The sequence below is a fragment of the Phycodurus eques genome, chromosome 1 (genome assembly GCF_024500275.1).
Source record: "Phycodurus eques isolate BA_2022a chromosome 1, UOR_Pequ_1.1, whole genome shotgun sequence".
In the NCBI taxonomy this organism is placed as follows: Eukaryota; Metazoa; Chordata; class Actinopteri; order Syngnathiformes; family Syngnathidae; genus Phycodurus; species Phycodurus eques.
The window spans coordinates 8,635,496-8,762,419 of NC_084525.1; the positions used below are offsets into that span (position 1 = coordinate 8,635,496).

General features: G+C 41.0%; 6 protein-coding genes and 1 long non-coding RNA gene across 11 annotated transcripts in view; 5 read left to right on the forward strand and 2 right to left on the reverse strand.

Annotated features, from left to right (window-relative positions):
* The first annotated feature begins 4,403 nt into the window (after nt 1-4,403).
* Nucleotides 4,404-21,924, forward strand: nr1d4a (nuclear receptor subfamily 1, group D, member 4a). The gene is made up of 8 exons (XM_061675642.1): nt 4,404-4,814; nt 14,311-14,619; nt 15,757-15,845; nt 15,931-16,075; nt 18,118-18,644; nt 18,729-18,914; nt 19,009-19,219; nt 20,633-21,924. The coding sequence occupies exons 1-8, from the start codon at nt 4,793-4,795 to the stop codon at nt 20,827-20,829; spliced, it is 1,686 nt and encodes a 561-aa protein (XP_061531626.1). The 5' UTR covers nt 4,404-4,792; the 3' UTR covers nt 20,830-21,924.
* Nucleotides 20,818-22,774, reverse strand: LOC133402093 (uncharacterized). Its single transcript, XR_009768494.1, has 2 exons — nt 22,642-22,774; nt 20,818-20,855 (listed from the first exon to the last, which is right to left on the reverse strand). It is a non-coding gene; the product is annotated as an uncharacterized LOC133402093 (long non-coding RNA).
* mfsd5 (major facilitator superfamily domain containing 5) lies at nt 22,144-24,060 on the forward strand. The gene is made up of 2 exons (XM_061675655.1): nt 22,144-22,304; nt 22,543-24,060. Exon 2 carries the CDS (start codon nt 22,624-22,626, stop codon nt 24,058-24,060), a length of 1,437 nt encoding a protein of 478 aa, XP_061531639.1. The 5' UTR covers nt 22,144-22,304; nt 22,543-22,623.
* Nucleotides 24,061-26,131: 2,071 nt separating this feature from the next.
* Nucleotides 26,132-36,003, forward strand: LOC133402084 (protein lifeguard 2-like). The gene is made up of 13 exons (XM_061675667.1): nt 26,132-26,217; nt 27,235-27,325; nt 27,427-27,447; nt 29,944-30,032; nt 30,122-30,186; nt 31,006-31,059; nt 31,146-31,196; nt 31,281-31,320; nt 31,741-31,778; nt 31,991-32,078; nt 32,171-32,266; nt 33,699-33,752; nt 33,850-36,003. The coding sequence occupies exons 1-13, from the start codon at nt 26,203-26,205 to the stop codon at nt 33,997-33,999; spliced, it is 852 nt and encodes a 283-aa protein (XP_061531651.1). The 5' UTR covers nt 26,132-26,202; the 3' UTR covers nt 34,000-36,003.
* A 1,977-nt stretch (nt 36,004-37,980) lies between these two features.
* senp1 (SUMO specific peptidase 1) lies at nt 37,981-51,492 on the forward strand. Of its 2 annotated transcripts, none has more exons than XM_061675686.1 (18): nt 37,981-38,555; nt 38,635-38,693; nt 38,769-38,956; nt 39,923-39,998; nt 40,138-40,291; nt 40,389-40,533; nt 40,607-40,722; nt 40,828-41,093; nt 41,199-41,262; nt 41,464-41,502; nt 41,587-41,671; nt 41,762-41,902; nt 42,068-42,199; nt 44,675-44,878; nt 44,970-45,049; nt 45,150-45,234; nt 49,661-49,756; nt 49,842-51,492. In XM_061675686.1, the coding sequence occupies exons 1-18, from the start codon at nt 38,416-38,418 to the stop codon at nt 49,902-49,904; spliced, it is 2,133 nt and encodes a 710-aa protein (XP_061531670.1). In that variant the 5' UTR covers nt 37,981-38,415; the 3' UTR covers nt 49,905-51,492. The 2 variants fall into 2 exon arrangements, with proteins under 2 accessions (XP_061531670.1, XP_061531678.1); XM_061675694.1 differs by having other exon boundaries at nt 49,848-51,492.
* Nucleotides 51,493-51,787: 295 nt separating this feature from the next.
* Nucleotides 51,788-78,493, reverse strand: rbms2b (RNA binding motif, single stranded interacting protein 2b). 2 transcript variants are annotated; one of them, XM_061675714.1, is made up of 14 exons: nt 78,263-78,493; nt 69,256-69,446; nt 67,176-67,234; nt 66,563-66,654; nt 61,271-61,428; nt 60,897-60,976; nt 58,456-58,565; nt 57,161-57,207; nt 56,983-57,076; nt 56,819-56,869; nt 56,617-56,727; nt 55,071-55,151; nt 54,890-54,975; nt 51,788-54,812 (listed from the first exon to the last, which is right to left on the reverse strand). In XM_061675714.1, exons 1-13 carry the CDS (start codon nt 78,335-78,337, stop codon nt 54,898-54,900), a joined length of 1,227 nt encoding a protein of 408 aa, XP_061531698.1. In that variant the 5' UTR covers nt 78,338-78,493; the 3' UTR covers nt 51,788-54,812; nt 54,890-54,897. The 2 variants fall into 2 exon arrangements, with proteins under 2 accessions (XP_061531698.1, XP_061531690.1); XM_061675706.1 differs by having other exon boundaries at nt 69,256-69,449.
* A 9,323-nt stretch (nt 78,494-87,816) lies between these two features.
* lrp1ab (low density lipoprotein receptor-related protein 1Ab) overlaps nt 87,817-126,924 on the forward strand; it is a 117,259-nt gene continuing 78,151 nt past the window's right edge. For all 3 annotated transcript variants that reach the window (XM_061675727.1, XM_061675736.1, XM_061675744.1), the window contains exons 1-2: nt 87,817-88,450; nt 105,675-105,815. In XM_061675727.1, coding sequence (XP_061531711.1) covers nt 88,378-88,450; nt 105,675-105,815 — 214 coding nt within the window. In that variant the 5' untranslated portion in view covers nt 87,817-88,377. The remainder of the gene's footprint in view (nt 88,451-105,674; nt 105,816-126,924) is intronic.

Here is a 126,924-nt window from a genome sequence, read left to right on the forward strand (position 1 = left end):
GTCTGTTTCATTTTTCAGTACTTTTTACACAACTTGCTGTTCTCTAACAAGGAGATGACATTCACAACAGGTGTTTGATCCCTGAATCGACTAATATATGTTTCAATTGGAATTGATATTTAAACAGTACTTTTCATCATGCTGTTTACATATTGATATCCTTTTCATAAGGCTTGTAAACAATAGGTGCCGGGGTACTTCCGAGTGCCACGAAAGTGGTTGACTACCACAGACTTGAACTGAAAATTATGACAAAAACATATTTGTGTTTGGGGTTGTTCCACCAGATATACCCCAAAATGTGTTGTTTTTTTAGATTTACTTAAAATAATCAGAATTAATCTACGAGAATCTGTGGGTGAGGACTGAGGGGCACAACTATTGTACTGAGAAGATCACAAGACTGTCTAATGTGAAAGAAAAAAAAAAGTTTTGTCAAGTTCGTCTTTGAGTATTTCAGCAAATCATAATGGCTAGCCTCCTAGCGCACATAAACTCTACAGAGCACTATCCATTTCAGTATCAAAAGTGAGCCATTAATCCGAGCAACAGAAAAGTCAATAATTAGCCACACCCTCAATGGTAATGTTCACTATGTCTTAATTTCCACCACATCTATTTTTTAATCAACTTATCTGAAATGTAAATTGTGGCTGGATTTACGTCGCTCTTCAAAGCCATTTACCGCATTTAACTTCTTTTTTTGACTGACACTTCACACATTCACTCTACAGCGGTATAGAAGAAGGCATCATTCAAGCCTTTTACACTGTTTTCTCAATTGCTCTGCCTTGGTCAAATGATATGGTATGTCAGGATTTGTTTCCTAGTGGTATAATCATTGTTTTTGCCATCCGAAAGAGTCACAGAAAGGCATACGAGTGGACATCCTTTGAAATTTGTTGGTCGATTCATGAATCAAACAGCTGTTGTGAATTTTGCCGTTCACCTCCTCACTAGAGAAAAACAAGTCGTGCAAAAAGTACTGAAACATTGAACAGTTTGTTGTCTATTGAAAGGTTTATATCAGAACAAATTAAGTTACTGTGGAACCTCTGTTCACAAACAAATTGCTTGACAAACAACATTTCAAACTAATATTTCTTTGCGTCGCACACGATGCTTCGGTTCGCGAACAGCACAGCATAGACGTGGCACGCTCAGTTTGTGCTTTATCTCACCAGTGTTGGGAAGTAACAAATTCCAGATAATGTAGATGATGTAATTTATTTACAAAATGTATGTAAATCTAATCCATTACATTGCAGAGAGAAAATGTGTAATTAAATTACAGTTGCTCTTGTAAATTTCCATGATTATTATTTTAGTTACATTTGGAAAATCCCCTCAAATGCTCAGATTTTGTTTCATATGACTTCGTCCTTCTGAAGCTGACACTTGTGATTGTCTCTCTCTGGTCATGTGCCATTCTGCCGTAGTCGCAAACATGACATTTTCCAAAGATGACCTTGAAACACCACCTTTCGGTGCAATCTATTAGTTTGTCTGAGATTTTGAAAATTTAGACACGTAGTTACACTTAAAAGAACTTTGACTTTTGAACAGTTTCATCTTTATATGAAGCGATATTCTCGAAACTGTGCCCATTTGTCATTAGGTCAACATCGCATGGTATGGTGGTTTTCTACATGCTGTACACATATAAAGTAAGAAACAATTTTTTTATCATATATTTACATTGCATCATGTATTGTTATAAGTTTATTATTTGTATAAAGAACAAAGATATGGTTAATTCCAAATAATGGGCTATGGTTTTAATCCACTTTTTTAGAGGAAACATCCAAGTGTCCCATTGATGCAGTCATTCAAAATTAAGAAAAGTAAACAAAATGTAATCAAATAAAATTACTGTAATTTCTCGTGTATAATGCACACCCATGTATAATAAGCACCCCCAAAGTTTACCTCAAAATTCTGGAAAACCAACCTATGTATAATACATTTTTACAATGCATGATATTGATTCTACCCATATGATCAAAACATGAAGTATTATCTGTAGTTTGTTAGTTTTTTTCTACACCTTTTTTATAACCACTAGGTGGCGGTGGTATATTAGAATGAAAGTGTACAACTTTTTAATAACTTCTAGGGGGTGGTGGCATATTGTAATGAAAGTGTACAGCTTTTTCATGACCTCTAGATGGCGGCATACATTTATAAAATCGGAAAGTATTTTTCACTTTCCCCTATACCCATATATAATGCGCACTATTGACTTTTGAAAAATGTTTTGGGAGAAAAAATGCGGATTATACACGAGAAATTACGGTAGTTATATTTCTCCAGTTTCTGTACCGCTTTATCCTCACAAGGGTGGTGGGCGTGCTGGAGCCTATCCCAGCTATCTTCGGGCGAGAGGCGGGGTACACCCTGAACTGGTCACCAGCCAATCGCAGGGCACATATAAACAAACAACCATTCGCGCACACATTCACACTTATGGGCAATTTAGAGTCATCAATCAATCTACCATGCATGTTTTTTGGGATGTGGGAGTAAACCGGAGTGCCCGGAGAAAACCCATGCAGACACGGGAAGAACATGGAAACTCTACACAGGCGGGGCCAGGATTTGAACCCCGGTCCTCAGAACTGTGAGGCAGATGTGCTAACCATTAGTTATATTACTTTTAAAAAGTAATTGAAATAATTGCATTATTATTACATTTTCAACAAGGGTAACTTGTAATTGTAGCTAACTACATTTCCAAAGTAATCTTCCCAACACTATATCTCACACAGCACTTATTTCATCCAGATTTTTTTTTTCTTTCTGAATTAGCCTTCAGAATGCCGTTTATTGCCTCTGTCAACAAGTTCGCTATATTACTCCCTCCCTGTGTGGCTTCCGTTGCAGAGCTCTATTCTGCAGAACATTTGTTTTCGTGTTGGTATTGTGTATCGTGGTTCGAGTGTGTTTTGTTCATTTCCTGCGTTCCGTATTTACGGAGGAATCCAAAATGACCCCAAACGTCAGGTTTAAAAGTCGAAGTTGCTCACTTTTCATGCTGCTGCTTGCTTTCGTCGCCATTTGGTTGTTGCTTGGTCGAGTGCGGCTTCCGTCCATAGAGCACCAATCACACGTAAAGCGCCACCCACTGGCCAGGATTTGACTCAATTCGTAGGATTTGCTGAATCAATATTAAATTGCGAGAGGATGACTTGCAATGCATTGATGAATCGATATTTTTACCCACTCCTAATATTGAAGATACTTTTTAAGAATAAAACCTCTGCCTCGTTTTTGATGACCAATTAGGCCTACTATGCTACTGTATTTTAATGTCGGTCATGATGATTGTACTTGGGAAACCAAGTACCTTTTTTGGTGGTACTCGGTCTAAAAGGCTCGAGAACCACTTGTCTGTACATATTGAGTTGAGAATGAAATAAACACCAGCAACGCAGAGGGGTGAACGCTATACACAAATACTTAATAGATCAACAGTAGTGTATCGACGTATGCCTTCAGACTGATGCCATCAGACTAATGGCAAAGGAGAAGTATAGAGAAGGAAAGGGTCACGATCCAAAGCATACCACATCGTGTGTCAACTTGCCGGAGGCAGTGTTATGGCACAGGCGTGTATGGTTGCTAATGGAAAGCAGAACAAGTCTGTGGGAGGGTTCTGGATCTACAGACAGCGAGGCTGGCGTGTCACACACGCCACATTAATGTTTGACGTGTTCGGTCACACCTTGTGTCCCTACAGCCTCCGATAGGCTGTTCCTGTGCACCGTGCCAAGTTGTAAAATAATAATTAAAATTCAATTTGAGGCATAAGACGGGGCCAGAGGGATGATTTTCAAAAGATCATTTTAATAATATTTTACTGTCAGGTCATACAGACAATGTTAACATATGACCAAAAGTGTTTTTTTTTTTTTTTTTTTTTTTTAACTGCAAACTCTACCTATAACGCTGAAGGTCTACACTTAAAAAACATTATATTTGACTGTGTATTCAACTCCATTGTGGTAGTTTAAAAATGCAAATATAAAAGATTTATAGTGCGTCTCATAGTAAACCTTGCACGGTTTTTGGCACGTCTTCGTGTTTACCAGCAACTTGCAGCCTCGAGCAGAAGCAGTCACGGTGAGCCACGCCTATTGTCCATGTGCTTCATCCTCATGCCCTGTGCGCCACACGCGCTGCGTTTTGCATAAAATGTGTATCAGTAGGGCAGTGCTCGGGTCGGCACATGGCGAGCGCACACGTTGCGTGGCTTTACTGAACGCGCAGCTCGGTCGAACAAGCGCATCAAACTCCCCTTCGTGTCACATCCCGGCCAATGAAAGCCCGACGAGGTACAAAGAGTGAGCCACCCCGCCCTCCTCCACCCCCCCCCCCCCCGCACACACAACACACACATAAATTAGTGACGCTCACATTTCCTACTCACCTGCAAACGTGACGGATGTGGGTATTTGTATCAGTGGGTGTGTGTGTCACGCATCACAAGCGGATGTGAGGACTCCACTTTCTTGGAAGACACGAGAATGGTTTGATCCTCCCTCGGGCAGAAAGCATCCAGGTTACCTCCAAGAAGAAGCCGCTCCAAGTGCACGTTCCCAGCTCACATCAGAGACACAGAGAGAGCTGCACGCAATTAACAGCCTGGAAACACTTAAGCCCTCTGGACACACTTCCATCACTTCCAGTGTTTTTGCTCACTGAGCAGGTGTTTTGGGACTTTTGAAGCTTTCCTGACAAGACTTTTGCTTCCGACTGATTTTGAAGTCCACATTCGAAAACACCAAGAAAAATGGACAACAGCCCAGGAGATGGTAAGAGAATTTTCAAATCCATTTTATCCTATCAGTTTTGATTGCTAAACTGTAATGTAAAACAATAAACATTTACAAGCGTATATGCTACAGTGAATGCAACCATTTTACATAAAAGTGTGCTGTACATAAACATGCACAGCTTGACACAGTTTAAGAGTTACAAATGTCCCAAAAGGCGCTTTTAAATGTCAATGCATGCTCCACATAGGCTACGTCACTATGTGGTGATGCTCTCCAGCACTTCCTGATGAGCACCATGAAAACCAACTCACGTGCAGTTTGCAGGGCTGTCATTGTTAAGGTTATCATAACCTGCCAGTAGCACTCGCATGCAAAGCTGCATTATCAACAAACAAGCAAGCAAACTTTGGCACAAAGGAGGGAGTTTCTTTCCAATGTCAAGGGCACCCTAAAAGTTAACAGCCTGCAACCGCCATCCCTTAAGTGGCATTGGGCAGCTCTTTCTCGAGGTCAGCCAAAGTGCACGTCCTCTGCTTGCTCTCCTTTGTTAATTGATGGTGAATTATTAATCGCGTAGTACAGTCACGTTCCTGTACAGGTGATGACCACACCTTGAGCTTCCATTGGCATGCTACTACAATCTGAAGCCATTACTTTTACTGTAAATATGCTCAGCTGGTTATGGCTCGATTGTTTATGCTGCTCCAACTGGGTTAGTGTTTTCATATTTGAGTGACAGGAGATAATGGATGGAGTATAAGAAGGATAGTGTCAGATCGGGTAGACAATATAAGCCTTGCCTTCAGTCTACACGTTTTAGTCTTTGTTTGATTTATATGTAAGATTTTGTATTTAATAGTGATTTGTGGAATACCATATGACCAAATAAACTAAATTAATCACATAGTCAAGTTACACAGCAGACTGTGCAAACATTATCTTTGTGATTCAATTATGAATACATTACGGTGACAACTGATGTTTTATGAGAGCAGACACTTGCATTTGCTGCACCTTAAACAAAGCTTGAAACACAAAAGGCATAGTACAGACACACACGAGTTGTCCATCCATCCATCCATTTTCTGTTCCGCTTATCCTCACGAGGGTCGCGGGCATGCTGGAGCCTATCCCAACTGTCTTTGGGTAAGAGGTGGGGTACACCTTGAACTGGTCGCCAGCCAATCGCAGGGCACATATAAACAAACAACCATTCGCACTCACATTCACACCTACAGGCAATTTAGAGTCTTCAGTCAACCTACCATGCATGTTTTTGGGATGTGGGAGGAAACTGAAGTACCCGGAGAAAACCCACACAGACACGGGAGAACATGCAAACTCCACAGAGGCGAGGCCGGGATTTGAACCCCCGGTCCTCAGAACTGTGAGGCAGATGTGCTAACCAGTCGAGTTGTATTTATTGTAAACTCTACAACACGCTCACCATGAGCTAAATATTTACGAACAGGCATATTGGCATATGTCCGAAGCCCACCACTCCAGTCGCACTGCGCCAGGCTGCTACGATGACTTGACAACTTTCAAATACAAAGTTCACTGTGTTCATAAAAGGCTTGATCCAAAAGCTGAGTTGCAACTTGACAGATGCACACTTAAGTATATGTATATACGGTAGCTACATCCCCGTCCTTCCGAAACAAAACAGCATCCATTCGGTCAGCCATAATCACACACGTACATCACCACTAAGACAATGACATCCAAATGACTGCATCAACAATTCTAACTTTACACGAACAATAATGCTCATTTGTGAGGCATTGCGATAACAATGTGTTTTCGTGGGTTAATATATAGTAGTGGCTCTTGTTTGCAGTGCTGCATTGCACTCAAACTAATATTACTTATTGTAGTTAAAGGAGGCAACTAAAATATAAGAAACAGCTCTCGCTATGAAGCGGTGTGGTTGTAACAACACAATTAAATTAATGAACTGAATTAATAACAGGCTATAGCTTCTTACATGCAGTATTTTCTATGCTCTCATTGAAATGTCCTTTTAATTTTGTAATTTGCTTAAATAGCCTATTGCATTATAGCATGTAAGGGGATGAAAATCCACAACTGTGTTTATATGATCATGTGATTTTCAACAAAATTATTATTGAGGACATGCACCAAAAACATCCTAAGGACATTATTTCACCTGGATCAAACTAATCGGGTAGTGTTTGCATCTAATCAATTAGACAGTATAAATGAGACATTCTCTTTAAAAAAAAAAAAAAGATTCCTCGTTAGACAACATGCTGCCCTAGTTGTCCTCGTTGTCTCTGTAATCATTAGCCTCTCGGTGGCGTCACAAAGCTTTGCCTCCTGACTGGAGAGGAGGTTTGCATCTTCCTTTTGAAAACTCCAGCAAAAAAAAAAAAAAAAAAAAAAAAAAAAGCTCACGTGGCCTCCCTCGCAGAGCCGCGTGCAACGCGTGAGTTTCTAAGCCCTGCCCACCGCCCGCTGCCACTTCCAGCTCTCACGGGCGCTTCAGTGTTGTTGTTACCGCCTCCGGAGTTTGGTCAGTGGGTCAACGATTCCATGCATGTTTCCCCCCCCCCCTCCTCCCTCTTCATTAGTCACGTTTTCCCGCCTCATGCGCCTTCTGCGTGTGTTGAAAGTCAGGCACTAAGCCCCGCCCCCCTCGTGCAGAATCATGAGTCGATGCGCTCGCTTGCTGTGGGTGCAGCATCTGTCCCCGTGTCATCGTTTCAGGGCAAATATCCGATTAGGGCGCGTTTGCCGCTGGAACGTGACTGTGTTTTGAAACCGAACGGATTTTCTCTGACAGATAGCAGCTCGGAGGAGGCGTAAAAAAAAAAAAATCAAATTAAATTAAAAGCACACACGAAAGACTCAACTGGACGTTTGTAATCCAAGTGGACTGAAGTGTAGGTTGCCGTATTTAAAATTTTTTTTTTTTTAACTGGGGTCTGAAATATGGATACAGAAGTCCAAAATAAATCCTACTCTCCAATTATTGGATTCCAAATGAGTGTTTTGCCAGCCTTGATTGAGCCAAAAGCCACATACTGTGTACCCATGAATTTAACATACCCTGGTAGAATTTTTAACATTGTTAATAGCACAACCTTTGAACAAAACATAGCAATAAAGAAAATAATGTGATTCAGGCATATCAGTTCATAAATTCAGCCAGGATATGTAAATTTATGAGCATAACTTTTTAAATTGTACCTTAACTTTCAAGTTTAATTTGTGACTTGACCAAGCTGCTACGGAAGAGCATTTAATTGTTCTGCCTCTCACTATACTGTACATCACTGGCATGATAGATGAACAAAGATAAATTAGTACATAAATGATGATTTTTCTGGCTGTCGCCCGAAGATAGCTGGGATAGGCTCCAGCACGCCCACGACCCGAGTGAGGAAACGCGGTACAGAAAATGGATGGATCGATGGATGATGATTTTTTTGATTAATTAAGTGAAATTGTATCATTTCCTCCGGCTGATCTCTCACAGCACAGTGGTTGGGAATCACTACTCTAAGTTAACTATTGGCAGGTACGAAAAGATATGCTCTCAAGCTATAAATGTTAAGAGTACAAAATACATCTATCGCAAACCCACACCCACTAAAAATCCACACCTGCCCCAATTATTTAACAATTTCATAAAAGCAAAAAGTATGCAGTATGCATAAGCACAGGCTGCTGCAAAGACATTTTGCAGAAATAATCACGCTCGCTATGATTAACAATTAGGTTAGTGTGAGTCAGATGCATAAACAAGCAGAACAAATCAGTTTTATACTGAAAATGTAGTGATTGTATTTGTTTTTTTGATTAGTTTCTATAAGGCATACAAACAAATTATTTAATGAGACAATCTCCAGCAACATTTATCAATTTCAATGTTGTTTTTTAAACCTAAAGAAAAAAAAAATACAAACAAAGGTCAAGCAGACCACTTTATATAGCCACGGTCAGGATAAACTTGACATACAGTATTACACTCAGAACCTGTATCCTTCCCGCTATAATATAATTCCACTGCCATAATGCTCCTTATAATTGCATGAACCATAAGTAGTGTGATGCAGCATCAGTTTGGAGAGAGGCGTGAGGCAGGTTCCTGTGATATTGACCTACTTACACTCACTTTGAGTTCATGTGTTTGATGCAAACACTAAAGGAGTCCTAAAATCAGTAGCACACATTTCTTTCAGTCGGCATCATTTCATTTTATATAACAATAAATAATATCGCTAGGAAACCTGTATGGCATGGTTTTCGTTGGCGTATACACAACAGCCTTTCTCTGCGTGACTGCAAAAGTAGGAGATAAGGGACAAGAGGGGAAACGAGGAGTGCATGTACCCGTGAAGTTCTTCCCCGCTCACGTTGTTTCTCTGCCTGACTCCAGTCACTGGCAGATTAGTGCATGCACGGACGGGTAAGCTCAAGATTGGCATTGAAGCCTCATTGTCTCTTCAATTAATGCGGTCTACAGTGACCTAAATTCGAAGTGGCTCGTCTCTAGTGGCAGTGTGCAAATCAATCCCATTTGGCCTGCATGGGAAATCCCAAAGAGATTGAAGAGAAACTGCGTGGGAAATGTGATTGATGCATAAACAACGGCGTTGACCAGCAGGCATGTATCATGAGGGTTGACTTTCCGATACAGTGGTGCATAGTAAACAGTTTCACGACTGTGACTAAGTAAGCTGCTGTAATATTAGTCGTTTTTCGCAAAGGATATAGAATATATGCCTGTCTGTCAATGTGTTTTCGCTCGCAAGTCAGAGCAAAATCTCGGCTGAATGACTGCTCATATCTTGAAAAACTCTTAACTCTTGTATGTCAAGGCACCACTGTAGTTGGGTTTGCCTACTAACACCCAATATCTGAATATTTGTTTCCCTTTAGAAGAAATAAAACATATTTTAAATGAAATCTGAATGACGATAAAGAACTAAAATACATAGAGACTTACTTTTATAATTTCATATACAGTACATGCTGCTACAGAAAGGAATCCTGTGAAAGAATTCACTTATTTCTTGCATTCAACTACATCGACTGGATATACTATACATCTATCCGTTTTTTGTACTGCTTACTGCGGGTGAGCTGGAGCCTATCGAAGCTGACTTTGCCCAAGAGATGGGGTCCACCCTAGAATGGTCCCCAGCCAATCACAGGGCACATATAGACAATGCACACTCACGTCCTCACTTAAGGAAATATTGGCGTCGTCAATGTGTATTAGTGTTGGATTTATCTCACCAAACATTATAATGAATAAACACAAAAGGAATGAAGACGTTGGTCATTTTACTCATGAGGAGGGCGCATGGGAGATTGTTCAGATTACAGCCTCTCAACACGCTCTAAACAATCTCTCCCGTCGCTCCTGCATTTATTTGAAAATAGGGAGGTTTCTAAGTTTACAAGACATAACGTACTAAGCTACAAGACACAACACACTAAGGGTAGGGTTTCAAGGTGAAAACATGGCACCTGCCACGTCCCGGCCACGTCCTTCTCTCAGATGATTCCTGCTGAGTCATCTTCTTGAAGGCGAGACATCTTTCTTTCTAAACATTGTCCATAATACTAATGCAAGCTAAGCAAATAAATGATAACTTCTACAATATATCTAACATTTAGGAATGTTGGACGAATCTTATGGAATCAGATTTGGCCCAAAAAGAATCACACAAAAGTTATTAAATCGCAAACTAAATTTTTTAAATTGCAAACAAAAAACAAGACTATCAAACAAAACTTGTTGAATTGCAAACAAAAAATAAGACATTTAGAGGTGTAATTAACTCAAGCAAAAAAAAATAAATAAATAATAATAATAATGGTATCACTTGCAATGAAAATATTTTTTGCTTGCGATGACGATATATATATATATATATATATATATATATATATATAGGCTCCAGCACGCCCGCGACCCTAGTGAGGAGAAGGGGCTCAGAAAATGGATGGATGGATATATATATATATATATATATATATATATATATATATATATATATATATATATAATTTATTTATTTATTTATTTTTGCTTGAGTTAGAGTCTAGCTCTTGTTGTCTTGAATTGCAAGCAAAAAATAAGACGTTTTGTTTGATAGTATTGTTTTTTTGTTTCCGATTTTAAAAGTTTTGTGTGATTCTTTTTGGCACGAATCTGAGTCCATAGAATCTGGAGTATCCTGAAAAGCACAGGGAAAACATGCAGGAGCTGGGATTCAAACTCAAATTCATAACTTTGGGGTGGATGCCCAAACCACTCCTCCACTGTGCCAACACTGTAAATACAGGACTGCCTTATTTTGCATTTGTGCAATTACAGTTTTAGATTTGGCCAAACATAACAAAATGCAACATTGAATGCTAAACAGAGATTTTAATGTGCAATTGGTCATAACTAGCCCACTTGAATGCACAGTCAAGGGGTTATTGTGTCAACTGACAGTGTTTACGGGACTGGGGCTCTATCGCAGTCATTTTTTAAATGTTTACCGCACGTGAGCCTTCAGGTGGACAGGCCATGTGTTTGGGGTGAGGCGAGGGTTGGGCTTGGGCTGAATGTAAGCTGTGGAAGAGGTGAGGTTCAGGCCTGCAGTTTGTTGGGTCTGGCTGGCATGAGTCAACAAATCCAGCAACACGTGCTGGCTGGAGGATTATCTCAACGTTTCAGCTCAACAAATACCTTGTGAAGCAAGCACACCAACACAGGAAGGGTGCAGATCCATGCATGTGGGTCATCGACATGACATGACATCAAATATAAAAGGCTGTGCCTCGACATAGACAATAGTCCTTACGTCACAATGTTTATTGTTAGTTTCTTCGATTTGTTATCCCACGCCAGTCAAAATATTAGACGCAGAACGATGCAGTGTAGTTCTTTACCATTACAAATTACAATAAACATATTGTTTCCTTTAGAGGTGAAACGATTAAATTGATTAATCAAGATCTAATCATTATGAAAGTATTCAACAACTATTTTGACTGTTGGTTAATCATTTAGAGACAATATGTAGCAAAACTAAAACTAAAATTGGCCAAATGCTCTGAACTTCAGTTTCTCAACAGTAAATATTCTCAGATTTCTATAGTCCTCCATTAAAACAGACCGATCATCTTTGTGTTTATTCAAAATAAGACATTTGCAAACATCTGCTTTCACTTTGGAAAACAATGATCAACATTTTTGCCTATTTTCTGCAATGTAACAGACCAAACCAGCAACTGAATCGTCATCAATTAGTGCATTTTCTGCACTACGAATTTTGAAATGTCCTGTTTTTGAATAAAGGGATTGACATTTTAAAAGAAAAAAGTTTTTTTTATTTGATTAATCGGATAATTAATCAACAGAATAATCGATTGTTAAAATAATCCTTTGTTGCAGCTTTTGTTTCCTTTGTCTTTGCAAAACAGAATGTTTGACACAATTCATTGTACAGTATTGGAAGTCAGAGGGTCAACTGGTTAATGGGAAGGAATTCTAAATTGTGGAGTTGTAAAATTTGCAGTCACGTGTGTAGCCCACCCTAACTGAATTGTATCCTTATTGCTTTTATCAGTGGGAATATTGAACACTAACAGTCCATACATTTTGTGTTGCGTTGCAGTAACCAACCGGTTAGGCTTCTCCTAAAATACATAAATCAATAAATAAACAAACAAACAAACCTGTGACATTTAGCTGCTGGTGGTGCGTTATGGGCTGGGCGTTTGAAAGCCCTGACGTTGGGTATTGTTGCTCATCTCTACACGGGATTTGTTTCGGGCTGAAACCGTGTCAGGAGTGCACGCATGTGAGGCGGCAGTCAGGTGTCATGCAGCTCGCTCGCCGGCGCTGGGCACGGTGCCAGGGGAGAGCGAGCGCGGCTATTATTGGAGCGGAGAAGGCAGCGGAGCCGGCAGACACGTGAGGCCGTCTCTCAGCTCATCCACAACGCGCATGACTAGAAATGGAAGGGAGGGAAGGGGTGATGGGGGGGTTGCGCGCAGGAAAGAGAAATCTCGGATGCAAGCAGGGCTGAACGGGCAAAACATTCTACATTGTGTGCACCAGCAGAATATTGAACGAGGCTATTACAACACTATTATTACTTATATATATATATATATATATATATATATATATATATACACACACACACACACACACACACACATTTATATAAAAGCACGCGTTTGGTGTTCCAGTGAATGTGACTGCGGTGTCCCTGCTCGGTTGCCGTGCCACCAGCTGTATTTTTAGCATGCACGTTTCGTCAGGTTGAGCACACCATTGCGCTTTTTACACTCAGGGTGTGGCAACACGCTTCAGAATCACACGGAGCGTTTCTCTGCATGCTGCCCACCGGGCTTGTGCAACGTTATATCTTGGAAGAGTAGGTGGCTGGCTGAAACCACCCTAAAAACTACTCAAGTGGAGGACTGGGGTTCAAATCCCGGCCACGCCTGTGTGGAGTGTGCATTTTCTCTTGGGTTTTCTCCGGGAAAACCCACACAGGCACGTGTGGGTTTTCCCACACATTAACCCAAAAAAGGTTAATTGAAGACTCTAAATTGCCCGTAGGTGTGAATGTGTGTGCGAATGGTTGTTTGTTTATATGTGATTGGTTGGCGACCAGTTCAGGGTGTACCCCATCTCTGCCTCTCGCCTGAATATAGCTGGGATAAGCTCCAGCACACCCACGAGCCTAGTGAGGATAAGCGGTACCGAAAATGGATGGATGGATGGCTGTTTAACATAACTGCTTTATGATTTGTATTATGCTTTGTGAATAAATAAACAACTCCAGTCTCTTGGACTAACTCTTAACATTAACTCAAATTCACCCTATTGCCCTTCAAAAAGAGAGACAAGTCACATTGATTGCACAGAGTCCGTCAATTTGTTGCTGCTATCCTCAAGATCCTCTCAACCCACTTGATTGCGACCAAGATCGGCAAAGGCTTCCTTGTAGAATATGTAGACCTGATCACTAACATCAGTCTGACTTGATGAGTTTCATGACATCATCTCTCTTGAACTGTGTCATGCAATTAACCATAGGCAATACTGTACAGTTGAAAGTTATATTATACGCTCATTTTCAAGTACAATTGAAGCTCTATTAGCAGCGAGTTACCCAAAAATATCGGGCACAGACATGTTGAGGACAAAAGTGATGAATGAAGAGTTTGTTAAAATATCAGCTCATGATTTACTTTAAAGGAGATGATGCTAGTTGCAGTAATAAGATTATGACACTTGTCAGTTTCTGAAATGAAACCTTTATTTTCAAAGAGTTTTACATGGGAGTTGTTTGGTTTTGCAAAGTTAGGAAATCCACCATCGAACGATGTGTGATCTTTGTGTAAATGGCGCTTGTCGGCTTTTGCGCTTGAGCTCGTCAATTTATAGTATGGCTGTGTCTACCAAGAATATAAATATGGATATCGTGTTTGGAACGTTAACTTGAAGTGAATGAACTAACCATTCTGCCCTTTGCCTTGTTTGCAGGAGGTGGAGGAGTCATCCTGTATGCAAGCTCCTCTGGAAGCTCTAGCCCCAGCCCAGGCAGCCCCTCCAGTGGGTACCAGACACAGTCGCCTTCCTCACACTCACAGCCATCGTCGCCAGAGGAAGTTACCTTCCCGGAGATTGGGGCACTGAAAGAAAGGGAAGCTGGGTCACCCACTCCAAACTCCAAACTCGTGTTCCAGTTCCCTGAAGTCTATCGTGGCCCTCCTGCAGCAGCCACTGCGCAGCATACCTATGCACATCCAATTCCTGGAAAAAGGCCGCGTGGCTTCCATGGAACATTCACTAGTATGTATTTCCTCACTGTCTTTACTGGCATTTTATTTAAACTATTTTACATGTATGGTGACTGGAAAAGAGCTTGTAACAACCTTACAGAAACATGATTTAATTTTTAACTCATTGCGCTATGTACAGTACATTGTATTTTGTTGAAATGACGTGTGTTCCTTCCTGCTCTGCCTGTCGCTGGACTATTACACGGCAAAAGAGAAGTTTGCAGAGCCCCAGACATGGCATTGTGTGTGTTGGGGTAAATTGCTGCCACAATATAGATACAGTGGACCCCCGTTCGGATCCTCGGATTCGCCTTTTCATGTATTTAAAAAATATATATATAATAATAATAAAATAAAAATTTGTTTTGATTCTGTAATTAGTTTTTCCTTGTTTTTTTTGTGTTTGTTTTGGGGGGGCAACACCGAAAACACTTATTGGCGGTTTATTCCCGAATTATTCAACGAAATTATAAATGGGTGTCAATTATAAGTAGATTTTTTTCTAGTCTGGTCCCTATCCCCCGCGAATAGCAGGGGTCCACTTTATAAAGTGTGCACAAAATACAAATTTGTGGCCAAGAAATAAAAAAATTTGGCTCGGAACTAGATGGTTGGATAAGCAAATCATGAGCTCAGTTCCGAGAAACAGTAAGGTGGAGTCGGAGGGATTATCATGAAGTAGAATGATTGAATTTTCTGTCCAAATGGGGACTGGGAAACCTACAAACGAGAAAAACAAAAAAAACTATTTAAAAAAAGAAAACATGTCATATCTGGGGCTCTGTTAATGTTGGTGGATCTCTGGGAGCTTTCGTTTCACTGAAATGCTTAAAATAAATCTCATTGTTAGAAGGGGGTCCACCTCACTTTCTCCATACCCGACATAGCATTTCAACACAGTAATACTTATCAAACTTACTTTTCCAGTAAAATGTCTTTTAAACAAAAGTTCTTCCCAATGCCTCCCTCCCCTCTGGATGTCCCTGCTCCTGAAATACCAATACAGTATCAGGACAAGTTTGTTCATATGCAATTATTTCACAACTGAATTACTACTCTGTGGAAAATACACAATGGATACAGGAATGCTGACGCTGTCCCCATAGCCTACACTGAACTCATGACCGTCTTTTTTCTCCTTCCACAGAGAATGGTGGAATGGTTCTACTCTGCAAGGTCTGTGGGGATATTGCGTCCGGTTTCCATTATGGAGTCCATGCATGTGAAGGATGCAAGGTACCTAAACCCCTTTTACAGAATAATTTATCTTAATTTACCACTTCCTTTTAAAGACGTTTCACATGGTATATTCTCGTTTTAGGGATTTTTCCGCCGCAGCATCCAACAGAACATCAACTACAAGATGTGCGTGAAGAACGAGAACTGTCTGATCATGCGCATGAATCGCAATCGGTGCCAGCACTGTCGGTTCAAGAAGTGCCTGTCTGTTGGCATGTCACGAGACGGTGAGACATCTTGACACAGTTTCATGTGAGGGTCTTCTGTGAAGTTCTGCCACGGTGCCCTGATTAACCAACACAGCAGGGAAATGGGCAGCAGTGTAGATGTGTGGGTCTGAGTCAAAAATATAACAGGGGAAGTTCTTTGAGGTCATCGTGCCACTGGTTCAGTCACTATTCGCTCTCGTACCTGCCTTGCCCTACTATTGCACCACCAATGATTACCATGTGGCCTTGTATTGCTCTTAACATTCAAAGCAGAGTTCCCCATACTGCCAGCCGTTTTAAAGCATGTTGACTGATCTTTCAAGATCCACAGAGTTCTGTGTTCTATCACAATAAGCACCGCACTTACTAAAAGAAAGGGTACAATCTGTTCTTTTATCAAAAAAAAAGGTTTGTTTCTACCTATTTCCATTCTTCTTCATTTCAATTTGCAGTAAAACAAGGTTGGATTCCAGTTGATGAATATAAACAACTACGGAAGTGAATGAGTTTCTATGACCCTTAGCAGTATCTTCCAACAATAGTCTGGGATTGACGCTCTTGTTTTCGCACACCATCTCCTCCTCCATGTAGCTCACTATGTTCCCCAAGCCCTTCTCCACCTCCCTGTCAGACAATGATATACGAGTACAGGAGCCTTAGAGTCCCCGAAGCAATCTATCATCTGGGAAATTGCTGCAAACACAGGAATTATTTTAAGAAATTGGAACAGAGTCGACTTGATTACCTTGTGTATGACCGTAGAACATCATTGGGAATATGGAAAGAATAAAGCCAGATATGCAGAAAGCCATCAGAAGTGCTACAGTTTTTATCAGGACTGAAGCTCACAACCCTTTGGTTACTGCACATTGACTGATCACTTATCACCGCAAATAAAAAAAATAAAAAAAAACTAAGCTGACCCAGAAAAATACCAAATTGGGCTTACAATGTTCTTCTACATTGTGACCCACTTTGTGTACTTCGCCAACTTTTCATCCTTTCAGTAGCGTTTCTGTTCATCTCCACCCATTCTAGCATAGCGGTTAGGCCCATACCGTTATTACTGCGTGTGCATGACGCTCCAGGTGCGGATGGATGGCAAAGCGCAACACAATGACGGTAAAAGCAGTTAGCCTGGCCTTTTCAATGTGGCATTTCTTTTCATAGTCCCCGACCGCAACCTAAAAACCTACTTTTACTCTGTTTCAACCATTACAAAAACAGGAAAACCACATGCACCTGCCTAATGCCCACATCTATAGATCACCTCAATTTAGCAGGGAGACAGGCACCAAAGCCCTACAACATGCAAATATACTGTAGTCAGTTGGTAAAAACCTCTTCTCCCAAACACAGCAAACCATGATAAAAGGGTTTCAGTTTTTGTTGCTGGTTCTACACTGCAGGAACTGAGAAAATGTGTGTGTATTTGATAGACATAGCAACAGTCCAGTAAATCATCTCACATGCATGATTTGTGTGTGTGTGTGCATGTGCGTGCATGAAGAGCATACGGTGTGCTTTGTCAAAGGTTTTGACATTTCGAAACTTTGGTGTTACCTCATGTAACCCTACCTTGCCGGTACACACAAACATCCTTAATTTCCATGCATGCCTCTGTCCCTGTCTTCCTGCGGCTCTGTTTGTCCCTGGGAGCCCACCTCTTCTCATCCTTCTCTTGCTCACAAGCTCAGTACCAGTGACATTACGCTCACGTAGCTCCACTGCCCTACTTACAAGAGAGGGAGAGGAGGGAGACAGTGGTGGATGAAGGAGAGGCTGAGGCAGATGGTAGCAGGGAACCTATAAATAGCCTCTCCAGCTGATGGTTACCGTGGGAAGAGGGAAGGGGAGATGAGTGAGGAGAGGGAAGTTTGCATCTTACAACATACTGTACATGATCCTCCTTGAAAGTCCTCAAAAGCTCTGTCGGTTCCTATAATGCTACTGTAAAGTTCAGTCATATATTTTGTGCTATTGTAGCCAACATAAATAAACAATGGAGCTACGAAAACATTTACAGATTCTGACCTGTTCACTGCCTGTGTTTCCTGCAGCGGTGCGTTTTGGACGCATCCCTAAAAGAGAAAAACAGCGACTTCTAGATGAGATGCAGAGCTACATGAACAGCCTAAATGAGTCGGCTGCCATGGACATGGACTCATCCTCCCTGAAAGATACACCCCTCAGCGAAGAAGACTGCAGCTCAAAAGAGGCCATCGGGGCCATCTCCAGAGCCTACCAGGACATCTTCAGTGGCAACAGCCAGGAGAGGACAGCCAAGAGGGCTAAAATAAGCACCACCAACAGCAACGCTTCTCAAGATTGCAGTTTCTGGCAGATTTCAGGACAAGCCAACTCTGCCCAGAGTTACCAGTCTTGCCCAGTTTCCTCTGATAACCCCCAACTTATTTTCCACAACATGAACAACAATCGATACACATATACGGTGTCAACAAATCAAGCTCATCAACCAAGTGTTGACGCTCCTCAAAGAGAGTCTGACAATTATTCATGCAAGCCAAGGAATGCCACAAATCAACCCTCATGCCCATGGAAGTTAGCTCCGGGAGCTAAAGTGCTGGTAAGTGTAGGAATGAACCAACATTTCGCCGCCATGTCTCAACTCAAAACTCATGCATTTGTATGTCCTTTTCTCCCCTTTAAGGCCTGTCCTCTTAATGCATGCCCTGTATCTGGGGCAGAGCGCACCAGTCAGGAGATTTGGGAGTCCTTTTCTCAGTGTTTCACTCCTGCTGTCAAGGAGGTGGTAGAATTTGCCAAGGGCATCCCAGGATTTCAAGAGCTTAGCCAGCAGGACCAAGTCATGCTGCTTAAATCAGGCACCTTCCAGGTAACACATTAATCATAACTACTCTGGAGCTATATGTTGCCCTGAATCCAAAATGGAGGAGTTGCTGAAATGAACTTTTTTCTTGTCTACTTAGGTTCTGATGGTGAGGTTCTGCACCTTGTTCAATGCTGCAGAGCATACAGTGACCTTCCTGAATGGCCAAACATACCCCTTGTCCATCCTGCGTGCTTTGGGCATGGGCTCCCTACTGGATGCAATGTTCGACTTCAGTGAGAAGCTGGCCTCCATGGGGTTAGAGCCTGATGAAATGGCCCTCTTCATGGCTGTGGTGTTGGTCTCAGCAGGTAAGAAATGTTCACTGAGGGACATGATGATGACAATGAACGAATGATGAAGCGATCTACAGTGGTGCCTTAAGATACGATTGACCCTACTTAGGAGTTTTTCAAGATTCGAGCTGTCGTTTGGACGATTTTTTTGCTTTGACTTGCGAGCAAAACATTTATATACCAGTGCTATGGTGGCAGTGAACTTAACTCACCTTACTTCATAACAAGCAGCTGTCAGAGTGAACGTCTAAAAAGAGGCTTCAAGCTGTTTCATGCCACTCCCAGTTAAAGTTTACTGTCAAACTAAACATAAACCAAAGATAATTACACATTGCGTATTTAAAACCACATAATTATGTTTGCTAGCCTAATGCTAACACATAATGGGAGCCACCATAGACGGGCTAACAAATAGTATGAATGTGGCAGTGTTAATGTATAATGAACGGATATTTGAAAACAGTGGGTGAAGCAACACATAAACAGACAATATAATAATACTTGATGCAATATATATTCTTTATCATCTGCATAAAACAACTGATATTATTGCAGATTACTCAATCACTTACAGGAGTAGAGTGAAACTCTTCCTCGTTTGTCTGCATGACTAATTTATACTCCCACCCGGTGGCCAAGTCACACACACCAGAAGGAGCCACAAGGAGCTGTTTAATTATTTATATTACATTTACATTTAATGATATTATCACTATGTGTTTTTATAAAGTACAATATTGTAGTGTGCTATTTGCCTTTTTCTTTTAGATATTCAATTTTTTGTTGCTTTTGTGTTGCGGCTGGAAAGGATTCATGATGTTTTAATTATTTCAAAGGAGAAAGATGATTTTGTGTTGCGGCTAGAAAGGATTAATGATGTTTTAATTCATTTCAAAGGAGAAAGATGATTTGGGAAATAATAATATCCATCCAGTTTCTGTACCGCTTATCCTCACTAGGTTCGCGGGCGTAATTATAATAATAATAATAATAATAATAATAATTTAAATAAGTTTCAGAGTTCAGGTGATTTCCAAAGATGGGGGGCGGATTGGCTGAAGGATCTGTCCTCGACAGTGGACAGATGGGCAGAAGGGACGGTGAGGTTTATGGAGGACAAAGATCTGAGAGCGCGGGAGGGTATGGCAATGTAAAAGAGGTCAGCAAGATATGGCCCGGCAAGGTTATTGATGGCCTTGAAGGTGCAGATCAGTATTTTATATTGGATGCGGTCTTGGACAGGGAACCAGTGGAGTTGTTGCAGGACTGGGGTGATGTGGTGAGTGGAGGGTGTCCTTGTGATAATATGGGCAGAAGAGTTTGGGAGAAACTATATTTTTTGTAGTGACTTACACTCATATCTCAAGGCACCACTGTACAGTATTTGACAGGCCACATCCTCACACCAGCATCCTCTGCTCTCCTCAGATCGTTCCGGCGTTTCCGACGTGCTCGCTGTTGAGCAGCTCCAGGAGGGTCTTATCCATGCTTTGTGGTCACTGATCACTCGACGCCGTCCAGATGACACCTCGCTCTTCTCCAAACTACTGCTGCGACTGCCAGACCTCCGCACCCTCAACAATCTGCACTCCGACAAACTTTTGGCCTTTCGCATTGACCCTTGAGCAAGCCACTTGTTCAGCGAGCACAGCTGAAAAACACATCAGACACATTCACACACACATTAGCTTCCAATGGTGGGACTTTCTTTATAAGAGAGGAACAAGGAATGGTGCAATCTAATAGTGTTTTTTTTTTTTTTTTTTTTTTTAAGGAAAAGGGTATCAAAATATTTTTGATCCACTGTTGGGATAAATAAACATGCTCACAAAAAGTCACGTGTGCACACAAACTGCAACACCTTGTTAGAGTAAAATAATTCCAGTAACAGCAAGTCGAACAAATCATTTTGGGACTCAATCTTTATAATCAGTGTACTTAATAGTAACACAGGCCATCTCTGACAGACAAATCTCAGACCCATGAGTTTAGGGACCATTAGTGATGACATGTTACGAGCTAGTTTGTTTTTAAGAGAAAGGGAATGTATATATAAATACATAGCAAAATCTGAACTGTTGTGCATCTTCATTTCACCACCCACATTAATACTGGAATGAGACCATTCACTTATTGTGTCACCTGTACACAACATTGTTTTTGGACTAAATATATAAAACCTACATAAAGGCATTTTAAATTGTTCCACTAAAAACATTGTGTCTACATTGACATCAGTATCCAAAATACCTGGAGTAGTGAAAGGTCTCTGTGCATGTTTTGTAGTTCTGTTGTTTATTTTTCTTGTTGTATATATGATGTTTATCCAAATATGACTGACCAGATATAGTGGGTGGGAGTTTGGTGAAAATAAGAATGTTCTGCTGACCTTCCAGTACAAGGTGGGGGGTTTGGGATAGGGGGCTTTGCACAGGAGAACATGTAGTCGGGAGTCTAGACAGACCTTTAACACACTGCCTGCATTGAAATGATTTAACCAACCAGCATAATCCCTGGAATCACCAGCACCCACTCCACATGCACCCTGCACCTACCCCCAATGTTTGTCATACAAACTAAAGAGATACGTATTTAGAGTGGGAGATCTTATTTGATTGGTCGTCTCAGTGATTGTTTGATTGATCACGGCTGATTGAGTACTTGTTGTACATTTTGTAAATCTTTAATATAACTGATATAAACTTCAGATTGTGTATTAATCTGCTTGTTTGTCTTGTTTAAACATTCATCCATTTTCCATATCCTCATTTCGACCCCGGTGACTTTGGACGAGAGGGGGGTTACACATGTGGTACAAAACAATATTGTGTACATATATTCAAATATCAATTTAATTGGGATAATCATTTCTTACAATTTTGAAAAAACTAAAGATCAAAATTAAATTCCTCCACATCGACAAAACAAACAAACTACGACTGCCTCCTAGTGGCGAAATACGAGACCCGGAAGTGACCGTACTCTCGTCCAAAGGCAGAGGCACAATTTTCTTCATACAGTCGTTTCTTTCACAATTTGTCTGGCTTGATGACATGATCTGGTCTGTCGTGCCACAATAATGGAGCCGCCTCACAGCTCGGTAAGAAACATGACGACCGCAATCAAGAAAACATTCTCGAATGATCGACTGTAGTAGCAAGTTAGCTCTGATGCTAGCGTCAGCTAAACAACAAAAACACGCGACACCCGTTGTCATATTAATAATTCACTGACTGTCAGACTAACGTCCATATGATAAGCTTTACATGTGAATTCTACTGTAATTATAAACGTCCTCTTAATAACGTAGCCATTCGTCCACCTTTTCTTCACAACAGATGCTGAGAATTAAAAGAAATGGTGTGGTAAACGTCCCAGGAAAGCAGGTTTGAAATCAACTGGTTGCAGTGTATCACACCATGTTGGTAACGGCGTACCTTGCCATAATTGTCCTGCTCGCCTTGTGTGTTGGCCTTGAGCTCACAGCGCGTCGTCTCAGCCCACCTCAACCGACTCAGACGGCTGCAGCCAACCCAGCCTTCCGCCGCTTCCAGAGCGCCTTCCTCCGGGCCTACCTCCTGGCCCTGTGGGCCGACTGGCTCCAGGGTCCTTACCTATATAAGCTCTACCGCCACTACAGCTTCCTGGAGTCCCAAATAGCCATCATTTATGTGTGCGGCTTGGCCTCTTCTGTGCTGTTTGCTCCTTTTTCAGGCTGGCTCCCCCAAGCCCTGGGCCGCAGACGGACTTGTCTACTGTTCTGTCTGTCTTACACTGCTTGCTGTCTCACCAAGCTATCCAGAGACTATTTTGTTCTGATTATCGGCCGCATCCTGGGCGGTCTGTCCACATCCCTGCTGTCCACCACATTTGAAGCATGGTACCTGTACCGGCATGTCGATGTCCACGATTTTCCCAAGGAGTGGATCCCTAGCACCTTTAATAAAGCAGCCATGTGGAACCATGGGCTTGCAGTGGGAGCTGGTCTGGTGGCTAACTTGCTCGCTGAGTGGCTCCACCTGGGTCCAGTGGCTCCTTTTCTTTTGGCTGTCCCCTGTTTAATGTGCTGCGCCTGGGTGGTGTTGACTGACTGGGGCAAGGAAGAAGCAGAAGAAGCACCTGAAAGTGACAAACAGACGCTTCTCCCAAGAGATTCGAGTCATGTCTCCACCAAGGCCCGGTTCTCCCGCAGCTGCCATGATGGACTCCGGTGCTTACTGTCAGACAGGAGGGTCATGCTCTTGGGTGGTGTGCAGGCTTTATTTGAAAGTGTCCTCTACATCTTTGTTTTCCTGTGGACCCCAGTACTGGACCCTCATGGGCCTCCCTTAGGGATTGTGTTTTCCTGTCTAATGGCCGCCTCAATGGTTGGCTCCTTAATGTACCGCCTTGCCACCTCCACGCACTACCGTCTACAGCCGGGCCACGTACTCTGCTTGGCTGTTCTCATGGCATTCTTCTCATTCTTCATGCTGACTTTTTCCACCGCGCCAGGTCAGCCGAGACCTCACGAATCCTTATTCGCCTTCCTGCTGCTGGAGCTAGCCTGCGGCCTCTACTTCCCAGCGGTAAGCTTTCTCCAGGGGAGAGTGATCCCAGAAGAGAAGCGGACAGGAGTACTGGCCTGGTTCCGCCTACCTCTGAATCTGCTGGCCTGTATTGGACTACTGGCGCTCCACGGTGAGGTGTCGGGCACAAGTGGAGGGGAGGGGGGCAGCGGTACCAGACACATGTTTGGGGGCTGTGCGGTCATGATGCTGGCAGCCTTGATGGCTGTCGTCAGTTTGTTCACGCTGGGCAGAAATGACTCCGACCTCAGACTGGAGGGAGCGAGAGGAGAAGGTGAAATGTACTGAAGGACACCACAGGTCTCTGTTCACTGATGGGTTTCACATCTGTGATGTCATTTACTTGCAGCTGAGATTAGAAACCAATAAAAGGATGTAGTAGGTTAGAAAATACATTTTATGTAAAATGTAATCAGGTACTTGTGTTAAATTTTTATTTACAAGCTGACAATGTAACAATGCATCTGATTGCTAATTTCCAATGAAAGTCCTGAATAATGATATTTAATTTACAGGGTATTGTCTGTTGAAATTAGAGTATACAGACTATTGTCTCCCTTTTTGTTACAACTTGAAGAATTCACAAAAACAGCAATACTCGGTGGGCCTATCAACTTGACCGTTCCTCTTTTGTTAGGAAACCTTGTGATTAACTCCCATATGAAGTTTGTAAATTTTTGAGAGTGATTGGAAATAAGTGGACTTGACAGGCAGGTTAAAATGGTATGATGTCACTGGTTCTGAGGTATGGGGAAGAAAAAAGGCCTTGATCGCCTTGTACAAAGTGTAAGTGCATTCATGTTATTACAAAACAATGGAAACATATTGGAAAACACATGGATTCACCGACTCAAGTAATGTTGCAGTATTTATGTCATGGTTCATAACACCAAAGGTTATTTTGGGCCACTTTTCATATTGGGCAGGTTTACGATAAACATCAGAATCATCTTTATTTGCCAAGTATGTCCAAAAAATACACAAGGAATTTGTCTCCTGTAGTTGGAGCCGCTCTAGTACGACAACAGTCAGTCAATTGACAGAGAACACTTTTGAGACATAAAGACATTGACACAAACAGTCACTGAGCAATAAAGGGTTGCTAGTTATCTGCTAATGCCAGTACAAATTATTATAATTTTTTTTGACAGTTCGAATGACTAATATTGCAATAGTCCGGTGCAATGACCATTGTGCAAAGGGCGCCGAGACTTCAAGGAGTGTATGCGGTTTAAAGTAACGAGTAGTGTGATAATCTGGGACAATGTTGATTGTGCAAATGTTGCAGATACTCCTCAGCCAGTGTGCAAATGGGGCAGATGCAACTCTGGCATGAGTGGCCAGTATTGGTCAACAACAGATATGCAAATAGTGCAGTGTAGCGAGACTACTACAGTGAGTGCACGAGTAATATATAATTGGCCCGACAGAAATGTGACAACAAACCTGGACAAAAAAATTGGCAGCATGTTGTAATGGAATTGTAGGTCAGCTGTTTAAGAAGTTGATTGCAAGAGGGAAGAAGCTGTTGGAATGTCTGCTAGTTCTAGTTTGCATTGATCGGTAGCACCTATGTCATGTCTTAAACACATTAAAGATAGATGTTTTTTTAATAATAATGTGAATGTACACTACACTGAAATTGTATGGCTAGCCTTTTTCAGTGTAAAATAGTATTTAGTACTCAACATTAAGTAATAGTTTTTGTAGCGTAGTTGCAGAATCAAAATTTTCTGTGGCACGCAGAATGAGAAAACACTCATTGTGCCCCCCCCCCCCACCCCCTCCCAAAAAAAATATCTTAACAAATCCGTTTAAAAATGAGGATGCACCAGTGAAAGTCTAGCAAAGATACATTTGAGGAGATTCAACCGCAGGAGAGTGCAATCATCAACCTTCATAAGATGGTGCATTTGTTTATTGAGATGTATAAATGCTTCCCTTTCAAAGTGAGCACTGCATAAATAGAAACATTGTAAAATCAACAACTCAGGGGGAGAGCATTTGTCTGTTATTTTGACTGAGAGCGTCCTATAGATAATGAAATCCATATTTTGTTATCAGTTTTTTTGTAATTGCTCCATACTACCAGAATAAAAGTGCTATTCGTTTTTTGTTAAAACTCGTGGTGACGTCACATGTCGGCAGGCAGAACTTTCCATTCCACACTTGTGCAGATGTCTCCCATCCCAACGGCCCTTTGATCTCATACGGGGCAGGTATTGGGCTCCCCGTCCCGGCATCGCGTGTCCTGCAGCTTCTCCTGGATGCTGCTAGAACATCCCTGTGTGGGTGGGGGTGGGGGGGAGCCGCACGCCCCCTGCTGCTGCTGTGTTTTCCGAATTCGGATTGCGTCACAATTATAGAAGAGGCACCATCGACACTTCTGTCCAAGTGGCGTGGGTCGACCTTGGGAATCCAGCCAGAATCATGACGCAGGGCAAGGTAGGAGCTCCATTGTTAACTCAAATATTGTAAGATTACATACAAGCCTCTTGAACACGCACGTCTATTAAATAATCTCCATATTACAGCGTTACTGACGAAATGTGTTTTGATATCCATATTTAGTGGTGGCATTTGATTCTTGTTTGTTGAACAAGTCGCTTCTGGTGATAGACTTGATAGGTTAACATGATGCGTCATTATGACAGTATAACGTATTGCCGTAGCTCTGCCTACCATGTGAGCTTTTACAATGGAAACATACACAGACCACAACATCAGGTACACAGGATCATTAAAGTTGTCTTTACAAATATTTTACTGTAAACAAGGGGTTGTACGTCATAAATTCGATGCATCACGCAGAGCTATTTTTCATATTTTGCTTATCCATTTACCTAAGAGAATAACAAAAGACAGCACAAAGCTCTGCATAGTTTAATACAGAGCAATAACAATGCTAAACATAAGTGAAGAGTAGAGGAATATTCAGCATTATTAACTTTGTAAGGGGAGAATTTTCCATACATCTCTTGCATTGGAGTCAATGTCATTACATGAACTAATGTTGGACAAATTCAAAATTATACACCTTCCCATTCCACGGTGGGTGACTGGTAAGCACATCTGCCTCACATTCTTAGTACTGAGGTTGGGGGTTCAAATCCACAAGGGTTTTCTCCAGGTAGCTTGGCTTCCACCCACATTGCAAAAACACACGTGAGGTTAAATTCTCTTAACTTGTCTCTAGGGGTGAATGTGAGTGGGAATTGTTTGTCTGGAAAAGTCAGTTGGGATAGGCCCCAGTTCAGCCATGACCCTAATGAGCACAAGAGCTAAAGAAAATAAATGGATGGATGAATCATCAAAGCCCATCATGCGGTTTTTGCAGTATAGCACAGTATAAAGAAGCTATTTAAAGTCATCCTTATAATACACACATAAATATTTCTTTTACTACTTCTTGATTTAATGCATCCATTCCAAGTCTGCCAACTCAATAAATTGTGCTTTCAGCCTTCACTCGTTGACAAGAACCCTGGTGACTTATCCAGTGGACAGTCCTCAGTGTCACCTGCTCCGCCCAGTTATGAGGAAGCCACTGCAGGTTGGCATGAACCTCAGCTTCAGCAAGATCTGTATTTACTGATATAAACTAGGATTTCTAGAACACTGATAATTATAATCCTGTTATTTTTTATTGTGCAGGTGTACCGAAGATGGTGGCCAGTGAGTACATTTACCTATTTTCATTGAATGTTTTGAAAAAAGAGAGGCTCTCTTGACCAGGGGTGGTTAACATAGTACTACGTGCGAGCCAGATGGTATGGCAGTCAACTGTTAAAATAGTATTTTTGCAGGGAAAAATTGTAGATGCTAATATTGACAAGGATGATTGCTAAGCAGCCCAACTGAGTGGTTTGCACATTTGCTTCACAGTTCTGAGGTTCCGGATACAAATCTCTACTCCAGCCTGCCTGGGGTTTGCATTTTCTCCTGCTAAATGCACGTTAGGTTCAGTGAAGACTCTAACTCAGTGATTCCCAACCTTTATTTTATTATATTTATATATTTATTATATTATTTATTATTTATTTTACCTTCCAAAAATCTCACGGCACACCACCAAACAGAAATGTCACAAAAAAGTGGATACACAAGTCAATTTTATACTATACATTGCTGGCATAGATAGATGAACAAAAATACAGCATTTCTTGTAAATAAAAAAATTCTGACCAATTAAGTGAAATTTGATAATTTTCCACAGCACACTAATGTGCCACAGAACACTGGTTGAGAATCAATGCTCTAAATTGTCTGTAGGTGTGAATGTGAATGTGAGTGTGAATGCTTGCTTGTCTTTAAGTGCCCTGCAATTGGCTGGCAACCAGTCAGGGTGTACCCTGCCTCTTGCCCAAAATCAGCTCGGATAGGCTCCAGCTCACCTGTGACCCTAGTAAGGACAAGTAGCAGAGAAAAGGACAAAGTTAACATGTTGTGATGTTTATTTTAGATTGCACAGGTGTGGTTAATATTAGGGTTTACACAATCAGGATTTTTGGGACCGATCAGCGAGTTTAAAAAAACGATAACCGATTACCGATCTGATCAGAAGATGGAAGAATGTGTCTATTTAAATGACCTGTTCATTTCCTGTGTTTACTTGAGTACTTAATTGCACAAAAATATATATTTACAATAAATAATGTATCTATGTTCCTCTAGGCGGTGGGTGACTGGTTAGCACATCTGCCTCACAGTTCTGAGGACCGGGGTTCAAATCCCGGGCCCGCCTGTGTGGAGTTTGCACGTTCTCCCCGTGCCTGCGTGGGTTTTCTCCGGGTAGTCCAGTTTCCTTCTACATCCCAAAAAACATGCATGGTGGGTTGATTGAAGAGTCTAAATTGCCCTTAGGTGTGAATGCGAATTGTTGTTTGTTTCTATGTGCCCTGCGATTGACTGGCGTCCAGTTCGGCTGTACCCCGCCTCTCGCTCGAAGATAGCTGGGTTGGTCTCCGGCACTCCCTCGACCCTTGTGAGGATAAGCGGAACGGAAGATGAATGAATGAATGAATGAATGTTCCTGTATTTATGCCAGTGAGGCTTAGTGACAGACAGAACAAATGAATGGTCTTCTATTAGATGGCAGGAAGTAAATACAGTAATTAATGTATCCACTTTTTGTGACATTTTTGTATGTTGGTGTGCCAATTGTAAAATATGTTCCTTGGCTCCATAAAGGTTGGAAACCATTGCTCTAGTCATATTGTGTACTCTAATCAGTCAGGCCAAACCAACATTACACGACAGAAACAATGGGTGCTAATTTACTGTAATTAAATTACTTTATTTTTAATTAAATTACTTCACCCACACCAAAACCTTAGAGCATGATTCTACAGAATGGCGGCATGTTTACGTACAACTGCTCGTGCTAGCAGTAGCTTGCTAGGCTACATAACGTTTTTGTTCCCTGCTTGCGAGCCGTATCATATTCAAAGTACGTGAACACACCTCGAGCAAGCCTTAAACGAACGTCCTCTCCTGTCCTGAGCACCGGTGACCACCAACACACGTTTTTCCCTATTTTGTCCTCATAGGGTTAGTTGGCACGATCTACTTTTGTTGTCGTCGCCATGGTAACGAGTGTATCCGGTTGCAAAAACTGTGTGCGATGGTATCGGAATACAAGATTTTATTGCAGTAGTCTGACATAGTGCAATCTTGAAAGAGCAACTTTGTCCTGTAGTCTGGTCCGGGCATTACGTGTCGTCTGTCTCAGACGTGTTGTCTGTTCCACACCGCCAACGTTTTTTTTTTTAATAACTTTATTGGCTGTCAGATGTTTACGGGGACTAAGCCAAAAGACAAGACTAAAAATAAACTACCTGTTGGATTCAAACGATGTCCAACAGGTAGCACGATGGCGACGCGGAGTACATGTCTTTTGCGCGGCGAATTATGACTTTAAAGCCGATCAGCATAAAATGGTAATTATCGGCCGATACCGATAAGGATGATAAAATCGGTGTAAAGTCTAGTTAATATTGTGACTGTAACTTACTTTCGCCGTGGTAATGTGGGCACCCATTTGTTGTGTGGCTCTTTGTAATGGGCTGGGCTATGTTTTTGTCCCTTTATGCTCGTTGACTTGGCCATGGCTGCTCTAGAAAATCAATGAGTACATATAAATTTGTGTTGGTGTCCTGTAATCAATTATAGGCACCAGTGAGTCTTGCTACAGTGATGTTGAGATGTTAACAGAGTTCACCTGGGATGATCGGAACATCCGGAGGGTCTTCATACGTAAGGTATCATGAGCATTATATTTTGGGTTATTTAAGCCTGTGACATATTAATCCTTTGAAAAACAGAATAACATGTTTTAATATGGTTGTAGGTGTACGCCATCCTGGCAATCCAGCTCTTGGTAACACTCTCTATTGTCTCTCTTTTCACTTTCTGGTGAGACAGCCCTTTTCTCTTTTACGATACAGTGGTGCCTTGGGATACAAGTGACTAGATTTTTTTTTTTTTTTAGATACAAGCCATAGTTCAGCCAATTTTTTGCTTTGACTTGCAAGCACAAACCTGAGATACAAGAGTTGTAGGGTGACAGTGACTGAAATCACTTCGAAGCAAGCAACAGTTTGGCAGATAGAATTATTATTTTTTTTTTCAATATAAGAAGCTTCAAGTTGTTTATTGCCACTCCTATTTGAAGGGACTGTCGAACCAAACATACAAAAAAATCGTGAGTTGCATGTTGTGTATTTCAAACAACCACATAGCCTCTGCTAGCTTAATACTAACACATAATGGGAAACGCCATAAGGACGGGGTAATGATTAGTATCTGTATCGGTGTTATAACCCTTAAGCAATGGATATTTGAACACAAACAGCGCAGCAGCACATGTAGACAGATAATATAGCAATACTCACAGGCATATTCTTTATCCTCTGCTAAGAACGACTAATATTAAGTGGTAAGGAAAATTGATGGATGATATTTGGAGTCCTTTTTTCTAATTAAAAAAAATAATAATAATTTTTTAAAATGTTTTTTTGGGGAGAGGCTGTAATGGATTAATGGCATTTGCATTCATTTCAACGGGGAAAGATGATTTGCAATATGAGTGTTTTGAGTTACAAGCGTGGTCATGGAATGCATTAATCTCCCAAGGCACTACTGTACTATCTTCCAAAATACTATAATGGACGTCTTTAAAAAAAATCTACAGTGCTTAGAATAATTTTTGTTTGACCAAAAACACATTTTTAGTGTTCCTGTGAAGGACTACATTCAAACAAACCCGGGGTGGTACTGGGCCTCTTAGTAAGTACACTATATCCACCCAGTCTAGTTACACTCTCAGCTTCATGTCACTGCTATCTAACAGTAATGTTCGTTTTGTGTAACAGCGCAGTGTTCTTCGTTACATATTTGACACTGTCTTGTTGCTCTGCACCAAGGTAAAGTCTCACATGAATAAGAACATAGCAAACAAATCATACATTCATAATGTGATGATAAATCCCATTTGTTCACTCCTATAGGAGAAAGTTTCCATGGAATCTGATCCTGCTTGCCATCTTTGTAAGTACAAAACTGATTAACTGTTTCCAAACAAATACTGCTTGAAAAAAACTTATACTTTTATTATACAAGTAAATTGCGTGTCACTTCTATAAAATACAGTTTACATGAGCACAATGTAATTAATTTAGACAATGAAGAATATCAAAAAGCACTCTCCAGACACTTGGGTAACTTTTCATTTTATGTTGCGGCTAATGCATATAAATGAACCAAAATAACTTACAAACTACAACCACAATAATATAATGTATAATAAATCTGATAGTATCAAAACTTAGCATTGTTATATTTGTCAAAGTCGACTGGTCGCTATAATTTTTGTGTTAGAGCTTATTAAATTGTGCAGGTGTACCAAATAATGTGACCAATGAGTCTAATGTCTTATGGCTGTTGTTACTGTCTTCTTGTCTGTTACAGACCCTTTCACTCTCCTACATGACAGGGATGTTATCCAGGTACAGTACAATTTAGTGCGTCCACTGATTTACATTTTCGTTGCATGAGTTTTATAACAACCACGTATTATTAATCACCTTGTTGAGAAACAGATATCTACTGTTTTGTGGCTGTTTGTAGATAGCCAGTGACATCCTTACAACAGTAGCATGTACTGTAACATTAATTTCATCAATGCAACCTGACTGTATTTTTTTGCTTATTCAAAAAGCTTCTATGACACCAAATCAGTGATAATGTGTCTGGGGATCACCACTGCGGTCTGTCTCCTAGTTACAATCCTCAGTTTCCAAACTAAGGTGACATTTTTACTTTTGCTCCCCTTTGCTTTGCATTTCATACAACACGCATGACAAAGAATTGAGTGAAAACATGTGCTCTCTCCTTTCAGATTGATGTGACATCATACCAAGGTGTGCTCCTTATCTTCTGTATGGTCATGTTCATCTCTGGACTAGTGCTTGCTATTGTCCTTCCCTTTCAATATGTAAGTATCGTAAGAATCACAACCCAGCATTACAAAATGAATGGTACTACAGTAACTTTCGCTTTTTGCTACACATATATTCAGTAATAGTTTCCCCGGTACAATCTCAGTAACGCAAGTTACTTTACAATGCATTTTAACCTTGTTGTGACCAAAGGACGTGTTTTCTTTCAACATGCCCACTTATAGAATGTATACAAAGTGTTCCACTGGCATTTTAAAATCTGCCACTCGATTCACCCAGTCAGCGTGAGTGGCTCTACTGCACTGTACAGTGGTGCCTTGAGATACGGGCTGAATTTGTTTTGTGACCATGCAAGTAACATAAAAGACTCATATCTCAAATCATCTTTACCCATTGAAATGAGTGGAAATGCCTATAATCCATTCCAGCCTCCCAAAAACACCAATAATTTTTTTTTAAATTAGAAAAATAGCACTCTTTAATATTGTATTTTATAAAAATATAAAGTAATGAATGGAATGGAATGTTCAGAATTAAATTGTTTTTGCAACATTTCTTGCTGTGATTCAGTGGACATTGTACTGCTCCTTCTGCTGTGGGCGCCTTGAGCACCAAGAGGCAGTATAATACATCCATCCATCCATTTTCTGTACCGCTTATCCTCACTAGGGTCGCGGGCTGCTGGAGCCTATCCCAGCTATCTTCAGGCGGGAGGCGGGGTGAACACCCTGAACCGGTCGCCAGCCAATAATACAGACATAAGGATATACAAGGAGCCGGTCAAAGCTCCTTAGTAAGCCACAATAACATTAGTCATTCTTCTTAGAGGATCAACAATATATGTCTGTGGGTATTGTCTGTCTACATGGGTTGCTTCACCATTTGTGTTAAAATAGCCATTGCATAACACATAACATGGCTTTTGCATTGATTGTTAGCATTAAGCTAAACTGACTTTTATAAAGCAAAGCTACAAAATGTAATTCTCTGTTTTATATTTCGTTTGACAGTAAACTTCAACTGGGGGTGGCAGTAATAAGCTTGAAGCCTCTTTTTTGAAGAATTATTCACCATCTGCCAAACTGCTGCTCGTTGTAATCTGAGTTTAGTGTAATTCATTGCCACCATTCAGTGCTCAAATCTCAAATAATTTGCTCGTAGATCAAAGCAGAAAATTGGCAGAATGTCTGCTCGTATCTCGAAAAAGTTGTAAGTCTGGTCACTCGTATCTCATGGCACCACTGCATTACATTTTGGTCACAACATGAATCAACACTGTTTATTGGTGAACTAAATATAAAGAATTGTCAAACAAACGGGTAAGTTGTATAACAGTTTGTTTGATGCAGAAATATTTAATATATTCAATAAAATGAAATTATTGCCTGATGGTGGATTCTTTATCATAAGCATTCTGGTCATGTATAAACTACAACCATATTTACCTGGGTAATGTATGTAATTCAGGTACCCTGGTTGGATACCACATATGCTGTTTTGGGAGCCATATTGTTCACCATGGTAAGTTCCCAGTGTCAGATCCAGAATGAGAACATGCGGTGTTTTGAGCACATGATTACAACCCGATATTTACTTTTACATGTATTTCCTTTGCAAGTTTTTGGCATTTGACACCCAGCTCCTCATGGGCACCAAGCGGTACACCATGAGCCCCGAAGAGTACATCTTTGCCACTCTCAGCATCTACCTGGACATAGTCTACATCTTCTCCTTCTTCCTCCAAATATTTGGAACAAGACAGGAGTAAAATAACAACCTTAAGGGCGGCACAATTATTAATAATAGTTAATAATGGTCATTGTGTAATAAGTCATTTTGGTAGATGTAGTGACAAATCCTTGAGTTGTAACACAATATTTTTTGCCGCATATTCCTATTATGGTGAATAATTTGTGAATCTTGTGCTGTGAACTACTGTGAGGTATTGTACGGACACATCTGTCATTAACTGCACCCAACAAGTTCTTACCAGCATGGTGTTGGTATGTTATGGAGCTCTTAAATCACATGGCCAGAACATGTTCAAACCCTCTGTATGTATGTCTCTAGACCGAAATCTGCATCCTGTGTTATTACATAATATACTGTAGATGCTAATTCATGATGTAATATATAGATGCATAACTCTTATAAAAAAAAAAAAAAAAAAAAAATGCCTCTGCCAATTATATTGTCATTCTATTATCAAACTCACATTATTTGTGAAGGTTTTATATATTTTTTGTTTTTAGTCATACAGTAGATGCTCTTTTGTTCATAAGAAACCTCTACACTGTTAATGTGGATCGAAGAGGTAGCTTATTGCAGTGTTGAATGTTAATTCTCTAATATTTGTACTGCGTTGTAATTTGTTGTTTTGGCAGCTAGGTGGATGAGTGGTTAGCATTTTTGTGTCTCAGTTATGAGGTTGGGGGTTTGAATCCGAGCTCCTGCCTTTCTGTATGAATGTTGTCCTGGTACTGCGGCTTCCTCCCACATTTCAATACATGCATGTTAGAGTTTCACTTGAAGACTCTAAATCAGGGATGTCAAACTCAAATTCACGGTGGGCCAAAATAAAAAATTTAGACAATGTTGCGGGCCAAACTCAATATTTAATGAAAAATCACTGCAATGTGCACGTTTCCTTTCTCTGCAGAAATGTAGCGTTACAGTTTATAACTTGACAACAAACTTACGTTTTGCTTAAAGACTGAATCTGGAACAAGTAAACTTTAATATAAACACGAGAAATGAAATTTGGGATAAAAGACATCAGTGGTATTCGTTTGTTGTTTTACATTTAAATAGATAACATGAATTCTACAATCTCTCCATCTTGTTCTTCAATAAAAATCCAAACTGCAAATTATTAACAGTTCCTGCCTAAAAGTTGATAAAGGGCATTTAAAAAAAAAAATAAAATTCAATTATGTTATATTCTTTGTTACAGTCACGTTGCTCTGCACACGACAAACAGACAATCTGCCTCCCACCTGTCTTGGAACTTAACCATTTTCCATCTTTCATTTGGCCATTTATGGGAAGGGGAAGTGTAAATTTGCTCGAGGAGACTGGTAGCATAGTTGTTAACGACTGCAACAGAAAGGGAAGGGGCGCTCGCCGGTCTAGACTGATGGGCCAACACACTAGCAAAGCATTCTGGGATTTGTAATATTAGTGGCGCATGTGCTATATACTGGCGGGCCAGCTCTAATACACATTTGATATGGTCTTGTGGGCCAAATATAATTTCGTCGTGGGCCAAATTTGGCCCCCGGGAATGAGTTTGACATATATGGTCTAAATTGTCCTTAGGTGTGAATGAGAGTGTGAATGCTCATTTGACTATATGTTACTTTCGATTGGCTGGCGACCAGTCCAGGTTGTACCCTGCCTGTCGCCCAACGTCAGCTGGAATAGGCTCCAGCCCATCTGTGATCCAAATAAGGATAAGCACGATTTAAAAAAATGGATGGATGGTTGGATGTTATATTTTAAATCTGATCATATGGTTATTATGATAGTGCCATTGACTACGGTTAGGTTATGGTTAGCTTGAGGAGGGCTAATGATATATATTTTAACTTTATTTTTCTATGACATGACAGAACTATATATTTCAGGAAATGAGAGTGAAATGCATGAAGTTTAGTTTTGAAAGTCAAATGAAGTGGTTTTGAAATGCATTGACTATGTTGAATGTGAGTGTGAACACTGCATTTCATTGTAATGTTACAGCCTACATTATTAAAGTGTTCCTGTGAACGAACGTGTCTTTAATTTGTTCTCCCATTGACAAAAACCATCAACTGTTTATCTGTCAATTTACACAACGGTTTACCCCGCTTTTCCCATTTAAAACAAAGCTAATATATATAATGATGACCTGTTGACGTAATTTACTTACAGTTGCTTTTGGAAATTTCCATTATTACAATTTTAGTTCCATCCATCCATTTTCTGAGCCGCTTATCCTCACTAGGGTCGCGGGCGTGCTGGAGCCTATCCCAGCTGTCATCGGGCAGGAGGCGGAGTACACCCTGAACTGGTTGCCAGCCAATCGCAGGGCACATACAAACAGACAACCATTCGCACTCACATGCACCCCTACGGGCAATTTTTAGAGTCTGCAATTTATGCATGTTTTTGGGATGTGGGAGGAAACCGGAGTGCCCGGAGAAAACCCACGGAGGCACGGGGAGAACATGCAAACTCCACACAGTCGGGGCCGCGGATTGAACCCGGGTCCTCAGAACTGTGAGGCTGACGCTCTTACCAGTCGGCCACCGTGCCGCCCAATTTTAGTTCCATTTGAAAATTTGCTGCAAAAGATTAAAAAAAAAAAATCATATTGCTTCCTCCTTCACTCTAGGGCTTTTAAAAAAAAAAAAAAAAATTATATACCTCATTGAGCATTCTGCGCTGTGCTCTTGCAGTCATCTTTACAGGATGGCCACTTCTTGGAAAAGAAGTAACAGTGCTGAACTTTCTCCAGTTATAGACAATTTGTCTAACCATGGGCTGATGAACATCAAGACTTTTAGAGATACCGTTGTAACCTTTCCAGCTTAATACAAGTTTTTATATATAAAGTCCTGACCTGAACCCGATTGAAATGCTGTGGCATGACCTCAAGAGAGCTATTCAAACTAGACATCCCAGGGATCTTTCTGAAATGCAAAGGTTTTGCACAGAGGAATGTTCCAAACGTCATCCTGATCGTGCACGTCTGATCTGCGGCTTCAGGAAACATTTGGTTGAGGCTATTGTTGCAAGAGGATGGTCAACCAGTTACAGGTACGCTTACTTTTTACTCCGTGTCCTGTGAATGTTTACATGTTATTTTCTATAAAAATATGAAAACATTTAATTGTTTGTGTGGTATTAGTCTCAGCACCTCTGTTTATTGTTGTGATTTAGATGAAAATCAGACCACATTTGATGACCAATTTATGCAGAAATTTACAAAATGCACATACTTTTTTTCATCCACTGCATTTGCCATCTTTGTATAGTGACCGGTAGAACAAAATGCTCTTCCACGAGCAGTGATTCTCAAACCAAGACAGAGGTTTCATTCCTAAAAAGTATTTTTAGAATTATTGTTAGCCACTTTAACATTATGCAGTTTTAACATGAGCACTGCACTTAAATGTAAGAAAATAAAAAAGCGTTACAGAAATAAAATTAAATAAAAATGTATTGCACGTACATGTTAAATGAAAATTGTACCCAAATAAATGTTTTAAAACAAACTGTTCTTGAAAAATGAATGCAAATGTATTGAACATTAAAGTTAAATACAGAAAGACTGTACTTGGGCAGTGAGTCTTTGGTGTACCCCTCGAGAGAGCCCGCGTACCACTAGTGGTACTCGTACCACACTTTTAGAACCACTGCATTACACTACATGATAATTAATCAGTCCAGCACGGTATATCAATTTGTGTTTGGTGGTGTGCCGTGGGATTTCTAAAACATATAAAATATGTGCCTTGGCTAAATTAGGATTGGGAAATCAACTACTGGAACTCAATCATGTTTTTTTTAGGCACTGTGGGAATTGTTTACAAATAATTACTTTGCGTTTTCACGTAGTTGACAGAGAAATGTCGCGGTCAACGCCGGTCACTGTGACGTCGAAATCAAACGCTCACCTCGGCCCGCAAACAACCAGTAATATACTGCCATAGTAGTTCGCACGTCGTGCAGCTATCCAATCAAATCATTCAATAGTGGGACACACGGTTCAGCCATGTTGTGGTTTTGAATGAGGAAGAAGCGGGAGATAGTACTCTTCAACGAGTTTTTTGGCCAACTAACGTGTCGTTCAGGATATTGAACAGATTTGTGTGAGACATAACACCATAACGGGTATTCCGAATGCACTGGCTGCGAGCTTTAGCGCCTCTGTAGTAATTTAGACATAGTTGTGTAAATTAGCTGCGTTGCTAACGACGTTGGCTAGCAAGCTAGTTAGCATTGCCAGCAAATAGGTTAGCAAATTCTCCCTTTGCGGACTATCGCTCAGTGGGAAACTCGTTGACTTATCCCCGTTTAAGCGTCTCGCTCGAATGACTCGCGTTAGGTTAATTTGTGTTGGCTCCAGAGACCGCTAGACGGCACTCACTTGAAGCGATTTAATTGTCAACCAGCGGCGTGATTTAGCAAGCTTGAAGCCATGCTCAATAAATTGTACGAATGGGTAGAGTCAAGCGTTGCCAATCTCCGAAATGGTGTTCCGGTTGTGAGACCATCTCAAACAGACCGGGTACCTGGAGATGACCACATAAGGATGAGACGGAAAAGACCAGTTGAATGGTAAGTGCTCAAACAAATGAACTTAACTTCGTCCATCGGTCATTTCGTATTCTAATAACGTGTATCCTTCTCTTTTAAGTTTAGAAGACGGGCATTTAGGCGACCAAGATGAACTCGCAGTAAAGAAATCTCGAATGGGTAATTTGAAGATCACCTCATCAGCTATCGTCATTGTATTTTTACAACTCTACTAACGCTCTTGTTTTTCATCAGGAGATCTTATTGACACTGTCAAGATTGCAGCTGAAGGAGTAAAGAATCGGAGTTCCAGTGTGGCGACGTGGATGAAGAACAGTGTGAGCCCTACCTTAAAAAACATGCTGCCTTCCTCCTCTGGTCATCCTCTTGAACAACTTCAGCCACAGCCCTCAACATCAGCAGGAAGATGGACACCAATTCTTGTAAGTTAAACATTTAGGGTGCGTACATGTCACAATGGATTGACAAATTCTGGATTATTTGTCAGGATGATTTAAAATTAGAATGTGATTTTCATGGTTAAATGTGCATCTTCACTTTTAAATGCAGTGGTTCCACTAACATGGCTGCAAAATGAATGGAGTTTTCAGTTTAAGCACAGTCAGTGTTACCAAATTAGAAACTATTTTGTTGTAGTTAGTAAACTTTGACACCTTTTAGTGGTTTGTTTTTAAAACAGTGACAAGCGATTTAAATTCCTTCAAAGAAACAGACAACATGAGCAGAATTTTCATATTGTTAGTCAATCACAGTCAGTGGTGCTAAACATTGGCAAAGACATGGTTAAAATTTATAAACGTGTTGGAAACTTTTGACCCAATGTATGTCCTTCCAAGCAGCAAATACATTGCAGAGGTGGCCTGGCCTCAACTGTACAACTCTTCATGAGAAAAGAGTGTAAGGGAGTTTATGGGGTGTGACAACAGACGTGGAGCAGCTGCGCCATGCAGCTTGGCTGCTAATTTCTTTATATAAAGTTGTTGAAATTTTTTTATTTGAATTCTTTAAGAATCGTGTTTAAAAACATATTTTTGCAAAATGGACTTTTTGGAGAGAATGCTTATTTTAATATTGACGATACAGAAAAATATGTTTTTATTATTTCTAAAGAAGTTGATGCAAATTTATACCCAGGGGAAAATGTTTTTTTCAGGAGAAGTAAAGTAAACCCCAGAAGGGATAACAAACAAAGCAAAACGTTTGAATATCGTCATTATTTGCCTTTTCTGTAAGTGAAGGAGCAAAAAAAATTAAAATCAGAAGTCAGATTTATTATTATTTTTTTAGATTATTTGACAATGTTTTTTTAAACACCATATCGCCCAGCCCTACATGTAACTGCTTCAGAGTTGTTTAATTCAAGCAAGCTCCCCGTCTTATGTTCTAAGAACTCAGAAGTAAACTCCCTGGATCAGACTTTTGCTGCTCCTGCTACAACTTCAGAGTGGAAAACACCCAAATCAGGTTAGTTTATTTCCTGAAGTGTTTCATTAAGTCTTTTGAAGCCTTTGGTGGGAATTATTTTCATGGTCATGGTGCAGTTATGTGTCTAACCCTGCAATGACTCCAGTATGTAACGACTAGTCTGTTTGGGAATGTAAAGTTTGCAGGCGACAAGTGCACATGAATCCAACACTTCAGGAAGTCCCAAAAATAAATGGGCACCCAGGCAGCTTTCCCCCCACCATCACGCCGAAATTGCACACCTCTGCATGGCTCGGCAGGCCCGTAAACATCAGAAAATATAGTACACCAAGGTATTAAAATATTTTCCTGAGCTGATGTTATATTCTAGCTCTTTCCGTGTATTCTGGTTGGTTGTATTTGATGACATGACTGTTTGTTTTTGTTTAGTGTGGTTAGTGGAGAGTCCACAGCAAGCAGCTCCTGCACCAGCATGTATGACAAAACATTTCCAATCAAAGTACCACAGAGGCCGTCACACAGAACTTCAGCGGGCCACATGCATCAAGCCAAAGCCCGTTGCACAGCACAGGAGGTGAGATGCTACCGTCATCATAGTCACTTGTTGTTGTTTTTAGAGCTCTTGGCTCATGGAATGTTTTGTCCAGTCTGTTCATTTAGAGGAGAAGGAGGCATATCGGCAGCTTCTGGCCATGGTCTCAGGTGGTCAGTCTTGTCTTCACAACGGCTACTCACATTCCATCGTGAGGTCACAGAGAGATTTGTATGTATGAATGCTCCAATACTTTATATCACTCAACCCGTTAAACCTAGTTTGTAAATGTTTCCTGCAAAAATGTCATTGTCATCCTCTTCACATTATCATCAGCACCAGCTTCCTGAGCCCCAGCCGAAGACTGCTACACTTCTCTTCCCTCACCAGTTCAGTGGCAGGGGATACTTCGGAAGGACCAAGCAGCCCTCCCAGCCCCAGGGGTGTGTCGAGCCAGAGCTCCAGCAACCTTCCCAGCCCAGTGGCTTCCTTTTGCAAGCCAGAGAACTACCAGACATGGTCTCTAGATGTGGACCTCAGCTCCAGTCAGCCCTCCCCATCCGCTGTGCTGGACACCTGCTCTCAGGACACTCAGTCATCAAGTTAGCCATCCTCTTGTTTGTACTCACAATGGAATGGTTGAATTGATTTTACATTTGCTTATTCTTACAGTTTGTTGGTGTTCCTTTCGCTCTTTTGTCTTGCAGCCCACGATTGCAACTCTGTTATTATTGTAAATGATCAAAAGAGTAAAAAGCAAGATTCCTCAAGGTTAGGATTTCTTTGAATTTGAATAATTTTGAAATGAAACTATACAAGCAAGATGTTGACATGTCATTGTTTATTCTGTTAATTTTGTGTTCACTGTTATTTCATATATGACGAATGTCATACAAATAACTAACTCATAATTAAGGGCTTTAAAATCCAGTTGCATGTATTTTTATCAGAAATTACAACATCTCTTCACAGCATACCATGTTTCCAAGCTGAGTTATGGATTAAAGAATTGTAAGTAAATAAATTCACATGATGTATTTGTGATTGTTTATTTTAGACACTTTACAAGTTGTGTATTGTATCCTGTGACTTTAGGACAAGTATTTATGATTCTCGGGCAAGAGAAAGGCGAAGACAGATAGAAGAGCAAGAGGCCTTAGCTTCCCAGCTGCAGCGACAGGTGACTATGTAACACTCAGACTGTTGTTCACTCAGTTTTTTAGTCTGCTCTTTGGGATTTCACCTACCCGTGTTGGCGTTTCTTTTTTAGCGCCTGTCCGAAGGAGGGCAACGCAGCACAGATGTGGAGGTTCATGTTCGAGTACCTTTGGAGACGGAGATTCCTTTGACACTAGTTATAGAAGAGCCCCAGTCATTGGACGATAAACCAGAATTCCCAGAACTCACAGAGGTATTATTATCTGCAATTTGTGCTGCATGTGTGTATACGTGTACAAAATTAACACATTTAAAATAGAAACTCAAATCTGCCATGTCTCAAAATACAGTACCTATCACTGTAAATGTAGAAACTTGTTTCGCGTCTTACCTGTGATTTTTGTGTCTGTGTGTTTAGGAAATGGAGGCTCAAGTGGACAAGGTGTTAAGACGCGGGAGTCCTGATGAAGTATGTAGTGAAGGTTTTGGTCTCAGTCTGACACGCAAGGATCTGCAGACTCTGAGTGGCCTGAGCTGGCTAAATGATGAGGTAAGCAAGGGCTGAACAACGTGCCAGGGCTCTATTTTTTGAGTAAGCAATACTATAGATGCTAACAGAGATGCATTTGATAAAGCTCCTCTTTTGTTAATGAACTCACCCCGCAATTCTACGTACTGTGTGGTCTCCTTTATTTTGTTTGTTGAACAAACAGCTGCTGTGCAACTGGTCTTAAAAAGGTACAGCTTGAATAAAGTACAAACATTTTTGTGGAATCCCAGAACTTGTGTGGACATGGTTCTCTGCCTGTCATCTTTTTCAGGCCACCATACGAACCCGAAACATTACATGGTGTAATATACAGTGGGTACGGAAAGTATTCAGACCCCCTTGAATTTTTCACTTTTTTATATTGCAGCCATTTGCAAAAAACAGTTAATCTCATTTTTTTCCACATTAATGTACACACACCACTCCATATTGAAAAAAAAAAAAAATGGAATTGTTGAAATTTTTGCAGATTTATTAAAAAAGAAAAAATGAAATATCACACAGCCATAAGTATTCAGACCCTTTGCTCAGTATTTAGTAGAAGCACCCTTTTGAGCTAATACAGCGATGAGTCTTTTTGGGAATGATGCAACAAGTTTTTCACACCTGGATTTGGGGATCATCTGCCATTCCTCATTGCAGATCCTCTCCAGTTCTGTCAGGTTGGATGGTGAACGTTGGTGGGCAGCCATTTTTAGGTCTGTGCAGAGATGCTCAATTGGGTTTAAGTCAGTGCTCTGGCTGGGCCATTCAAAAACAGTCGCAGAGTTGTTCTGAAGCCACTCCTTTGGTATTTTAGCTGTGTGCTTATGGTCAGTGTCTTTTTTGAAGGTGAACCTTCGGCCCAGTCTGAGGTTCTGAGCACTCTGGAGAAGGTTTTCGTCCAGGATATCCCTGTACTTGGCCACATTCACATACATTTTTTATTTGACCAGTCAACCAGTCTCCCTGTCCCTGCAACCAGTCTCCCTGTCCCTGCAGCTGAAAAACACACCCACAGCATGATGCTGCTACCACCATGCTTCACTGTTGGGACTGTATTGGACAGGTGATGAGAAGTGCCTGGTTTTCTCCACACATGCCACTTAGAATTAAGGCCAACAATTTCTATCTTGGTCTCATCAGACCAGAGGATCTTATTTATCACCATCTTGGAGTCTTTCAGGTGTTTTTTTTATGCAAACTCCATGTGGGCTTTCTTGCACTCAGGAGAGGCTTCCGTCGGGCCACTCTGCCATAAAGCCCCGACTGGTGGATGGCTGCAGTTATGGTTGACTTTGTAGAACTTTCTCCCATATCCCAACTGCATCTGTGGAGCTCAGCCACAGTGATCTTTGGGTTCTTCTTTACCTCTCTCACCAAGGCTCTTCTCCCCCAATTGTTCAGTTTGGCCGGACGGCCAGCTCTAGGAAGGGTTCTGATCGTCCCAAATGGCTTCCATTTCAGGATTATAGAGGCCACTGTGCTCTTAGGAACCTTATGTGCAGCAGAATGTTTTTTTGTAACCTTGGTCAGATCTGTGCCTTGCCACAATATTGTCTCTGAGCTCTCCAGGCAGTTTCTTTGACCTCATGATTCTCATTTGCTCTAACATGCACTGCGAGCTGTAAGGTCTTATATCGACAGATGTGTGGCTTTCCTAATCAAGACCAATCAGTATAATCAAACACAGCTGGACTCCAATGAAGATGTAGAACCATTTTAAGGATGATCAGAAATAAATGGACAGCACCCGAGTTAAATATGAGTGTCACAGCAAAGGGTCTGAATACTTATGGCTGTATGATATTTCAGTTTTTCTTTTTTATTAAATCAGCAAAAATTTCAACAATTGTTTTTTTTCTGTCAATATGGGGTGCTGTGTGTACATTAATGAGGAAAAAAAATAACTGAAATTATTTTAACAATTGGCTGCAATATAACGAAGAGTGACAAATTTAAGGGGGTCGTAAAACTTTCCGTACCCACTGTAAAACTAAGCTATTGCTGTTCCATTTGGCAGTATGTTTGTACCTCAGGTTTATTTAGTCACCTTATGATGTTTAACATTTAATAAAATGAAATAAATTTGATCTCCACCCGATAACTATAAGATGAAAATTTCATGATTGGCCCCGATTTTCAATCACGTTATCGGATCAGGACAACTCTAGTTTTACACAGTGTAAAGGACAGCTTGTGTTCTTGGTCAATTATATGGGCAGATCACATACGATTCCTGTTTGTAATAAAACAGACATTGTGTATCCTCTCCCAAACCTTTTGTTACCAAAGGTTAAATAAGAATAATGCACTAAATGTTTTTCTTGACATCATACTAAATTGATTTATCTTACCTCTACAGTTGTAATTTGAATGAAAACAAATTATTTCTTACTATAAAGGAAAATGAAGACATGAAATGTTCCATGTGGACTTGAGCTGCCCTTTACTGTTGGCTTGGTCCAGTAAATTCCTTGTCCCTTCCTTTTTAAGGTGATCAACTTTTACATGAATCTGCTGGTGGAGCGGAGCAAAGGCCCCAAGCTGCCTTCGGTCAACACCTTCAGCACATTCTTCTATCCCAAACTGCGCAGTAGCGGGTACTCCGCTGTCCGCCGATGGACCAAAAAGATGGACATCTTTTCCAAAGACATTCTGTTGGTTCCTGTACACCTGAGTATGCACTGGTGCCTCTCTGTAAGTGTTCATGACCAGTTGAAACCCCCCCTTGGGACTGATGGGCATGTTGTAAGCTTTGAAGCTTTTCTTTTCAAACTCCTTTTCCCAGGTGGTGGATTTCCGCAAAAAGGCTGTCACATACTTTGACTCGATGGGAGGGAACAATGATGAAGCATGCAAGTTGTTGTTGTAAGTTTGACATGGATCCCTGAAGGGATTTTTTTTTTTTTTGCATGACGACTTTTTTAAGCTATTGGGTGTCAAGACTAATTTACTGTATTTTCCCCAGTGATTACCTGCAACAAGAAAGCAAGGACAAAAAGGGCAAAAAACTGGATACCACAGGCTGGACTTTACAAAGCAAAAAGCGCAATGTAAGTTCCGCATATCTTCAGTCTGAGATTATTAAATTAAAGCATTGAGTCATTTATTTATACACACACACCCTTTCAAAAAAAATTGAATGACATGGAAAAGTTTATTTATTTCCATAATTCCATTCAAAAAGTTAAACTTTCATAGATTACAGATTCAGGGGCCACAATTTGAAGTATTTATTTGATTATTTTCACATACTTTAGGCTTCCAGCTCATAAACCACACGAAATCAGGAATTCAAAAAAATTTAATACTGTGAAGAAATCACCATTTACTTCTCAGTTTATGTAGAAAACATTAATTAGGGTCACATTAAATCAATCAAAATACGGTACTTTTAAAACGATTATGTTAATCTTCAATACTTGGTTGGTAATCCCTTTGCTTAAATCACTGCCTCGATGAGCCATGGTATTGAGGCAATAAGCATGTAGCATTGCCTGGGAGTTATGGAAGCCCAGATTTTTTTTTCATTTTCCTCTTGATAATACCCCATATATTCGCAAATGGGGTTTAGATCTGGGCAGTTGGCTGGCCAGTCAAGCACTGTGATGGCATGGGCATCAAACCGGGTTTTGGTGCTTCTGGCGGGATGGGCCGGGATCATACCGACTATGCATTTTTATAATTCGATGTAGGGTGTTACTATCATCGTGAAGCAGAATTCACTAAGCGTTGGATTTTTGCCCACGACTCAGAACCCCACAGAGGAGGGGACGTATCACGTGGGTGAAGTAAAAGAAAGGAGGATATTTTAAATGGGTTCCATTCAATCACTTCAACGTAACCGGCTTGCGGTATTCATGTCTAACGCAGATTTTGGACAGAGACAGCAAGTTTCGCTATTTAATCCACAGTTACGTGCAGCACTATAAATATAGTGAAGTATTTTTTAAACCACAACACATGTATGCTTTTATATACTGTATTTGGATGGGTTGCCGGCGGCTGCCCAGCTGGGTCACGCGCTCCAAACCCGGAAATGCATTTTAAGCAGTGTGAGAAAGCTTATATACAAAGTTATCCTCCACGAAACGGGCCCGAAGACAGTACAGTTCAGATTTTTAAATGTTTGGGAATTTCTCACAAAATAAATTCAAGACATTTATTCCTCAACACGTCTAAATTTGGTTTTCCACATGACGCAGCGTGTTGTCACTCAGCCAGTTTTCTTTCGTGTGTGTGTTTGTGTGTGTGTACACGTGCGTGCGTACGTGACACACAGACACAGTCTGCCTTGATGCTATTGGCCCGTTGCCCGATGCTCGTGATGAACATGGAGACACCACACTGAGCGCCCACCCTCAGCGCAAGTTGAAAGACACTGTATTTCTTTTTTTTCATCAAAAAAATAATAAAAATGACACTGCATTTCTAAATAAGTCTACAAAGCCTAATATATTATAAAGCCAGTTCGCTGAATGGCGTTGTCAACGAGTCGAAAGAACGTCAGACAGGTTAGCAATATTGACACATTCAAACGACATAAGTTCAGATAAAAGATATTTAAGTGTGAATTATTTTGTGAGAAGTAAGCATGTGGTCATAAATAGGGTCGTTTGTAGATGAGCGGAGTCACGGACGTGACGTATCTTACCAGCTCTAGCTACTCATAGCCTTAAGACACACACTAAACTAAATAACGATGTAAATGTATTGGTAACCATGCGCTCCCCCAACTGTGTTAAAGCTTTTATGCCATTCCACCAAATTGGTACTATTTTAATCCTCAGGATATTATATGTAGAAATGCACCATGAAAATATTATTAAGCATCCTGCACATTGATCTGTAATTTGCTTACTGTTAACATTCTATTAGCATAAATGTCATATGGCTATGTTTGCTAATATGGTTGTATATGGTTATGTTTGCTAATATTATTTAAAAAAATAAAAAAACACTCCCTGTTGTTTATTATTATTAAGTTGCCTGACTCTGGCCAACACACATTTTGAATAGTTCAATATGTGTAGTAGATCATCAAATGTAGAGCTAAAAAAGGCAAAATACAACTTTGTGAATGGCCCATATAATACATATATATGTTCATGGTATATATTTTTGTATCTATACAGTGCCCTCCAAAAGTATTGGAACGGCGAGGTCAATTTGTTTGTTGTATACTGATGACATTTGGGTTTCAGATCAAAAGATGAAAATGAGACAAAAGTTCAGAATTCCAGCTTTTGTTTCCTGGTATTTACATCGAGATATGTTAAACAACTCAGGAAAGAGCACCAGATTGAGCTTGACTTGACTTCAAGTCTTCAAATCTCTTCTGGTAAACAAACTATTTGATCTGCTCATTATGGTCACGTGATCACAAGAACTACCGTCAATACTGTTACAGCAGCGTAGGTGAGAAAAATACGGCCGCGTGATGATTCCCGCCATTTGAAGATACCCTTTTTATAGGAATTAAGGTCTAATTTTAAAAACCGCTGGAATAAGTAGACTGTTTTACCACCCTTGTATTTTACGCCTTATTGTCGTTAACCTTAGGTTTTAAATGTACTAAGCTCAATTTTAAGATGTAATGAGTAGAAAGTACAGATATTTTTGTTAAGTACAAAGTTGCCAGAAAAATAAATACTCAAAGTACAGACACCTGAATAATAATCTTAAGTACTTCACACCTCTGATACATCCATCCATCCATCCATCCATTTTCTGAGCCGCTTCTCCTCACTAGGGTCGCGGGCGTGGTGGAGCCTATCCCAGCTATCATTGGGCAGGAGGCGGGGTACACCTTGAACTGGTTGCCAGCCAATCGCAGAGCACATACAAACAAACAACCATTCGCACTCACAGTCACACCTACGGGCAATTTAGAGTCGTCAATTAACCTACCATCTATGTTTTTGGGATGTGGGAGGAAACCGGAGTGCCCGGAGAAAACCCACGCAGGCACGGGGAGAACATGCAAACTCCACACAGGCTGGGCCGGGAATTGAACCCCGGTCCTCACAACTGTGAGGCAGACGCTCTAACCAGTCTTTCACCGTGCCACTTGTACGGCAGTTACTGTTTAAAATGTGACTTAAAAATAATCTGTAAAGGTAATAAAGGTTTTATGATCGTGCTGATTTGATCAACAGATTATTTTCATTCCTATGACGGAAAATAGTTTTTGACGAGCATTCTGGAATTTCCACTTTAGTTTTCTCGATTAGTCATTAATTTGATATCATTGAATTAACTAAAATGTTTTTAAATACTTTTTGAATTAATTAAAAAAATATAGCTATTTTTAATTGTCTATTTTTACAGAAATTGAAAAATATTTATTAAAATGTATTTTTGTTTAATTAAATGAACTGCAGCCGTATTACAAAATAGTAAAAAGCAGTGATCTGCTGCCGATGTAGCTAGAAAATTGAAGCAGCTGGATCCAAAGAAATCTGCTGGTCTTGATCAGCTTGAACCCTACTTTCTCAAGTTGTCTGCGGACTTCATCGCTCAGCCTTTACCATGTGTATAATCTCAGTCTTCTTAATAGTGATGTTCCAAGCATTTGGAAGTCTGCCTTTGTTCTTCCCCTGCCAGGTGTAGCGGCATATGTATGCATGTAAACTTGAGAAAATTTGGATGCACGCTCTTTTTTAATGCATTGTTGAGGTATCTGTTTGAGACTCTGTATCGGCAGAACCTTAAAATAAAAAACTCTGACCCGGCTGCAAAAAAATGTGATGGGGAAATCCCTAATAATTCGTAACTTGCTCTATTTATCACAAACACACGGCAATCTGATCCAGTCATTTTGCACGCCTTATGCCCTCTCTGGGGCATACGGCGTGCAATTTGTCGATTGCATTCAATCGACAAATCGCATAAATGTCCAACTTAAACCAGGTCATTTTGACCTTTGTTAAACAATATGAAAACAATTATTTTGATGGAAAGGGACATTCAAATAGCCTACTTCCAGTTTGTCCTCTAGGTGTCACTGTAGGCCAACCTGTCTGACCCTATTTATGATACTCCTATGCACTAGGTGGCATTAATGTACCTCTGATGTTTTGTCAACAGCCAACTAGCACTGAAAGGAAAGCAAGCACAGCTGCTTCAAATCTAGTTTTACCACAATGGCCCAGTTAGTTTTGTTTTTTTCCCCTTTTTTATAAGGGCAAATCATTGGAAGAGACATTTCCAAGGAGGAGGAAATCAACGTGAGAGTGTAGTGTCACAATAACAACCTAAATGATACATTTAGTCTCAGAATAATTATCTTTGATAATGGTGCTCATCCTATTTGTGAGCCAGTGGCATGTGTTGCACCTGATGATTAAATGATTGATTCTATGATTTATTGACCACCAGAAGTCGCCAAAATGAGAAGGAACCATTTGCAAAACAAAGTTAGCGCGATCAGTGACCTGCATCTACAGTATTAGCATTTGTGTTCCTTTGCTGTCACAGGAAATTCCACAGCAGATGAACGGGAGTGACTGTGGAATGTTTACATGCAAATATGCAGATTACATGACCAAAGACAAGCCCATCACATTCACACAGGTATGTGGTCAACAAAATAGGATTGTTGTGCTGAATCATCATGGCAGTGTGCTATTTCCTAAGATGATCACGATCCTTTTTGCAGAAACAGATGCCATATTTCAGGAGGAGGATGGTTTGGGAGATAGTGAATCAGAAGCTGTTATGAAAGTGATTCTGCAGGACACATTTGGACTTCTTGTGAAAAGCCTTGCCACACCAGCTCATCAGATCAGGGACTGATGCTGCCACGCTCCATCTTCAGAAGTCTCTCTGAAGATGGCCTACAGGTTGCTGGAGAACCGTGCCCTGCCTCCCAGTCCTCTGGCCAGGGTTCGAGTTAAAACGTTTAGGCCTCCATACGTACGTGTGTGTGCGTACACACACAAGTAAGACTATCACTGTGAGAGGAAAAAATATGATGGGGATCACTTAAAAAGTAAAACAGGTTTAGTCTTACAATAGGTTGAATAAACATATGACAGTTATGATCCTAGAATTCATGTTCAAAATGCTCTCCTTCAAAAGAAAAAAGAGAAATGCTGTCAGGATTGCTAACTGCCATGGCAGACGGATCATCTAACATACACATTTCTCTTCTCATTAGCACTAAATACATTTTACATGAGTACATGCAATATTGATTTGTGATGGTGGATAAAAGATCCCCACAGAATTGACTGTCTTAATGGGAGCTCAGGTGTGTAACTCGAACCCTCCCTCTGCCCCACTTTCGGGTTTTTTGACTGTTGGCTCACATGCGGAGCATATAGTACCTCAAAACGCTGCAGGTTTTTGTCAGCAAAGTCTTTCACGATAGCCACATTCAGTTTGGTGTCAAGTTTGAAGCATTGACACATTTTGGTGGGAGAGAAATGTGTTTTGTACAATCCCCAATTGCAAAGGTGTTGGGATGTTGCATAAAACATTGAGGAAAAATACGTTTTGCAAAGCTTTTTCAACCTATATTCAATTTAATACATTACCTAGACAAGATTTTTAATGTTCAAACTGATAACACCCCCCATATATCCCTTATTTTGAAGTTGATGCCTGTAACAAATTCCAAAAAAGCTGGGACAGAGGCACCTTTTATTTTAACAGCACTTGACTCTTTGCAAAACTAAAATAAATCACCTTAATCAGTTTGAACATTAAATGTCTAGTGTAGTATATTCAATTGAACATAGGCTAAAAAGGATTTGCACATTGTATTTTGTTGTTTACATTTTACACAGCGTCCCAACTTCATTGGAATTGGGGTTTGAATTATAGAAACATGTTATTGTACTTCTGAGTAGAAAAATGGGGTATGCCAAGAAAACTCAACTTTATGGCACCTTTATATTGGGCCACAAAAGTTGTACATCATTTGCTTCTTGTAATATACACAGTTACATTAAAAAAAAAAATATTTTTGTACTTTATGCTGAGAGGTTTTTGAATTGCCTTGCAGAGTGTGACTTGGAATGCTGTTTTGCTTTGCTGTTGACCAGCAAGTGAAACCAAGTATGTACTGTCGTCTTAATGGTCAGCTGAAAACGGAAGGGTAAAAACATGATTTCCTCACTGATGAGTCTTGCTAAAAGTTTGTAAATTAAGTTTCAAAGTCTATTTTATGTATGTGAGTCAACAGCAATTTTTGGGTATATTCAGAATATTTTAAACTTTGTATATATTTGAAACTTAATCTTGTAATTTTTTAATGTACTTTTTTATGTAGTAAGTTTCTTGTAGTAATAAATCCTCATATATTGTTCTTTGTCAATATTGTTTCACTCAACAAAGCATTGTTATAGATTATTTCACATACACCAGAAGCCATTTTCATGTCCCCTGGCAGAGCTAGAATACATTAAATAAATCCAAATGGGGCCCTGAGAGATGACACCTCTGCAAAGGCCCATGCATGGTATGCTGGACTTTATGATTTTTAAAAAACAAATTTGATTTATAATTCATGTTATCGATATGTCAGAAAACTAAACAATCTTTGAGCAGATGTATGTAAAATTAGCTTTTGCAGTACACAAACAAATTGACACGCATGGGTGAAAACATAAGCCTCCTTGGTGGAGGTCAACATTTATTTAAAAAATGGACAGTTCATCAAAGTTAATAGCTGTTGAGGTTCTCCGAAGGAGCAGGTGTGAAGGGCTGCATCATGGCACAGACACAAATTGAAATGTGAACTGACCCCAATATTTGATGTAGCAAAAGATTTAAAAAACGGAGTTATCCAAAATTAGCAGCAATCGATCATTAATCCCAGTGAGCCACCTCAACATTTTGAATAACAAAAAAAAAATGGAATGACCGTGGACACAAAGCGACAATAAAATGCACTGAATGTGACTTTGTGTCAAAGATGTAAGCTCCAAGTGGCTCTACATAACCAACAACGTGACCATTTCAAGTCAGCCAATCAGTTCCATCTTTCCAGTGGATCTAAGGCATTACCGTGATTCGAAATTTAGCCCTGAAAACGAGCTGGAGCAGCTTTATGGTTCACGGAGATGACTTCAATTGCCCTTTCGCTTTGATTGGCCAGTCGGTGTGTCCGGGGTGTGGCTTAGCGAAAGGTCAATTGCAGGGTGAGAAGGAACACCAACAGACCACACAAGACATGGGCGACCTTAGCAAAACAAAACTGTCAATGCCGGCTGGTAAATGCCTCAATGTCGACGAGATTGTAGCGTTTCTACAGTAAAAAAAAAACCACATCGTGACACAACAAGTTCCCTTTTTTTGCAGTCTCTATTTGTCGCTGTATTATATAAGTGCGCCTCTAGGCCTACTGTGAGGTCATTTCTTTTTTGGGAAGTGTAGGTAACTGCACTATTGCATTTGTAAGGACAATAAATTAATTGCATAGTTCATCAGACCTTGGACAGGATTAGCGATGTTTGGACGGAAGGTGTACAGGATATATTGACACAGTACCAGCTGTGAACAGCCCACTAAAACTGCTTATTGCCTGCAAGCCTTTTATACAAAACTGAATCTGTGGATGAGGTAAGTTTGTTTTTAGCATCTAAACCTTCATGCTACTTTTACACTATGTTCTTGGCAGCCATGGCAGCCCCGTTTCAGGACGCTAAGGACGAAACGGGACAGTTGTGTCACAACGTGGGGGGATGGGATGGGCAAACGTGACGTGCTGTGATTGCTGTGGATTCCCGGTGAGATGTTTAAATTGTCAAAACATTGAGAAACCTAGTCCGCCGTTGTAAGACGGGTTGAACACAAACTTTACAGTACAGTACGTAATAGGGCGTAACACAACTTTAAAGACGGTCGGCATATTTTTACAACAAAATATCACATTTGCCACCAACAACTCTTCTAAAGCTAATGTTTTTAGTTCTATTCGCCTACATTGCCCGCCATGGCAATTGCTTTATTGATGAATATGTGTGCATTTGCATTTTATGTGAATAACGCACTATTTTGCATGGTGTGGGACAAAATATCGATGAGTGAATTAGTTATTGACAGAAAACCCATTCTCAAATATTTAGTGAGTAGCAGTATACATGCATGGCGGTGCACTGACGCCGACGCTGGGGCCGCGCCATGAGCTTCATATGACTTAGTTGCGGCAATAAATGCTCCAAAGCTGCCCGCTGTTCACATTTCATCCATCAGAATGGGACGAGCCAGGATGGAACGAAGTTGGCATTTGTGGTAAACCGAGGGCCAAAATGTAGTGCCCTTTTTCCACTGCCCGTCATGGACACAGTGATACACTGTGAGAAAACTTTACAAGACTTGACAAAAAAAATGGCCATTATCCTATGCCGCACTTTGTTTCGGGCATACAGTATTAGGCTGCCGGGAACATTGTGTAAATGTAGCCTCAAAAACAAAGAATTGATTCCAGATCAGGAGTCAAGCTCTTGAAGTTTGTAACAGACAAAAGAGAAACATCTGGAAAGAAAAATTAAAGCCTCTTTGACACTGATTGAAATCAGAATGACACAGAAAGTCAAATAAAACAACAAAGTGTGCAAACATATCATAAAGATGGAAACATCTATTTGATGAACACAACACACTATCAAAAATAAAAATCAAGGTTTCTTTGAAAAATAGGATGAATCTGAAAAGCATAATAAATGAATAAAATAGAAAACATTTAAATAATACAAAAACAGCACCAAAAAAAACAAAAAGCAGACTCAGAAAAATGCCAGTAAGAAATCATGCAAACTGCCGCAAAAAGTCAGAGCTAAGCTTTTTACACTTGATGTCCATATTTACTTTATGGATTAGACAGTTTGGCTGAAAAACAAGTGGAAGATTGGGAGACGTCAGCCTTTTTTTTTTTTTTTTTTTTTTTTTTTTTTAATAAAATGATCCAGGTGTAAAAAATGCACCAGTTGTGATGTGCAGGCAGACAGTCAGAATATTAAAAAGAAATGAGGGATTACCGTACTACGGAACTCAACGTGATTAGTACATCAACTGTTCTATGTACAGGCAGCTCTGTGTGGAGAGCAAATGTATTCACTGGAATGATTTTAATCAATGTTGCTCTTCTCTCCGTAATCAAGCACCGTGTTTACAGGAATTGTCTGATTGTCTGAAGCGTCGTCGTAGATGGTTGCATCTGGAAATGACTTGAGAGCAACACTTCCCTGTCTCTTCTGATTATGTTTCATAACTGACTCAACTGCCACTGTATCATCCCCCTACTCGCCCCAATTTGAGGAGTGTTATCTGTCAAGATTGTGAGTGAATGGCTCTTTAAATGACTCAATTTGGATTTTTTTTTAAGCTTAGTGTTTTACAACCATTTAGGGAACAAGAAGCGAGAATCACACCCAAAACAAAAATATGTACAACAAAAAGCAAACAGAAAAGGTCATATCATTGTAGCTCACAACAGAACAAAACATGTTTGCTTGAAATGTGTGTTTATCAAAATAGAGTTGCCTACTTCTGTCCATCCAAGCGCCATATAGCCTGACATTCACCATCTTTATCAGACTGGAGTAAAAGTGTTGCTTGAAAATTAAAAAAAAATAAAAAGAGTCCTTTCTGTGTAACAGTCCTTGCTCTTCAAAAGAGAGATCTGACAACACAAATGTGGCTTTTAGAGATGGAAAAATAAAAGGTAAAGTATGCATATTGGCAAAGATTCCAACTTACTGTTGTCTTCACTTGTTATGCTGGTAAGAGTAGCTTGTGTGTTCAGTGGGCGTCTCTATTGCAACAGGCTGTTGGACGGCACTTTCCTGAAATGTAGTAAGTGGATATGAGCCCCATGAGGGATTGTTTGTAGTAGCATACACTTCCAGTATTGTATGTTGGACTCACGATGTGTGCTTACCTCAACTGAGATGTTGGTGGGAGGCACTTGGGTGTACTGGGGAACGTACGTCCCTTGCATAGATGTGTTTGCAGGCATGTACTGAAAAAGATAAAGACAGGATGGCTTCATTGCTAACTGTATACAGTGGCGCCCTGAAGTTTGAACACCCCGAAAGGCGACAGCCAAATACTTGGTTACTGTACTTAAAGACCCTGTAAATGTGTTTGTAAATATACGTTTGACGATAATTGCTGAAAACGTGAAAAGACTGACAACTATGTAGTATTAAACTGTGTAGCTATAGCATTAAACTCTTGTTTTTTTCCCCTTCAGTTTTCCTGATTTTTTGGGGGCGTGGCTAATGAGCTTAGTGACACGCTTTGGTGTCCAGCATGAGCCACTATAAAATAACTCGAGTGCTTTTGTTTGTATCAGCTTGCAGTTAGCTAGCTAGCTATGACTATACCCCAAAAATCCATCTTCCCTTCAGATAATCCGCTGGTGTGGCTGCTTTAGAATACCTTGTTGTCGGCCATTAGTGTGCACGTCACAGGGAGAAAGCAGAACAGCTTAGTCATTTCTTTTCTTTTAAACACATTTTTTTTTTTTTAACTCTGACGTGATTCATGTGGACCAGGGCTACGGGCTGGCATGGCCGCTTTAGAGCACCTCCTTGTCCCGGCGTAGTAAAGCCCCGCAATGTCCCCGGTGGGATATATTCCAGCCACTGGAGGCTTTTATTTTCATGGCTAAAACATGTAGTTATGTCTAGGCATAAGAAAGATGCTAAACAAAATAGCATCCATTTTTACAGGTTGTAGTACAGGTGCTGTGTATGATTGACAGTTGATAATTTAATGGGGCGGGGTTTTAGCACATTCAGCAGCATTCAAGAGCAGAGACAACGGCTAGATTTTTCACCATTTTCAAGCCTAATTTTATCCATCCATCCATCCATCCATCCATCTATTTCCCCTACAGGTTATCCTCACTAGGGTCACAGGTGTCCTGGCACCTATCTCAGCTGACTCTGGGCGAGAGGCGGGGTACACCCTGAACTGGTTGCCAGCCAATCGCACTCACATTCACACCTAGGGGCAATTTAGAGTTTTCAATTAACCTACCATGTATGTTTTTGGGATGTTGGAGGAAAGCAGATTACCCGGAGAAACCCCACGCAGGCACGGGGAGTACATGCAAACTCCACACACGCGAGCCCGGAAAGGTGATTTAAGAGAACTATATAATTATTTTAATACTTTAAAATATATATTTAACAAACACATGTAAAAATACATACATAAAGAGTGTATTCGTGCATTATTTAAAATAAACTGTTTTGCTTACATTACATACACGTTAACACTTTATTAACCTTATCTACGAATGTACTGACCATTCAGTCCGTTTTACAAATCAAATGTGGCCCTTGGGCAAAATGTTTGCCGACCCCTGATTTACACATCACAATGTTGTCTACACATCCCAGTAGACCTGCAAGCCAGATGGATGCTGACTGGTGGGAACGTGACTGAATGCGGTTAACATTGCGCAGATTACTGACTGTGCCGCTGCTTCCCAGTGAGAGGTGGCTGAGCTGCTGTGCCAGTGGCCCCATCATCGACGTGGGCTGGATGGACATGGTGTGGTCCATCCCTGGCGTCAGGACTGCTCCCTTTAAGAAAACAACACAATTGTGTTCTTGCTTACCAAAAGCGTAAAAAAAGAGAAATGGAGCAGGTGGCTATCAGATATGAGATACTCACAGTGGGCGGCATGATGTATGACTGGTGGTGTAGCCAGGAGGGGTTATGTACCTAGCAACGAAGCAAACATAAGAAATTGATCACGTTTGAAAGCTGACACAAAGCACAAGATAGGTTGACTTTTTTTTGAATGGGAGCGACTTTCCATAACCGCTTATGCGTACCTGGTAGGCGGACACAGGTGAATGCATGTAAGGAGAAAGGGAAGTTGGCCCGATCATCCGGTTGGGAGTGATGCTGTAAGGAGAGGAGTAGAACCTGCAGAGAAAATAGAGTTTCTAGTCAACACACCACGAACCCAGTCCCATCGGAGTGTGCCCATGCACACTGTTGCTTACTGACCCATTCTGTAAGGCTGTGCTGGGGTCGTATGTGAGGGTCATTCCAGCCTGGAGGGAAAATGAGAAGGGATAAGTGCAGTAGAGTGATTCTCAAACTCGTGGTACACTGGCTCTCTTCAATACAATAGTTCAAGTTCAAAAGTTCAATACATTTGAATTGAATATTTAAGAAGTGTATATTTTAAAACGGCGGCACGGTGTACGACTGGTTAGAGCGTCTGCCTCATAGTTCTGAGGGCCGGGGTTCATTCCCCGGCCTCGCCTCTGTGGAGTTTGCAGGTTCTCCCCGTGCCTGCGTGGCTTTTCTCCGGGCACTCCGGTTTCCTCCCACATCCCAAAAACATGCATGATAGGTTAAATGACAACTCTAAATAGCCCGTAGGTGTGAATGTGAGTGCGAATGGTGGTTTGTTTGTATGTGCCCTGCGATTGGCTGGCAACCAGTTCAGGGTGTACGCCGCCTCCTGCCCGATGATAGCTGGGATAGGCTCAAGCACGCCCGCGACCCTAATGAGGAGAAGCGGCTCAGAAAATGGATGGATGGATATTTTAAAAAAAGGTATGCACAGTAAGTACAATTATTATTCACTTGCTATACATTTGTTTAACCTTTATTTATCCAGTTAAGGCAACTGAGAACAGGTTCTCATTTGCAATACCGACCTGGCTGCAGACAGCAGATAAAACGAAGCAAATGTTATGCATTTGAATTGAATCATTCATTCCAAGTACAGTTTTTTGATGTTCCTACATTTAAGCGCAGTATTAATGTTCAGACCGTGCATAATGTTACAGTGGCTTACAATAACATCAAACATACTAGGAATCAAATCTGAAATATATATAATTGTAGAGTTAAGTTGTTCTTTGAGTTACAGTTGTACATTGCAACATGTCTATTTTCTTCCACACAGTACATATCTCCACCACAATAGCATTCACCCTACATGGTCAAATACATGCACAAATGCAATTCAACACAAACATGCCTACTGTCATGGTCTGTGTTGTTTAGTTTAGATTATATTTAGTTTTGTTTCATGTTTTCCTGTGTCCTATACTTCCTGTGCCCTATACTTTACTTCTATAATTGAATCTCTTTGGTGCACAGTACACACATACTGTATATCAATCAATATCAATAATGCACATGTCACTTTTATCCTCCTTTTAATATCTATATTAATATACACTAACTCTACAATTTCCTAACTCTACCATTTCCAATCATTTTTTCTTCTTATCGTGTAGTACACAAACCTATCTAAGAGTCACACTTTGGAAAAAGGAACTCACGTTCTCTCCATCTCTGGTCCAGCTTCGTCCATTTTGTAGATATTTTCCTTGACTCTGACGCTTCTTCTGGCCTCCATCAGCAAATTTACACAATAAAGGCTCTGGTGGAACTATAACCAGGAGATTGAATAATGTTTTATTAGAAGAAGTACTGAATATGCACTTCTATGACGGTACAGCCCCAAATTATTCATACACAAATTTGAAGTTACTGTAAACTGTAGTACATTCTCTTTTTTTTGTTGATTGTTCTCTTTTTTTGTTTTTAAATTTTCATTTCTATTTATGGGTTACAAGTCTTTTTATAAAAATACTTACAGTAATTATGACTTTACTTTTGCATTACCATAAGATAGTGAAAGAGACTAATGTATGTTCCGAACAAAGAAAAAGATTATATTTCCTAAAACTTGTCAGGGATCATTTTCAAAATGTCAAAAGAAAAAAGAAAATGACAAATACTTTTCACCATCACTTAAGACAAAATATATATATTTTTTGTTTGTTTGTTTTTTTTGGCCAGAAAATTTGGTGAGGTCGAATACTCCAAATTGCTCATAGGTGTGAATGTCAGTGCGAATGATTGTTTGTTTATATGTGTATATGTATAAGCGGTACTGAAAATGGAGGATGGATGAATACAGTGCCGTGAAAAAGTATTTGCACCCTTTTCAAATTATTTTGCATAGTTTCCCCACTTTGTTTAAGATCGTTATTCCCATGTAAATATCAGACAAAGATAACCCAAGTAAACACAAAATCCACTTTTTAAATGTTGATTTTATTTATTCCGAAAAAAAGGCTATTCAAAGCTGCTGTACCTGGCCCTGTGTGAAAAAGTAATTGCCCCCCCTTGTTAAATCATTAATTAACTCTGAGTAATCACATTGTTTGGAAAGCTGAGTTCATTTTCACTGGGCACACCCATGACTGATTACCTCCAGACCTGTTCAATCATAAAATCACGAGAACCTGTCTGACAAAATGAAGTTGGGCAAAACATCTCAAAAAGCTGCAACAAAATGCCATGATCCAAAGAAATTCAACAACAGATGAGAAATAAAGTAATTGACATCTATCAGTCTGGAAAGGCTTCCAAAAGCCATTTCTAAAGCTTTAGGACTCCAGCAAACCACGGTGAGAATGACAAAAACATGGAACAGCGGTGAACCTTCGCAGGAGAGGCCAGTCTACAAAAACTACCTCAAGAGCACAGCGACGACTCATCCAAGAGGTAACAAAGGAACCTAGGACAACCACAAGCCTCAGTTAAGGTCAGTGTTCATGACTCAACAATAAGGAAGAGACTGGGCAAAAATGGTATCCACGGCAGAGTTCTGAGGCGAAAACCAATGCTGACAAAAAGAACATAAAGGCTCATTTTACTTTTGCGGAAAACAAAAACCAACAAACAAAAAAAAAACATCTGAATGATTCTCAAGACTTGGGAGAGTATTCTATAGACTGGTGAGACAAAAGTTGAACTTTTTGGAATGTGTGTGTCTCATTATATCTGATGTAAATTTAAGGTAGTGTAATGGTCTGTGGCTGCTTTCCAATTCAGGACCTGGACGACTTGCTGTGATTGATCCAACCATTAATTCTGGTCTTTGCTAGAAAATCCTGAAGGAGAATATTCAGCTTTTACTGATGGTATAGTGGTGCATTTGCCTGACTTCGGTACAGGCAACACGGGTTCAGTTCCCACTCAGTGACGGTGTAAATGTGAGTGGTTGTCTGTGTCTGCGACTGACTGGCGACGAGTTCAAAGTGTAGTCCGCCTTTCACCCAAAGTCAGCTGGGATAGGCTCCAGCACCCTGTGACCCTGAACAGGGTAAGCGACATTGAGAATGGATGGATGGATGGATGAATATTCATGGTTGGATGGATGAATATCAGTTCGTGACCTCAAGCTGAAGCGCAATTGGGTTCTGCAGCAGGACAACAATCACCAGCAAGTCAACTTTTGAATGGCTTAAAAAAACTAAAGGTTTTGGAGTTGCCTAGTCAAAGTCCGGACTTGAATCCGATTGAAATGCTGTGGCATGACCCTAAAAAGGTCACCCTCCACCACCTACAGTGTTGCTGAATTAAAACAAAAAAATGGAAGTGTGGACCAAAATATCTCCACAAAGATGTGAAAGACTCATTGCCACTAACAGATAATGGTGATCTGAGTTGTTGCTGCTAAGGCTGACCCAACAAGTTATTAGGTTTAGGGGGCAATTACTTTTTCACATGGGGCCAGGTAGCTTTTGAATAGTTATTTTGAATCTCCCCCCCCCCACCCCCCTTTAATAAATAAGATCACCATAGTTTCCCCACTTTGTTTGAGCTCATCCCCAGAGAGTGGAAAATGTCTTTTTCAAAAAACAAATAAAAACAAAACAAAACAAAACAAACTGTCCCCTCAACACATATTGTAACACAAATCAGTCACCTGAAACTCCAGGTGGAATCTTGATATATTTTCCATTAAAATGCTGGATGATGGCCTCACATTTCTCTGTTGACTCCATCCTGCAAAATAAATAAATACATTAACGGACCCTCGCACCCCCATTTTCACGGTGGATAATACAAATGATCATCAAACTTTGACACCATTCTAGGTGCAGACAAATAAGCATCTGATTAGGACAATATTTCCAAACCTTTATTGGGTCAAAGCACAAATTTGACATTGAAAAAAAATATCTGTATCTTTGAGACATTTTCATGTGTCAATGTTTGGCGCACGCATGGTGACCAAGCCGGCTGTTTTTTTTTTTCTCTTCTTTCTTCCCGACATGATGAAATATCCAGAGTATGTACCTGGCAAAGCCCACTCCCCGGCTGATTCCATTGGCGTCCCGCAGGATGCGCGTGGAAATGGCCTGACTGAAGGGCTTCAGCATGTTCTCTAGCTCCAGTTCGTCCATGGAGAGCGGCAGGTTGGAAATGTACAAATTGGTGGGGTCCTGCTCTTGTTGCTGAAAGCAGAGGCCAATGAGGAGTAAGAAAGGGCGACAGAATCACAACAGTGACAAAAGTACTCGACGAAAGCTACCAGAGAAATTGTAAATGTTACACTCTAAATTTCCTAGTTTGAAGTGTTCTGTAAAAAAACGATTAAAAAATGACTGCTTAGAAAGGGGCGGCACGGTGGACGACTGGTTAGAGCGTCAGCCTCGCAGTTCTGAGGTGCGGGGTTCAATCCCCGTCCCCGCCTGTGTGGAGTTTGCATGTTCTCCCTGTGCCTGCGGGGGTTTTCTCCGGGCACTCCGGTTTCCTCCCACATCCCAAAAACATGCATTAATTGGAGACTCTAAATTGCCCGTAGGCATGACTGTGAGTGCGAATGGTTGTTTGTTTCTATGTGCCCTGCGATTGGCTGGCAACCAGTTCAGGGTGTACCCCGCCTCCTGCCCGATGACAGCTGGGATAGGCTCCAGCACGCCCGCGACCCTAGTGAGGAGAAGCGGCTCAGAAAATGGATGGATGGATGGATGCTTAGAAAGGACGACAGAAACAAAGAAACGCACTATAACGGGGGAACACTGTATTACAAAGAGGGCAGACTAATGTGTAGGACTGTCCTCCTAAAAGGATAAAGAGCACAGGATCCAGGTAATGATATCAACGCAGTATTAGCTTCCAACAACTCTTCCTCCACAGATGATCTAAAATCCTTTTGTGCTATTAGAATCAGTTGAAAATCACAGCTGGTACAACTTGGAAAAAGTGCTTTGGAAATGACCTGAAAAGCCTCTAAAAGCACTATGGGGCTCTCATCATTTCTGCATCAGGCCATTTTTATTTTTTTGTTTCATAGGTGGTAAGTTACATCCTGTACAATCACACTGCAAAAAGGATTCACACTCTGTACATAAGTTAAAGGACAGGTACTTGTGTAAAAAAAAAGAGACAGTAGTAAAAACAAGAAGTACTGATTCAACTCTTACTTTAAAAAAAAAAAAAAAAGTACAGACTGAAAGGTACTTAAGTATGAAACTAAAAAGTAAAAAATACATTTTACAGGCTGTTTTATACAATTCCTGTGTTGATGACTTGGAACCACAGTAAAAACAAATTCTGCACACAAAATAGTTTTCCTCTTTTTCTAACTTGCATCGTGTTCGTACTGAGAAGAAGTATCACTGGACATAGCTTTGCTTTTGCTGAATTCTGACAGGATAGGACTGAACTGACAACCAAAATATTCTGCAGAAGGAAAACAAAACAACATACTGTAACAAAAAAAGGCTAAATTAGCTCATGATAACAACTGAAAAAATACACCTTACATGTATGTGTTTTTTTTTTCAGATTAGACGAAGATTGTTTGAACACCAGAAGCTTATGCTTCTTCTGGTTTTTGTAGTTTAAGGAGTAGAACGTACAAATATGTTATCAAATGTAGGGAGTACAAGTAACAAGTCTTCTAAAAATACATATTCAAGTACAGATACCCGAAATATATCAAGTATTTATACTAGGCTTTACACGATCAGGATTTTTGGGGCCAATCAGCGATCATCGAGTTTAAAAAAACGATAACCAATCACAGATCCGTACACAAGATGGAGGAATGTGTCTATTTAAATGACCTGTTCATTTACTGTATATACTTGTGTACTTAATTGCTCCAAAAATTATATTTACAATAAATAATGTATCTTTGTTCTTCTATTTATGCCAGTGAGGCATAGTGACAGACAGAACAAATGAATGGTCTTCTATTAGATGGCAGGAAGTAAATACAATAATTAATGTATCCACTTTTTGTGACATGACAGAAATAATGGTTGCTAACTTACTGTAATTAAATTACTTTATTTTGAATTAAATGACTTCACCCACACCGAAACTTTAGAGCATGATTCGACAGGAGGGCGGCATGTTTACGTCCAACCGTTCGTGCTACCACTAGCTTGCTAGGCTATGTAATGTTTTGTTGCCTGCTTGCGAGCCATATCGTGTTCAAAATACGGGAACACACCTCAAGCAAACCTTAAACGAACGTCCTCTCCTGTCCTGAGCACCGGTGAACACCAACACACGTTTTCCCCCATTTTGTCCTTATAATACAAAGTTGGCGCGCTCCACTCTTGTTGTCGTCGCCACGGTAACGGTAACGCGAGTGTATCCGGTCGCATTAGAGTTGACAAGATAAAGCCCAATGATCTTAAAAAACGGGATGCGGGGGTATCGGAATACAAGATTTTATTGCAGTCGTCTTACATTGCAATTATGAAAGAGAAAATTTGTCTCAGGGCATTACGTGTTGCCTGTCTCGTACGTGTTGTTTGTCCCAAACTGCCGACATTTTTATTATTTTTTTAAATAACTTCATTGGCCGTCAGATATTTACAGTACTACATCAAAAGACACACGACAAGGCTAAAAATAGACGAGCTTTTGGATTCAAATATACTGTGCACACGGCGAAATGTCTTTCGCGGAGCCGATCAATCGGCGAATTATGACATTAAAGCCGATCGGCCGATACCGATCAGCCCGATAAAATCGGTGTGAAGTCTAATTTATACTTTGTTACTTCCCACAAGTGCATGCAACCATGCCTGTGTGATAACGCGTGATGATACTGACCTTGAACCAAAGACCCTAAATAGTAGGTAGCTTTGTTTTCTTGTGCAAATCGCACAGCGATGCTGTGGCAAAACTTCAAATAATGAGAAAATAAACCTACTATCCAATGCGTTTAACTTAACAAAGCAGCACAATATCATTAAAGATAAGGTGTGTAGGTGTGTGCGCAGCCTTATGACCACAATGCATATTCATTATCTCCGACTGTAGATGGGATTAAAATTTGTAAACGCAGTGCGAATTAATTTCCATTCCATTAGTAATGCATGTGTGACAGCTGTGACCTGCGGTGAAGGTGAGTCCCCGCACCCACCCTGGCACGCCACCTCCTCCTGCTCCTCCCTTCAAGACCATGACAGCGAAAGCAGAGGAGAGCCGCTGGGGTTTTCAAGCGCCAATGAGCCCGAGAGTAATCTGACGCAAACATAAGCCATTTTGTAAACACACCGTGAAGCGGTGAGTGAAAATCAAGTTATTTTGTGAGCGGGAAGGAAGCCGTATGAATGTCAGTGATCCAGCTTAACGGCAGATCGGCTTTCCCAGGGTGTCAGCGATGCATGTGGATGTGAGAGAGAGTGTTATAATCTGTTTGAGGCAAGGCCATTGAAATATCTGTGCGGTTCTCTACCGCTCTTCCTCTGTGAGTGCGTATGTGTACGTGTTGACAGGGCGGACGGCTGGGCACTGGGCCCTGCTGACTGGGGAGCTGCTCAGACACTGAGTCAGATGCCACCAGGGAGAACAGGCAGCTCCTTTGTACAGGGAAACGCTCCCCATAGCGCTGCCACCACTATGAAGCATGACACACACACACATATATGCAAGCACGTCATACACAATTGTGCATATGTGCATTCATGTGTTTGTGTGCCCACGTATTCTACTGTGCATTAATACCCATAAATACACTGGCTGAAGCATACACCCATGCACGTCAATGTGAACGCACATACACATGCACGCGCACATAAGCGCTGGCTTAATTGGCTTTTTGTTGTTCAGCATGGCTCGTATATGACAAAGAGAAAAACAGGAAGGAGCCTGATGCAGCTTGGGAAAATACTATTTATGCACAAAGATTTTTTTGGGACACTTATTCATATACATTGGTACTTTGAGATACAAGATTCGTTTGTTCCGTGACCACACTTGTAACCAAAGGTGGGAAGTAATGACGTACTTTTACTTCGTTACTGTACTTAAGTAGATTTTTCAAGTGTCTGAACTTTACTTGAGCATTTCTTTTTATTGGCAACTTTTTACTTGTACTCCTTACTTTTTAAACACAAATATATGTACTTTCGACTCCTTACATTTTAAAAATGAGCTCGTCATTTTTGAAACCCCTTAAAGTTGGCGATGACTCAACGTCAAAGGCAGAACGCCGAAAAAATGGAAACCGGAAGTAAGCAATTGCATTGATCATAGTCATCGTAGATACGACACATTGTGTCAGCCACGTGCCTACGGCAATGCTAACCTGGTGGGGGCAAAGTGTCAGCACAGTTCATGTTTGTGGATGGTACGTTCGGAAATAACAGCATGCCTGCACATTGTGCTATGGACACAACTGGGAATATGCTTTCATTGACAAGAATATATTTTGGCTCTTTGTTTCGGCACGGTGGTGACTGGCTAGAGCGTCTGCCTCATAGTTCTGAGGACTGGGGTTCAAATCCCACCTGTGTGGAGTTTGCATGGTAGGTGACTGAAGTCTTCAATTAACCTACCACACATGTTTTTGGGATGTGGGAGGAAACCGGAGCACCTGGAGAAAACCCACGCAGACACCGGGAGAACATGCAAATGGTTCCACAGAGGCGGGGCCGGGATTTTAACCCCGGTCCTCACAACTGTGAGGCAGATGTGCTCACCAGTTTTCCCACCGTGCCGCCTAAAACAGTTTAATATAATTTCAAAGTCATCTTACATTACCCTTAAGAATAAAAGGCTTAGCCTACACATGATTTGAGTTCCCAGAAAATGCGTATGTAGTACATGCCCACTGCCCAAGACTCTCCATAACTTCCACGAGTAACTCAGGCTAAACTTAGCTCCTCCCGAACATACAAAAATCTCAGTTGAGATGTACCACAGAAAAAAAAGAAAAAAAAAAACACTGATAGGTGTTTATAAAATAATTTTGGACAATTCTATGCTTTTAACAATTTAGGAGAAGGGCACCATTGGATGAGTTTAGTGTGAAAGAACCTGACCCTACCTCAAGCCTATCAAACACTCTCTCAGTAACCACTGACGTCCCTCACAGATTTTTGTTTCTGGATGAATGCACAATCGTTCCCACATTGTGACAGCTGCAGCCTACACTTGTACATTCTTCCATTTTCATTTCCTAAACGTGCAGCGATCACATGTCCAAATACTTTTTTAAAATAAACAATAGTGTCCAAACTGTTGCTAACATTTAAAATGACGAATAAGACTTTCTATAAGTCTGCTTAACAGATTGCAGGTAGTAATAAGAATTATTGACATAGCCAGTGAAGCTGGTACCTTGGCCATCTGAGCCTGCACGCCCACTGCCTTCAGTGCTGTCACTGCCTTCTGAGCCGAGACTGGACTGTCAAAGTCAACAAAGCCATAGCCTGCGAAAACACAATAAGATATACAGTACCTTCAGTAACAATCCATACTGCGGCATATATGTATAATTTTAAGACACGAGTAGTGTAAGTGTGACTCTGCAGAGGGTCACTCAATAAACACTTGTTAGCAATGTACAGTGAACATGCAGGGAACAGAACAAACTGCCTTACAGAGAAAGCATAAAAGCAATATAACTTATTAAACTATGATTCACTTTGCTTCTACATAATATGTGTTCGTATTCATCTAACCGGGATGACCTCTGTGTAACCTGCAGTCCGCTCATTTACTCTTGTATACACAAGAATAAATGTTCCCATAAACATCATGTAGAGCAAGCAGTATGTCTCTAAGCTCATAAAAAGGGGGAACAAACTTTAAGGGGTCTGGATCAATGTGAGGAAAGACAGTTCATATTTTAACATTCAATATTTTGGAAAAATTCACTAAAAAGATGATTACAAATTTAGCAATAGATGTAAGATTATTTTTTTCCCCCCAACCACTGCTCCATTTTCACCTTTGCACTTATTCGTTGTCTTGTCCAGTATAGCCTTCGTGGATACAATTTTCCCATAGCTGGAAAAACAAGAAACAGGAAGCCTTATTTCATTCAATCAAATATTCACATTGTAAAATAGTTTACAGTATCTTTCTCTAGGCATGTGCATGCAGTGTAATATGATCCGTCTCTCCTGGGCTGTCCTGCGCAATGCTGCCTCTCTGCCCCTTTCTCATTCCACTCAGCACCCTCATCCGAGGCAGTGTCATAGCCTTCACTCGTATCCATCAACAATGCCCCACTGCCACATTCCATGTCGACTCAAAATACATCTGATTAATAAGTATTCAGCAATATTTTACTAAAGAAGAACTGTGATGTCATGTTTAATCTGGCAAATTCTATAGTAAGTATTTCTTTTAAGAGTAACCCATACGGAAATGTAGTCAAATGTCCATCCCTAATTAAGGACATAGTCACGTGTCAATGGGAAATCCATTGCTTAAGTCCACTGGTTGTTTAAGTGCCGACCTGTATTATTTATATGACCTGCTGTGAGGCATGACTATTTCATGGTTTATTTCCAACTGCAAGCCATACCCGGCCACTGCACTGACAACAATGTCTTCTTAGATCTTCACAGAGCCATGCAAATACTGTTGTTGAGTGCTTCCCATTACGACTACCGGTAATATTTAGGGTGGGAGTTCTCAGCACACACGGGCGAGGTGCCCGCTGACTGAATTTCGCTCCACCTGATGCCGAGTGGAAAAGAGGGGGCAGGAGACTCAGCCGTGTGTGAGGGAGGAGAGTATCCAGAGATGAGCCCGATGTCCATCCGCAGTCAACAACCAACAATGGACCAGAGCCACAGTGCAGCACCCAGGGATACAACTGCAGGCCAACCCCCATCCACACTTCTCATGTGCCTACACAGAATGAGTGGGGGAGGGGAGCTGGACTCTAATTGTATGCTCAAAGTTCAGCAAAGTAAGTCTAATTCAATACAGAACACATCACCATGTTGTTACACAATAAGCAGCTATAATAATATTCATGAATATATTCCTTCCAGTAAATGTTATTGGAAACATAATCCTCTTTGAGCCTAGTCATGTAAGGGAGTTACACTGGCTCTAATGTGCTGCGCTAAAAGGCAAATTTCATGCAGTGATTTTATCAGGCTCTGTAAAAGCAGAAATATGAGAACCATCCCCACAGAACAGAATACCACCTGACCCACAAACTGAACCCAATTCAGTCCAACCCCTCTGATTCTCTCCATCCACATACACCTCCCAACCCCCTTCATGCCTTTGCCGTGTTTGTCTTTCCCTTTTCCCCTGGGCTCGCCGTTTCCTGTAGGGTTGGGCAGCCTCATGTGAGCCATATCTTCCAGACAGCTGTAAAATAGCAGGCCTCTCCCTCCTCCCTCCCTTACTTACTCCAGCTCCCTCGCTCCCCTTTCCCTCCTTTTCTCTCACTCTTCTCCTCTTGTCACATTTTCTCTTCTCTTCTGGTTCTCATCACCAGGCTCCAGTCCTCAATTAAACTTGCATGGATCATTCATCTCCGCCATAGTTGTTTTAATGACTTACACTGGAGCTCCAACAAACATGTCCAATTGATTGGTTTATACTGCTATTTGATGTCAGAGCACTCTTTGAAGACTCCCAGAACATCATGTGGCATTTAATAGAATTTAGAAGAAGGGCAGAGCTGGACAGACAATATCATCCAACTCATACAAGTTTAAATGTAACAGGAAATCATTACATTCAGCAAGACTCAAGTTGTTGGAAAGTTTGCAGCTACAACAAACTGAGTGGCCTTCACGGCCCCCCCGCACGTCATTACGGGAACAAACTTTTCCATGCCAGAAATGACTGCAACAGTGAGTTTCATCATTCATAGCTCGTTCACCTTCAACTGGATTTTTCCATCCAAATGTACTGAGCCAGTCATCATCTATTCAGCCATCACTCGGTTCTTTGTTCATAATAACCTCAGCTCCTCTAATCTCATTCATGTGTGCCCAGAGAGAGATTCATTGGGTGCACATTTATAGTTTGGATAAATAGTTTAGTGGGTGACTTACGGCTGACAGAGTTTGACCAGATCCTGGTCTGTGGTTCCGGGGTGGAGGCCACGGATGTACAGGTTGGTTTTGCTCAGCTGCTCCCCGCCATTATTGCTGCTGTTGCTGCCGTTGCTGATGGTGCTGGTGTTGCCGCTGTTGCTGTTCGGACTTGGTGGAGCCATCTGATGATTGGACGGAGACACATATGTCTGCTGGAAAAGACATTTAGACATTTAGGTGGTGTAGTTGGATTTATGACCCTCCACTTATGCACTATATTACTTCCTGTGCAGTGCATACAAGGCATATAGAGCCAGCAGTGGCTGGAAAACCTGAGGTTGGCTAATAAACGCATCCAAATTTGATCTTAAACTCATAAGTGAAGTGCAGGGTTGTAGACAACCACAAAGTATCAAATCAGAGACATCTGCATTTTCCAGTAATCTAGTGGACAAAAGCAATTTGGGTGTAGCTGTTGGCAGAATGAGAAAATTACACTTTAATCAAGCCTTCAATGAAACTACAGTGGTGCCTCGAGTTCCGTGACCAGGCTTGTATCTCAAAACACTCGTATCGCAAATCATCTTTTCCCATGTAAATGAATGGAAACCCCCCACCCCTAAAACACCAAAATTGTACTCATCAGTATTGTTCTGTAGAAAAACACACATTTTCTTGCCACATAACCTGCATACAGACACGGTGGACGACTGGTTAGCATATCTGCCTCACAGTTCTGAGGACCGAGGATAACCTGAGGACCGAGGAAAATGTGAGCACATAACATGACTGTATCTAATGTATTGTCCTTCCATATTGTTCTTCTGTGGAGCTTACTGGCGGTTGCCAGACTAGCTCAACGGTGCATTACCGTCATCAAATGATATTGTACTTCCACTGTAAGAAAACCAATGTGAACCGATGGTGGCTGGAAGTTGTGAGGTTTGCTGCTTGCTTAACAAAAATGTATAATCTCGTAGGATAAATCAAAGCTGGTACATAATGCTACTGCTCAAATGCTGACTAGACAAAAATAAAACATCACATTTCTCCTCTGCTTCCTGTGTTGAATTGATTTTCAAATCCTTCTCCACACCTAACCGAGCACTAAATGGTCAGGTATCTTAAAGTCTTAAATTTGACACATCCCAAAGAGGAGTGCTGTTAACAACCCTATCAAATTTGAATGTTTGCAAAAATTGCCAAGTATATAAAATGGGTCTTTAAAACGATTAAATATCAAGTCGTTGTGTCCGCTCTCGAATGGTGTGGGCGTTTCTCTTCAATGCACTGAAACCAGGCCCTGCTCAACTGTCAATCAGATACTGCTAAGTCTAGCATTTTTCTTATGCTTACACACGCTGTGAAAATATATCCGCTTAAAGCCTTTTGGTGGGCCTTCGGCTGGATATATCCCACCAAGTCCTCATAGGGATCTCCACACCCCGACGAGAGACGCTAGCCTCCAGCTAGCGCTTTCCGAAGGCTCTTCGGTCTTGTGTCCGTGTGTAGGTCCACATAACGGAGACGCTTCAGGGGAAGTCAACTGTTTATGAACCACTGCGACACATGTCAATCAGCCTGTGCCTCATACTACATGACAGACAATTGAGGGCCTGATAGTTATATGCCCCACAATGCTTTGCGTTTCAACATATGGAATAACTCACACAAAATACATAACGCTTGGAAGTTTAAATAACGACACCGTGCTGTTCTGTAAATACGTAGATCCAGGGAAGATGCATTTTCAGTTTTGTAAGCATAGCTAGCTAGCTAACTACATGCTGTAGAGGTAGACATAGCGGGAGAGGTGGGACTAATGCCAGACAAGTGCGTCACTGGGCCCCATTTTAGCCACTCCAAAAAAAAAGAAAAAGATTTGGAAAATTGACATGGTGAAAAACAGTTTAACAGTACAGTATATCTCCACAGCTCAGTGCTACATAGTTCTCAGTCCTTGCTAGTTTTTAGAAATCATCGTCAAACAAAGTAGAATATATATTTAGAAACATATCTGAAGTCACTTTACAGGGTCATTAAGGAGCATGTGGTGCCTTATCAACCCACTAGAGCACAGGTGTCAAACTCAAAGCCCGGGGGCCAGATCCGGCCCGCCACATGATTTTATGTGGCCCGCGAAGGCAATTCATGTGTTTCAACTTCCATGATTCTTGTTAAAATCTGTACCAAGATTTCAAATTGTCATATTTCGTAAATAGCATTGAGCTATCGCAAGCATTTTTGTCTTACCAAATATGAACAATAGTTTAAAAACCCATTACCCTTGATTTCCGATTCCAAAACTAGTTTATAAATTTCGGGTGTAATAATAGGATGAGGTGATTCGGCTGTTAGGCTGTTACAGCTGAGCAGGACAAAAAAGAAAATGATAAGGTGATTAAAGATTTGAGGAAAACCGTAACTACAATGTGGCCTGCGACAAAAATGACTTTGACACCCCTGCACTAGAGCATTGCTTCTCAACTGTTGTCACTGTGGGACCTGCATTTTTCGATTGTTGCTAAGTTGCGACCCCTATTTCAGAAGTTAGGAACAATAAAGAACATGTATTGTTTAAAAACAGCCTTTGAAAACATCAATGAACCAATAATGTTTAGTCAGGTTTGAAGTACCTTTCAAAGCACCCCATTTAGGTACTGAGGATCTACATAACTGTACGTATAAAATTTCATATCTTGGCACTGATCTCTTCTTTTTAGGCACTGGTCTTCTTCTTTCAACATCAATAGTTTGTCTTTTTTTTTTTTTTTTTTTTAAAGGAAATGAAGGCTACAGACCAAAGCAACTGTCACAGATTTAACAATCTGAATTATGTTTTAATTTTTTTACTACCTGTCCACGACCCACCCAAAATGACTCGGCGACCCACTTTTGGGTCCCGGCCCACCAACTGAGAATAACTGCACTAGAGTACGATACTCCCAAAATGCATGCAAATTCTCAGAAACTGTAAAAGCAGAATGGGTGGTACAGCGGTCACATACCAGGCTGTGTGTAGGGAAGAGACACCTGCTTCATGATTAATAGTAGCCATATATCAGCGATTTTTTGTTTAAGCTTAAAGTCAAGGCTGACTCAGGCTTATCCCTCGTGTGAGGAGCGTTATCCTGGACTTACTCTTGACTAAAGGTTTCAATCAAGTGTCTATTTTGTCCAGTTCTTGGTTCAGCAATTGTTGTTAGTAATGTCAATTAAAATGACTTTTTTTTCAAGCATTGAACATCAAAGACGATCGGCTTTTGGCAAAAATACAACCACAAAAACATAGTTAATGCTCACGGGATTTACATGTCCATCATTTATATGCTTATGTATAACTTGTTTCTAATGTAAAAATGAAAAGTGTATGCAATTTAAACTGTCTGGAGTTATTTTCTGCTCTTACACTTTCATGTTGTGGGTAGGAGCAGTTTTTATTGCAACAACTGTTTGAAATAGTTGCAGTGGAATGGATACTACGTGCAGTGAGATCTGTGCATTGTTAGAACGCATCCAGGGCATTGTTCTTGAAAACAAACATTTCTATGTGGGGTTTTGTGTCCTGTGATTGACTGGTGATGAGTCCAGGGTGTAGTCTACCTTTCGCCCAAAGTCAGCTGGGATAGGCGCCAGCTGTATGCAACACTGAGTGGGTTAAACAGCAAAGAGCGGATGGTGGCATGGGTTCTGTGTGAACATTTTCTTTTTTGATGAAGTGACTTTTCGTAACTAAAATTTGAACATACACAAGGACAGCTAAAAACAATGAATCCAAACAAATATGATACTTTCTGATCCAGTTACATTGAACAGATGTACATAATGAACTGATCTAGCATGCGTTTCAAAATCTTCTGACTAGAATTTATAACAAGGCTGCTAAAGGCCACTGCTCAAGTCCCAGACAATGAGTCCTATACCTGTCCTGTTTCTGTTCATTCGGACAAATAGTTGTGAATTAACTGCACACCATTGCAGTGCTCGGCCTTGTTTCTGCCCCACTGTGTCAGTGCCGGAGGACGAGGAGGAGGAGGAACTGTTTGATTAGTCAGGGTCAGCAGGGCTGGCCTGTGAACAATGGGATGGCTTGTTATACACCAAAAGGACCAGCATATTGTTAACAGAGAGATACTTGTCAACAGACAGACAAGCTAATTCCGACTCTCTAATTGTCACTGCTGCACATCTGAATAAATTAGTCTTTTTTTTTTTCTCAGTACAAACTCACAAAACAAGAGGGATCATCCTCTACCGATGGTAGGCAGGGGTATAAAAAAATCAAGTTTGTTCATTTATTATATATACTTTATAAGATAAAACACAATTACAAATAAATGATGGAGCTAATGAGCTATTGGCAAGAGAAAACCCTCAAGGTGTCAAACTGTGGAGGATATTTACCTGTTTGTTTATAGGCTATACTATTATAGACTGTAAACTATAAAACTAAACACTACTACTACTAAACTATGCATTTACTGAATTAGGCATGAAGATAACTAGCTAGCTAGTTAGACACCTTTTTCATTCTGTGAGGGAAATTAGATTGTCGCAGCAGTAATATGCACAATTACAACAGAATAGGCTCAACCAACAAAGTAAAAAGAAGAAGAAGCGGGAAAAAACGCATACAAGAGCAGCATTTGAGGGGAACCCAATTATTTTTTTTAATCTAATCTAAGTAGGAAGGAGAGAGACATTTTAGGAGTTGCTTTTGGTCTGTGGGAAACAGTGGCATCCACTTTGTAGAGCATATTACTGAAAGAGAGCATATTCATACACCTCATGATTTTTCAAATAACTGACAGATTCGGTCTTGACAGATGTTCCCATTCAAGTAGTGGTCTTTTTTGTTGTTGTTGTTGCTCCCAGCTTCCCCTGTAGTTATGATTTGTAATATACATTTAGGCCACGGATTTTCTTTGTTCCTCTAACAGTGACCGTTAATTTCTATTCTGTTGTGTTGGGTTATATTCTAAACACAAATCAAATTCAGTGAGACACATATTTTCTACATTCATTGTGCAATTAAAAAGTTGCAACTACCACAAAATATTAATACTTATCAAGAAACCCTCCTGAACAAACAACGAACAACCAAAACAAAAGACACAATAACCACACAAAAAAGTAAAGTTTTACAATACTGTACTAACATCCTTATACAGTTCAGATATGAGAGGCAACACCTGCTTTTTGCATCTCCACTCCCAACGTGGATTTATATTTTTCAAAGCTTTTCACAATTTGGCCTTTTTTTCTATTTGAGCAGCCTGTGAAAATCACACAGCCCATTCATCGCCGTCCTTCCGTCTAATCTCCGTCTTGCTTCTTTAGCACCAATGCCGTACTGTTTGTTTAACCACAATCGCAGCTCCTTCCTGTGCTTTCTCTTGCCTTCACACCGACTATCAGGAGGGATGCACCTGCGGGCCCAAGGAGATGCAATCTGATGCCTGGCAAGTGAGGCCTGTCTAATAGGGATCGGAACTTGTTGGCGCTAAAGTGCTAATCCCTCTCATGTGCTTTCCAGTCAGAAGGTAGTGTCTCATTAAAAGTGCTATGTTGGGCTCCTTGTGAGAAAAGGATGTCAGTCAGTCGCATCCAACCCCACTACCCATCTGCTCCAGCGATCGGGCCTGAGCCCAGCTGCAGGTGTTTCCGACCCGTGTAAAGGTGAATGCCAAAAATGTGCCTGTACTGAGTGCAAGTTGGCTGAGTCATAGTATGATTTTATTTTGCCTCAGTCCAAAACCAGACTTCCTTGGCAGAGTTGCTACCCTCTCCACAGCACCCCCCAATCTGCTCTTTACCTGCATCGCATTGTCATCTCCGAGCATTCCTTCCATTCCGCTGCAATCTACAAATGTTTGTGTTTCTCTTTCTTTGCTGCGGGGAGCTTCTGGGGGTGAGCTTGTTGGCTTTAAGATTAGGGCTCAGGCTGTCAATCGTAAATTCCTGCAGGCGTTTTCAGCAAATACAAGAGACTTCTCTATGCACACACAACACACATTCACGTACAGCTACCATCTAAAGTGATAAAGGTTTATCCAGGTAATAGTTGCAAAGGGACAAAAAAAAAAGCACCTTTACACAAACAGTATAACCTACTTTCTAAATGGTTTGCAGAAGGAAATGATGTGCATGCAGTGACTCAAAAGGCAATTACATTTGGTGGGAGTGCAGGGGGAGGCCACAGTTGACGCAATGACTTTCATATACAAGACAGGATGTATACTGTAAGTCTAATTGTGTCTGCAGTAAAAACCTTTAGTGTACCTGACACTGAGAATGTCAGAAAAAATCTAACATCCTCAAGTTTCCTACTTTATTTACAATTACAATATATTGTGGTCCAATAAAAGAGTTGCACCAAATACTATGCTGATGCAAAGATAACAATGCTCACTTTCGATTGCCACTGTCAGAGAGGTATTAATTCAACAGCATGTTTACTACATTTCTTCACTTCCATGTCGCTAAGAGTTCGTCCAATCTAATCTAACCTTAAATAGCTCAAGTACGATGATACTACAACACGAGAATTAAATTAGAAATTAACTAATTGTTATTGTTTTTCCTATGAACTTTTCAGACTGACAGACTTTTTATTTCTATATTTCTTTGCACAATTTACAAACAATTCTTTGTAACAATAGGGGGAAAAAAAACTGTCATCGCTCTTTAGATGCTGACTCATCGGGTCTGAATCAACAACGCCTCTGTTGGTTGCAGTCAAGTGGTGCACGCCATTAATCAATTGCTTCAAGACGCAATTGACCTTATGCACTACAACACATTAAACACATTTCCGCTGTAAAAGTTAGACGGCATAACAGTATCCACTTTCAATATGTTACAAGCTACTGGGATGTCACCTGACGGGAAAATAACCTCTGTTGTTAATGTTTGATAACCTGGGGTTGTGTAATAGGTATAGTTAATAGTTAAGTCCTGGTACATTCCGAGGTTAAAATGGCATACAATTTTTTGGGGGACTTTTCAATGACGAGGAGATGGCACCTCCAGCCAACACTGCAGTGTGCCACTATGCTCAGTGTCAGCTTTTTAACACGTTTCCCATGTTGTCACTATGCGTTTACATGCCGACCGGACGTTAAGATGACATCTTGCGCCAAACGCCGAAATGTTTAATGCATAGAGCCAATTCAACCACACACAGTAAAACTCATTTTGAATTATAAATTAGTATACCCAACCCTAAAAAGCACAGTAAAAAAACATACTTATAATTAATAACTCTCGGAACACAACATTACTTTCATTGTTTGACGTTTTGGTTCTACTTTGTACTCGTACAGGTGTAGCTAGCGTTACATTATAATTTAAAGAACGTTCAAGCACTTCACAGGCACTATTTTTGACTGCCTCCATAATATTCAAGACAAGACAAAGAAATTAAATACTTGAACATCTTACCGGTTTTGCACCAAAACAATAAAAGGCACAATGGAGAAGATCTTACCACATATTAGTTATGTTTTTATATGCCGCTTTTGCAAACTAAAATATAACAAAATAAAAAAAACAGCAACAATGAGGATCCTTGGTGTCCCATATCTAAATTCTATTGGAAAACAAAACAGCAGCAGCGTGGACATATGCTCTAAGAAATCCGTCTTAAACAGTGTTCCAGCATCCTCAAGACAAGTTACAACGATCTCCGAGAATTGGTAGAATTCTCTTCAATGTGAACTAAAGTACAGAGGAAATCAAGGTAAGGGAAAGGAGGGAGGGCGGTGAGGGAGAAAAATGTGTGGAAGTTAATAGAAAGCAGAGGAAAGGAGGGAGACATTTTTTAATCCTTTTCTCGTCTCCGCCCTCTCCTCCGAGTCAAAGACACAAACCAGGAGTTAGCACTTGGAGCCGGATTTACAAGGCCTGCCTCTGTGCGAATTTGGCGCTCTGACAATGTAAAATGTGTCCAAATAAAGTTGTGCATATCTTCTTTCAAGGGAGATGTTTGCAAAACCTCTTTCGAAGTAAGCATATTGTCTGAATCCGGGATTCCAGGAATTCCACGCAGGCCGATAAATGTGTGCAATCTGAATCCCAGCCAGCCGAGAGGCAGCGATGGGAGTAACGCAGACAGCGGTGAAGAGGTGTTTGATTTCAGCATTGTCCACGCCATAAATGAATGTTTGAACATATTCAATCACAGCTTTGGGTTTCAATCGTAATTCCTATTTATGACAAGCTTGTTCCATTGCATATGCAACCATAATTAATATAAATACTGGTAGACAGTACTTAACACAAAGTGGTCTTAAATCCATGCAATCCGTAGTTTAAAGAAATAGCACAATTGAAAGTGTTCAAGTCCTACAAGTGTGTACATGTAACATCTTTAAAAATAGATTACAATGTCAATTCATGAATTATTCATATGAACAATCCAGTTTACATTTGTTGCACTGCCATCGATCTTGCCCTTATGCTCACATGTAACGTGATTTATATTTTGAACTTTTCTTTCTTTCACATAGCCTGCGTGCAAGCCCCTCTCGGGTATTATTAGGGCGATTGAAGGGGTGGGGCATGTCGCCAGGCGTAGAATGGCAAAGCAAAAAAAAAAAAAAAACAATTGTCCAACTTGGGATTAATTCAATGAAAACATCACCCAAGTAGATATTACGGAATAGAAATAACATTTCAAATCAGGAGAATCGGCCCCAATGATATCGTTGGGATGAGGATCGTTGTTATTCTGGTGCGCAGTAAAGGAAGAGAAGGGCGAGAAAAAAGCGAACAGAGCCAAAGCAACAACTTAACATTTGCAATGTTAGTTTACGAACACACTGTGTCCATTTAAACACTAAAGCGCACGCGAAGCAAGCCAGGCGTGCGGTTTCAAGCGGGATCGCCTGTGGTTCACTTCTCTCAAGGACACTGCAGCTTCACTCGGCCCCGAACTGGCGCCGAGCTCCGAACAACATGACTGACATTACTACAGCAAAAAAAAAAAAAAAAAAAAAAAGCGAGCGAGGGGAGCAAGGTTTACCTTCTTGACGCTTTTGCCCGGGTAGCCGTTGTACGCGTTCACTCCTCCGGTCCTGGGCGGCACAGAGAGCAGCATTTTGACGCGGCGCCGTGTGCGGTGGTGGAGGGGAGAGCCGAGAGCTCAGAGGAGCCAGGCAGGCAGCTGACGTCAGCCGGGGAAAGTGAGCCAGGAGCGACGCTGCTGATTGGAGTCGCCTCTTTTCCTGGCACTCGGGCGCTCTACGCACCCTCCGTGCGCGGTTGGGATGGCGCTCACCGTGGTGCGTGCGCAGGACAACCCCCCACCCCACGCCCCCCAATCGCCCCCCAAAACAACCAATTGGATGTTTATGGACCCATATACGTACAGTACGGAGTACTGTAACTTTAAATAACCCGTGTGCAAAATACAGAAACATGCACTTGTGTAAATTAGTCGTCCAGAGACAAAATGTAGCTAATTGCAGCTGTAAATGATTCCTAAAAACAGTGGTGCCTTGAGATACGAGGTCAATTCTTTCAGCGACCATGCTCACAACTGAAAACGCATGTATCTCAAGTCGGTTTTCGCCATAGAAATGAATGGAAATGCCTTGAATCTGTTCCAGCCCCCCCGCAAAAAAAATAAATAAATAAATAAATAATTGTGTACTTTAATGAGGAAAAATAGCACCCTATAATATTGTACTTCACAAAAACATACAATATTTACATAATTTGCTCCAGATTATCGCACTACTCATCACTTTAAACCGCATACACTCCTTGAAGTCTCGGCGCCCTTTGCACAACGGTCATTGCACTGGTCTATTGCAATATTAGTCATTCGAATTGCTCTAAGTGCTAGAGGACTCTGCATCTTTTTGCACAATTGTCAAAAAAAATAAAATAAAAAATTTACCGCCATTACCAGATAACTATCAACCCTTTGTTGCTCAGTGACTGTTTTTTTTGGTCAATGTCTTTACGTCTCAAAAGTGTTCTCTGTCAATTGACTGTCTGTTGTCGTACTAGAGCGGCTCCAATTACCGGAGACGAATTCCGTGTGTGTTTTTTTGGACATACTTGGCAAATAAAGATGATTCTGATTCTGATTAAATAGAATACAGAGAATTAAGCAAATTTTCACAGTTTGCTTCAATACAGTGGTGATTATGCAGTTTAATACTGACATTCGAATATATTGTACATGGAGACGGAAGGCACGTCAGCTCCCCAGCATTTAAATTATTATATATTTATTTATTTATATGTATTATTTATATTTCTTCTCAGATGATAAATAATCTGCCTGTTAGCATTGTTGTATCATGTCTGTCATTTGTCTACATGTGTTGCTCCACCATTTGTGTTCAAATACCCATTGCTTAAAGGTCAGATGACAAAGATGTTATGGGGTCCGTTCAAATTCATATTTGCATTGTTTATATGTTATGTAATACATGCACGTCACTTCCAGCAGGTTTTGAACCATAGTTTAGCTAAAAAAAGGAGGTTTTTATGACGCATATTGAGTCCTCCCCGAACATACCCGAAGCTCAAGACAGTGAGCTTCGGTGTGGTTACACTCTCCACCGCAAGGGCTACCAGAAGTGACGTTGCAATTGCCAAACACAGCGCGCTACACACTATACGCAATCGCGTGAAACGTGTTGGAATATGTGGAGGAAGGTTATTTCGACGTACAGGAGCACCCAACTGAACTTGGCTTCGCCAAAGCGTACATGTTTGAGCCGATCAGACAGTGACGACGACGAGCAGCCAAGTAGCAGCTGTACAACAGAAAAAGAGAGTGGCCACTGGCTCGATGTGACTGCATGTCAAAAGCATGTCTTTTGATACACTCATTGCTTGAAATAATGCCACCCCAGGGGTGCCAATAATTTATTAGCACGGCTATACGTATTACATATTCATATATGTTGCAGTGACATGGCACAAGCTTTTACATATACAATACATATTCAATACATATTCCGATGTATTGTGTGCCCCTCGCTCGAGTTGCGTTATAACACGTCGCACACAAAGTCTTTGCCGTGTGTCTGCTGGCTTGTCATAGATGCAAAAGTACAGACGACAGTACTGAAGAGTACTGCTTGGGTCTTTTTTTTCCTACTCCCCAGTGCATAGTAACCATAATAGAGTCATAGGTATGTACAAGGAAATCCTCACCTCTTGTCTGCGCCGCTTCACTGCGAGATTTAGTTCTGTTGCTGCCGGTTGAGGTCCCGATGGCCATAGGAAAAATAGTTGGCACCGCAGCTGGTTTCAGCTTCTGCCTCTGTATCCAATGCTTTCTGCTCAGCCTTTCTCAAAACACGGCGGTTCGAAGTGATCAGCACAGTTTGGAATGTTTGCTCGGCACCCATAGCTGACCACGTTTCTTCCCCTGTCGGGTGACTTTCACTATCCACTGGTCACGTATTCCTTCTTCACTTGGAAAGCCCCCCCCCCAAAAAAAAACGCTTGCCGCTGCTTGAACCATTTGTACGACCGAATGCCACACAATAAACCATCGTGACATCATACAACAACAAATACACAAGGACGGGAACAACAGCATGCAACAATAGCACAAAGCACCAAATGAACAGGATGTTTGGCTTGTGTGACGTCACAGCGCCGGAAAGAGACGAAGACCGGAAGGCGCGGGATGCAAAAGCAGAAGGCGCATTCTACATCATATCGATTTAATTGCTTTATGTCTGCCATATAATCATTTCGAAATGGCAGTGGTGGTGTGTAATGGAGTTCTAGAGTTATCAAGAAAAATGTTTAAAGCTTTGTCCTCTGACCTTGAAAGGATGATAGCACTGCAACATAGATGCTATTTGTTAGCAGGTCTATGGCGTTTCCCATTGTGATAGCATTAGCATTAAGCTAGCAGACTCAAATGCTAAGCTAGGTGGTCGTTACAAATACACAACGTGTAATTGTCTTTGTTTGATGTTTAGTTTGACAGTAAACTTCAACTGGGAGTGGCAATAAACAGCTTAAAGACTTTTTGGAAGAATGGCTCACTAATTCTATCTGCTGCTTCTTGTAAAGTTGAGCGCTCATAGTGTACGTCAAGTTTGCGCTTGCAAGTGAACATTTTTTTTGTCGAACAACGACTGACTCTCAGAACGAATCAGAATCGTTTTTATTGCTGTTGTCCCAACTAGGACGTTTTCTCGGTCCAGTGGTACAACATGAAACATAGATGGTAAAAACAAAAATTCAAATATACAGGTAAATAGACTAAGAAGAAGATGGAAAATAAACAATGTGCAATAAGCATAGACAGTGTAGACAGTGTGCCATTGTTTCTCACATAACTCGTAAGTCGAGTCACTCGTATCGCAAGGCATACTGTGTTACGTATTTAGAATACGGTGACTCAGTCACAGGGATTCAGTGGACATCAAGACACACACAGGCACTGGGTGTGTGTCTGTTCCGTTCACCTCATTCGTATGATTTGTGAGCTCACGCTCCACTTGACCATCATTGGCTACATTCTGCATTCAAAACTATTTGCGAATGGTAGACGTAAAAAATAAATAAATAAAGGAATGTCGTTGTTGTTGCAAAAATTATATGAGCGAGGTACTTGCCAAGTTGAGGCTACACATTTCTGAACTTGTCTTTGTAAGGCAACAGCAAAAGGCACATTTGGCAGTAAATATTCACTGAGTTATTTTTTATTTTTTTGGGTGAAATTCATGTTTTTTTTAATTCTTTGAACACTGATTTGGTGTGTAAATGATGTGTGATTCATTTTGTGCAGTAATAAAATATATATACCCACGTTTTAAATAATAACAACAAAAATAATATGTAGATGTATTTTATTTTTCCAATTACAAAGCATGAACAAAAATCATGGATTAAACTGTGGGGTTCAGTACCATCAACAATGTTAAGAACCATTGATGCAGAGGAAGAGAAAAAATGTGAGCTTCATCGCTCATCAGAAATGACATCATCAAACTAATTACTCTCAACATGGGTAGACCTAAGGTAAGTCCTCTCTTCTCGTTTTCATATTTACATAATGGAGTGGGTCACTGAAACCAACTCAGAAAACAATCTATTTTTTTGGTTTAGGTCAGTAATATTGGTTGCTCCAACAGAACAGAGAGAATATATTGCTGTGAGTATGGTTGTATGCTCTGTTTATATGCGTGGGCCCTACGAGTGTGGTAAAGTAGCAGTTGTCTGAAGATTTATAATTACTGTAACATCTTTGCTATCCGTTAGCCAGTGGTTTTGCCAGCCAATTGTAGACACACAGGCAACCAAGCTGCCAAAGAAGTGCTGCCAAAAACTCACACAAGCAAACAAACAAACCCCACACAGGAAGGCTGGAAACCGGATTGGAACCCCTAATCTCAGAACTGTGAAGCGGATATACTAACCTCTCGATTTTCAAACATTTATATATATATATATATATTTTTTTTTTTGTTTGTTTTTTTTGTTTTTTGTGTTAAAGGTTGTTGTATCCAGGGCTCCAGGCTGAGAAACAATTATTTTCTCAACTTATTTAAGAAGTGTCATTCTCCAACGTTCTCGAAGACTAACAGAGGTTGCTTGCAGACCACACTTTGAGAGACAGTTTACTACTTAGTTTTTAATGTTACCAGCATAATAATAAATTTCACGTAAATTTGTAGTTTCCACGCATTTCTTTGGTGCGAAGGGTGGGGGAGAGACTGTAAAAACTGTAGGGTGATCCAAATGACCCCTGCACGGACAATGCACCCGCATGCAGACACATGCACAACAATATATCATCTATGAATATGTGACAAGAAAGGTTGCCTGCTAAAAAAAATCATATCACATCTGGCCACAATGTACTATTTGTTGGAAGCCATTCTCAAACATCCAGCTTGAAGGTCATTCAAGGTAAACATTTTATGTCCATCCAGTCATTATTCTTTACACTAAGCCAAGTGAAGCAATACAACAAAAAAAACAAAAAAAACAAAAAACAAGACCTTTTTGAGTGTGGGAAGAATAATATCACACTGACGATTATTGACACTTTTTCGACAGGAGTGTTTACACATCGCAATGAGGTCATTCAGACTTCACTCCCCCTGATTTCAATCTATGCTATCTTTTGATATGAGCATTCAGCCAGATGGGCTATGAGCTCCGCAACAGCTCAAGGACAGTTTGGGGAGGGATTCACAGTCTGCAGAATCCCTGAACCAGCCAACACCCAAACACACGCGCACACACACACACACACACACACACGAACACGCACACACACACGGAATAGTAGGGCCTTCCACGGTGGTACTGGGATCAGATACATGTACAGTACAAAACCGTGCAAAGGTCTGAGGCCACCATTAGCTTGCATTCTAGTTTTAATCATCCTTTTCACAGCAGGCATTTGTTAAAATAGTAGAATAGTAAATAGTGGAGTACTGCAAGAATGATCCAGGCTTCCATGACATTTGGGTTTTAAAAGATATCACTGCACATTATACAAGTAAAGGTATGTATGTGACACACAAAAGTGCAGTGTAACAACTCAAGTTTATTTCGTATGTGTCTTCTTCAGGTTTTTTTTTTCCAGTTACTTTCATCCATCCATCCATCAATCCATCCATTTTCTGAGCCGCCTCCCCTCACAAGGGTCACGGGCGTGCTGGAGGCTATCCCAGCTATCGTCGGGCAGCAGGCGGGGTACACCCTGAACTGGTTGCCAGCCAATCACAGGGCACATACAAACAAACAACCGTTCGCACTCACATTCACACCTAAGGGCAATTTAGAGTCTTCAATTAACCTACCATGCACTTTTTTGGGATGCAGGAGGAAACCGGAGTGCCCGGAGAAAAGCCACACAGGCACGGGGAGAACATGCAAACTCCACACAGGCGGGGCCGGGGATTGAACCCCGGTCCTCAGAACTGTGAGGCAGACGCTCTAACCAGTCGTCCACCGTGCTGCCAGCTACTTTCATTTCAGTATCAAATTGTCACACAACAAAAAGACAGAAATATAGTGTCGATTTTTAAAGACTCTGTAAAGTGAATTCAGAGATTTGCTTCTAAATCCATGAAACATATTTGAAGATAATTGCTGAAAATGTGCGCAAAGACTGAGAGCAACGTAGTACTGAATTGTGGAGCACTAGCAGATATACCATTTCAGTTTTTCAGATTTTTTTGGGGCATGGCTAAAACGGGCCCCAGGGATGCACTTGGAACACTAGTATGAGTTGCCCCTTCCCCACCATAAAAGAACTTGAGCGCTTTTATTCCCATCAGCGTTTATCCGGCGGAATTGCGATGTGCAGTGAGCTAGCTAGCTATGCCTTCATCCCGAAAGTGCATCTTCCCTTCGGATCGTCCGCTGCCATGGTTGCTTTAGAATGCCTAGTTGTTGGTTGTGAGTGTGCGCACATCACACAAAGAAAGGTGGAAAACGTAGGAGGGATGAAATTTGTGTTTGTGGGTTTTTTAAAAAACACATTTTTAAGTCAAACTTAACAGCAAGCGTGTGGACCAGTGCTTTGGGCTAGTGTTGCCGCTTTACAGTGCCTCATTGTTGGCTGTGAGTGCACGCACATCATGGAGAGAAGGCAGGAGAGCGAAGTAATAAAAAAAAAAGACAAAAATAAATTACAATATGGCCGACGTGGACAGGGGCTTTGCGCTGGCACGGCCGCTTTAGAGCACGTTGAAAAGCCACCAGAAGCTTAAAGACAATATATTTTCTCAAATATTTAGTTATGTGTAGGCATAAGTGCATTTGAGAAACTTTTTTTCCCACAATTTTGAAGACTCCGTTTATATGCTTGGCAATTTTGTAAAATTAAATTGTTCACAACACCCTTCAATTTGGTGTGTCAAATTTAGAAGACATTTACTTTCACTTTATACGGAGTTTAATAACCCAAGCAAAACTCAAGTTGATCAAGATGTTTAAAGGAGAATAATCCACTGTATGTCTCTACTGGTCAAACAGTGTCAACACCACACAACACTTGCTGGTACCTACCAATCCAGACTGCTATGAAAATGTCAAGTGGATCTTTGCTGGTGGATGAGGAACGCTTGCCAGGGACTTGTGCATGGGGGAGGGTTTACTTAGGTGGGCTGGGAGGGTGATGGTGGGGGGTGGCGGTTGGGAGAACACAGGCTGCTCGTACATGCTCGACATTCCTCAGGTGTTGTCAGCATAGCTTGCTCAGTAATTGCCTTGCTCTGAAAACACGCACCAGACCACACTTCACGAGCAAACTGAACAGTGGGAGGGAATGCAAGGCGGTTGGGCAGTCAATATGTAATTAGATTTAGGCATAATGTGAAGCAGATTGATTCTTTTTTATTTTTATTTTTTTTAAAGAACGAGCATGCCAGAGTGGTATCTGATGAGTACTGACACAAATAACTGCATGCAGTGCAGCTCGAGCTGCAGTTTGTGGCTGAAAATCAGGAGCTTGATTTATGCTGCAATCTACAAAGATTGGGTGGTCAGGTGTGGTGGTCAGTCATCCTTCATAGAATCTGTCATTAATTGTAGCACGGATCTCTGTTGATTTGCCTCCTATTCAATATACTACGCCAGATGTCATCACTTTCATCTTTGACACCACAATCGGAGAAGAAGAAGCAGGTTCTTCCTGTCTGGGAATGGGAACGCTTCTCTTCCATTTCCACCCCTGCCTCCCTCCTTGGCTGGCTGACTGGCTAAAAGATGGGGGATTGTGTGCAGATGTGGCTGGAGAGAGGCCAGCCCCTCTGCCCTGGGAGAACATGTGGTCTGGTAGTGTTTACGCTGGCGCTCTTTCAAGCCGTCTCCCACACAACATGCTGGCGTCGGCCTCCACATGACAAAAAGGGCGCTCTCAGGTTGCAGCGACACCAGCAACTGTTGATTCACTGTGTTGACGCAGAGGAGGGACAATAACGTCAAACAAAAAAAATTTGACCTGCAGTGACCCCTAAAAGTCGCATAAATATCAGGCACCGGTTCCTTAAAATAACATATGACCACAACTATCCGTGTGTTGTGTGGACAAAATATTCTGGGATTCTACAAATATCACTGACTTGTTAACCCCCCCCCCCCCCCCCCCCACTCACCCCCCACAGATTCCCCACATACTTCAGATTCTCCTTTGTGATTTAGGCCCAGAGTAAACAGCAGTGAACAGAAAAGAGCCAAAAAGCATTGTTCGCTCCCCACACCAGTGGCACTGAGCCTCCTGTCACTGCCTCAAACACTCACCTGGGGTTTTGCCCGCCGCCATTAAATACCAATGAAAAGCGGGGGCGCAATCTGCACGAAAATGTATTTGTGATCATTATCAATAAAGATTCTTTCATGCTCTCCTTGAAATTAATGCAATAAATCATCACATCTCTCTCAAATGACATGCAACATGCAAACAACCCAAAAAGATTGTATTTTGTATTTTAAGTGAACACACACAACCTAACCTCTCATTTATGTAAGTATTCAGTGCCCCCTGCAGGTTCAGATTACTGAAAACCACTCTACAGAGAGTATTTCGTGTATTCACTAATAAGATTACTGTATGATGCTCCAGTGAGAATACATAAAATGTGCAAATTTTGCCATCTCTCAATTTTGTGACTATAGTTATACTTCATTTGAGGTAAAAAAACAAACAAAAAAAACGTAATGATTGAATGGGGCCAATCGTATAACAACTCTAAAATTAAATTAGTATAAATGTTTTGTTGCAGATTGATTAAATGCCCATCTTGAATAATGACTTAAAATGAGATATACATTTAATTACCCTCTCTTTAGTGTCTCTGATTTATGCAATAATGCACAATGAAAAAACATTGTCATACATATATTTTCTTTGAACAAATAAGAAACTTTACGTGTCATGTCCTTGCATTCCCGTTAAGCGCTGCTGTCCTCAAGTAATGTTACACCTACTCTGACCAGTTTATTCCGCACATCGAATTAGAAATGCAGATCCGTTATTGCGTCGTGCGAAAAATGTTTAGCGAGGATTAAATTGTTCATGAAAAAGCCACAAAAGTCAGATTGCTTGTTTGAATATTATGTTAATAGTAATTGATTTGGCAAAAAGGCAATCAAACCCCATAGTGGAAGGTATATTACTCCAACTACCTTTTATGACCACCAGGGAGAGCCATTTGTCATGAAAAGCAGCGCTTCCGTTTATCAGTCTCTTTCTTTTTATTTTTTTTTATTTTTATTTCTTTTTTTTTTTTTTACTTTTTAATGACTGTAGTTTGGCAATGTGTTGGTAAAAGTAAATGTCACAGGACACGAATAGAAATACGTTGAATTTGTAGCCTTCTTAAAAATAAGACTAAACTAAATGAATTCAAATGTTAGGATTTCTCATTTTGTTAAAGTTTTTTTAAAGGAAAACAATACAATGAATGAATACGATCCACATGGGTGCAGGGATGAGACTCATCCCGAAGTGAGACCCCAGCCCACTCCCGCGGTCCTCCCGCGACGGTGGGCTATAAACGCGCACGAAATAGGAGAAAAAGGAGGTGTGCTGACGCATGCGCAGACACCCTCCGCCGCTCACTTCTCCCGTTTTTGTGTGGAATCAAGCTGGTTACGTCACGCACTCGTCCACGGTGCTCGGAGCTGGACACTTAGCATCCACTCATGCGGTTGCACGTTTGAGGAGACAGTTTGGCGCTCCGGGGACCAAAGCGCCATTTGTTTTGGGCGAATTTGCGTTTGCCCCCCCCTGATTTTATTTGCAGAATCCAGTGAGGGAAGCCGGTGTCCTCGCGTGTATGCGTGTGAGAGCGAGCGAGCTTGTGGTGGTGTGTGTTGAGAGGAGCCACGCTGTGCATCATGTTTGAATGCTGAGCGTCCTTTCCAATATATATATATATTTTTTGTACATGACAGTACAGCTGTAACGCCTCGTCTAGCGTCAGCTGGTACTCCATTGATTCCCCCCCGCCTCGAAGAAGGAAAAAAAAGAAGAAGAAGAAGAAGAAGAAGAGGCGTGCTGGGCTGAGGGTGCAGCCGAAGGAACCCACCCGGATCATCGGCTCTGATGAGGTGCTAGGTCGGACTACTTTGGGCTCAGAGATCCAGCCAAGTCGTCCACAACACACCGCTCATTTCCCAATTGCTCAGGAGATGGCGATGAGCTGGCTCTATCTGGGATTTCTACTCAGCCTGGGGGTCATCGCTCCGAACGGTGCAGCTGAAGGTAAGAAGCCTGTTGGCTCCTCCGGCGTTGTCATGCTCCGACCAAAGCGTGAGCACTCTACTTTGTGCACATAGCACCTATCTAAACACAGGCCTGTGCAGCACGCACGCACGCAGCCTCCTTCCAATTGTTACGATCGATTCATTCATCATTGAAAGTGGTGCACAATAGGAAGCATTCGGCCTCGAACTGATCTGATCTGATTTGATTTAAGGGCCTACAGACCATGATTGAATTGATCAAATGAGCGGCTAGAAGAAGGCAACCGACATACTGTATCCTCCTTGTGTATGTTTTTGCGCCCCCCCCCCCCACCTTAATGTAGCTAAAATGTGTGTTCCTTATGAATGATGGTTATCGTTACCTGAGGTGTCAATGACAGCACTGTGTGCCATAAAAGACTGACCCTGCATCATCCTTGATTCAACTAACGAGATTTGAACCTCATTGAACCTGTTGAGCTGCTCAGCTTGTAGGTGAGCATTGGATGACAATGCAATGTGGTTATGAGCAGTCCTCCACAGCGTGCTAACCTGGATGCAGGATAGTTTGGATTGCAAGGGAAGGCTGTGCTTCAACTACTGTGTAGAGAAGTCAGTGTGGGTCTATGCATTCACAGGGTGTTGCATATTTGTAATGTGACATTGCATTGCTTCCATATGTCCTCTAAAGACAGATTTCCGCGTCGTTCGATATTATATAAGCTACATGCTGTATCAAGGGAAGGTTTTTCCCAATGAAAGCCATAGCTGGGGTTACAAAAGTCACAAAGCCCCTCCCATCTCCTCCATCAGTATGTAACATCTGGAGACAGGGAGACCATTAATCCAATTTGGATTTGAGGGCGAGGGACCTGCTGAAAAGCAACATAAACCTCAGCTAGATTTTAGAATTTGTAGAAATGTACACAATGGAGTCGGGGGCAAGAAATGTTATGGCTGTTATTTGTGCACTTGGCCAACTTCACCCGGTGTGTGTTTGATTCCAATTTGAATATGAAATCCAAAGACCAAAGTGAACTGGTCCAAATTCTGAATGATAAAGCACATGGGCCACAGATGTATTTTATGAATGAGAGGGGATTAGCAAGAGGAAGGTCAAAAAGTCAAAACAGTTCAATTCCGAACAGACGGCTTTTACTTGTGAGGTTATGACGGTTGTAAAAAGTGTGCTCTCAATGCACACTCTGGCCAGAAAATGCCCATGACCCTTGTGAGGATAAGCGGTACAGATAATGGTTGGATGGAATTTTCAATTTTCATTCAAAATATCTGTGACGAGTCAAAATGACAGATCTATCATTCAGTCTAGTCAAAACTGAATTACAGATATCCGCAATGTCATTTCGTCTAGGACAAATGATGTTACTTTTACCATTCATTTGTATGCAGTTTATCATATATATCTACAATCTAGTTGCCAATATCCGCGAGTGATACGGATATCTGCAACGGAATTGTAGATATCTGTAACTCCAGTTTGAGATATCCACAATCTGATTCTGACTACTCAGAATGAAATGTTAGTTGTGGATAGGAAGAATGTAGTTACGCATTTGCAAAGTCTTTTTGACTATGCCAAACTCAACTATAGACCTCTGCAACACGTCCAGTGTGTATCTGTTAATTCCTAACAAGGCTATCTTTGCTGAAAGAAAGACAAAAATAATGCATTTTTATAAAATTTATACTACCGCAATTTCTCGTGTATAATGCGCACCAATGTATAATACGAATATAATATATAATCATCAGGGAAAACAAAGGGCGGCGGGATATGCCTCCATATCAATGAAAAATGGTGTACGGACGTCACGGTGCTCAGCACACACTGCAGCCCGCATTTGGAGTCGCTGTTTTTGAACTGTAAACCATTCTACTCGCCACGTGAGTTTGCATCGTTCATACTGGTTGGAGTCTATATTACGCCTCAAGCTAACACGAACGCCGCATTGCTAACGCTCGCCGAACAAGTCAACGAAATTGGAAAAAAAACACCCGGACTCACCCCTCATTGTTCTCGAGGACTTTAACAAAGCTAAACTCAACCACGAACTCCCTAAATACAAGCGGCACATCGACTGTCCTACCAGGGAAAATAATACTTTAGACCACTGCTACACTACGGTAAAAAACGCATACCGTGCTATACCTCGTGCAGCCCTGGGGTCGTCTGATCACTGCTTAATTCACTTAATACCGACGTACAGGCAAGAACTTAAATGTGCGAAGCCTACAGTGAAAACCGTCAAAAAGTGGACCAATGAAGCCAAGATGGAACTTCAAAGCTGTTTAGACTACACAGACTGGAGTGTCTTTGAAAATTCAGCTGACAGCCTGGATGAATATACGGACACTGTCACATCCTATATCAGTTTCTGTGAAGAGGTTTGTGTACCAACAAAATCATTTCAGACATTCAACAACAACAAGCCGTGGTTCACTGCTAAACTTAAGCAGCTTCGCCAAGCTAAGGAAGATGCATATCAGAGCGGGGACAGGGCTCTGCATAATCGAGCTAGAAACCAGCTTACTAAAGAAATTAACATTGCAAAGAGGATCTATGCAGCAAAGTTGGAAAAACAGTTTAGCGCGAACGACTCTAAATCAGTCTGGCATGCATTCCAATCGCTGACTAATTACAAGCGACGATCCCCCCAAGCTGAGAACAATAGCCCACTAGCCAACGACTTGAATACCTTCTATTGCAGATTTGAAAAGGACAGTTTCACTCCACACACCCACCCGGCCGCACCCGCGACCACAACCACACCTCTGACTTCTGCGTTAACCATCCATGAACAGGATGTGAGACGCATCTTCAAACAACAGAAGTTTAACAAAGCGGCAGGCCCGGACCATGTGTCCCCATCCTGCCTCAAAGTCTGCGCGGACCAGCTCGCTCCAGTCTTCACTCAGATCTTCAACAGATCTTTGGAAATGTCAGAATCAGAATCATCAGAATCAGAATCATCTTTATTTGCCAAGTATGTCCAAAACACACAAGGAATTTGTCTCCGGTAGTTGGAGCCGCTCTAGTACAACAAACAGTCAATTTACAGAACACTTTGGGGACATAAAGACATTGACAAAAAACAATTGTGCAAAAAGATGCAGAGTCCTCTAGCACTTAGAGCAGTTCGAACGACTAATATTGCAATAGTCCGGTGCAATGACCATTGTGCAAAGGGCGCTGAGACTTCAAGGAGTGTATGCGGTTTAAAGTGACAAGTAGTGCGATCATCTGGGACAATGTCGGTTGTGCAAATGTTACAGATACTCCTCAATCAGTGTGCAAATGGAGCAGATGCTACTCTGGCATGAGTGGCCAGTATATGCAAATAGTGCAGCATGGCGAGACAACTACAGTGAGTGCACAAGTAATAAATAATTGGCCCCACAGAAATGTGACAACGAACTCAAGTCAAAAAATTGCCAGCTTGTTGTAATGGAATTATAGGTTAGGTGTTTAAGAAGTTGATCGCAAGAGGGAAGAAGCTGTTGGAATGTCTACTAGTTCTAGTTAGCGTTGATCGGTAGCGCCTACCTGAGGGAAGGAGCTGGAAGAGCTGGTGACCGGGGTGCAGACGGTCCGAGAGGATTTTGCACGCCCTTGTCTTAGTTCTGGCAGCGTGCAAGTCCTCAATGGTGGGTAGGGGGTTACCGACAATCCTTTCAGCAGTTTTGATTGTCCGTTGCAGTCGGAGCTTGTCCTTTTTTGTAGCAGCACCAAACCAGACTGTGATGGAAGAACACAGGACCGATTCGATGACCGCTGTGTAGAACTGTCTCAGCAGCTCCGGTGGCAGGCCGTGCTTTCTCAGAAGCCGCAGGAAGTACATCCTCTGCTGGGCCTTTTTGAGGACGGAGTTGATGTTGTTCGCCCACTTCAATGTGCGACGTTCCATCCTGTTTCAAACGCTCCACCATCATTCCAGTCCCCAAGAAACCTGCAATCTCTGGTCTGAATGACTACAGGCATGTCGCTTTGACATCTGTGGTCATGAAGTCCTTTGAACGTCTCGTGCTGGACCACCTCAAGAGTGTCACAGGTCCCCTGCTGGACCCCCTGCAGTTTGCCTACCAAGCGAACAGGTCTGCGGATGATGCAGTCAACATGGGACTGCACTTCAGCCTAGAACACCTCGACAGTGCAGGGACCTACGCGAGGATCCTGTTCGTGGACTTCAGCTCAGCGTTCAACACCATCATCCCTGAACTCCTTTCAACCAAGCTTCTCCAGCTCAGCGTCTCACCTGCCATCTGCCAGTGGATTTACAGCTTTCTGACGGGCAGGACACAGCAGGTCAGGCTGGGGGAGGCCACCTCATCCACACGCAGCATCAGCACTGGGGCGCCCCAAGGTTGTGTCCTCTCTCCGCTGCTCTTCTCTCTCTACACGAACGACTGCACCTCAACGAACCCGACTGTCAAACTCCTGAAGTTTGCAGATGACACCACTGTCATCGGCCTCATCAAGGACGGTGATGAGTCTGCATATCGACAGGAAGCGGAGCGGCTGGAGCTGTGGTGCGGCCGACACAACCTGGAGCTGAACACGCTCGAGACTGTAGAGATGATCGTGGACTTCAGGAGGCATCCTTCGCCACAGCTGCCCCTCACATTGTCCAGCTGCCTTGTGCCAACCGTCGAGACCTTCGAGTTCCTGGGAATGACAGTCTCTCAGGACCTGAAGTGGGCGACCAACATCAGCTGCGTCCTCAAAAAGGCCCAGCAGAGGATGTACTTCCTGCGGCTTCTGAGAAAGCACGGCCTGCCACCGCAGGTGCTGAGACAGTTCTACACAGCGGTCATCGAATCAGTCCTGTGTTCTTCCATCGCAGTCTGGTTTAGTGCTGCTACAAAAAAGGACAAACTCCGACTGCAACAGACAATCAAAACTGCTGAAAGGATTGTCGCTACCCCCCTACCCACCATTGAGGACTTGCACGCTGCCAGAACTAAGACAAGGGCGTGCAAAATCCTCTCGGACCGTCTGCACCCCGGTCACCGGCTCTTCCAGCTACTTCCCTCAGGTAGGCGCTACCGATCAACGCAAACTAGAACTAGTAGACATTCCAAGAGCTTCATCCCTCTTGTGATCAACTTCTTAAACACCTAACCTATAATTCCATTACAACAAGCTGGAATTTTTTTGCCTTGAGTTCGTTGTCACATTTCTGTGGGGCCAATTATGTATTACTCGTGCACTCACTGTAGTTGTTTCACCATGCTGCACTATTTGCATATACTGGCCACTCATACCAGAGTAGCATCTGCTCCATTTGCACACTGATTGAGGAGTATCTGTAACATTTGCACAACCAACATTGTCCCAGATGATCGCACTACTCGTCACTTTAAACCGCATACACTCCTTGAAGTCTCAGCGCCCTTTGCACTATGGTCATTGCACCGGACTATTGCAATATTAGTCATTCGAACTGCTCTAAGTGCTAGAGGACTCTGCATCTTTTTGCACAATTGTTTTTTGTCAATGTCTTTATGACTCCGAAGTGTTCTGTAAATTGACTGTCTGTTGTACTAGAGCGGCTCCAACTATCGGAGACAAATTCCTTGTGCGTTTTGGACATACTTGGCAAATAAAGCTAAAGATGAGATGAAGATGTTTGTGTCCTAATTGGAGGTATTAATTCCAGATTCCCATCCAAGGTGGCTTTATAATTACCGAACTTGCATAATTGACCTCAGCGGCATTTAGGAGCGAGCGTCACAATGCCTGTGGTAATAAGTGTGAATGTGGGTCAGAGGCTAAAGACTCTGAATTCCTGAGAAGCCTACACTTTGTTTGCCTGACCCTTTTAATAGGACCTGGCCTTACTTTTCCTTTAGAACTGACACTGCGAACATCTGCTGGTAAAGGTTCATCATCCCTCATACAAATTCAGCAGCTAATTCTAAGGCTGAATAACTCAAATAATTAGGATTTACACGTTCAGGATTTTTGGGGCAGATCACCGATCAGCGAGTTTAAAAAAACCCCAAAAACGATCACCGATACGATCACAAGATGGAGGAATGTGCTTATTTAAATTACCTGTTCGTTTACTGTATAGACTTGTGTACTTAATTGCTCAAAAAATTATATTTACAATAAATAATGTATCTTTGTTCATCTATTTATGCCAGTGAGGCATAGTGACAGACAGAACAGAAATGAATGGTCTTCTATTAGATGGCAGGAAGTAAATGCAGTAATTAATGTATCCACTTTTGTGAAATTTTTGTTTGTTGGTGTGCCGTGGGATTTTTCAATTGTAAAAGATGTTCCTTGGCTCCATAAAGGTTGCAAATCACTGCTCTAGTCAGGTCATGTATTCTAATTAGTCAGGTCAAACCAACATTACAACATGACAGAAATAACGGGTGCTAACTTATTGTAATTAAATTGCTTTATTTTTAATTAAATGACCCATGACTCACCCACACCGAAACTTTAGAGCATGATTCGACAGAACGGTGGGATGTTTACATCCAGCCGTTCGTGCTACCACTCGCTTGCTGGGCTACATAACGTTTTTGTTGCCTGCTTGTGAGCCATATCGTATTAAAAGTACGGGAAAATACCTCAATCAAGCCTTAAACGAGTGTCCTCTCCTGTCCTGAGGACCGGTGACCACCAACACAAGTTTTTCCCCATTTTGTCCTCATAATATAGTCGGCGTGATCCACTCGTTGTCGTCACCACGGTAACGAGTGTATCCGGTCGCATTTGAGTTGACAAGATAAACCCCAATCATTGTAAAAAACAGGATGCTGTGGTATCGGAATACAAGATTTTATTGCAGTAGTCTGACTGACCCGCGACCAGTTCAGGGTGTAGTCCGCCTTTTGCACGAAGTCAGCTGGGATAGGCTACAGCGACCCTCACCAGGATAAGCGGTGTTGAAAATGGATGGATGGATATTTACAGGACTACGCCAAAAGACACGCGACAAGGCTAAAGATAAACTAGCTGTTGGATTCAAATATACTGTGCACGATGACGACGCGGAGTAAATGTCTTTTGCGGAGCATATCAATGACGTCATTGATCGGATCGGCGAATTATGACATTAAAGCCGATCAGCATAAAATGCTAATTATCGGCCGATACCGATAAAGCCGATAAAATTGGTGTAAAGTCTACAAATAATTTGATAACAACAAACGGTTGGACCAAAATCTCCTCGACGCTTTGCAGGATTCATTTTCGCATGCACCAGTCCGTGTAGAAATAATTTGGTGTGATGGTGGCAAGACAGGAGGAGAGTCCATAAAAGACGATGAAGTTTGGGATCATTTCACACTTAATAAAAGTAGATAAAGTGCAAAGTGTACCACAAACGGCATGTCTACAACCACCAACACAGAAGATAACGTACCGATGTTAGTTAATTTAATATATAGCCTACCATCGATAGTTAGAATGTAAGAGGTCAAAAATAGACACAGCTCCCGGTACACTTTCAATCGCTTTATTGAACAAACATTTGGAAAACAAACACGTAATAAGCGCAATCATACATGAGCTGCCGATGACCACAACTAATGTGGAGTAACTCGACATGTAGACTGGCTAACAGGTTAGCCAATTAATAAACAGCCAAATCTAGACTTGCATTCGCTGCATCCCTCACCAGGCCAGGCCCCGACTTTTACAGCCATACATACTCAAAAGTCACAGATACTACAGTACAACATGGATGGCGATCCCAAGCGGACAAAAATAACAACTGCACTTCACATGTATATGTTGTTGTGTTTCTTTTTAATCTGAATACTCCAATACCTAAAAAGTGATAGATGAGTTCCCTGAGAAAACCCCGCACAGAATTTAACGATGAAAAACTTCAGTATGCAAATTATCAAAGTCTTATTGGTGGAAAAAGGCTTTCAATGCATCCTTTTGCCTCTGGTTGTTTTCCATTCTGTAAAATATAATTGCTAAAGACAAAGGTGCTTAAAGTTGGCTGTTTCTATGCCTTCACTTCCCTCAACCATAATAAAAAAAATCAGATTAGGATCAATGTTCCTCATACATTGTAAGTGTGAGCGCCTGCAGATGAAAGAGTGTTTGTTGATTCCCAATAGCCAGGGTGTGGTGTAATTGGTGTTTTCTGCTCGCCACATAAGTGTTTACTCATAGCCCTTAAAGGAAAAGATTGTAGTGAGTGTTGGCATGGGCATTAGACCTTCTCTTTAAAATGTCCTTTTGTATTCATTTCATTAATTTCCTAATTATCACAGTATACTGTAAGTGTGTGAAGAGATGTGCATTTACGGGCATTAGATTCATCTCACACCTCTTGAATGGAGCACAGTACACAGTCCTGTTCAAATGTAGCAGGATGCTGTGATATTTTTCCCACACCTGGAGTAGCTGTGTGAGTGGTGCTTTGCAGCTGAACATCAGTAATAGTGAAATCCTCACCTGTTGCCTCGAGCTGACCACCCAGAGTTTTGTTTAGCGTTGTAAAGGGTGAGATCGCAGGGGCTCTTGGTTCCTGCTCTGAGGAGGTAAAATGTCTGTCTCTTGGGATGCCTGTCAAGTCTCACTTTCCTAGAAGTCACAGGCATTGTGTAAGGTCAATGGAGCGTGACGTTGATCGTGTGGCAACAAACCAGGATGCGCTTTTGACTTAATTTCCTTCATTCACTGAGGAAAATTAACGTTCAATCAGTCAATTGATATTTTTTAACTATTATTTTTAATGGGATAGGGCACCTGCGATTGGCTGGCGACCAGTTCGGGTGTACCCTGCCTCTCGCCTGAAGATCGCTAGGATAGACTCCAGCGCGCCCGTGTCCCTAGTCAGGAGAATCGGTACACAAAATGGATGGATGGATGGGTGGAATAGGAGACAGAATGTATGAACTCCTGTTTACAAGTGTTGCTGCTCAACTTTCCATAGCCATTACATGTGCTCTTCTTTAGACCACAAATTAGTTTGCAAACAACCATTGGATGCACCGCTTCAAGGTATGGGTAAGGTTATTTCCCCTCATAGGATAAATAAAGTATGTATCTCTCTGTCTGTCTGTCCGTCCGTCCACCTAATCTAATCTAATACTGCCGCCAGAGGCTTGAAGCTAGCACACCAGAAGAAGCACAATGTCCATCCATCCATATTGAATCGAAATAAAAAAAAAATGTGGCAAAAACTGGTTTAAGTCTTTAAGTTCCATTTAATTGTGTGATTACTGTATGATTTTATAATTATTATAGTGCTATTTTCCTATTTGTTGTTTTTTTGGGAGGCTGGAACAGATGAATGGCATTTCCATTCAGTTCAGTGGGGAACGACGATCTGAGATAAGAGTATTTTGAGTTTCGAGCATGGTCACGACACAAAGTCAACTCGTATCTTAAGGCGCCACTATAACTGTGTTTATTGCATCTATGCGACTTTGGAGTCATTTCTGAAAGAGCTAATGAGAAACGTTATGAAGTGCAGTAGTGAAGAAAACATGACGACAACATTGAACAATGATTTTGTTGAAGTGGTTGGCTCATGTTCAACTTCCATAAAGCTTAAGTGATTACTTCTGTCGGAATGCCATTGTGAATTCCCCTGTCCGTTGTGAGAATGTTGAATAATTTACCACGTCGGTCTTCATACTACTCTCATAGACTACACATATTTTAATACTCTGTAACTTCAACTTTGGTGTTCCATAATACATCCCAAAGGCCTTGACTGTACTCCATCTGAATTATTAATGCGGCCCAAAAATCCAAGAATAATGACTTCCATCTGCCCTCTCTCTCCTCATATTGTTCCTTGTAATGCAAATAGTCTAGCTTCTGGATCCAACTAAATTGAGTGCAGCTACATTGCTTTTACATTTGACCTTGGGGGATCTAATTACATGTTGCTGCTGCTTAGAATAATTAATTTCCTCAAAAGAGGAGAAGGACAAGATATGTGCCCTGGTTCCACTTCTACAGTTACCTGTCACTATAATCATATGCAGCAAATTCATTGAGACACAGATTTATTCCTTTCCTTTCAGGCTGCCATCTTTTAGCTGCAGTATCAGCAACATTTAACAGCCGTCCAACAAACACAGCTGAATATTATTGCCGAGCCCAAAAATGATCTGAGGTAATTTGTTGAATACTTAAGGTACATAATGCTTGTTGAGAGAGCTTAGCTTTCATTTTCCAGCAGTATTCACCCAGGATTCATTAAAGCAGCATACTGTGCGTAGAACAGCTTTGATTTGAGCCCAAGAATTAATACTTGTAGTTCTACACACAAAGAAGATGCAACTCTCATAAAGCAGAAGTGAAATGTAAACTATTACACAGCGTGCTAGATTAAAATACATCCCTTCTCATCTCAGCCACCAGCCAACATGGGTCAAGCTTCTTCAATGTGCACTTTATTCAGGGTGTCCCAAAAACAGTCCTTACTCTTGACTGGCCATTTTTCAGAGGTGCCTTGAGATAGGAGTGACCCCAATTGCAAGTTTTTTTTAGATACGAGCGGTCATTTAGATGATTTTTTTTTTTTTTGCTTTGATTTCTAAGCAATAATATGAGAAGATACGAACGCTGTATGGTGCTTTGGCATTGGTATGGTTTGGCATAGTGAACAAATGTTTAATGCTATTCCCAGTAAAGGTTTACTGTCAAACTAAACGTAAAACAAAGAGAATAACACATTGTGTATTAAAACAACCAGACAACTTTCTGCCCACTGATGACTTAATGCTAACACAACGGAAAACAGCATAGACAGGCTAACAAATAGCATCTATATGGGGATGTTATAGTATTTGTAGGAGTGGATATTTAATCACAAATGGTGCAGCGACATGCACACAGAAACCATACTCTTATATTCTATGCATATATTCCTTATCCGATTCTGATTGTCTGCATGACTGTTTTATACTGCCGACCAGTGGCCAAGTCCTTCTATTTAAATATTATTACAATAGGTTTTTATACATATATAATGGATATCGGCTAAACCGTCGGGAGTGAACAATGTGTCCAAAAACAGTTTTCATTTGTCACTTAAACTGCTGTTGACAAAGTCTGTTCGTTCCAGAATTGGCCACTGTTGTTTACTGGCGCTGTGGCGCAATGCAGACAGAGAATGGGATTGACGTATTTCCGGGTCACAGGTATACAATTTGACTCGACGTGCCTCCCATGCCTACGTGGCCGTCATGTTGAATGTGGGGCATTGACGTGGTGGCCATGTCTGTCTGTCTGTCAGTCAATCAAGAGAGAGCGAGGCATGGCGGCAGTGTTAACTCCGGAATACAAAACTCTCTCTGGGGTCTGGAACATGCTATTTTTGATACAGTAAAAAAATTTTTTTGTCAAGCCATTAGCCCTTGGCAACGGATTTGGAGCTAGGAAGCATACTAATTCCTCACGGCTCATGAAAGCGGCTTGCCTATGATGAGTACGACAACAATGCCACCATGACAAAGCGCACCGGTATGTTAAGTCTGGATAAAATCTGAAAATTTCAAACATTTTCAAGCTTTTTAAAAAAAAAAAAAAAAAAAAAAATATTGACAGTATTTTTTTACTGTGCTGGACGTTTTAGCCCACAAAAAGCCTACATTACAATATATTTTTACTGTACAGTAATATGGGTGCATATAGCATATAAAAAATAAATAAATTAGCATATAAAAAAAAAAAAATCTTCAATATAACTGACTATTGGCTCTATCGGACGACCCCCCCCCTGCCCCTATTAGTCCACTGTATATAAATGCAAAATTTTAGAGAGCTACTTTCTGTATTACAATTGAAATAATAAACTAATTAAAAATTAAAATCATTTGTTGTGTTTTGGGGGCAGGGTGGAACGGAGTAATGGCATTTTCATTCATTTTAATGGGAAAAGATGATTTGAGGTACAAGTTTAGAAATACAAGTAGAATTATGAAGCAAATGAAACTCGTATCTCAAGGCACCATTGTAAATTTGTTTTGATTTAGGGGTTTCATGAAATTGATACAAGTCTAATAAGTTAAATCAAAGAAAATAACATTTCGTATAAGATCATTTAAGAGTATAACATCATTTGGCATAACATTTCCTCTTCACCATCATTTCTGTGATGTCCTCATACTTACAGACCAGTAGTACTTTATGACAATTTTTCTTTCTTTAAAGGTTTATTGTAGGTTTCACATTGTTTAGTATATTTGCACTTGAAAAAACATTTTAAAAACTACGAAGAAATGGGCAATCCAAGAGTGAGTTTTTAGGGGACATCCATGGTTGTCTTAAAGCTTGCACAAAACCTTTTCAATATAATCCAATTCTAAAGCAGTCTGTACAGTAACACATCGCCTTTTTGTTTTGCACATGATATCAATTAGAAGGTGCCAGAATGTTCTTGCAGTGCATTCGTTGTGCAGTGATGGCCATATTGTGGGAGACAGATTGGGTGAAAGTGGGTCAGTTTTGCGTCCCAGCTGGTGATTGTGACTGGAGGCCTCCATTGCTTGGATCACCATCCTATCGTGTTCCGTTCCACAGGCTTCCTTTCAGCCTTCAAGATTGTTTTGACAATTTTTGATGCCCATTAAAATCAACACCACCTGTAACCACTTCTCGCAAAGTATCTCCTTTTCCCCCACTAAAGTCTCCCAGTAGGGATGTAACTGTCAGAGCAGGACTTTGTGTGCATTTGTTCGCTCGCTCGCTCTTGTTTAATGCTTTTTGCCAGGAACAGTGCTTGCGGGCAATTCAGTATGCACTGTTTGGATAGCGCAGTGCTCCACTGGCCCTGCATGAGGAAATACAATGTGCGTGTCATACAGCCGACAGTTTACTCAGAATCCAACCAAATCCGCCAGTTTGAACCAGAACCACATACCAGGAAGCCTCTGCATGGTTCATACAAATTAATCACTCAGCATTATCACACAGTACAATATACAATGAATATTCGTGCTTTCGAGGGTTCAAATGGATTGGAGAAGGTTGGAAATAGTTTCTTTTGGATGTTTGTATATTGCCTGCATATCTAAATAAATGACTAACCTTGAGGTGGGGGTCAGCATTATGGACTAATGAAGAAACTCTTTAATAGTGCTTTAATAATGATGTCCCCTTCCCCCCCCCAAAAAAAAAAAATATTGATAATTGTGAAAATTGTGGTCCATGGAAGATGGCAGACATTAGCTCCTTCTACAGGACACAGCTGTTAAGCCTTGATTGAGTTCAGTGCAGACATGAGTGCCATTAACCACAGTAACTTGGTGGTTGAATTTTCAGAAGTTGCTTCAAATTGTTAAATAATTTTAGCAGTAACGTTTTAGCATTGCTTAGGGTTAAGCAAGCATATAACAAAACATACAAGGAGGCATTGTTAATGGTACAAAGAGTTACGCTTTTCGGCTTGTTATTACTGATACCCTTGTGGGGGGAAAAAGCTAAAGAAAATGCAATAAAGACTTTGGACGCCATATTCCTTGGAATTTCCAAAATGTTTGCGTGCCGAACCATCCAAATTGCAACAGTGAGCTGTTGCAATTTACTGTCAAGTAGTAGACAGACATATTGTTTTGGGATATTCCGATATTTGAGCAATATCAGGCAACTGTAGCTCGTCTGATATATGTTCTCCAATTAAGTAATCATCATAAAATTTTCTGAAATTTTTTTTCTTTTTTGCTGTGTCAGCATTAGAACCCCATCAATATTTTCCAAATTCAAGATGCTTCAGGTAACGTGTGTTGCATCATGTCAATGTTTAGTCCCTGTTTCAGGTTTCAAATTTGGTATATTGATTGTTTTTACTGACTACTCTACAGTCATGACCTTTTCAATGCAATTTCGCGGTAAGAAGCTTTTTATTCTAGTAATCTTCTTGAATTAATCCTTATTTATTTGCTGCCATGAACTCGGGTGGCCTTTCATTTCCTGTTGTTGGGCTCGGATAGTTTGACATTTCAGCCTCAACAGGCTCTTCCAAAAAAAAAAAAAAAAGTTACTTTGAAATATTGGGAAATTGCTGGGTGAATCAACAATTCCTATCTCCGTGTGAAATATTTTTGTGGGCTTTAGAAGAGCAGCTCTGGTGAGGCTGCCAATCTTTTCCCCCAGCTAACCCCTCCTCAACCACAATTTCCAATTAGACTTAAAGGTTTTCTCCTGTAAGACTGCGGTGGAAAGCAATAACAAAATTAGAAGCCACAATGTTTTATTTAAGGTTTTATGCCCACTCTAGGCGAACAAAGGGCTCAGTTCAGTCATTTTATAACAAAAGAGTGTGAGAGAATGCTTTCACACAGCAGCCTGTCAGCGGGTTCAGTGCTTTTACTCATTTGAGCTCAGGAGTCAGTCAGATGGACTCGGGCCATTGCTAGCAAACCTCCCTCTCATTTCTTCATGGCGCGGCTACATGCCCTCGTGTCCACGCAATGGATTTTAATCAACAGTCAGTACCAGTTCTTTTACAGCAGTCTTACTGACATCTTGTGCGGCATCATTTATCAATCCATCAAGGTTCATTGAACGATGGTATTAAAATCTACTTTTGATGTGAACTTTAAAGTTACAGTGTTTGATGTAAACATGCTTACTTTGCCCTTGAAAGTAAAACCAGGGTCTAACCCCCTTTAGTGGGACAGCCAAAAAGAGACGTGATTGCCATGATACACCAGCTTGATGGTTTCTTGTGATTTTTATTTCCATCCCATTTGGTTCACACCCCCGTCCCTAACACCTCTCTGCCTGCCAAGCACGTAGGGGAGGCAAGTCATCCAGGGTGAGAGAGGGCTCCGTGCCTGCCGAGAATCACAATGAGACCTTCGCTACTGTCCTTCCCAGAGTACGACTGCAGTACAGTCACACAAAATGACCTCCTACCTGAAATTTGTCTGTTTTGTGATGTTGTCATAAAACAGTATTTGGCCTCGAGCTCACAAGTTTCCCATAGTTTCCTTCTTTTAACAGTAAAATTGTTTGTTCAGGTAGGATGTTTTAGTGCTTGACATACTCCCTTTACTATTATATAGAATCATATCTAGTAAAATAGTCAGCGTCAACATCTTAGTGTTGTTGACGGTTCACACATTTTGCATCGTGGTACTCTGAGATGATGCAGTCACCTGTTATCCTATAAAAGAATCAAAACCATTAAATGCTGATGCATCCTGTGCAATGATGACTTTCCTGCGGTTTGCAGTTTCATTGGTACAAACTGTGTAAGCAAGACAGAATGCATAAAGTAAGCGCTTGTGGAAACCTGGCACAAGAAATCATAACCTTGGAATGTGTCACCTATAAAGTCCAAGTGCAAGGATGTAATTCACCTTACCTTAGGGGAGCACTCATCTGATGTCGTCAGGCTGAAGAGTCTTAGGAGTGTCTGAAGGAATCCATTTCCATTCTCGATAGCATAATTAAACATATCATTTGGTCATATCGGTCCATTTGTTGCTGAAAGGAAAGTAAAAGCGGCTACCGGAAATGGCCCAAAAAATGCAGAGGAAACTCCACCCTGTGGTGTCCTAGCCAATACCAGCCGTAGCGACACCCCCGACTTGGAGGTGAACTGCAGTGCATTTTCAAAACTGCGCAGGTGGGTTGCGCTCGAGTATAAAGACAAACTATGCGCCAGATAGCCGCAGTGCCGTCAGCGCGGTCGCCGTCCGCGCGAGTATAAAGAAGCCTTTAGGGTTAGGTGAGGATTGAATTAAATTGCCGGAGGAAAAGAATGGAGGGTCAGTCAATATATTTATATGCATTGTTTCCTCAACCTACAGCTATAGGTCGAATATGACATTGAATTGGAAACTTGCGTTGTTCCGGTATACTGTACCTGCATGGGACAGGAATCAAGCAGTCATGTAAACTATGTCTGTCTACTGTTATAAGAAGAAGTGCTATGATCCCTTTCAGCATTGGCCTTAGAAAATCCAGATGATCTTGGTTTGGTCAGTAAAATCAATTTCAGTTGTACTGACATGTTTACATGTATCTTAATAGTTTTCTGTAATGGCACTGGTAAGTGGCTCAGTGTGCTCTTATTGGTTGTCTGAAGGGAAGGGCTTTAAGTTTGGTACAGTGCACAGGGCCTTTCTCCGTTGTACCCACATCCCCAAGTCGTTAGTGGTTTAAATGGCGGCAGCCATGCCTTGGTGCTCCTTGGACTGTGCAGACAAGCTGTAAAGGGAACAGCAAAATATTAATTGTGTGTAAGCCAAAGAACCACCTTCATGTGCTTTGCAAATGCTGACCAATGTAGGCAGCTCTTTTTCAGGTTGCATTAAAGCATGTCAGCAATGTCAAACTGCTGATGGATCAAGACCGTTGCTATGGTGCCGCTTCTTAATGGTACACCGCAACAATCCCTTCCTGACCAGAACCCCCACCTTGTATTGTTTCCCACAGGTCGGACAGGGTAGAGAGTGATTGGATTCTTGGTTATATCTGTGCTGTAACATTCAAAATAGGCTCTGTGGGAAAAGTTAAATAACACAGAGGAGTTGTAAAGATAATTAAATACAACATACAGGCCCAGAATTAAAAAGCGCCACTGTTGGTTGTAAACTGGTTGAAGGTTTTACCTGAAGTCTGTGTGTGCCTTTGGGTCTACAAATCATTGTAAACTGACTTGGGGCTGCAGCTAATGATTATTTTAATAATTGAGACATATTTTTCGACAATTAGTTGATGAATGGATAAAAAACATTTTTAACATCTTACCCTTATTGAAAAACAGGACATTATATCAAACTGACAGTGCAGAAAATGCACAAACATACATTGATTATGTTTCAGTTGATGGTTTGCGCCGTAACATGTCAGTTTCCAATTAAACGCAGATGTTTGCAAATGTCTGTTTTTGATGTAACACAAAAATAATCCATCTGCTTTTATGGAGGACTACAGAAATCAGATTATTACTGTTGAGAGGCTAAAATTGTAAGGATTTGGGCAATCCTAAATTAAACAAGCTTTCTAAATGATTAATTGATTATCAAAAATAGATTAATTTGATAATCAATTAGTTGTCAATCGATTAATTGTTGAACCTCTTCTTAGTTTGCAATCCAATCCAAGCTGTGTGAAACTGGAAATGTCCAGTGGGCAAGAGAATTTAAAACATTCACGTGCCTGTATGTTGCGTTTTCTTTTGATAGGTTGTCAGAGAAGTGTCTTTCCTTTACAACAATTAGAACCCAAAGGAAGTCATACACAATTTTGTGGTGACGCTTTGTTTTCTTTTCAGTTCCTAAAGCCGACGACCAAACCAGGACCTGCAGTCCGAAGCAGTTTGTGTGTAAGGACCAGACGACCTGCATTTCCAAAGGCTGGCGCTGTGACGGGGAGAAGGACTGTCCAGATGGCTCAGATGAGTCACCAGACATCTGTAAGTCCAGAAAAATATTTTCTTTTACTGCACATCATGAGACTTACACATACACTAGTTGTCCGATAGGAACACTTACGGTAAGCAGTTTTTGCCGTTTCCTTTGTAAAGACTCCCAAAATATCGGAATAACCTAACCTTTTTTTCCTGATGTCGCTTGTTTTGCATGTGTAAAGCAGAGCTACACAGGCTATTGTATGGTCAACTGTGACTAAACTGACTTAATTTATGGTTTATGGTAGTCACTTGCCATCAAGTAGTGAAGTTTTATGTCTATGCACTGTGAGTTCAGTCGGTGTACAACGTCAAGAGAGCCCTTTTAGTGGCGGTCTTTTTAAACATTGCCCACTTCAATCTTGTAAGGTTGATGTTTGATATGACCGTCCTTCACTTGCTACAGTGTCCCCTACAGGGGGTTTTCCTTTTATTTCTAAGTGACTGATATAATACCCGTTTATAAGACATTTTTTTCATCTAAATGGCTTTGAGGAGACGATTGTTGTTCATTGTTTAGATATTTTATTGTGGTGCTTGAGTAAGAGACATGTTTTGCCCTTTCCAGGAAGGACACAGGCTCCCAGTGTGTGCCAAGGCTGCTCCACTGAATTATAGCTCTAATTACGTGGCCTTGTTTTGTCACTGTGTCCAGGGATGTGTCTGTTCTTGTCTGGACTGTTGCTGGATCAGTGTGCTCCTTGAGAATCTCATACTAACCTGTCACATCTGTTGTCATCGCTCTCCTGCCGCCATAAACTCTGCAGGGTTAAGCCTTTTTGTTTATATGTGGGCTTTTATTGGCGGTTTACTGTCAGCATGTGCCACACCTTGCATCTGTCATGCTACAAGCACTTTCACAATATGTCTGACATGTGGAGACAGGCAGATGACACCCACAATAGCAAGACCCTTAAAACTGGGTAAGAGCATTTTTAAAAGCCCTTCGTTGCATAAGGGAAGTTTAATTTGACCGTATTCGTTCATTTCGTTTTCTTTGGAGACAATCGACATCATCGAACACCTGCAATCCATATTTCATATGCGCTCACATGCTGCAGCATTACATAATGAGATGACAAAATACCTTCATAAGACAATTGTTAGCCTTGATTGATTGACAATGTCAGCGCTATTTATTGTTGTGATTGTTGTTTGCGGTGATGTACAACTGCACTGCATTATACTGAGAGCTGTTTCGAATACAGTAGTTTGATATTTGATAGTGACACGTTATTATCAGCATTATCTTTGTGTTCATTATTATTTGATAAAAGACCCCATAAGGTGAAACTTTCTGCCTTCTTTAGCTTCAGCGGTTACAGTATCTGGTGCAATTGTGACGCGCAGTTAGCTAGCTATCTATGCCTACACCCGAAAATCCATCTTCCCTTCAGATAGTCTGCTGGCATGGCCACTTGAGAGCACCTCGTTGTCTGCCATGAGTACACGCACGTCACAGCAAGAAAGCGGAAGAGCGAGGGATTCATTATTATTTACTTTTTTATAAATCCGACATGACAACCATCGTGTGGACAGCGGCTTCCCGCAATGTGGCCACTTTCGAGAACCTTGTTGTCGCAGAGTTGAAAAGCCCCGCGACGCCCTGGTGGGATTTATTCCAGCCACCAGAGGCTTTAAGTGGATATTTTCTCACTGCTCAAACAGCTAGTCATGTGTAGGCATAAGAAAGATGCTTGATGAAGTATCATCCATTTTTCCCGGTTGTAGAAGTGGTATTTTATTGACAGTTGAGAAGGACGTGGTTTCAGCACATTTAGTGGACACGCCCCCAGCTTCTGAGAGCAGAGATAAGCACTTGACTTTTCACAATTGTTGAAGCCTTGTTTTATATACGATACATATATTTTTTTATCGTCAAACACTCTTCTCTGTGGTGTGTCAAATTTGGAAGGCATATTTATTTTCAATTTAAAGGGACTTTGTTTAATTAATGTTCAATTACAATCGTAAATGTTATCCACAGGATTGGTAATTAATGTACTATGTTACTGCGGTCTGACACACGACGAATGTTAACATCTCCGAAAAGTTGATCGATAAAACTAGCTCAGACCTTTCATTTTTCCCCCTTTTTTTTTTTTTTTTTTTTTTTTGCAAAGTAAATTAACTGAATTTGCCAAGTATTTGCCATCATCTTTATTTGCCAAGTATGTCCAAAACACACAAGCAATTTGTGTGTTTTGGACATACTTGGCAAATAAAGATGATTCTGATTCTGATTCTGAATGAGTTGTCGAAAGTGCTTATATCAGGTGGCGACAGACAGCAGTAGTGTTCATCTTCTGCATGATGAGCTAGAGAGCGGTGTTTCACAGCACCATCAATATACACTGTAAAAACGCTAACTAGCAATTGTTGATCTCATTAAAGTTTTCAAACTAAACTGACTTAGAAATAAAGGTTTCGATTTACAACCTACAAAACTTGTCTGCCCAACAAATTTCTCTCATTGTTGTCCTAACTAACATTTTCTAAATAGCACAACAAAGATGACTGACTTTTGAGTAGATTTTTGGAGTTAAATCAGGAACCTGTGAGAAACGCCACATCATTACTGAAGTACGCACGCGCACACGGTCGACCGAGCGGCGAACTCACCTCCGACGGAACCTGAGCCGTGTGATGATAGTCCGTCGACAATTTCGTAACTGAAACCCGAAGAAACGTGGACAGTTGGATGTGAACTGAATTGTTTCTACCATTACGAATTTTTGTCCGGTCTACAGTTTGATTCTTGCATTTTCTGGACAGAAGCGGGAACGGAAAACCATTTTGCCCGAGCAGGTAAGCTGACTAAGATATTTCCAGCCCTTTGCCTCCTTATATGCTAAGGTTTTATTTAAATACGTAATGTTTGATACTGTTTAACGTTAATTTTTAATTTAATGTCTGATATTCAGATACAGACTTTCATCACCAAATGGCGGTATCTCAGACTGGCTTTTTTACTGCACCTCTACCGTAGTAAAGCGTATTAGCTTATTACCTGTTTTGTAATGGGTTGAGTGTTATCCTTGTGTGGAGATATGATGTTTACATTGACCAACAAACAAACTCCCGTCCATGTAAGTTATGCAGGTGCAGGCAGGCGTCGTCATGCAGACGCATTCATGGGTCGGTGTATGGCAAATGTGCGCCAATTATATGACAGTGATGTAAATAAGGCTACTTTCAGACAGCAGGAGATTTCAATCCCAATATTAAGTTTAACATTTAAGGTTTTCCCTCAGGTGGAGAGAGGTCGTGGAGTGCCAGCCTATGGTATCTGAGGTCCAGGAGAGATGGTCTGCGCTGTTTTCTTTTGAGGAGGTAAGACTGTCCTAAATTATTCAGGAATTCTGTTATTCAAATTAGGCACGAGTTATTATACTAGGGCGGGACGGTGGTCGACTGGTTAGCGCATCTGCCTCACAGTTCTGAGGACCGGGGTTCAAATCCCATCCCCTCTTGTGTGGCTTTTGTATGTTCTCCCCGTGCCTGGGTGGCTGTTCTCCGGCCACTCTGGTTTCCTCCCACATCCCAAAACCATGCGTGGTAGGTTGATTGAAGACTCTAAATTGCCCATATGTGTGAATGTGAGTGCGAATGGTTGTTTGTTTCTATGTGCCCTGTGACTGGCTGGCGACCAGTTCAGGGTGTACCCCGCCTCTCGCTCGGCAATAGCTGAGATAGGCTGCAGCATGCCTGCGACCCTTGTGAGGATAAGCGGTAGAAGAAAATGGATGGATTATTATACAAGACTAGACTGACTATAATTAAAGAAGTACACTACACTGGAAGATGACATTTGCATTTGTACATTGATGCTGGTTTGGTGCCCAGGAATTTTCTGTGCTGAGTAAATGGCAATATTCTGTTGATTGTCTTGTTTAGATATCTGAAGAATTTCATCGGATCACGAGCTAAGACCTTCTGGGGACTTTTAATGCATCCCTTGACTAATTTGGGCCTGGCCCGCTGAAACTGTACAGGTCTAAGAAGGGAACTCTTGGTGAGAAGATGGAAGACCTTCTGGATAAACTTGATGAACAGTTGAGTAAAGTGCTTTTTCGCCTGACCTTTTTAGAAGAGTATGAACATACTTTTCTTATAAGAGAAACAGAAAAAGATGTTGGCTCCAGCAATAACACATTAATGGACATGTGTCAGTAAAAATTAATGTCAGCAGTCATTGCTTTATGTTCTTTTTTTGGCGGTATTGTATTTAACAGAATTTTCATTTGTAAAAGCAAAGTTAAATTGTTAGCATGGTTGCAGTGTTGTTTTTTTTTTGGAAGTTTTGTATGTTGCTGGGTCTGACCTGTGATTTATCTTCATTACTGTAAAAGAGTTTTGATTTTACATTGTGTATAAAGTACACTATGTTACCATACTAATTGAAATGCTTGTTTTCCACTGAATACTCTTGAGACAGCCAACATTGTGTCCCACCGAAAGACAGCAGCATTGAGAGGCCTGCCCATTTTCCTCCGAGAAGATGCAACAAAGGTTTTCCTGAAGTGCTTTGCAAGTACAGAAAAAGTAATGCAAGTAAAACAAATTCCCATGAGGTGTTTTAAAGGATGAGGTCATCCAAAATGGAAATATACAGCTCCTCAGTGCTGTCCACATAGAGTAAATTTATGGTGAGTATTGCAGTTCTCTGTAACTCTCGCTCCCTTTTTTTTCTGCTGGGCATTGTTGGTGGGTTTTCAGTAGGAGAAAATACTTTTGTACAAAGCTCATCGCAAAGTTGGTGGGGGAAATCTACTGTGTCATTAATAAAAGAAAAAGATGCATTTTCTTTTTCATACCTCCATGAGTCAAATGACCAGCATGGTACAGAAGTTTAAGTTCAAATCAGTAGACATGTATTTCGTCTTTAGTTTTTCTTGGCTCTCAATAATGCATCTGTTACTTCTCTTCAAGACGCTGATATTTTGGAACCGGTGCTGAACAGTGCATCTGGTGCCATCCTCACCATCCGACAAGATGACAATCCCGATACATCCGTGCAAGACCAGGCAGTTGTGTTTGAATGGGACATCGTGCTACATAATATTATAGACCTCTCTACGGCCTTGGCATACATCCTTGGCCTTCTGTATGCCCTCGACATTGATTATCCAAAGCAGATGAGGTATACCTTTGAAGCAATTCAGGCCATCTTTTTTTAAGCTTGGTGGCTCTTGGTGCTCACAGCGCATAAGGTCTCTGAAAACAAAGCTATGGCTGTGACTGTTAATGGGGAAGTCAGACATGACTTTAACTTGTTCTTTAGCATGTTCAACTGCATTGTAGTTGAGTCATGTAAAAAAACAACTGTGGTTAAAACCCCTTTGCTTCTGATATAATAATTTGCCAGTTTCCCAGAGTTGTACATTTAGTGTTTGAACTGTTAAAATTAATTATTGTTCAAGAAAAACTAATGTGTATGCAAAAAAAAAAAAAAAAAAAAAAAGTTACCTCTTTCAACTGGCATAGGGATTGAGTAGGTGATCGAAAATTGTATTTTTATTAGATGAAATGTTCCCCTCCTGTTGTCCTTCGGTTCAGGAACGAAGAAGGAAGTACAGGGAGGATGAAGGAAGGAAGGAAAGGAGGGAGGGAGGAAGGGAAGAGGAAAGCAGGGGAGGAAGGAGAGAGGAAGAAAAAAGAGGGAGGGGGCAAAAGAGATGGAAGGAGCGGAAGAATGAAGGCAGGAAAAAAAGAAGGGGGGGGGGGGGGGGGAAACAGTCAAAACAGTGGGTCATTTTGACCTGGTTGGACAATGTGAAGGTTCAGTGGATAAATCATTATTAGAAATGTCAATTTTAGTCAGAGAAATCTATGTTGTTGACAATATATGGTGAGATTCTGTCATGCAGTATTTTAAAAGCTTTGTCGAAGTGTTTCCCACTTCACATGAAGCGCAGAACTGGTGTTTTAACAGTGAGTTCCCTGTTCATTGATGGTGAAATTTCGAAGAGCTTTTAACTGTTCAAGTTCATTATGTCATGGCATTAGTTATGCCCATGTAAAACTTGAGTGTATGGGTACACAGCCAATCATTTGTGGCACTATTCTATGTACAAGTGGTTAAGTTCGGCTCAGGGTCTGTGCATGAGTTACTATATGTAGCTGGACACTTTTTTTTCCCGCATACTTTGTTTTTCTTTATTAGTTATGGACTTCAATGTTAACATCTGTGCTGTGACGCTCAAAGCACCCAAAAGAAAAAGAAACCGTCAATATTTTTTTTGCAGAAATTGACCCGATTACCCATGACGTTCTGAAATGTACTTGAGGCACTGTTAAACAAAATAAATAAGATTTCAGATAACATTCAGTTGTGCTTTGTTTTTTTTTTTGCTTTTCAAAATCTACTTAATGAGCATTTTTCAAATCTAATTACAGCAACATACATTTTCCTTTATTCATATAGGTAAATTTTTAACTCACTAGAGTAAGAATTGTATGTTTATTCAACAAAAATATCTGTTTGGTGATGGCAGAAATACATGGCATTGAAACCCGAATTTCTTCGTTAGCCTTACAGGATTATCCTAATTAGGTCAACAAAAAAAAATTCAAGTTGGCAGAACGTGTCATAACTTGTAAACCTTAGCTAAGTCAACAACAGTAGGCAAAAGTTGAGAAAACTCAAAAATCTCTTGCATGAAGTTACCATGATATTTTACACTTTGTCAAGGTTTCTTTTTTTATTTTTATGTTTTTATTTTTTTTATTATAACAGTGAAGGTTCTGTCTGGTCAATTAGCCTCTTCCCATGCGCTCGAGTTTGCCTGCCACTTTGCTTTTCATTAGATTGCTTGTCTAATCATGATTTAGCCGTAATTAGCAACCCTACTGAGGAGAAGCGGTACAGAAAATGGACAGATGGAGGAATTACATCGTACTGAATGAAAATGAATGCACTTTTTCTTGTGTGCGAACAAGCTCGGCCTGTGCGTTGTCTCCTTAAACACAGTTGTTTAGTCCATCTGTCTATTTAATGTGAGCAGGAAAAAAAGCGCAAGTCAGTGACAGCATCGATGGAGACGAGAGTTTGGAGGAGGTTATTTAAAGTCTTGCTCTGACTGAGTGTGATGGAAAAGTATCTTTATTTTCATCCAGGCTTTTCCATTTACAGCCTAAAACTGTTTGCAAGTCAACCGCTTGATTCCGTCTTTATTGACAAGCATCATAATAGGCAATCTGCAATAGGCAAGTCTGCTCTTAACTCACTTGTTATTGAGGTTGTAAAGATTGTCATTATCTATATGGGACAGGCCTGCTCTACAGTATATACAATAGAGGGTAATCTGGAGAGTTTTAGCTTTGAAAGGAACACAGGGTCATCTGTTCATCCTCTTGAACCTCTTTATGAAAAAGAAGCCCAAAACCAACATTTTCTCCGAACTTGAACTCGATGTTTATGTGTTACCGTTAATGGTAATTACACTGTTCACCATGACTACAATTACAAGCTTATCTCCAGTTGAAGTTAATTACTAACTACAGGCTTACAGGTTTCACAACAGAAGAGCAAATGTATTAGTCTAAGGCAAAGATTGCTCTTAGTTTCCTCACTCTTCGTATTAATCAGAGCTTCCAAACCACTGCTTCGTGGGCCAGGCCGTGAAACTCTATTTCTTTGTTATTCCTTGTTGTAAATAACAACATGATGATGTACGTAAATCAATTTAAAAATAAAAGTTTAGTTTGATAAACTAATATAATCTTATCATTTGAAAAATGTGATAACCGATTATTTCCAGTGTTGCCACATTTAGAGTCAAGTGTACTTAGGCCAACCATGCTACAGATCTCAACAGTAGCTTTGTTAGATATTTTACACTGATTAAAAGTAAAAAATGCAAATGTTCCACTCATCCTCATGAAGCAGTGTTATGGTTAAAACTTGGCAATGATGCTTGTAATTTAGATGAAGACTGAAGCGCCAGTGTGGTTTTTTTTGTTTTTGCTTGCGAAGTGCCACCTGTTTTTTTTATGATGACAATAATGCGCGATATTGCCAAAAAGGTGGCATATATGTGTGCGCTTTTGTCTCCCGAGGCTCTTTTGATGTGCACCTCACGGTACTTATGCTGGAAGAAAGTGTACTTGCCAGTATCACTGTGTCTGGATATCTAATTGCCTATCATTTCCCAGCCATTCATGTGGTCTGTAATTACCTCTTTGGCAATGAAAGACACTGGAGCAAGTTTTTAACATGACGTCACCCGAGGCGTCACTGAAGTTGAATGGGAGCTCACCGATGGACAATAATTTATAACTATTGGTCGGTCTAATTGTGATCAGCTATGTAGAGTCATGTTGACATCACCGAGTGAACCGAGAAGCGCTTCCCTCTAATACAGTAGGCCATCGGCGACAGGGGTGACCCTTTCGTCCTCTCCCTCAGGCTGCTCTCGAGCCCCCTCACAGCGTGCCTTCAATTGGTTTCACTTAAGTTCAGCCTTAGGGTGGAGGAAGTGGTTAACAAGCATGGCTGGGGTTGAGGTTTATGCACTGTATTTTACAGTGAACCTGCTCTTTGCTAGATCGACACCTTTTATAAACTCACAGCTGCTTGTGTTAACTTAGTGTTTTCTCCAGCAGAGAAAAAAAGCGAAGGAGAAGGCGTTCTTGTTGTCCAAGTTGGGATGATTGGCTTCTTTTGAACTGATTGTGGCTGTGTATGTGCGGTGCGGGTTTACTGTATATATCAGCACCGAAAATAAGTATATGGATTATAAACATGGCACTGGATTGAATTCATGCTTGTTTTTCTTTGGGATTAATGCCACAATGGTCATTTTGAAGTTTATGATGTACTCACTATTGATACTTTTCCAGGGTTGGCACTTGGTCATGAAACCATTTATATAAACAGCTCCGAGCCATATTTGTGTGTAGTTAGCCACAGCATCACGTGTGTTCATGTGGCTAAATGTTTAGCCACACTTAGCCAGTCTTTGTCACTGGGAAGCCGATCAGCTTTAATTATGTGAGCCCAATTAAAACTACCTAGCCATCAATCAGGAGTAGGGCTAAACTATATGTGAAAATGCTCTTAATTGTGAGGGTGTTTTTGTTGTTGTTTGTTTTGTTTCTTTTAAACAAATATTGTGATTGCTAGCTAGCTCTTAGAACTTATGTGAATTGTATGACAAATTGACCATCGATACTTCAAATGTACAGCGCGGTAATAAATACGCATGCTTCAATTTGGAGCCAATCTGCATTGTTCTTTTCTACCCTGTTGCGATGCCCTCCGCAGCTGGGAAAGCCCGTGAGCCCGACTGCTTAGCCCGCAGCGACTAGATGGCGGATTGAAGCATTTGACGAAGCAGGAGGGAAACTAAAACCATTAACACCGCTCACACACGGCAGAATGAGCACGTCCACTTTAACTTTTGTCACCTGCAATTTTGATTTGCTAACGTAGGCAATATTTGCTTTGCCACATCCTATTTCAATTAGCCATGGGCGAGGTGGCGAACGGGCAGCGCGAACCCTGCTTTTCCATTGGCAAAACCTGGTTCTGCCGGGTTCTAATTCTAGTATCAAATTTGTTTGTGTGAATTAAATGACTGCGTGTCAGTCATTGGTCAATCTGCAGCTTCATCACATATAGCAAAAATAAACATACACGCAAATGTTCGCTTATCCTGATGCTGTCTCTTAGCTCTTTGCAGTCTTCTACTCCACAGCGTCCACTTCGCTGCTTCAGTACATTTTCTTGCTGCCCTCAGTCTTCTCTTGACTAAAATTTTCCATGCCACATTGCATGAAGTAAATAAGGAGACTCACATTGTCCTCCTTTGATTTTGTTTTGTAGCATATCGTCGCTATCGGGCGGATTCTTCACATCTGAAAAAATCACTACTTTTCAGGAAATAAAAGAGAGCCATTTTGCTTGAGTTACAAAACACGGCATTGTTCAAGTTGGTCATATATCTTTCATTTACTTCCTTATGTATACATGGTCATATATTGCTTTCAAATACGGATGCGTACCAACATTAACACAACACCACTGCAAAGTCATGTTCAATTGCTAATTTGATACGCAAAAAAATAAGCAAATTTATTTATTACGCTGTCATTGATGAAAATGCTAGGACACTTAGCCCGCACGTCGCCAGCCGTCCACATCAAAGTGTACGCTCGTGTACCTTTTACAAAAACAAATGCTGTGGTTACATCATCTTCCCAGACTCTTTCTCAAAGGTCTTAGAGCCATGAGGGAGGCATTCAGTAAAATGATGAGCTGACTAATCATTCATTCATTCATTTTCCATACCGCTTATCCTAACTAAGGTCGCTGGCATGCTGGTGCCTATCCCAGCTATCTTCAGGCGAGAGGTGGAGTACACCCTGAACTGGTCGCCAGCCAATCGCAGGGCACGTATAAACAAACAACCATTCGCACTCACATTCACACCTACGGGTAATTAAGAGATGTGGGAGTAAACCGGAGTACCCAGAGAAAACCCACGCAGGCACAGGGAAAACATGCAAACTCTACACAGGCGAGGCCGGATATGAACCTGGGTCCTCAGAACTGTGAGGCAGATGTGCTAACCAGTCGTCCACCGTGCCGCTCGACTAATCCGTTAAAGAGAAATTAGTCTGCATGCACTTATCTTCATGGCTTACCAGTTCCTTCTGCACTGATGCATTACAGCAAACCACTTTTACCAAAACAGGCTTACTCAAATGTATCTAAGCTAAATATGCATATTATTGTCGAAAAAACATTCAGACTTTCAATCTTGGGGAGACGTCATGCCGCTGCGAGGCGGAGCTTTACGTCACTTCTCAGACTGTCGAGCGTTCAAGAGAGTTAATAGTTCTGTTCTCAAGCTCAAGGTTTCCGCCCGACAGCGATGGTATCTTGTTTCAACTGATCCATTTAATGTGGCATGCTTTTCGCAGTTTTCTCTGGTGGGAAATTGACTTCCCCGAACTGAGGCAAATAGAAGAGAGAAGAGCGGATATGAGCCCAGTTTGTGGTGTGTAATCAGTGAATACGAGTTGTAATACACATATATAATGTGTAGGGCTCGGATTCGCCCTCTAAATCCAGATGCGTTATTCGTGTTGATATTAAAGAATGACTTCTGAATCAGAATCAAATTGTTACTCCTTCTTCTATTCTGAAATAGACATGTCATAGTCCTGCAGATGAAAAATCCAACTTGATTATTTGAAAAATATTGAAGAAGAAAGAGAGTATATCGGCACATTTTGGCTGCTGCTTCTCCGTTCGGAAATTTTTTTTCTTGTTAGTTTAAAATGGCTTACTTTAACCAGGATCCCTCACTGTACTGCGGCCAAAGGTAGAACCCTGGTTGCTTTTGCGGCCGTCTGTGCCGTAAATCCTCACCGCCTTGAACCAGCTGCCTCCTTTCTAACTAACTAACTAACTAACTAACTAGCTATCTTTTATCATCTGCCACTCTGTGTTTGATCTTGTTGAATTTTCTCCCATTCATTCTGCCACGGTCTACTCTTTTCCATATTCGGTTGTGGCGCTGCCATGAATATCCATGCAGCTCCTCGGGATCGGTTATAGAATGCCTCCTTTCGTGGAGATCTCAGTGGAGGGCTTATATCTATTGCATCCGTAATGAATGAATGCAAGAACGGAATACAACTGCACACATGCATATAAACTATGCCACAGTAAGTCAAAATGTCATTGGCCATAAACACATGATATAAATCGTTAAATCTTTTGTTTTTTCACGTGGCAACAGTTGCAGCCCTTGTCAGAATAAAGTAAATTGATAGTCTACGATTCATGCATGCCCAGTACCTTGTAGCCCGCCGACAGGTACTGGGCTTGGTGGTTGGGGACCACTGTCATATGTAATACCTGAATATATTAGAGTGGTACAGTTGGGTTTCATATAGGTTTAAATTCAATATTGTGGACTACCGATTATTATTGGACTCCAATGTATGCATAACAGTAAAATTTTTAGGGCCACAATAAAACATTGTGTAAGTGTCAAGATTTTAAAAGCAGGACATTTGGCAAGCCATGGTATTGCAGATTATGTTGTTGTTGGTCTAGTTCCATTTTTTTATTATTCTTTTTTTTTTTCTAAAGCTCTGGAATCCATTTTTTTTTTTTTTTTTTTTTTTTTTTTTAAACAAAACAACAAAAAAAACAAAAAAAACCCCACTGGCTCCATGTCTTCATCCAAAGTCTGTATTCAATTATGATTCTTGCATGAACCGCATTCATTGTGGTGTAGCCAGCGACTGGGAACAGATGTTTGAGTAAGCCTTAGCATGTAAGCACTTTCCCCATCAGGAGAAGTGCTTGCTGTGAAGGAATCTCTTTCAACATCAAAAACCTTATGCAACAATTGTCTGCCGTTAGACGTTTTAGCTCCCGGTTTAGCATAAAAATGACCATGAGAGGAATCCTGACCGAGGGGCCGAAATTCGTTTCAATCATGCAGATTTACTGCCTTTCGCCTCCTCTGCTCCACTTTCTTCTTTCAGCAGAAGAGAAAAAAGCTGGCTGATGAGTACGAGTAGTTCATGCTCGCAAATGAAAAGCCACTCCCTCTATTTGTACTGTCAACTTTTCATTAAAGTGGCCCCTGAGCTCGCAATAGTGATGCATACAAATTATTAATAATGTTCTTGTTGATGCTCGTAAGTCATTTGAGTGGATTTCTGCTGGAATGTGGACCTTCATAATAAAAGTATTTAATTATGACAATCTGAACCCTTTGAGCACACACATGCACAATCAATCTGCCCCTTCCATTAAACCTTGTTTATCTAAATCAAATTTGCCCTTGTCAGCAGTTGTGGTGCTCTGGGGCCAAGCTAGGAGGGAGGTCTGATGGAAAGATGGACTTATCATTGCCATGCCACTGCTTGAGGCAGTCGTGGCCCACACGCTGTCTCTTGCCCTCGCCTTAGTGCTCATTTTGTGTGACAGCCAGTCGTGGCTCGCCAGCATCTCCGGGACGACCGAGGCAGGAGGAGATGACTACAGAAGGCAGTGGGCCGGAAGGAGGCATGGAGTCATGTAGAGAAGGGATGATCCTACAGAAAAGGGCTTTGTGCAGCAGAAAATGAGCAGATTAGCATGTAGGCTGAGAAGGAGAATGGAGATGGGTTTTAAGTGGTCTTAAAAAGTTTCAAAAGTGGGCAGCCTTTTACAGTTAGGTGGGGAAATCCTTTCACAGCCTGTAATCACAGTCATGTAACTATTCTTTCAGGGGTATGTGTGGTGGGGGGGGGGGGGACATCAGGCAGTGGGGAGGGAAGAGTGTCTGCACTGCTGTGACACGCTGCCTCCACAGAGGAAGAAGCAAAGCCCTGTAAATCCCCCCCGGTCTGCGGCCCTGAGCCCTCCTCATCTTCACTGACCTATCAACACAAAGAGCGAGAGAGCACACAGCACTTTCTCACGCCACTCAGGCACCACTTCCCCTTTGCCGCTGTCTCCTCTTTTTTTTTTTTTTGTTTCCTTCGTTTTGATGTGCCCCACTTCAGTGTTCTTCTTGGCCTGTCAAAACAAGCGCAGAAGCTCGACTCCTCGTTCCTCATACTATATCTCCTTAGCAGTCTTTCCTCTTCCTGCTTCCCCCTGATGGAGACTTGCTTGGCTTGGTTGCCGGCTTCCCCTTTTGTATGTTACTCTGGCAAGATGCCTTGTGGTGCATGTGTGCTGTGTTCACCAACCAATCCCATGACATAGTGTACATCTGCGTGGTTAAAATAATGACCTTGCTGAATAAGTCTTATCCATGTATCCATAATTCAAACATTAAACCCAACTCAAATTTCCTCAGGTCAAATTAAGTAAAGTAGATTTGCATGTTAAACACCACTTATACCCTTAAATTCACATTACAATTCCATAGCTGAATTGCTAAGAGTAACGGTTGAGGATGTCATGTAGTTTTTATAAGACCTGCTCTGTTGAATAAAGCCATTCCACTCGCACCACGAACATGTATAAAACTTCAGTGTACTGTATCTTCAAATAATACAAATCTAATCTTTCTCTCCTTACATATGGTCACAAAAGAAGGTAATAATGAATAACTGGATTGCTGTAAAAAACACCAATTCGGAAAGAATGGATTACTGAAGCAATGAAAATTATTAAATTGGAAACTGTTGCCTTAAGACTGGAAAATAATGACCTTGGCTATGCTGAATCATGGGTGCCACTGGAAAAGAATTTGTGACTATGATACTTATTTGAGTGTTTTCTTGACATAAGTGACTTTTGTCTTATTGTATGACAGTCGTTTTTCTTTTTTTTTTTTTTCAAACATAATTTCATTTGTACTTTTTCTGATCGTTAGATGGGTGACTTTCTCGTTGAGTGATAATTTGTGTTCTGTATATTTGGTTCTTCTGCTTGTATCTTAAGTCAACACAACTAACTAACTAACTATCAGACCAGGTCCATGACATTATGAAATGTTCTATGTATCTGTATTAATAATGACTTAACAACATTCACTTCGACTCAGGACTAATATAACAGTGTTCACTTTTTGGTACCAGGATTGTAAAAGCACACTCTGTAGTTGCTAAGATAAACTTGTTTGTAATAATTAGTTTTTCACTTCTGAACTAAAATCTGCAAATATGTCAGTAGGAACATGGAACACATTTACAGTGAACTCCGTTTATAGTGTGGGATAAGTTCTACACTCACCAACAATAGGTGAAACACTGTGATATAAAGAGACCAGGGTGGAACAGTGACCGACTGGTTAGCTCCGCTTTCCTCCCACATCCCAAAAACATGCATGGTAGGTTGATTGAAAACTCTAAATTGCCCATTGGTGTGAATGTGAGTGTGAATGGTTGTTTGTTTATATGTGCCCTGCGATTGGCTGGCGACCAGTTCAGGGTGTACCCCGCCGCTCGCCCGAAGATAGCATGGATAGGCACCAGCACACCCGCATCCCTCGTGAGGATAAGCGGTACAGAAAATGATGGATGGAAAAAGAGACCATAAAAAACCCTTTATTTTACCGTAATTGTTTTGCCCTCCCACATGCTTTAAATGCACTTAAGCATATTAAAACACACTCTTAAAGTAATTCATTAGCACCTTTTCTCATTCTCTTGTTCATTATAGGAAAGCATATTCTTCAAGCTGTTTATTTGTTACTCCCAGTAGAAGTTTACCATAAAACTAACACACAAAAACACAATTAAACATTGGATATTTAAATACCAAAATGTTCAACTAACCCAAATCATTCCACGACGTGGTACTTGCACTGAAGGCACGCAATTCTAAATTCAGATTTGCCTGTACTGTACAGTGGTGCCTTGAGATATGAGTTTAATTTGTTCTGTTACCACACTGGTGACTCAACACAGCCATCTCAAATCATCGTTTCTTGTTTAAATGAATGGAAAAGCCAATAAACTGTTCCAGCCTCCCCAAAATAAAACATTTGAGATGTTGCGTCTCTTCAGCTAGTTAGATGCTACCATCCTCCTCTGCCGCTAACTGCAGACCTTTACAAGTCACAGAATGTCTGGGCGGCATTGCAGGACTTGAAATAAAGTATCATTAAGCTTACGGGGTCATTCTTAAGGCAAGGTGGTTGTTATAAATACCCTACGCTTAATTATTTTTGTTTCATGTTTAGTTTGACACTAAACTCCACCTGGGAGTGGCATTAAACGGCTCGAAACATCTGTGGCCGTTCGCCATTCTCTTCAGGTTTTGTGACGAATTGCCAAATGACAGCTCGTATAAGAAAACTCTTGAGTCTGGTCACTCGAATTTCAAGGCACCACTGTTTAAGGTAAACACCCATAAAAATGATTGCTTTTAAAATTATCTGCGATATAGCAGAGGCATGAATGATTGTTTGTTTGTTTTTTTGTTTATACTGGCAGTGAAAGTGTTGGTTTAGACTGCATCAGAATACTTCAGCCACAGTTGCTTAAAACCTTTTACAGCATATATTGACTCCTCCAGGGTAAAATATAGGTAGGGCAGAGTATAACATTGTCTTTCTCCTGGTCTCTCTGCTCGTTTCAGTTTCTAATTGACAATGCAATGATGTAATCCATATAATGCACGCATATAGCAGTTGTAACACGTTTGATTACAACAACTTTGATGCTCATTCTGTTGTTCTGTTTGAAGGAATGTGCTGCTGTGCTTCCTGTTCCCAAGTGGAACTCCACATAGAGAAAACTCTGGACTGGCTTCAAGTGTGTTTGAGGTTACATTTAAATGACAGTCACTTTCTTTTACAAAGACATGGGATTTGGACATTTGGAAACCTTGGGTGCTCTTTGAATGCAATTCTAGTGAAATTGTTTCAGGGCTGCTGCTTGTTGTCGTAATTAATACACAGCAAAGTGTTTTTGGATCAAAATTAGCACAGCAGGTCGTCTTCCAGTAGAAGCACTTGCTGCTATTAAGTCCTGTGCGCTGCCTCAAGTGTGTCACAACCATATGCATGCTGCTCTAAAAAGGGCTCCCATAGTGGGGAGAGTCTGTGGAAAGGGCCACATGTCACCCAGCGCAACATATTCATTCAATCTGACAGCAGACTTTATGTGAGTCAATCAGGGGCTGCCATGGAAGCAAAGAGAGACAGGAATTAAAGTCCGGGTTTATGCCCAAGAACAAAAGATCAACAGGGCTTCCAACTTTAAGGTCATTGCATAACTGCGGTGACTGAAGGGTGGGAGAGGTGGTTCAGAGGTTGAGGTGTTGGGGTGGAAACACTGTGTAAAGAGACATGTCAGACTTTTACATTTTTATTTTTTTTAAACACAGCTTTAATTTTATCCAAGAGACTTGTGCAGTACCGGTTTCAATAAAGTGAACCACATCTTCTCGAGTATGTGATATTAAAAGTTGAAATGGCCGTCAGGAAATAATAATTACACAATTTCATTGTGCACTCAAATCCCTTTCAACAAATTATATAGATATATTCTCTACTCTATACTAGAGTAATGCATGTTACTGGGGGTAACCCTAATCTTCCGCCTCATGCAAATCTGCAGCTCATTTCCTTTAAAGCTTAGAATAACGTTTTACTCCAGGCAAGAAAATGAGAAATTTATGTATTAAGTGTAACAACAAAAATAGTGGGAACCTTATCCTGACCAATAAATTCAGAGATCTATCAAATGTGGGCTGATTGTACAAATGGGAATATAAAAATATTCTCTTCACCCATCTACACAGAATGAGTTTTAGTGTATCCTCAAAACATTAACGTTTTGAAATTTGTTCCACACGGAACCGACGTTTTGGGAGGCCATAAACGATCATATTTGTGACCTGGGCCCAGAATGGATAGATCTCAAAACGCTTCCCTCGTATTTTCTTTGTGTGTTTAACACACATTCTTCTTTCCAGAGACGATGACGTGGTTTAGTGTTGCACCAAGTACCGAAACCAGTACAGTACCAAGGTATTTTGATGTAAAAAAAATAGCATATGGTAACAATCTTTTTTTTTTTTTAGGCTACTGACTAGCTCCTGCGGACACGTTAGCGTTAGCCATCGCAACGTAACCTCAGGCTACTCAGCTCACGATGCTATATGAGGAAAGTTAGTGTTCTATGCAGTGGATTTTCCTTTGCTGTTAGGGAAACTCTGCATTCGATGCACATGAGAGTTAGTGTTACCAGCAGGAGATGGCGTGAGACGACTTAGCGCAGGTGTGCGCCGCCCGGAAGCCCAGCTTGGAGTGCTCCAATGCTCCGATACAGGCTACGCTCACCGTCGGGGAGTTCAAGAAGGGGGAAAAAAATCCACCCGTATGTAAAAGGAAAACCACTTATTATCCAAGTGGGGCAAAAAAGGTCTACTTTTTTGAGTGTCGTCGCTCTCTACGCAATGAAAAACAGCCCTGCACTGAGTGGGTGTACAATGTACAGTATTGTTTACACTGGGAGAAATTAAATGCAGTCAACTACAAGAATACTGCACACTAAAAGCTTGAATAAAAACACCCGGAACTGGTCGCCAGTCAGTCACAGGGCACTATATCATACATATACTGTATATAGATGTAAAATTTTATATACATACAAACACACACATATTCATCATATAATATACCTGTACATGACAATGCAGGCATTGATCTAATTATATATAAAAAGACTAATGTTAGGAATGGGCTAATTCCATTATCACATAATTTTCAAGTTTGTCGTGATGATTTGAATTTATAAAAATAAATATAAAAGTATTTGAACTTTTGTCAGTTTTCATTTCCACTGCTTTTACTGATGTTTTAGATTTTGACTTTGGTATCGTTTCAGTCCTGGTACCGTGGTACTTTACTGGATGTAGGTGTAGTATTGAAGTCAGAATTTTGGTACCGTGACTCCACTAACGTAGTTGTCCCAGTTCTTGTGTGACCGTGCGCTAACACTACCAACATTTACAACAACCTTGATAGATTACCGTGTCAGATGTTCTTTACCTTGGTGGTGATCTGGGCTTTTGTTCCGAAGCAGAAGTTGTAGCTCGTCGTCAGTCCACACAAATGTCTACTTTTTTCCACACTTTGTATTCCCCACCACTGTTTTGAATATGTTTACATCGCACCGTTCCTCCAGCATTGTTACAGCGCCACTTCAGCCCTGATATACTTTATATACTACAGCAAAACAGAGTCTGTGTGGAAACTCACAGACCTCGAAATGATTCTGTGTTTACAAGAAATCTTTAACAAACAAATAAAAAGATTGGCTCTGTTTCTGTGTGGACGGGGACTAGGTTTTCACGTTGTAAAAGATAGATGTGCAGTAAAACCCATAGCAGATTGTTTAGTGTAGTATTTATTGTTGTGCTGGCAGAAAGTAAATATGTTGCTGTTTCTATCCATAACAACAAATATTCCAAATATACTTGTACTACAGGCAGATGCAGCTGGACGTGTATATCCTGCCAGTATGAGGGAGCACATTGTTACACACGAGCAACAACTTACTTCACTGGACCAGAGAGTACACAAGGGTCATTTTATTTGTTCCCCTGCCACTGTGCCATCGTACTTAACGCACTCATGCAATGGACATGATAAGGACAGAAGTGGACACACCAGTTAATAAATTCATTTATCAATAAGGGTTTGAGTTAGATCCCTTTGTTGCTTGCTTCAAACTGAACAGTTATGGGAATACCCATTTCACAAAAACAAGGTCTCTGAATATGTGCTTTGATGTACTGTATTTGATGTGAAGGAACTTAATCAAACTTTAACTTTTAGAATCAACTGGAACAGCAATTGTGAGCCAACAGGAACTCTTAGGTCTAACATAAGTGACCTCGAAAATGATGTTAAAGATGAATGGGAAACTGATTCTCATTCATCTTCACGGGTCCCAATACTGTTTCTGTATAGTCTATATAGTGTACTGGTTGTTATGTTTGTGTTGCTGTGAACACACAATGTGATTGTACCATCTTTTCCTTGCTGACCACAATTCAAAGGTTCCACTTTAGTCAGATAGTCTTGCTGTCTGTCGAATTGAGACGTGCATTGCAGCTCATACAATGTCATTAAGCCTTTACAAACTTAGCAGATGCCAATGAAAGGGCCTTACCAGGGGGCTAGGTTCCAAAGTGCATGAAAGTATATTCCTGGAGGTGGAGTTCATGTGGGGTTGGCTGTTTATTGAATGTAAATCAGGCTGGCTTAGAAACGGAGGCTGCTAATATACTAGCGTCCCCCAGACGGGAGAGTTGCTCTGCTGCTCCCTAACGCAATTATTGTTTCTAATGTACCATGAGAGCTCTGTTTAAGAAAAATAAAGTTTTCCACAGATGTCCACAGATAATACTGGCATTCGGGCGACCACATGAGGTACCATCTGCACAATCAAATGATCTTCAAAACTGAAGCTGCAGAATGTTTTTTTATTTTAATACAGAGAGCTGTTGGATGAGAAACAGCTCTGTTTAGAGGGAGTACAAGAATAAAAATGATGTGCATTTTGACTTCAGCAGCTGTTCAACATTAAGATACTAAAGACTGACTATGAGACTCTGAGGGCGGCATTTTAAAATAGGAGTTGCAGTTACATGTTGAAACACTGAAGTCTTCAAACCTTAGCACCAGCAGCCGCTACATTACCCGCAGAACTCATTGTTTCCTCTGAAGGAGGTGAAGTGCATCTTCGCTGCTTCAGTGTTTTGGTAAAATGGGTCAGCAGATGTAGGAAACCGAGAGAGACGCGGGAGGAGGAGGAAGACGAAAAACAGCCAAAGCAAACTGTTTGCTCTGCAGTGTGGGCTGAGAAATGGAGAGAAGTGTGGGAGACATTGAGGCAAAGAGACAGCAATGTACTGTACAGTATATTCGTAACGGGCACTGCTCGAAATATACAACTAAATAAATAAATATGGTCCTCGCTAGCTTTTCGGGGAAAGATCGAACAATTTAGGTTGAAAACTCGAAACCCATATTTTGTTTTCGTACACTTTCCATGATTCTACTTGAAATACTGTTTGTTCGACTTTCACCACAAAATGTCCCACTGAGATAAATTATACAGTGGGGCCTTGCGGTACAAGTTTAAACAAATAGTAATGAGATAATTAAACAGAATGTTAAGAATCAAACAGTTTCTGCATCATGATTTTATGCTGCAATTCAATTCATTGTGCTGCTCCTTGTGGTGTGCCCACCTTAGCCATCGGGAGGCAATATAATAGTCATGCAGACACAAATGAAGAATAGTACTTGTACTGCTGCTGTGACTCGATAAGATGCTATAATATTAGGCATTTTTCCTACAGGGTAAAAAATACATGCCTGTGAGTATGGTTATACTATCTGTCTACATTTGACACCACCATTTGTGTTCAAATATTCATTAAAGGGTTCCTTAAAGGGTTCTAAAACTGCTACTCATGATGCTGTTTGCATGTCAATAGCGTTTTCTGTTATATGTTAGCATTAAACTAGCCGGCCATTCTTAAGGCAGTGTTGTTTTAAATGCACAATGCTTTGTTTTGTGTTTAGTTTGACAGTAAACTTCAACTGGTAGTGGTATCAAACGGCTTGAAGCCTCTTTTTCGAAACGATCGATTGTTCACTTTTTCCAAACTGCTACTTATTGTGAA

Coding starts and splice junctions, on each gene's coding strand:
- mfsd5 (XM_061675655.1), top strand. CDS start 22,624: ATGTTGGTAACGGCGTACCTTGCCATAATTGTCCTGCTCGCCTTGTGT.
- rbms2b (XM_061675706.1), bottom strand. CDS start 78,337: ATGCTGCTCTCTGTGCCGCCCAGGACCGGAGGAGTGAACGCGTACAAC. Junction 58,566..60,896: donor GATTCCACCTGGAGTTTCAG/GTGACTGATTTG, acceptor TCCTGGTTATAG/TTCCACCAGAGCCTTTATTG. Junction 55,152..56,616: donor CACTGGGAAGCAGCGGCACA/GTCAGTAATCTG, acceptor TATCTTTTTCAG/TACATGCCTGCAAACACATC.
- senp1 (XM_061675686.1), top strand. CDS start 38,416: ATGCTCAATAAATTGTACGAATGGGTAGAGTCAAGCGTTGCCAATCTC. Junction 38,556..38,634: donor CGGAAAAGACCAGTTGAATG/GTAAGTGCTCAA, acceptor TTCTCTTTTAAG/TTTAGAAGACGGGCATTTAG. Junction 41,263..41,463: donor AAAAAGCAAGATTCCTCAAG/GTTAGGATTTCT, acceptor ATCTCTTCACAG/CATACCATGTTTCCAAGCTG.
- LOC133402084 (XM_061675667.1), top strand. Junction 31,197..31,280: donor TCTTGTTGCTCTGCACCAAG/GTAAAGTCTCAC, acceptor TCACTCCTATAG/GAGAAAGTTTCCATGGAATC. Junction 32,079..32,170: donor TCCTCAGTTTCCAAACTAAG/GTGACATTTTTA, acceptor CTCTCCTTTCAG/ATTGATGTGACATCATACCA.
- nr1d4a (XM_061675642.1), top strand. CDS start 4,793: ATGGACAACAGCCCAGGAGATG. Junction 4,815..14,310: donor GGACAACAGCCCAGGAGATG/GTAAGAGAATTT, acceptor CCTTGTTTGCAG/GAGGTGGAGGAGTCATCCTG. Junction 18,645..18,728: donor CTCCGGGAGCTAAAGTGCTG/GTAAGTGTAGGA, acceptor CTCCCCTTTAAG/GCCTGTCCTCTTAATGCATG.